This window comes from Vicugna pacos, chromosome 13 (assembly GCF_048564905.1).
Source record: "Vicugna pacos chromosome 13, VicPac4, whole genome shotgun sequence".
Taxonomy (NCBI): domain Eukaryota; kingdom Metazoa; phylum Chordata; class Mammalia; order Artiodactyla; family Camelidae; genus Vicugna; species Vicugna pacos.
Genome location: NC_132999.1, coordinates 45,798,132 through 45,918,749, shown reverse-complemented (window position 1 = coordinate 45,918,749; position 120,618 = coordinate 45,798,132). Strand labels below are relative to the sequence as shown.

General features: G+C 37.6%; 1 protein-coding gene and 4 non-coding genes across 21 annotated transcripts; all 5 read right to left on the bottom strand.

Moving 5' to 3' along the window:
- Positions 1–2,185: 2,185 nt before the first annotated feature.
- PUM1 (pumilio RNA binding family member 1) lies at positions 2,186–119,329 on the bottom strand. 17 transcript variants are annotated; one of them, XM_072974908.1, is made up of 22 exons: positions 119,203–119,329; positions 114,472–114,845; positions 88,709–88,777; positions 71,941–72,049; positions 70,790–70,968; positions 61,481–61,647; positions 59,233–59,503; positions 48,858–48,951; positions 47,253–47,357; positions 43,427–43,578; positions 39,618–39,756; positions 38,172–38,315; positions 36,952–37,248; positions 35,644–35,880; positions 23,203–23,470; positions 21,764–21,893; positions 19,705–19,839; positions 16,328–16,465; positions 13,741–13,866; positions 12,275–12,396; positions 6,860–7,052; positions 2,186–4,040 (listed from the first exon to the last, which is right to left on the bottom strand). In XM_072974908.1, the coding sequence occupies exons 2-22, from the start codon at positions 114,832–114,834 to the stop codon at positions 3,909–3,911; spliced, it is 3,570 nt and encodes a 1,189-aa protein (XP_072831009.1). In that variant the 5' UTR covers positions 114,835–114,845; positions 119,203–119,329; the 3' UTR covers positions 2,186–3,908. The 17 variants fall into 17 exon arrangements, with proteins under 17 accessions (XP_072831009.1, XP_072831012.1, XP_072831010.1 ...); XM_072974911.1 differs by having other exon boundaries at positions 19,711–19,839; XM_072974909.1 differs by having other exon boundaries at positions 47,253–47,354.
- Positions 5,921–6,005, bottom strand: LOC116283002 (small nucleolar RNA SNORD103/SNORD85). The gene has a single exon (XR_004192548.1). It is a non-coding gene; the product is annotated as a small nucleolar RNA SNORD103/SNORD85 (small nucleolar RNA).
- On the bottom strand, positions 18,717–18,801 carry LOC116283003 (small nucleolar RNA SNORD103/SNORD85). Its single transcript, XR_004192549.1, has one exon. It is a non-coding gene; the product is annotated as a small nucleolar RNA SNORD103/SNORD85 (small nucleolar RNA).
- On the bottom strand, positions 39,426–39,502 carry LOC116283004 (small nucleolar RNA SNORD103/SNORD85). Its single transcript, XR_004192550.1, has one exon. It is a non-coding gene; the product is annotated as a small nucleolar RNA SNORD103/SNORD85 (small nucleolar RNA).
- On the bottom strand, positions 45,570–45,653 carry LOC116283006 (small nucleolar RNA SNORD103/SNORD85). The gene has a single exon (XR_004192551.1). It is a non-coding gene; the product is annotated as a small nucleolar RNA SNORD103/SNORD85 (small nucleolar RNA).
- Positions 119,330–120,618: the final 1,289 nt, after the last annotated feature.

The following is a 120,618-nucleotide window of genomic DNA, read 5'->3' as shown; positions in this document are numbered from 1 at the left end:
CATGTTGGAAGGACTCTGGAAGAGAGACCGAGAATGCAGGTACCTGCGTCCTGGTAGCCCAGGACCTCACATCCTTGGGTAGACTTGTTAGCCGAGGGTCATGGTGGCCGGTCAAATGAGGTGGACACTGAGCAAGTTCAGCCTGTTTCCTGAAACTCAGTCCTGCAGAGGGAGGGGTCTGCCCCAGCCCCACCCCTCCCATGCGGCACCAAGGGCAACAGCCTCAGGCCCAGAATTGGTGTGATCCAAAGACTTGCATCACAACCCAGAACCTATTTCCAGATCTACCAGATGGGGACACCTAATTCCTCGCAGGACTGTTGTGAGGTCTGAAGTGTTAAAACGACCTCCTGGGTGCCTGACACAGTCGGTTCACCACAAAGGACTGTACATAAGCCTCTTTACATAATGGACAAGGGTTGTTTTGTTCACCAAAACCTGTGCATAGCCCTTGGCTGAGTGACATTAAAGGCAAAAGATGATAAATGCCATTCATTCAGTACACCAATGTGCCAAGCTACTCTAATTCCCTTTCATCCTAACCACCAACCTTGGACATTAAGTACCATTTTTCTCACATTTCACAGGGAATTTGATCTCAGAGAAAATCCAGGTAATAAAAGGTAATTGGGACTAAACCCTGTATTTGACCGCAAAGCCTTCCCAGGCCTCCAAGACACAGGATTGAAGTAAGGTGTAGGCGGTAGGGGGATCACATTTCTAACCTAGTACCTTGCTTTGTTATTACTAAAACACACTAAAAACAAAACTTTCACTAAATGCTGAGTGAAGGGAGAGAAAAAATAAAAAAATAAAAACCCAAAGCACAAAATGTAAATGTAAACAAGTCCAGGTGGAAAAGAAAACCAACGGGAGTGTCTTAAGCGCCAGGCACTTGACGTGTGTATGAACCATTCCATCTTACTTCAGGAAACTGCGGTTCAGACAGGCAAAACGACCATCTAAGATCACAAAGACAGGCACGTGGGAGAGAGAGAAATCAAAGCCCCCTGCTCTGCCTACTTTGTTCACGGCCTCTGCAAGGGTCCAGTAAAACCATAACCACCTGAGAGCAGTAAATTTCCAAATTGTTTCCATCAATCTCCAGCAAGGAATTCGGTTACTTAAAGATGGGATGAAGTAACGCCAGCACGCACAATGAGTAGTGGGAGCCATGTTTGAACCCTAAATTGATTCTGAGGCCTCGATATTCCAGCATGCATGCTATCTCTAGCAGGCCCACGGCTGCGGAAGATCCCCATTACAGCCACTAAAGCAAAATCAGGACCCGGGCTGAAACCTCCATCAGGTCACCATCTTTCCCTCCCTTTATTCCTGGGGCCACGGGGCCTGCTAGTGACGGTCCCTTCCTCACCCTTGGGAGGAGACCATGCCAGGTTCCTTCTGCACCCATCCTAAGGCTCCACTTCCAGCCCCTTAGCTGAGCCCATTCTGTAGTTGCCAACACTGTTCCAAGTTTAAGTGCCGATTTTTGCCAAAGCTGCTTTTGGAGCAAACATGGTGGAGGGAAATTGGGCATCCCTGGGCATGGGTGAGCAGGAGCCTCCTGAACTCAAAGAGGAAAGAGGTCCCTGATCTGAGGCTACAAGGAGCAAGCTCCACTACTGGGCTTGGGCCAGCCTGGGCTGGCCTAAGTGTGCGGGCCCCAGCGGGCAGGGTGCAGACAGGAGCAGCCCAGACAGGGGAAAGGGGGCCTCAGGGCGGGGAGGCCCGGACAGGTTCCTTACCTATTTAACTCAGCTAGGACACATCTGTAATGGGTTGGAGTCTAATCTAGACCGCGGGCTCACAAAAGATGCAGAGGGCAGAGGGCGCGGATGAAGAGCACCAGCAGAGAACAGGGCAAGGAGCGGGGCTTTCTGAGGACCCTTCCCATGATAGGTCTGCAGATTCTGGGCCCAGGAAGGCAAATATTCTGATTTTTCAATAGAAGTTGGACACCTAGATTAATGTGGAATGTCTTGATCTGAAAGTACTGGGCAGGCTAAACCCAACATCTTTGGGTCAAATTGAGCTCAAAAGCCATCAGCTCGATACCCCAGCCTTATTCCAATTCTCTCCCGCTTCCACCCCCCTCACAAACAAAAACAAAACAAGCAGAAAGGAGAGGGCTGTCTGTCCTGGGGCACTATATTGAAAAAAATAATCATCATAAAGCACAAACTCAGATTCCAAAGTTCTGTATTTTTTCAAAATAAAGATCACACATTGTTTAGAGACAATCTACACAAGAGTTACAAAAAATAGTTGCCCAGGCATAAGCATACACAGGTTTGTTAATTATACACATATGGTTACAAGTGTGCTTGCAAAAAAGTTCATTGGAAATATACACAAGGCTCTGGAAATGTACACCGTGTAGTGTTACAATTCTATATTCAAACAAGGAAAATTGACAGTATGTTACATTCACTTACAAGTAGACAAAATGCAAAATACAGTTCATCTTCTGTACAAAAAGGAAGGGCAATTCACACTTTACAAGGTGAGAGGGTCTCTGATTGTAAGGAAAGCTAGGGCGGGGCTGAACTTTGCACGTCCTTTTGACTGTCACAAAATAAGCAAAACATTACTTTTTTAGGATTAAAAAAACCACTAGTGTGAACTGAATCATCTTGAATAACATTTAGAAAGGATCTCGCTACTATATGACTAGGTGACAAATAAAACCAAGCTATATTTTCTTTTTAAAAGTTAACTAGGCTGTATAAAGAACATTTATTCCTTTAAAAGAAAAAAAATTTACTTCTGGTTGAAATTACAATTTACAATATACAACACTATATGCTACGACCATAAAAGGTGTGAATATACACTGAATGCACAGGGCTGGCTAATTTTCTTTTCTTACCAAAAAACGTGTTTATGTTGATTCAAACTTTTCCACATTTACATTACAGGTATACAAATGTACAATTGTACAATCAAAAGTATGTTCGACTACTAGGGTACATTATAGATACAGATTAGACATCAAAACAAGAAAATACTACAAATTTGTATATATGCAAAGTCTACACCAAGTATACACTATATATTTATAGAAGCAAGACCAAAAGCAGAGTTGGATTTTTTTTTCTCATGCTAAATAATCAGATTTTGCCTTCCAATGTTTACAGGAAAAAACTCCAGTAGGCAGTAAACAATTACACCCACTCGGCCTCGAAAGACGTTCTGGGTGCTCACATCTCCTCCTCACAAAACAGACTACACTACCTTCTTCAGCATAATAGTCTCCAAAAAAGGCAATTTTTAGAAGTTTCATAAACTTAATGTCATAAACTGAAGCTTTAGCAACTCTGAAATGATTTTCATTATATATATATGTATTTTATATATATATATATTTTTTATAAACATTGTTAAATGCCAGTTTGGGGTCATTTAACTAAAATTCAAATTTCCCAGGTTTTTTTTTTGTTTGTTTTTGTTTTTTACTAAAATGAGGAGTGGGGAAGAGCTACTTGCAAAACTTGCCGACAAGGCAAATGAGTTAAAAACCTTTTTTCTTTTTTTTTTAATTTTTTTTGTTAAACCAACCACCCTGAAAGTTTCCACATGTGGAATATAGATACAACATTGAACAAAATATGTGGCCTCCCATGTACATTGGTCACCTATGTACAAGTATCCTATACACCAGTAAAACAACAGGGCAATTAGTCAATTAAAAAAAATAATTAGTACATGTTATGCGTAATAAAATTAAACAAATTTACAAAGGCTTTTCCACTTGTGGATTTGATTCCTTTTTTGGAGGAGAGGGTAATCCTGGAGCAACCATTTACCCATTTCAGATTCTGCACTACAACATTTCTGGTTGCTGGTTGGATTCACCAGTGGGCCAGTGAGGTCAGTGGGAATGAGGGGACAGGGGTGACACTGCCTCAGATAATACCGTTAGGGGGGCCACAGATGGGCCCTAAGTCAACGCCATTCTTCATGTAGTATTTCTCCAACTTGGCCAGAATGTGCTTGCCGTACGTGTACTTGCGAAGAGTCGCGATGTGGGGCCGGATCTGAGGAGAAAGTGCACTCTGTGTTACTCTAGCTCCCGGGTAACCTCCCAGACACCGCATCGCACCTGCCAGCTCACAGGCCCCACACAACACCTTTCACTGGCTCAGCCAGAGCACCTGAATTCTAGAGCTGCAGTGACCCAGATGAGGAGAGCAGCTCCCACCCCGAGTGCTGATGCAGGAAATGAGGGCTCTGGAGGTCAGACAGACACTGACTACTTCCAGAACAGCATGTGGAGAAAGTGCAACCTGAGTGACAACCACAATGTCCACCACAGCCTGCACTGTGCCTCCCTGAGGGACACTTGGAGCCCCTCAGCTCACTTGAGCAGTGGGCGTTTCTTTCTGGGCACCATGAATCCTGAGCTCACCACATGACCCCACTCTCTAGTTCATAGAAAATCACAGAAAGCTACTAACAAAGACAAAACACTAACATGAACCAGGTACTGGCACTGAAGCTTCACAAGAGAAGTGTGATTATTCCCATTTCACTGATGAAAAAAAGAAGGCACAGTGGTTAAATCACTCTTCCAAATTCAAGTGGCTAACAAGGTGTCAACAGCACCGGTATTTGAGCCCCACTGTCTGGCTCCTCCAGAAACGACTTTTCTCCCCTCACGGCTCTCCCACTGCGCCGGTCTCACCCTTCACCCCCTCCAGCCAGGCTCGGCTCAGCCCAAGGAGCATCTCTTCGGTCCTCCCCACCCTGGGCAGACCCACACCTTCCTCGAACCTCCCACACTGCACTGACAACTGTCTGCATAACCTCCCTCAGGACATCAGTAGGGAGGATGTGCCGATGCCACACTTTCACCTGGGGTGTAGTCAGGACTACGTCATGGCTGATGTTTTTTGTCATTAGAACTCGAGACTCCAGATTCCCTTGCTTTTGGTGGCTCTCCTTTTAGAAACTAAGTGAAATTCAATTCATTCACTTCTCTATACCCAGGACCGGCAGACTGGTGAGTCCTGCCACTTAACCTTTACACTTGTCCTCTCCCGGACCAAAATCTAAAAACCCATCCATGTACGTGTGCGTACAGCACTGTTGAACTCTGTTTTCTACTTGATTTAAAGGGAGATGAAAAGTAATCAACCTGCTCCACTCTCAGTGTTTCCTCCTCCTCCTAACTTGGCTACTGCCTAGTGGTGAAAGAGCTGAAAACTCTTAGTTTTTTGGATTCTTGGGACTCTTTCTCCTCTCAACTCCCTCCATCAAGCCAGCTGCTAAGCCCCATTCTGTCCGCTTCTCTTCAATTCCAAAACCACCCCTGATCTCTTGGCTTAACTATTTTAACAGCCCCCCCGTCACCTCACTGCCTCATCTCCTGCTGCCTCCCCTCCTCCAAGTTACTCATCAGCCAGGACCATTATTTGAAACGTAAATGTGATTTTGGCACCACAGTCCTGACCTACTGGACTTGCTTTACTTCTTCAAATACAATGTCTTGTCTCCTCCTTCCAAATGCACACCAGGTTTTCTCCACCTGGAAAGGTTCAGGGCTTTATTTAAATGTCACTCTCCTGGGGAGCCTTCTCTGTGCTCCCACATTGGAAGAGGCATCCATCTACATTCTCACACGGCCCTCCCCAACATATCCCCAGCATCAGTGTTTGGTACAACTGCCGTGTTCACCAATACAGTGCCCTGCTGAAGGGACGGCTTGCTATAAAGCTGTGTAAGTATTCGTTGGATGAGTTAACTCCAAGCCAGCTGTGTGTCTCCAACATTCCTCCCGCCTTCACCAGCGTCTTAACACGTCCATCTGAGTCCCACACCATAAGGACTTTGGACTCCCCAGCCTTCAACTGCCATCGCTACACCAGTGAGGTGCTCTGTTGTGTTTTGTTTTGAACTGGAGGAGGTAGGTGCCTCGTCTGGCTCAGAACCTGAGTCCATAACAAAGATTCTCATTACCGAACTCTGTTCTCAGTGAGGGCAAGTAGCTCATCATTGCCAGACCATGGCCATCCCCTCCATGAGAAGGGCTGAGTGAGTTCAGAGCCCAAAGGCTGAGGGTTCAGATCAGAAGCACCCCGAGACTCACAGCACTGCCCAGCACAAACACACCTGCAGCAGACCTGCCTCTGGGCTTGTCTGCCTTCCCGGGCCCTGTGATCCAGGTGGAGCTGGCCGGACTGGCTCCGTGACTCTTCTGAGGCCTTGGGCCTCTTCTTTCTGTGTCAGCTCCCACTCACAGCACCCAACAGTTCAGATTTCTGTCCTTTTTTCCTGTCTAACTCCTAGCCTGGACTTCTCCTCCTGCAAAGCCTCCTCTCAAGGACTCGGGCACGTGCTCCCATGTGCTCACCACTGCTTCCCTCTTCCCCATGCCAAGCTCTGTGGGCGGCGCTGGTCTCGGTTATCTGTGCCGATGTCTGGCACAGAGTGGCACCAGGTCAACGTGCCAGGCCAGGTGCTGCCCTGGGCAGGCACTCATTCAGGAAATGGTGGGGGGATGAATGATAAGAGGGAGGAAGGAAAACAGGAAATAAGGCAAGCAGGTTGATTTGGTAGACTGAGAAACTGGTCTCCTAGGAGCTGAGGCATAGAAGTGTGGCCTGAAGCAGGGGCTCCCTCACAAAGACTGAGTTTAACACTTTCAGACCAGTGAGTCCCTGGTAGAGGAGGGGTGGCGATCAGAGGGATAATGGCCATTCCAGATAAAAGGGGAAAGGAGCACAGCACGAGGCACGGCCCAGCAACAAGCTCCGCAGAAAGCAGCACGCTGCTCACCCTCCTCTGCATCACAGAAATGAGAACCCACGGTCCTGCACGCTTTCTCTCTGGTTGAGACCTGCACAAAATGGCCTACCTTATGCATGACGATCTTCCGCTGGGCCGGCTCCGCCACGTCGATCATCTTCTGGACCACGTAGTTGGCGTACTGGTCCTTCATCATGGTGTATAAGGCACTGTGGGGACCGTCGTTCATGGTGCACACCTCATCGATGAGCACAGCGCGCTCCGTACGGGAGGCGTGAGTGACGCACTTCTCCACAACGTTGCTGTAGTGAGATGAATCCAGGGACAGCTCTTATGAAAGGAACCCTGTTAGGCTGTGCCCGTCTGGCTTATGCCCTGACCTCAGGATCAGCAGCAAAAGAAATCTTAATATTTTTCGATGATTAATTCATTAACTGTTTGACTCTGTGAGACCCCACCTTTGCCAGCTGTGATTTCCAATGTGAACCACGGCTGAGACCAGGTCTTAACACCAGACCCAACCTTCTGACAGGTCAAGGTAACAAGCCCTGCTAAGTGAAGGTTCACAAGACTGGTTAGTAGCTGGACTGGTTAAAGAGCATAATTTCAACACTGATAAAAATCTATTAATTTCTGCCGCACCTCTGTGAGCTTAAGGGGGATGGAAACAAGTATCCCTTAGATTCAGATCCCTAGTGTCAAGCACAGAGCTTGGCACTTAAGAGAGGCTCTACAGACTTACTGAGTGAAGAAACACACAAGTAAGAACCTAAGCCCTCATTCAACTGTATCATGCTAACTTTTAAAGAATTTAAGAGTAAGAAGAATCCTCAGGTATGTCCACATTTCTGAACATTTCACAAATATATCATCTTGGAAAAGGAAAGAAAGAAATATGGTTACATCAAGTCAGAGTTCTTCTACAATCCAGAGGGATTGTAGAAGCTGATTAAAATTATACAAGGCCATGCCAATGGCCAGTCACTATCCAGGAGTGATAGATTACTCATTAATGTTTGATTTTTTATTTTTAAGTCAGCACGACTGTGCACCTGTGGCTCTGTGGTTATGAGGAAGCTGTGTGATGTCAAAGAATATGAACAATACTTATTTACTTGTATTTGTTATTCCTGGAGCCAATACCTGGAAGAGAGAACATTTGGTGGGTGGGCAGTTGAAGGCTCTGCAAAGAGTCTGAGCTGCTCTGGATCACAGAACACTCAAGCAGAAAAGGAACTTCCATACCTAGCTAATGCAGAAAGCTCTTTTCTGACAATCCTGAAAGATGGCCATTTGGAAGTGACACTAGGGCAACCTACCATATGAGTGAATGGCTCTGTTAAACGTTCTTTATATACTGAAGCAAAACATGCTTGCCTGAAATTTCACCCATTTGTCTTAAGTTTGGCTTCAGAGGCTAAAAAAAGGCCATGTATGCCTACTCCAAGAGCACCGGAAAACAGGAACAGTGTCTTGCTCCTTCTTTCAAAGGCCAGCCCCTTGAATAGTTGAAGAGTCATTACAAATAACCATCAGCAGAACAATTTCCTACCCCACAGGTTTTTAAACTATAAGGAAGAAACTGGATCCATGGAACTCTGAAACAACCCCCTCCATGTTATATGGTTTAACATTCTGAGCACTTATTATGCCATGTTCATTAGAAAAGAAAATTCTCAAGCTAAAATGTTTAAGAAGAACTACCATCCTACCAGACATTTCTTTAATCTTTCTTAAGATATACAGTGTAAATGAAATCTGAGAGATAATCTACGAAGTCTAATTAAGACAATAGCCTCTCCACTCTGATATTCCTTGTATTCATTCCTCCCCCACCCTTCTTTCCACAGTAATATGCAATTCTAGCATGAGCTGAAGGTGTGGCACCATGGAAGTCAATCTCCTAGCAGCCACTACTGGCTTCTTTCTTAGCAGAAAAGGGAGTTAAGATATTACTGAGCTGGTTCAGAGAGCATAAAGCCAGCCATGATCTCCAAATGTTCAGCCAAAGAATTCGCTTCAGAACTGCTTGGCTGGGTTGAACCTTCATCCACCCCGGGCCTGCATCCCCTACAAAGTCCTCACGATTAGAGTAGGACTTTTTACCAAACTGGGTTGGGAACAGGACATTCATTCTTCCGGGTGGAGGCCTGAATCCTCAGCACTGATCTGTCTTCCAAGAAAGTAAGCAGACAGATCAGCTACCCTCTTGGAATCCCACTTGGCCAAAGGCTTCCTTCCACCTTAATGCACAGTCAATACTGTTCCAGTGTTTAAGTTCACTCTAGTGTTTCTGAAGCTGCAGTTCCCAACTCATTTGTAGGTAATGAAATCAACCCTGTGATTTGAGACTAGCTTTTTTTTTTTTAATGAAACAGAATAGTTAAGTATCAGAATTAACCATGGGCAGTACAGCTTCAGACACGTGTGTGCACGTGCCTGTGCATTCAAAGTTGATGAAAAACTTTGTATTCTGGGTCATCATCAAAAATGTCAGGAAAAAACTCAACTACTCTGTTTCATTGGTTTGTTTCTGTTGTATTTTCAAATTTATTGGCTCTTTCTTCTAGTTATCTCTAATCTGCTATTAAAGCCATACATTGAATAAAGTAATGCCATTTGCAGCAACATGATAGACCTACAGATCGTCATTCTAAGTGAAGTAAGCCAGAAAGAGAAAGAAAAATACCATGTATCACTCATATGTGGAATCTTAAAAAAAAAAAAAAAAAAGACACTAAGAACTCACCTACAAAACAGAAACAGACACTCAGACTTAGTAAACAATCTTATGGTTACTGGGGAAAGGGGGTGGGAGGGGATAAATTTGGGAGTTTGATATTTACACATGTTAGCTACTATATATAAAAAGATTTTTTTGAAGTTTCTTTTGTATAGCACAGGGAACTATGCTCAATATCTTGCAGTAAAACTTTAATGGAAAAAATATGAAAATGAATATATGTATGTATATACAAGACTGGGACACTGTGCTGTACACCAGAAACTGATGCACTGTAATTGATTATACCTCAATAAAAAGCTATACAATGAAATTTATTTCACATTGTATTTTTCTATTCTAGACTTTCCATGTTACTGTTTTTATAATAGTCTCTAATTTGCTAACATTTCTTTTCATTCAATGAGTGTAATTTCCTTTACATACTTGAATATAATTAAAATACTTTAAAATACAGTATTTTAAATACTTTAAATACTAATGCTTTAAAATATAATAACTTTGTGAAGTGCTTTATAATCAATCCTCTGCTAACTCTAAAACCTGGGTGGTCTGGAATTATTCACTGGGGTTATTGGTCTGTTTTTTCTTTTTTCTTGACTATAGGTCACATTTTCCTATAATCTAGACATGGCAAATGATAAACTATAGAAACTGAATCCTGTTATAATCCTCCGAAGAGTATTTCTCCCCTACTCCCTGTTTTGTTAGTGCAGTTAACTTGGCTGAACTAATTGCAAACTTCTCCCATGCAGCAAGCAGCAACTGAAATCTCAGCAAAATTATTTTTGCCTTAGTTGGTGAGTTTGTCCTATGCAAATGTAGTTCAGGAGTCAACCGGATATTTGGAAAGTATAAATTTGGGCCTCCTCCTCCCTAGTTCTCTTCCTTTCCAGGATTTTTCCCTTGTCATTTTGTCACTCCCATTTTCACGGATGCCCCAAAGTATGACTTCTGGGAACACTGGAGATTTTCTATTCCAATTTAAAAGCCTAGCGTGGAAGCAGACTGGAAAATGCCTACAGGTTAAAACTTTCATTCTTGATTACAGTCAACACTACTGCATTATAAATTTCAAAGTTGCCAAGAGACTATATCTTAATGGTTCTCATTATGATAATTAGGTGACACAATAACAGTGCCAACTAATGCTACTGCAGAATCATACTGTAACATATAAATGTATCAAATACACTGTACTCCTCAAACCTACATGCCAATTATATCTCAAAAAAAAAAAAAAAAAAAAAAAGGGAAATTTCCCCAGTGCAATTATTTTCTTCCAAGTACCAGTAACTTCCCTTACCCTCCTCTCTAGTATTTCCCTGCTCTTGGTCACTGTCTAGAGCCTTCAGGTAGTTTTTTGGCATTCTGTCCACAGTTTACAGGCGTTACCTGTGAGAGGGTTGAGCCCACAGTAGCTACTCAGTCATTACAACTACAAGTCGATTGTAATATTAATACTTATGCTATATCCAAAGGTGAGATATTAAATACACCGAACAAGAAAGTAAACAGGACAGTGACCGAAAAAAGAGACCTAAGAGATTCTGATCCCTACTTCCCTGGTCCTGGCAAATGTCCAAAAGAGCAATACAAAGTCTAAGAGATGACCCTGATATGGTTAGGCTTTTGAGACATTGGATCTATGGGTGTTTTTATTGTTCTCTATTTTCCATGCTGTAGTAAGATTTCACAAATTAAAAGTCAACAATTTAAAAACATCAAGGATGTATGAGTCACATCTGCCTTGCAATTTATTCTAAAACCAAAAAAGTATTCCAAAAATACAAAATACTACATTATGTCTACAAAAAGATATACTATACTCTATTCAGAAGACCACATCACTAACCTACTGGAGGGCCATCAATTTCTCCCTTCTCTGGTACTTATAAGCTACCTAGAACATCTTTCACAACCTGGGAATAATAGTACATTTTATTCTTTTTTTTCTCTTTCGCCTTCTAATTGTTTTTTTTTTTTTGGTATACATTTTTATTGAAGTATAGTCAGTTTACAATGTTGTGTCAATTTCTGGTGTACAGCATAATGCTTCAGTCATACATGAACATACATATACTTGTTTCCATATTCTTTTTCACCATAAGTACTACGAGATATTGAATATAGTTCCCTGTGCTATACAGTATGAACTTCTTGTTTATCGGATTTTGTGAGAACTCTCCTGTATTTTGAAGAGAGATACACTCTGCCAGAGTTCAGTAGATGTTCTGTGCGATTCAGTGGGTTTGTATATGTAATTTTCCATGTATTTGTGGGAGAGCAAGCTGTGAGCCTCTCTACTCCGCCATCTTGGCTCCTCCTGTACTGTATGTACTATTTTATTCTTGAGCTGGTGGTATGACATGAAGACTGGAAGAGAGAGTTAAAGAATACTAGAATCTATACACAGATATGGTACACCGCCTTTTAATTCAGGCACCAAAAAGGAAACTAAGTAAAGAGCATTTCACAATTCCAAACAAGTAAGTTAATGAAATACCCACAGTTTACCAAAGCATAAAACATACATGCTTTAGAAACATACTCTTCAGATTTCAAAGCGGCTGACTCTGGAGGAACCAGGAGCTCAATAAGGGACTTCTTATGTTTTATACTTTGTAGAACTCTTTGATTTTTTAAGCTATGTATACTTTGAGGAAAATAAACATTAAAAAAAAGAGAGAGAGTGAGTTGAAAATCCATTCTTTGTCTAGACCTGAAATACTATTTAATCCTCTCTTCTGGAAAACCGTTCCTAAAATTCAAAGCACATACCTTGCAAATTTGTGCTGACTCAATACAAGAACATTGCCTCGGATTTCTGCTACAATTTTACTCTTATCCTCAGGACGACCATGCTCCAATACATGTTGGATTACATAATTTCCATACTGATCCTGTTTGAGAAATAACAATAGAAATTTTAAAATTTATGTATAAACAAGTTCTATGTTACCTAAATCCTTACATCTAATGAACACCTATTTTCCTGTAGCACCATGATGGCTTACCCGATACTAATGAACAGTTAAGAATTTTAAAAATGGATACATAGTGACAACTTAACCCATCATTACAAAACAAGAACACATTATTACTAAACAGTGGTATGTTTCTATATTTATGGCCAAAGGTCCTACTTAGATCCTTCTAAAGTACTACACACAAAAACTAGGCCTCCTCTCATTTAAAAAAAAAAAAAAAGGAAGAAGAAAAGAAAGTAGATGGGAATAAAGAGCTAGTTTTCTAACAGAAATGTACAAATGAATTTCTGCACTTGTCTTTAACAAAGAAAAACCAGAAACACTACGTTCAACAAAGACAACACCTAATTAAATAACATCACAAGCATATGGTAGAGATTCATGTAAAGAAAAATGCTGGGGGAGTTGGGGTGTAGGGGGGATGGAGTGTTTATAGCTCAAGTGGTGTGGTAGAGCACATGCTTAGCACGCACAAGGTCCTGGGTTCAATGCCCAGGACCTCCATTAAAACAAACTTAATTACCTCTGCCCCCCAAAAAATACAAGCTAGTAAAGTGAGAAATGCTTTGAGAGAATAAATACATGTGAGTAAAGAATTCTGGAAGCAAAAATATTTATTCGTAACAGGTAAAAAATTGAGACTGTACAAATAATCCCTTTCTTTTTTCAAAGCGCCTATGCCAAATGTGTTTGCTTTTGGGTAGTAGGATAATTTCTTTCGTTTTCTTGTTACTTTCTGTACTTTCCATTTTTGCTACAATGAATATTTAATACATTTATAAACTCGTATCTCCCACCAAAACAAGCAATAAACACTAAAAAATTGTTCCAGGACAACATACTATATGTAGAAAGTATTCAAATAGTATGATATAGGAGAAAATTTTAGTAGAAGCAAAGTATGAAAACTAGAAAGAAGAAATCAAATAATTCACTTAGTTTATTTGCAATGATGAAACTGAAACACAGACCAAATGGCCTAAACGGCCACAGCCAGCTTAATTCATGGCAGAGCTCTGGCTTCTGACAGTTCCTGACAGATCTCTTGACAAATTAGAGGCAGACCTCTTGACTACAAGTTCAGGGTCTATTCATTACCCATATTCATAAAACATGAACCAGGCATAAATGAAAACTTGCCCAGAGCACTTTAATGGGCATTTTTAACACATTACCCTCTTTCGAAACAAGTACCTGTGCTGAGAAAACATACAAGCCCACAGCTGTTTGCAGTTACTTTACTGGCAACTCCACTACCTGTACAAGTTGCTCTGTGTGCTGGTGAAGCTCCTCTAATATAGGGAGTGTCTGGTCAGGGAGACAATGCTCCAGGATCCTCTGAATCACTCGGCAGCCATAAGGATGTGTGGATAAAGCAAACACCTAGAACAGACCAACACAACAAGAAAGCCAAAAATGATGGTTGCCACTTTCCATGCTTCAGTATTATTTATATACATAATCCCATTAGTCTTCACAATGACCTTGAGAGAGACTCGTGGCTATTCTCAGTACATAGATGAGAAAATTTACGCTCCTAGAAGTTTACATAATGTGTTTATGGTCATACAGACAGTAAAAGACAGAGTCAGGATTTTGTTTCCTAGTGTGACTCCAAAGCCCAAATTACAAATATGGCACTTGAGTCTCTCTACAAATAATAAGGTATGTAGGTATACGTGTGTGTATAAACCCATTTCTTAAACGCGTTCTAGGAATTCACAGATGTACATAAATTCAGACCCAAAAGAGACTTTCCCAAAAAGCTTACAAAGGAACCAGAGGATTAGTCAAGGTCATGAAAAACACACTTGCTAAGAGCCCACAGCGTCAAAGGACGAGTTTAAAACCAGAAAAAGGAGTGAGATCAAAACCTGAATGCTTTCACATAACCACACTGCAACATTCTAAACTGAGTTGGGGTGTTTTCCAGGAATAAACAAGAAAAGCATCCTCTTTTGTTGAGTCTGGAGCAAGACAGGCACACAGGCTTCAGCTCCAGACCCTCAGTCTCCATTCTGCCCTTCCCAGGTGATAACCTGGAGAAACCTGTACCTCAAATCTGTTATCAAGAATGATGACAATAATAAGAACAGTAACAGTAGCTGACACTTATTAGACGTTTACCAAGTGTCAGTCACGGCACCAAGTGCTTTATACACGTAGCTTCATGTGTACAACTGTATACTTAATATACTGCATGGTTCTGCTCAATTTTAGCTTTATAAAAATGCTGAACACTCACAGTGTGGAACAACTTAACTTATTTCACTCAACACTATGTTTCAAATATTTACTCAGAATGCCGTGGTCTTCTGTCATTTACTCTGGGTATCTGTATAGTGTTGAGAAATTTGTTTGGTTTTTGTTTGCTTTGGCGGGGGGGGGCGGGGGGGGGGGCAGGGTCTAATCGTCTCCTGATGGACATGTGGATTACTTAAGTCTTTTCTTTTTAGGAGAATAATGCTGCTTTAAACATGCCTAAGTACATCTCATGGTGTACATGAGCAAGCATTTCACCAGGTATGTTCCTTGGACAGGAGTGCTAGGTCACAAGAAATACAAATGTTGAACTTTGAAAGATACTAAATTATTTTCCAAAATCGGTGAATGAACATCCATTCCCACCAGGAGAATATCAGATCCACATCCCTACCAATACAGAGCAACCCATGGGCAGAAAATAGCCTATCATTTGTGGTCTTATTTTGTGTTTTCCTGATTACTAATGAATTATTTTTTCATATGTCTACTGGCAATTCGTTTTTCTCCTGTCTATTCATGACTCTGGTCCATTTTTGCATTGATCTCTATTGTTCCTTTTATTTTTATATTCTCTTATATTCTGGTTATCAATTCACTGGCAGTTTCTGTTTTGAAAACTCTCCCATTCAATGGCTTAATCCTTTTACTTTCTTTATTGTATATGTTGATAAATGTAATATCTTAATTTTAAAGAACACATATCTACTCTTTTTCATTAACTCAGAAAATCCCAATTACCCACAGGTTAATGTTTGTAATCCACTTAACTGCCATAATTGAGCAAACCCCAAGGCCTAAACAACTCTAAAATCCCATTTTGATCTAGTAAACACAATTACACCTCAAAATCTACTTGGTATTTCATATTTCCCCCCTTTTCTTTAAAAAAAAAATTTCACACACCCAAGAAGGAGATGTATTTTACTCTTTTGTCCCACCTACCGTAAGGAGACTAGGAGAAGGTTGTTTTTTGACAAAGGAAATTAATAATAGCCAATTTAGGGGACAATCTGGAAAAATTATGGTATGAGAAAATATCAACTGTGCCTGGAAGCCAGTGCTAAAAGCAGACCAGCTCTTATGATACATAATAGGAGAAATTAGACGCTCTCCTTGGTTGTGTGGCCACTTAGGAGTTCAAACGATCCTGATCACTGGATCAGGATCCCATCCCCTAAAATTAAGAAGCACCTTGTTATTTTCAAGAAATAATCACACATGGCCTGTAAGATTAGTACTGCAAATGACTTGAATTTTAAAACATGATTAAAAATTTTTAAATATCAAGATAAAGCAGTACTTAACCACAGGAAAAAACTCATTCTTCAAATATGAAATTTAATCCTAACTCTGATGGCACTGACTCATGCCAACAAGAGCAGATATCTATATTAGTTACAGTTAAGGGAAGACTTGGGTGCATAGAGCTAGGCACCTGACACCACTGAATAGGATTGCTATTTGCTGCAGTCTGAAATACACTAAGCACATGAGAACACTCCATAAATCCCATCCTGTTCTCTGCTCACAATGGAAACACACAGATTTGTTTCCTATATTTCTTTCCTGAGTTACTTACCTGACCCTTAAATGCATCAATGATAAACTGCAAAGACTGGGGCTGCACACACTCAATGCACTTCTGAACCACGTGATTGCCATTCTGATCTTTCACACACTTCAGGACGTGGCCATCTAGTTCCCGAACCATCTCATTCTATTGGAGACAAGGAAAGAAAGCACCACCAGAATCACAGAGAGCAAACACCTGGACAGTCAACGTTCTCCTTACCAAACACAAAAGCACTGAGCGGGGAATATTCATGACAATGAGAGTGGGAAAACTCAGCTGTGGCACTCTGATAACCCGGTAATAGATGAGGACTGGAGTTTTTCCATGTGTTAGCAAATTTCCTGTAACAGTAACCAGTCATTTAAAAAGTTCTTCAACTTGCAAAAGACCTCTGGAATCTACCCCCCAAAATACAGACATTTTCAAATAAAAAGGGGAGTCTGTATCGATCAAATACACGGCATTAGAGAATTTCGCATACAATTCATCATGTTTTTACCATGACAATCCTGTAAAGTATATATTATTAACAAAGACAGTAATTAATCTACAGCTTACTATAAGCTAGGCACACTTCTAGGTGCTTAACATGCTGTGACTCACTGAATCTGCCTAACAATCCCATGCAGGGGACACTACTACAGATGAGGACATCAAGGCACAGACAAATGAGCTGACTTAAGATCACAGGCCTAGACTGCCGTGATTCAAATCTAGGCAATCTGGCCCCTGTGTGTAGCAAAACAGACCATGCCAGCAAACTATCTGTCAACTATACATTGCCCTGCACAGCCCCTCTACATATATATAAGAAGAAACTGAGTCTGAGAGGGCTTAAATAATGTATTTAAAACTATAGACAGTGACTGAATCAGAATTCTAGCCCAGGGCTATGCACAACATAATCTTTCCATTGGGCTAGAGTGACTACAGCGTCAGCCAGAATAGTACTCTCAGTTAAATTAATGAAAAGTGTCCAACTGAGGGAAATACAGAAGGCTAGACACTCAGTCATTGAGTGAGTGAAATAGAGAAAGAGAGAAAGAGAGAGAGAGAGAGAGTGTGTGTGTGTGTGTGTATGATGGTTGGCGGTGACAAGGGTATAGAAAGAGAGAAGTTGGGATGCTGACTGGACCCCATGCCAAAAACCTGCTGCATCAGGTCCCTGGTAGCTTGAAGTTGAATACCTGCACCACAGCTGGGCCCTGGCACCTGCTGCCCAATTTCCTTGCTGTATCCAGTCTCTGTACATCAGCTCCACTGTGCTGACTCTATATTTATGGCAGAAGACTTCAAGCCAGTTTAAAATGGTAATATTTACAAATGTAAAGTCTGCAATCCCTGGGATGGTAAATATGTCAAAGCAACTATGAAATTTTTTTAATTAAAGAAATTCAAAGTTACAATGCCAGGGACTAAACAAGCAAAAGACAATAGACTCAGGAAAGTTTCCTGAAGCATTTATTCAAATGACAGAAAAGAATCATTTATTATGGAAATATAATTATGGGAATGATAAATAGAGAATGATGCGTATATAAAGGTAAACACAAGGAACACGTCTAATAATCAAAATAAAGGGGGGTGGCTTTCCTGAATATTTTCTTGAGCCCAAAGAGGTAAAAACTCCACAGGAGATGAGTTAATGTCACCTAAAATACACTTACATCTGGAAACAGTAAATTACTCATGCCAGGAAGAGCAGTTTAGACCTAGAACAAGATACCACAGAGAAACCAAACCAGGAAAAGATATACACAAATATAGGGTAGAAAGAACAATACCCAGGGAAAAGGGAAGGGAGATTTAAAATAAAAAAACCTACTACAATGTAGCTATACTATCAGAAAACAAAAAGAAAACAAAAAACAGTAAAATGTGAAAAGCTAGAGACAAAAATCAGTAATTCATCATAATAATGAGAGATGCCAAAGATGGGGGAAATACCTGGGAAACTGTAATGATCCTGCTTGTGTTCAGTCAGTGGGCATTATGGTCAAGAAAGGAAGAAAATTCCATGTTCAAAAGAAACAGAACTAAAGAGGAAAGATTCAGCCGTAAAATTTTCATCCCTGAACACCCCAGGGAAAATTTAAATGGGTAATGATCTGAACATCAGAAGAAAACAAAGTAGTAACCTCATCCTTGATTCTAATTACTTATATACAACATCCTCTTATGACTGCTGCATCTCCAGTACTGGGCAATGAATGAGTAAACTCCAAACCAGCTGTGCGTCTCCAACATTCCCCTCGACCCTTCACTAGCATCTTAACACGTCTATCTGAGTCCCACACCATAAGGACTTTGGACTCCCCAGCCTTCAACTGCCATCGCTACACCAGTGAGGTGCTCTGTTGTGTTTTGTTTTGAACTGGAGGAGGTAGGTGCCTCGTCTGGCTCAGAACCTGAGTCCATAACAAAGATTCTCATTACCGAACTCTGTTCTCAGTGAGGGCAAGTAGCTCATCATTGCCAGACCATGGCCATCCCTTCCATGGAGAAGGGCTGAGGGAGTTCAGAACCCAAAGGCTGAGGGTTCAGATCAGAAGCACCCCGAGACTCACAGCACTGCTCAGCACAAACACACCTGCCAACAGACCTGCCTCTGGGTTTGTCTGCCTTCCCAGGTCCTGTGGCTGGTGTGGAGCTGGCCGGATCGGCTCTGTGACTTTTTTGAGGCCCTGGGCCTCTTAGAGTGCTTTCTGTGTCAGCTCCCACTCACAGCACCCAACAGTTCAGATTTCTGTCCCTTTTTTCCTGTCTAACTCCTAGCCTGGACTTCTCCTCCTGCAAAGCCTCCTCTCAAGGACTCGGGCACGTGCTTCCATGTGCTCACCATTGCTTCCCTCTTCCCCACGCCGTGCTCTGGTCTCGGTCATCTGTGCTGATGTCTGGCACAGAGTGGCACCAGGTCAACATGCCAGGCCAGGTGCTACCCTTGGTAGGCACTCATTCAGGAAATGATGGGGGAATAAATGAATAAGAGGGGTGCAAATAAAGAAAAATGGAAGGTAGGTTGGGTATAAGTTTGGTTTATTGGAGTGGTCAATTCAGGTGGAAGAAAACGACAACTTACTAGTATTTTACCCGCTTCAACTCTTGCAAAACAAAAAATCCACCTCTAAAATTGCACCTACTAAAGACTAAGTTCTGGTCAGAGAGAAGTGTTTGAAACCACTGGTTTTAACACAAGACAGTTGATCTACTATAAACTTACAAAATTAATTGAATAGTTCATGCTTGCCATGCACAGAAAGGCAGCCACAAGCACCAACGAAAAACGTTAAAAGAAAACCAAGGACTGACAAATTTACAAGGTTCACCACGTGTACTATGGAGAAACATCAAACACCAAGAGAAAAGTTAAAGGGGAAACTTACAATTACCTGCTGGTCTGAGGGAATAAACTCAAGAGCTTTCTGGATAACACGACAGCCATACATCTGCAGTGCCAATGACAGGACATGGCCACGAATCCGTTCTGCCAAAGCCAGCTTCTGTTCAAGGCTGCCAAACTAGACATAATGTGTGGGTGAACACCATTACTTAGGTAGAAAGAAAGAAACCAGAGAAAGCAAAGCATTCATTATTCTGTATCAACCACTGGCATAGCTTTTTTAGCCCTGTCACCTATGATGAACTAAACCTTTTGCTGAAAAAGCCTTTGTTTCTTCAAGTCAGTAGTTCTCAGCCTCTGAGAAACCCTTTTTAATGTTTAAAAAAAAACTTCTCAGCTTTCCAACAGTAGTTTCACTATAAGTATCTGCTAAATAAATACGCAATTTCTCAAAGCTGCCCTTAATTCATCAATTCTATTTAATATATCTGTATGCCATTAATTACAAGAACCTTTATATTTACTCTAAAAACAGTAACACAATGTAGGAGACATTGTTTATTAAGTCTTTAGACAATGTCTGGGAAAGATTCAAGAACATCATGCAGCAAACCTACATCACTTCAGGTGTCGGTGGTCCATGAGTTGAAAAGTTGTCTTATCAACATGAAGTTTAAGCCAAAGCACACGTGCACACTCTGTTCTGAATATACTGCCCTACATTACTCTAAGAACTGATACTGTCTATTTATACAAGTCAAGAGAATCGGAGAAAAGTCAGTACAATCAAAAGTAAGGCTGCACAGTGTTAACTCTTCCTAGGATGTTTTTCCATCCCTGGCTTTTTATTTTTAATAGCAAAATTGAGGCTAGAAGAGACTTCATGAATAATCAGCTTGCTCAACCCACTCATTTTCCACACAAGGGACCTTAGTCCAGAAACGTTCTCTAAGTCAGAGAAGTTCTCTAGCTTGTCCCAAATCACACTGTTCTAATCCACTGTTCACTCAGCCACCTCTAGCTGCCTTAACCTCAATTTGGAGATCTCTGTATTTTCTATCTGTAACAAAATGGCAGTAAAAAAATTTTAAAATCAAAATTACAAGAGTCATATTTAGGTTGGTTTCTTAATCCATAGCTTGAGAATTCAAATCAAATAATTTGATTCTTTGTGAGAAAAGTTGGGAAGATACAGGCTGTGAGTGAGCCACTTTTTAAAAATCTTCACACAAACCAAACAAAATAAAATGTAAGACGTTTACAAATTTCTTTAGCTGAGGGCAGGTAGTGTGCAGGGTTCCAGCATTTTCCCCTTGAACCAAAATTTTCATCTCAATGTTTCATTCCTTTCTGGATTTATATTGGGGTTGTTAATACCAGTGCACTATGGCTTCAATGGAGCAAAAATCCCTGCCTTTCTGACATTTTAGTTTAGAAGAGGCAACAGATACTAATCCAATAATCTCATTAATCCTTTCCAAGGACAGTAATAACAAGAGTGGACATTAATGGAGGAACAATAAGGAACCAAGGCTGAAAGAGCACCCAAGAAGCAACATTAACAAACCTCCTGACTGTGGTTTATGATGAAAACCACTAGTTTGTGTTTAAAGATGATTCTCTAGGAATCCTTTTTTTTTTTAATGGAGGTATTGGGTATTGAACCTAGGACCTTGCGCACACCACGCACACACTCCACCACTAAGCTATACCTGCTGCCCCGTGAGGAATCCTTTTTTAAAACTTAATTTTCAGAAAACTTTACTGTCATTATGCTAGAATTATCTTACGAGGATTTTTTTTCTCCAAATTTGACATGTTTAGTGAAACTATTTTAGCAATCAGAAATAATGTGCTGGATCCTAAAAAGGGACAAGGTTCTCCAAACACATTTCTAAAATACACCAGTATCGTCTGCTTGGGTATTTAAATAACGCACTTCTGCTAATGAATTGGAGAAACATTTAAAAATAGGCTTGAAAAAGACCACACCCTTCATTTTGAGGACTGGAATGGGACTGCAATTCTAAAAACAGCTAATGAAAATCAAAATGCTGTGGAGATTCTCTAAAGTCAGAGAATAGAAAGAACAAAAGGCTTACTTCAAAGAACTTCTGAATGACGTAATTTCCAAATACATCCACCATCAGCTGGTAAGCGGCCTGGAGGATTTCATTGAAGACAAGCTGGCGCTCAGCTGGTGTGGCACGCTCGAGTTTCAGCTGAATGAATCTGAAGTACAAAGTAAAAAGGGCAATCACAGCATTTCTGGAAGATTTGGAAAGTCTATAAAGATTAGCTCAATTTATACAATGTATCAGTTCTGAAACTACATGTATGTGTATATATCTACACATACACACACAATAGTGTTTAAATCACTTAAGCTCACTTAAGAGTTACTGAAAAGGAAAAAAAGCTATACTGTGACGTATCCCCTAAGTAACTGACCTTTCAGAAGTGTATTTAAGTTTTAGTATATTTCATCACAGTAAGACATATATACAAAACTGTTTTATGTATGGAGTTAAAAGGGAGAGGAAACAGGGGTGCTGGAAAAGAGGGTAAAGGCAGGTACAACACAGAGAGAACTCTACCTGACTTCTTCCTTTTACAAATCAGTCCCATATCAACAAACTCAAAGCCTGTGGTCCTACAGGCTTTAACTCATATTCATATAAAGTAGGACATATTCATTAATGATGTGGAATAGCTGTTATATATGCGCAGTGTCTTCTTGAAGTAGTAGCTATTCAGTCTGCCTTTTTTAGCTCAGGTGATCAAATTAGAAAAAACATGTCTCTCAATATGGCCTTTAGGATCCAAATATGAGAAATCCTTGCCCTGCAGCAAGCTGGCAGAACTTTAAAAAAGAGGAAGCTTCCTTGGAAACTGTTTCCGTGGAATAGCCACGGCGGGGGGGGGGGGGGGGGGGATAAATAAGAGAAGGATGGATGATGTCACCATAATTCCGCTTGTTCCCCAGGACCAGAACCCTATTCTCCGAAGTCCAAACAGGGAAGGGTAACCCAAGCTAAATTCTGTGTTATAGCAGTGTCTTCTCTCTGACCTCCACGCAGACTCCCACTTCTACAGAGTGGAACAAAGGGGTGGCACCATCTGACTCCTGAGCACAGAGATCCAAACTTGCATTTGAATAGTGTCTCTTTGAGAGCAAGATTCTTAATAGTAATTAAAGTAGCAAAAGTGTACACATGTCTCTGTGTCAGTGTTTCTGTTTTTCTTAAATTGTGATATCCTGGTGAGGTTCTCATGAATTAGGAACACCAGTTTACTCTTCAGAAAAGTAAGAAGGTTTATGGGTATGATCCAGATTACTAAATGACTATTCTCAATCACTTGTATATCTGGTAACCCTCATATCCACATTCCTCTGAAATAAATAATAGGAAATATACTAAAAGGCAAACTTTGTTTCAATTATTTTACGGTAATTTACGTAATGTATACCTTTTTCTGAGGCATGGAATTTAAGACATTAAGATTTCAGTTACCTTAAGTGCCAAAGCCAAGTCCTCACCTGGACCCATGCTGGTCTTGGGAAAACTCCATTATATGTCCAGCTATCTCTCGCAGTTGTAAATTGGGATACCGGTTATTTCGAAAATCTTCCAAAAGCCTGCTCCTGCCAGAGGGCATGACATCAGACATTCCATATCGCAAACGAGAGGAAGAAAAAAGGGTGCTGCTGGGGCTGAAGAGGCTGGAGGCACTGCTCGCGCTGCGGTACTTGGCTTCAGCGCCTGGAGCAGCAGAGATGTATCTTCCACTGCCATTTGTGAGTCCTCCTGTTGGTTACAGAACAGGAGAACTCAAGACTCATTCTTCTTAAGGAACTTTGTTCAAGAGAGGAAAAAGCATCCCATACATGAAAGCTTTCATCTCTGATTTTTCAATTCTGTTGCTTTTGTGTTAAGATTTAATTCTACTGATGCCACGACTTTAATAAAGCCAACTCACCAACTTGGAAGAAAACTTTTGCACAAAAATTGAGAGGGGAATGCTATTAACCACTGATAGGAGGCTGCTAGCAATAACGGAGCAATAGTTAGTGTAGCCCTTAGTAAGTAAAATGATGGAGAAAGTTCCTGCCATGTGAACCAACACCTGAGCACCAGGAATCAGAAGACAATGCAGAGACGTCCATGGTTTTCCACTCTGAGCTCTGTGGAGATTTCTGCCATCAGTGAACAATTTCCACTCCCATTTGAAACCCTCTCTCAAAAAAAAAAAAAAAAAAATCAGGGTACCCAGATTAGTCTGTTTTATATAGTGAGCTCTCCAAAAAGCTTTGAAGGCATAGCTTTGCCACTAAATAGAAGTCTGAAAATCACTAAGGTACCCCAGGCCAAGAATTAGACATAAGGGGCAGAGGAAAAGGACATATGCTTTGAAATGGAAGGTTTTCAAGTTCTTCTTCAGGAATGGGTAGCACTCAACACCTTCTATTGAGACAGAGCCTGCAGTCCACCGTGGCAACAACTTTCAGGCCACTGATAATGCTGTTTTAACTGATGACAAGGGAATAGTAATTGTGAATCCCTAGACAGATAAAGTGGAAGACTGAGAGGTTTATCAAAAGGTAAAACAGAATAAAAAATTATAATGAGTATATATTTTCAATATTCTTTTTTAACAATACTAGGATTTTTTTAAGCTTTAGATTCCACTATAAAAATGATGTGAAGTCTTTTTTGTATGTTTTTCCCCATTGCTACACTGCAAAGAAGGTAAGAAATACCTCATAAACCATAAAGAGCATGGATAAGTAACAATTCAGGATCCAAGAGAAAAGTCACCCAACATGAACTGCTTACCCCATTAACTTCTACAGAGTTTTAATGAATGTCTGGTTTGGAGTTTAATGGTAGCTGCAAAAAGATACCCAGCTTTGATTTCTCCACAGAATTCTATGGGCTAGCTTCAAAGGTCTGGGTCTTAATGAAAGCAATGGAACCAAAAGGAAAACGACTCAACGTTAAATTTAAAAAAAAAAAAAAGCAACAAAAAAACCCCACTTTACTGAGCATCTGTCCTATGCCAGGCTCTATGGTAGAAGTATTTTATACACACGTTCCATCAACTTCTTACTGGCATTATGGAAATAGAGTTTTTAAATTCTCAGAACTTATGTAACAGAAAATTAAGGTCCAAAGAGGTGAAATGCTTGTCCAAAGATAGAAAACCCAAAATTATCATGGCCAGAATTTGTCACAGAATTCTTGACTCTAGTTACTGCCCTTGCAACTACAAGACTCATTTTCAGACTCAGTTATCTCCAGTTTTCTTGTTCTAAAGGACATTGTTATTCTGGTCAAAATTGCACAATATTTCTTAATCCAAATGGAAAACACTTCTGTAAGGAAAGGAAGAGAGAAGGTTTGTAAGAAAAGAGAACAGTAGCCATATGGCTGCTCTTTATTCCACTTCAGAAACCATTCTTCCTTCTTTCAAGACTGGGGAGAAACAGGTAAAGAGGTAGTACTCAGGTAGGTCAGTAGGTACTAGGAGAGTACCATAACAGCAAGGACTGCAGTGAGAAGAAGGAAGGGCACGAACACACGAAGCTGTGAAAACAATTTAAGTGGCCACTAACAAAGGCACTTAGGGAAAATAACAAGTCAACAAAACCAAACTTCTACAAGGCCTCACAAACATCCAAATTAACACGGAAGGTATAGCCAGGTCTTTAGTGACAAGTCTAAAAGATGGGAGCCAACCTGGGGCACTGCCTTACCTCTATACTTATAGTAATAGGAACCAATAAATGTACTTATTGTTTAAGCCATTATTAGTTGGATTTTCTGCTACTGTGGCCAAAAGCACACTGACTAATCCATAACACAAAAGTCTGGGGTGAATAATGAGTACAGCCTACAATAAAAGATTTATACATCTGCACTGAAGTTTTGATTTTTGGCTCTGGTCTCCTTGCATGCTAGACAGCATACACAGGCACACACACACACACACACACACACACACACACACACACACAGCTTTCATTATTGAGAAAGGAAGTATACAAATCTGAAAAAGGAATTTTCCCAGGTACCATATTATAAATGGCAAACTGACAGTTCACAGGAATATTTTGCTTAGGACAAATAATTTTTCTTCAAACAAAAGCAATGGTTAAAGTACATTTCTGCATTAAAATGTGGTTTTCTGGTTATTTTTGAAAAGGTACCTGGCAAACAGACCACTGGTATTCGTGGACTGAATCTCCTTTAAATGGAATATGCAGAATGTGTTTTCCAGTTCACTGTAGTTCACACACCTACAGGTACTCGTACCCAAAGTACCATACCCCTGGAGGTAGCCCCTGAAAATTTTTGAATTTGCAACATTTTAAAAGGAACATTTCATACAGGGCCTCAGAGACCCTCCCAGTGATTTCACAAAGTTTTCTACAATATTTTGACAGTGGTGGATTTCACAGAGCTGTGTCCTATGACAACATTTCCACAGAAATTAAAGGCATAAATGTTCTCTGTTTAAACAGTACGTGAGGGTTTCCCATTCTACATGTAAGTCGCCACTCCATCCTAAACAACAAGTAAAAAAGCTGAGCAGACTGAAAAATCAGTAATTCTTCTCAGATCCACAAAAGCAAACCACTGCCCCCCATACTGGAGAGACAGATGTGCAAATACAAGTCATCACAACTCACCAGAGCAGGGACTCAATCAGAAATCACCACCAGAACCAGTACCAGACTAGGAAAACCAGGACTGTAATTGACAAATTGTTAACAGGCTCGGTGTGGATGACTCTGACAGTCAAAAACTCCAGGGAATCCAGTCATAGGGCAATTCCCACAACAACACTGTGAGATGTGCAGGAACTCAACCAGGTCCCACAATAAATACCAGAAAAATTTCCTTAGGCTTCTAGAAGGGCAAAGAGAGACAGAACTGTGAAATATGCCAGAACACTCTATTCTTACCAAAGCCTGCCCTCTGGGGAAACTAGTTAACCAGCGCTTAACCTGCTGTGTTATTATCAGAAACTAACTTACTGAGAGAAGGGAAATACACAACTGTAGCCTACACAAACCATCCTGTCCCACCAAAGGGAGGAGAAAAAAAAACCTAAGAAACACTTGTGAAGTTGACAGTCCAGAAGCATAGGCTCACTAAAAGACTGAGGCCTAATTATATTTTTACAGCACATTTCCCTTCCCCCACACCTTACCACTGCATTACTAAAAACCTATTTACAGCAGTTCCTTTCACTCAGTATATCAGGCATGGCTATTAAAAATAAACTGCAAGGCATACCAACAGGCCAAAAAAAAAAAAAAAATCTTAAGAGAAAGAGCAAACAACCAGAAACATGTATGTTAAAATTGTCGGACTGGTAACTTATAACAATTATGATTAATATGCTACGAGTGCTAATAAATAAAGTAGACAGCATACAAGAACAGATGGGTAATGTAAACAGAGGGACAGAAATTTAAGAACGAACCAAAAAGAAATGCTAGTGATAAAAAACACTGCAAACAAAATGAAGAATGTCTCTGATGCGCTCATTAGTAGACTGGACACAGATGAGGAAAGAATCTCTAACCTAAAGGCTCTATCGATAGAATCCAGGAAAACCAAAAAAGAAAGAGAACCAAGACCCAAAAATTCAGAACAGAATATCCAAAGACTGTGGGACAACTACAAAAGGTGTAACATAGACACAGCAGGAATATCAGGAGAAGGAGAGAAAGGAACAGAGCAATCACGACTAATTCCTCAAATTAATATCAGACACCAAACCACAGATCCAGGAAGGGCAGGGAACATTAAGCAAGATAAAGCTAAAAAAGAAAAACCAACAGCTCTGACTATCATTTTCAAATTAAGAAAATCAAAAACAAAGAAAAAAAGTGAAAGAAATCATATGGGAAAAAACACGTTACCTACAGAGAAGCAAACAAATACATCCAATTTCCAAAAAAGCATTAAAGCAAGGAGAGAGAAGAGTATAATATTTAGAGTTTTGAGAGAAAAAAACCCCACCAACCTAGAAATCTGTATCCTGCAAAACTATCCTTTACAAGTGAAGGAGAAATAAAGACTACCTCAGGAAAACAAAAATTAATAGAATTTGTTGCCAGTTGATGTGCCCTGCAAGAAATGTCAAAAGAAGTTCTTTAAAGAGAAGTTTAAATAATACAAGCCAGAAACAGACTTACACAAAGAAAAGAGCAGCAAAAAAGAAGTGAAGGTAAAAGAAAAACTTTTATTTCTTTTATTCTTAATGGATCTGACAGGTAAGTCTGCTCAAATAATACCCACAATGTATTCAATTATGTATGCTACTGTTTATATCATATCTATGCATATGCTTATACATAGTGGAAATGAATAAAAGCAATGACACAAGGCATGGGAAGAAAAGGATTATTCTGTTGTTATAAAGTACTCACACTACATGTGAAGTGGTATAGTTTCACTCAGAAGTAGACCTGGATTAACTGTAAACGTGTATGACCCTAAGGCAACCACTAAAAAACTTTAAAAAAAAAAAAGCAGTAGTATAACTGATATGTTATGAAAGGAAAGAAAATGGAATCATACAAAATGTTCAATGAAAATCACAAAGGGCAGGGGGAGGGAAATAGCTCAGTGGCAGAACACATGCTTATCATGCATAAGGTCCTGGGTTCAATCCCCAGTACCTCTGTTTAAAAAACAATCAAACAACAACGAAACACACACACACACACACACACACACACACACACACACATACACACGGCAGAAAAAGAGTGAAAGACAAAAACAGGAACAAAGAAAAAATAGAAAACAATAAATATGACAAATATCCATCCAGCTTTATCAATAATCGTTTTGAATGTCAATGGTCTAAATGCAACAATTAAAGCGATGAACAGAGTGGGTAAAAAAAGTAACCCAATTATATGTTGTCTACAAGAAACTCACTTTAAAAATAATGGGGGGGAGGATACAGTTCAGTGGTAGAGTGCATGCCTAGCATACACAAGGTCCTGGGTTCAATCACCAGTACCTCCACCAAAACTAATAAATAAACAGATAAACCTAATTAGCTCCCCCAAACAAAAAAATTTTTTTTAATTTTTAAGTTTTTTAAAACAATAAAGACACATAACATTAAAAATAAATGGGTGGCAAAAATATACCATGATAAATTAAGATATGTTTCAGTTATTTTATACAAAGGATTTTCTAGTATCTCTAGCCCTCTAGTATTCTGTCTCCTTGCTATGTGGAATGCTTTCCTTCATCTAGTTTTGCCTTCTGTACTCATGGATCTAATCAATGCCTGCCTTCTTTGCCTTTTAAAGAAAAATTCCCAAGGCCCCCAACATCTGGCTCTGTATTTAATATAGGCAGAGGTAATGCTGCTCACTAGAACATTTAAAAAACATGTTTTCCCCAATCCACTCCACAGCCAGGTAGCCCTAAATTAAAATAACCTAAAAGTAATTGTCTCTAGTGCATAATACTGAATCCAAAGTTATTTAATTTTTACATGGTTAGTTTTGCAGATGACAAGTCACTTTCAGAGAATAAGGTGAACAATCTCAAAATACTGCATTTCCATTTAAAATGGAGAAGTGCCTAAAGGCACACACATGACTACTAAACAACCTGAAACTGGTGCAGATTGTTGAACAATAAATTACAAACATCTACTGCAGTTCAGCCAGGGACAGAGAAAACCATTTTGTGTTTGATCTTTGCTTTTCTTAAAGGACTAAAGGTACATACAACCTTGAATTTAAAGGACAAGAAGAATCAAATTTAAGAAGATAGGAATTCTACCATGATGATAAAACTAAATGTTTGCACTCCTTTGCCATTGACAGATTATGAACTTTTGAGTTCTTTTTTACTGTACTGCAACACTGTTGGATTCAACAAGCTCAATACTTCTCTTTCAGGGCACATGAAAAGGCCGGAGGTTGTCAATCATGTGCACAGTAAGTGTATAAGTATACCTGCTACTTCTTGATGCTTAGAGTTTAAAATGGCACAATCTGAGATCTAGGAAGAAAACTTTAAGAATGAAGAAGTAAGCATTTCAGGAAATGGGGAGGGGGTGGCTGTAGGATGGAGAGATCTATGGATAGGCAGGACACAAAATCATTAAGGTAAGAATCAGACTTTTGGGACACATATCCACATAGCTTATTCTTTTTCTTGTGATAGGAGGTAGAATTTATTACAGATGGATACTGTGGGTATATGTGAGTGCTCAGAGACTTCACCTAACCCACAAATGACCAATACAGATGCACATGTTAGTAATATTAGACAATATTAATAATTATTAGAATACTTTGAAATTGAGAAATATAACTAAACATGCACTTGCATGTGTATATATTTAAGTATGGAAGAGGTGGGAAAGAGAATTAAGAAAAAACAAGCAGACGACTTCATTTTTTAAAAAATTACCACCTTATGCCAACAAATTTGACAACTTAAGATAAAATGGACAGATTCCTAGAAAGTCACAAATTCTCAAAACTGACTCAGGAAGAAATGGAAAATCTGAGCCCATAAAGCAAAAAAATTGAAGAATTAAACATCTTCCCACAAGTAAACACCCAGGCCAGGATGACTTCACTGCTGAATTTTATCAAATGTTTAAAGAAATAATACCAATACTCCACAAACTCCTCCAGAAAATAGAGGGAAAAGGTACTTTTCCCAATCTATGTTGTAAGGTCAGTATCATCAAGATAACAAGTAAAACAAAGACATCACAAGAAAGGAAAATGACAGATATCATTCATGAATATATCATGAAAATGCAAGGATCCTCAACAAAAATATTAACCAACTAAACCTGATATGACCAAGTGGGATTTATCCCTGGAAAGCAAAGCTGGATTAAAATCCAAGAATTCATGTAATAAACCTCAGACACAGAATAAAGAATAAAAACCACAAGATCATCAATAAATGCAGAAACAGCATTTAACAAAATCCAAAACCCATTCATGACAAAACTCTTAAACTTGGAATAGAAGGGAACTTAACCTGATAAAAGGCATCTATGAAAAACCTACAATGATCATACTTAGAAGTAAAAGAGGAACAAAACTTTATCCCCAAGATCAGGGGTGAGGCAAGGATGTGTGTTCTCATCTATTCTATTTAACGTAGTACTAGAGGTTCTAGCCAGAGGCAAGAAAAAGAAATAAAAGGCACCCAGACTGCAAAAACTGTCTTTATTTGCAGGTGACATGACCCTATATATAGAAAATCCTAAGGAACCCACCCAGAACTATTAAAACTAAGAAATAAGTACATCAGATTTGCAGAATATTAGACCAATATACAGAATTGTATACTGTATGTCTATAAACAAGCAACAATCCAAAGACAAAACTGGAATTCCATTCACCATAACATAAGAAAAATAAAATATGTAGGAACTATTTTAACAAAAGACATGTAAGACCTATACACTAAAAATTTTTAGACTTCACTGGGGAAAACAGGCCATGCAAAAAGATGAACCATCACCTCATGCAATACACAAAATTAATTCAAAATGGATCAACAGACTTTAAGAATTAAAATAATAAAATTTTTAGAACAAAACATAGGTGAAAATCTTTAAGACCTCAAGTTGGGCAAAGATTTCTATACCAGAAAGCATGATAAACTGGACCTCATCAAAATTAAAAACTACCACACTTAAAAAAAAAAACCGTTTAAAAATAAAAAGACATGCCAAAGACCAGAAGATACGTATATGCAAAACACATACTTGATGAAGGACTTGTATCCAGAATACATAGGGAACTCTTACAACTCAATAATAAGAAGACAACACACATCCAAATATAGGCAAAAAATGAGCAGACATTTCACCAAAGATATATGAACAGTAATGAGCATATAAAAAGATGTTCTACATCATTAGTCATTAGGGAAATAGAAATTAAAACCACTATGACAATCATTTCATGCCCACTGAAAAAGCTGTATTATGTAACACAAGTAAGAACAATGTTGGTGAGTATGTAGAGAAATTAGAATCCTCACACATTGCCAGCGGGAATATAAATGATGCACCCAATTGCAAAACAGTCTGACGGTTTCTCAAAATATGAAACTTTCAATTCAGCAATTCAACTTCTAGAGAAATGAAAACATGTATTCACAGAAAGACTTGCATGTAAATGTTCACAGCAGCATTATATCTAACTGCCAAAAACTAAAACCAACAAATATCCTTCAACTGTGAATGATTAGACAAAATATGGTATATCCATAATGGAAGACAATTCAGCAATAAAATGGAACAAACGACTGGCACATACTACATCGTGAATGAAATCTCAAAAACATTTGAAGGAAAAGAAGCCAAACAAAAGAGGTCACATACTGTATGGTTCCATTTATATGAAATGTCCAGAAAATGAGAATTTAAAAACAGAAAGTAGATCAGTGGTTGAAGGGAGCTAAGAGTGTAAATGGAGATTAGCTGTAAATGGTCAAGGATTCTTACAGAGGGGACTGAAAATATTCCCAAACTGATTTATGATAATGGTTATACATTAGAGAAAGTTACTAAAAACCACTGAATTGTATACTTGACATGGGTGGATTTTGATATGTAAGATACAACTCAATAAAGTTGTTTTTTAAACATAGAAGTCTGATCTTTAAACAACAGGTAATGGAAAAAGCACTGAAGAGTTTGTGGTAGGCACTCAACAAGTGATTACTGAATAAATAATGAGAAAAATAACTATGCAGGTCACTGATCTTTAAAATTTTAGAGCATCCCAACATGTCTGTCCAGTAGAAGGAAGCGTGAAAATGGTATCACGGAGAAAAGATCTACACTGAGATAACAGAGATATAGGCTAGAGTGTGCATTCAAACACTTACTAGCTACGGGGTATTATGAAAGGCATTAACCCATGCTGAGTTTTAGTTTCCCTGTGTAGAACAGTGCAATTTGAGTATTTAACACAATGAATGAGCACAACGAATAAATGCTTAGTTTGGTTGTTAGTGATATGAGAACTGATGGTTGGTGGCAGCAGTGTAGTATTAACAGTAGAAGCTATAACAGGAGTGGCCCAATATAGATTTGGTAAAGAAATGTTATGTTTTCTTGGTGACAGACGATAACTAGACTTATGTGGTTATCATTTCATAATGTAGAAAAATACTGAATCACTGTTGTACACCTGAAACTAACATGATATTGTTAAGTCAATTATTCTTCAATTGGGGAGGGGAGGAGAGGGGAGGGAGGTAGACAGATTACGTTTCTATGTCATTAAGGCTTTTGTATAGACACTGTTAGAACCAAGTACCACACCTCTATTTTGTCTAGGTTAAGACTAAAGCATAAAAGAATCCTTTTCTCCAGGAAACAGGCTGAGCTGAGGCAAAGCTCTACCAACCAAGACACAAAGTTCCAAGGGAATGGCATGTATGATTAGTGTGGTACATGCAGCAATGGAAGCCCAATGCAAATACATACATCTAAATCTCTTAAGCAAAGTAAAATTTTTAAAAAGGGAAGGTATGTTAAAAATAAAACTAGGCAGACAGTATCATTAAAATAGGAAATAATTCACACGAATAGTTAGTTCCTACTTCACAGTGGAAACATAAATTACTAAATATTTTATTAAATTGCTGATATATTGGAAAGAGGAAAGGCACCATGCATACAAGCAATGTTTCCAGCTCCATTTTCAAACACCAAGAGCCACAGCTTTAGTTCAGGGGTTGGCAAGCTACAGCCCACAGGACAAATCTGGCCTGCCACCTATTTTTGTAAATGAAGTTTCATTGGAACATAGTTACACGCTCATTTTCATTTTGTTTGTGGTTGCTTTCACACTTCTACAGCAGAGCTGAATATTCACTTACAGAGACCATCTGACCTGCAAACCTAAATTATCTACTATCTGGCTCTTCCTCAAAAAAAACTTTTTGCAGATTCAGTTTGTTTACTATTCAGTATATGCTGACACAGTTAAAATGTTTAAAACAAGGAATTGAATGGTAAGATTTCTGGATGCGATAATGCACTGGTTTAAAAGATACCCTTGGCACATTATGTGAGAGGTGTTATATATACACTGATATTGCATGCTTTGGAGTCATAAAGGTGTGACTCTATATCTGGTCAGATATGACAAGACCTAATAAGCAAGACATTTAAGTCAGCTCCCTCACTTCTGTATCATGGGCATAAACCATACCTTCCAGAGTGGTATGTACAGAACCCAAAGCCACCCAAAATAGAAGATAATAACTATTCAATAAGTGTTAAGTTTCTTCCATCTACACACTAAACTGGGACTTTCATTTCCTTTTTGTAATTTTGCATTAACCTTCAGTCTAAAATCAGGCATTCTGTCACAAGGAAACACTGTTGTATAATAGACCCTATTCCCTTAACTATCCAACATGGACTTAACAATTTGGAATTTCCCTACACTTTGAAGTAACGTCCACATATAACCTGAGACAATGAGTTTTACAACTATAGTTCTTACCATGTGAAATTTAGGACCCACATGCATACACACTCAAATGTCTATATACACATATAGATGTGTAGTTCTGCCTTAAAACTTGTCTCTCAAACTCAGGGATAGCACCCTTCATTCTAAAGTAGTAACTATATTACCCTATCACCTTCCAGACATTTTTTGATTTTTATAAGTCATTTCCCAGGCTTTGTCTTTCCAAATGAAACTATACTATTTGTTTTAATCAGTCCTCACTTTCATAGAGCAACTTTTAATCTTGCTGGTTAAAAAACAAAAAAGAAGTCCATGTAAACTATGGACTTTAGATGATAATGGCGTGTCACTGCAGCTTCATCAATTCTAACAAAGGCACCACTCTGGTGGGAGATGCTGATAATGGGGGGGGGGTGTTTATGCATGTGTGGGTCAGAGTGTATAGGGGAAATCTCTGTACTCTCCCTTCAATTTTGCTATGAACCTAAAACTGCTCTAAAAAACAAAACTTTGATTTAAAAAATAATAATAAATAAAAGGTTTAAAAGCCAGAATCTTCTAGGCCCAGCAGCCATGCATGAAATTTCCCAGGATGGTCCTGATGTAGGCCTATCTTCACAGAGTAACTATTAACAGCACCCTCATTAGCTCTCAAAAGTGTCACTCTACTTCTGTGCCTCAACTTTCCCCATCTATGAAATTATTCAGTACTTCAAAATCCAACCTTGATAAATAACTGGAGGAATGTGTACCACCTTCCATCTTTTGAAAGATTTAAAAATTTGCCACCCAAAGTGTTAATACAAGTTTCTTTTCATTCTTATAGCCTGCTGCTTAGAATCCTCTTTTCCCTCCTTGTTTTTCCAGGATCTAAATGTTAACATTTTAAAAATCCCATACATATAACAAGCTAAGCACAGAACTGGGAAATACACATCTATACTCATTAGCATAATATGTAGTTTAAGAGTGCATATACAAATATTTTTTAAACAATGTGATAAAATTTTTAAAATAAAATGCTTTATGTGGAAAAGATATTAAACATACACATGGGGGTAGGCAGTCTGAAAAATAAGGCTAAATATTAACTGTGGTATTCCAGTGGTGATAACAGGTGAATACATCCTTTTTCTCTACGTCTCTGTGTTTTCCAGCTTTACTTAAAATGCACCTGTACTGTGTTTATAATGAAAGACTCTCACATGTAGCCAAATAAGATGTTCACACTAAAGCTGAAGTGAATATACAGGGATGTGCCCAAACTTTAATATATCCCAAGCTGCTGTGCTATCTAGTACCTAGGTACAGCCTAAGTAACATGAGGCACTTCAGGAAGGCACAGAACACCCAGGACACGTCTAGGATAAAGGGATCGTCCTTTGCTTATGCAAAGTACTTCTAATGTCATCAGTGGCAAGAGATTTCTAGAGTTCAAGGTGGTGTTAGAGTAATGGTTCTTACCCAGGTTTAAGCTTGAAGAGGATCCATGTGAAGAGAGGGAAGGAGGTGGTGTCTGTGAATGTCCTGGTCCCTGACTAGGGAGAGGCATGCCCACGGGTCCAGGAGAGGAGGAAAAGCTAAGGCCGTTATAAAAACTGTGTCCAATGGGGGTCAAGCTGCTCGATGTCCTCTTATAAAGGTCACTGCTGCCAGTCAGGGAGTCACGGCGGGAGCCACTGCCAGTGTTGGAGTTTGCAACTAAAATGGAATTAAAACAATGCAGATAAGAACAGGCCTGTTCTTCGAAGAACAAGCCCAGTGTCCTGTTCCTAACACTTTGATCCAGACTCCTTACCACCGCAAATTTGTCAGCAGAGACAACCTAACTGTTCATGTGGCGTTCTAGGGGCAGGGAGAGTAATAAAGAGGACATGGCTCAGGAACATGAAACTCTTGTTCAAACCATCACACGTATGCTAAACTTTCCTTCCTTCTGTGTCACATATTATGGGGTAGGGGTGGGTTAAAAACCTCTGACGGCCACATAATTTATGGAAAAGGTGAAAGAAAATGGGCTAGAAAAGAATGCCTTTCATCAACCCACAGGTTCTAATAGAAAAATGGAGTAGAAAAAAGATCTGTGAATGGGGTATTGCCCCACTGCACAAGACTTATGTATGAAAGCCTAGTTTCTCAATGGGTTCAATCAAGAGTTACTACTAGCCCCCAGTTCCAATTTAAAATACTTTCTCTCAAATAAACCCTTGTTTTGAGATCACATTGTTTTATAAAACACTGCAATTATCCCACTGTTTACCTTACTACTTTCCTGCTTTTCTTCTCCCATCAAAACATTAAACAATATCTTAGTCTAATTTCCTTCCTCCCACTTTTCCATAATATCCACCTTAATTCTTCTCAAAAGACTGGAGAAAACTCATGACTCTTTAAGGCCTGCAGATTGTGGAGAACACTACGCTGTGATCTTCGGTAAATCCTCCTTTCTCGGTTTCTAACATCCACATTTGTATGGTTCCCTCCACATACTTTCCAATGTCTGCACAAATTTCCTCTGATATTCTAATCCCTGAAACAAACTGACTTTGAGAGTATAATTAAGTAGCAACATGAGTGTAAAACCTGAAACAGGCCCCAAATGTATGAGTTGATTTGAACAGTCCATCATCTCAAAGACATGTGGGTTCCCATGGGGCTCGGTCCAGATCTGCCTGTGGTATCTGTCCAGGGTTCCATGCATTGTCAGTGTTCCATAAAGATTGGAAAAATAATTAAAATTCAGGTTCAATAGCACATCAGTCTGATTTCTACCTGCTGTTCCAAACCCTCCAAGGGCTGATCCCAGGGTGGCGCCGAGAGAACTGCTACTTCCAAATCCCAAGGATGTGTTGGCGGGCTGGGCAGAGCCCTGGGAGAAGAGGGAGCTGCTCTGTGAATTGCTGCTCAGAGAGTTGTTGCCATAGAAAGAGCTGGATGCCAGGTTGTTACTGGGCTGCTGCTGGGGCTGAGGCTGAGGCTGCTGGGTGCCTAAAGGGCGAAATGGTCCATTTGTTGTTCCAGCAAGACCACCAGCTGCTCCATTTGCTGAAGCTGCAGCCGCTGCAACAGCTATAAAGAAAGCAAACCATTTGGCTATGAAAGAGACTGGCCACATTTCTACTGTTAGCTTTTTGAAAACCTTTTAATGCTGCCATATCTTCTCAATGCAGACATAAACCTTGTAAAGAACTATACAAATCTGTCTTTGATCCCTTCATCTGAAGCTTTTGTTTTCTATTTTTACTTTCAATTCGAAGTCAAAATACCACTGGAGCCCAGTTCAGTACATTGGCAGTTTCAAAGAGTCTAGTTTAAAATAGATATGGATATCAAAAGTACCCATTTCAAATACAACTACTCCCTAAAATCTCAAATTCTACATGTATCTACATTAAGGACATTTCTTCCAGAATCACTGTCAACCATACACTGAGGTCCCTCAAATTCCTAGGACACTCGAGCATGTTGTTCTCTCTCAGATGTCCCCACTGTTGTTCCCATTTATATATATATCACACATACATATATATATACATACATACATATATAAAAATATATATATATATATATATAACTTAGAATAAAAACCTACTGCCCTCTGCAAGCAAAATTCATTGCTCTGCCACTTCCCACTACTCTCTCCCACTTCCTCCATCTTGCCTCCCCCACACACAAAAAAACACATCATCTTAAAATAACGATATGGATTTCTGTGAAGTCCAGCCTTGGATTTCTGTCAACAGTGCCATTTTTTGTGTCAGTGATCCAACTTCCTATGTTCACAGTAGAGCAGGGCCTTGCTGCTAGCCAGCTGGTCCATGATGTTAACAGAATCAGAATCTGTTAAGGTTACTTGCTGCTTCTGATTCTCTCTGTGAAAAATTTACAGGGTAGAACTGCTATACTGAGAACTGTCCAAAAAAAAAGTGCATTTCAACATATATCCGTCACCTCTATTAGATCTGAGTGAGTCCACTAAGATGTAAGCTCACCTGCTTGTGCGGCTGAGGAACTAATGATGACTGGGGCGGGAGCTACTAGTCGAACAGGAGCTCCAAGACCATTTCTCGCTCCTGCATTCACCACAAGGGCACCAGTTTGGTCATAGTAAGCAGCAGGAGCCAAGACTGGATAACCTAAGAATATCAAGCCAACATATAAATATATATAAATACAAATGTCTCCTGGGCACTAGCATATTGTAAATAGTCACAAACACAGCTTTGGGGACAGGAAGACTGAATTTATATCCTGGTTTCACCACTTAAGGTAACTGTACAACCCTGAATCTCTGGGTATCCATTTCCTCATCTGTAAAACGAGGATAATAATATCTGCCTCACAAAGTTCTTGTGAAGATTAAAAGATGAACATGAAAGATGCAGCATGCTATGTGGCACAATAAGGGGTAGTGTTATTTATTAATTAACAAGTGTTAGGGAATTTGGTGGGATAAGGGATATGTGTGCTCTTCAAAGTGCTAACCAAGCTTATTACCAGCATAATTATCATACACTGATAATTTAAAAAAAAATTTTTTGTCTACACAAGTTAACAGTGGGTACAAATGATTCCAACAACCATAGCACTTTCATACCACATAATAGTCTAAGCACACATCTTGCAAGTTAGCAGGGAAAACCTAGACAGGCTTTAATTAACAAGATCTTTCAATACTATATGAGGTAGAATCTCCAAATCCTATTGAACCCTAAGAGAAATTGCACGTAACTTACTAATAAAATATAAATGCTTAGTAACTAACAAAACACATGATGCAAGTTCAAGTTATTCAGTGAACTCATAAAAAGATCAGTTGATTTGGCCACAGTCAGTAAGAATCCATAAACTCATACTGAGGTCTCATAAGGACCTGTTTCAAAGGAAGAACTTCAAACTACATGAAATCCATGCAAAGAATGAGACGAAGTGATAGTGAGTTAAGAATAAAATATTTTCAGGAAATGTATCAATCATAGGTAGACAGCTACAAAGCACCTCTACTGTTGGTTTGGGAGAAACTCTAGAAATGCAAAGATGATCCTATCAAGGAATACCAGGAATGTCTCCTTAATAATACTGTTCAAAGATATCAGCATAAAGACTAGCCTTGGAGTGATTCTAAAGTAGCCTGGCCACTCCTTCCATGCCTAACACTGAGGGAGAAAATAGATCATCACCAAAGGAAAACAGCACAGGCCAAGACATGTGTGGAAGTTCACATATCTCCAACATGTAAGATTAAGACTGGCTCAGAACACCAAGTGCTCTCATCAATGAACTATGGTCTAAGTGAGGGCAAGTGTATGTCATCCTTGCCAGTCCCCAAACCATACCAAGCCTAGCAAGCCGAAAGTACCGCCCATTTTCCTCTGAATCTCCCCCTAAAAACAGACTTTTTCTTTCTCAGTGTATTAGGAACAACAATGCAGCCTCACCTGGCATGCCTGCAGCCAGTCCTTGTCCAAAAGCAAGGGCAGAATTCACTGCTGCAGCTGCCACTAGTGGATCTGTTTGCTGTCCCTGCTGGTTCTGATTTGGGGTCAAAGGACGCTGGCTGGCTCCTCCACGGAGAACCTAGGAGATAGAAATATATCAACTACTTTCTTTTCACTGGAAATAGTTAAGACCCACCATGTGCTTAAGTTGGATCAACTTTAAAAACTGATGGTTGTAAACCATTTTTCCGATAATGGTTTTATATGGCATGGCTGTTAAGATTTTAAAAAAAAGACAGTAACATTACATACAGTGAAATTTCATTCTACTATCCTTAGTTCAAACATACATGTTTACAAGCAGCCAAAAGCATATAAAGTGAAGATTCATTCAATAATCAAATATTTAATGCCTAACATCTGGCTGGCACTGAGGATAAAGCAATGAGCAAGACAAAGCTCCTGCCGCTTGGAGCTTATATGTCAATGAAATGAGACAGACAGTAACTCTGTAATAATGTCAGTGCTCTGACATAAAGGGGGTAAAAGAAAAAAAAGGGTACAATGGAGTAGGGAGGTGTTTAGAAAGGATAAGGAGGATTAATTTACCCACATAATTAAGTTATAACATCTGTGTCAAAACACATACACAGCGATATTTTCTTTATGAAATATGAAAATATTTTCTCTACTCCATAGCACTATTTCCATTCATCAGGGCCCAAATGGCCCCAAATGAGATCAACAGATTTGATCCAACTGTTTCTATTTCTTTTGTCATAAATTTCACAAACACACAGCAATCCAAATGGAGATGAGTATGAGTCAAGAATACAAACATTTCAGTACAGAGTATCAGTTCTGCAACTGTAATAAAGGATCTACTTTTTATTAATGAAACACAGGTATTAAGATGCTGGTAATCGTTCTTATTCTGAATGCTCTGAAAAATCTATTCCACAAGATCTGTATACTCTAGCAAGTAAAAAATGCAAAACCCACAGACCAAGGCTAAAATTACGAAAGCTTATGCATTTTGCAATGTTTTCAAAGACAAAGTTCTTATCAGATCATTTTCACTATCACTCTGCTACTTAAAAAAGTTTCACTTGTAATCAAGAACCTGTCTATTGATTATTTCTGGTACCATTCGGTAAAAAATGTAACAGAGAAACACCACTAACAATCAAATACTTATTAAAGGAGTGTTTAAGGTGAACAACACTGTATGTATTGGCAAGAAGAGATATGCAGACAATTTACCCAGAGTTACTTGTTTCTTTATCTGTAAAAGTAGTGAAAGTAACAGCTGACCTTGCAGATTTGTTGAAGTATTAGAATCAATGTCTGCAAAGCACAATATCTAGTACCCAGGAGATACTCAATAACCAGTAACTAATTACTATCAAAATACCAGGCAATTTATTTCTACTTGTGACCTAGAAGAATTTATGAGACTTTATAAGAGAAGCAGCATATCCTCTATACAGATAAAAGAAGGGAAGCTGTACAGGTGAGAGTTTGAGCCAAGACTTAGAAGATGACTAACCGATAATCCAAGAGCTCTCACTCTAGGAAAAGTAAACAGTATGTACAAAGATACGGCCAATACTTATGGTTCAAAAACTAATAAAACATCAGTGAAAATATTCTTCTTGTATGGCATAATGAATTAGGCTTATGTTTGGTTAGGAGTTGTGTGAAAGGTCAAAGGACAGGAAAATGGACAAAATGCCTTTAGAAAGGGGTAGTCTAGACTACTGAGCCCTGTTTTATAATGAGGAGAGTAATGTGTTTTCTTTTTTATCTCCTCTCTAGAAATCTATGTGACACCCTTGATGATAAGTCAAAATTCTTAAGTCAGTAGTAAATACACACATTTTAATTTCATAAATAAATGTCAAGCCTGAATTTTACAAAATACAAGAAATTTCACAAGTAATATTTTACATCTAATAAAATCAACAAAAATGACTGAATATCTACTTGTAAAACACTATCCTAGGACTTACTACCTATCTTCACGATGTAAAAGGTGTTAAACTGAAATTTCTTTTCAAAGGTACTGATTTAAACACAGCATGTGAAATCTACCAATACTTAATAAGCAAGTAGATACTTAATGGAAATATTTTAATAGCCATCCATCCTTTTATAGTTCACCATGCTTGGTAGAATGATCATCTACAGAGTCTCCCCCAACCTAGAAAGTTCAGAAGCCATTCTAAACTCCTCTCTCTCAAAATGCAACATCCAACACCAAATCACTACCAAGTTGAACACCTATGCTTGGCCACGGTCAGTAAGAATCCACTCATTAATTATAGACAACATATAATGTATTACATTAATGTATTATATTATATAATTATATATTATATTATAGACAACATATAATTTATTCATCACAATTAAAATAAGTAAATGAAATTATATATAGAACACTTAGTTTTAAACAAAAAGCCTTCAATAAAAAGTACTTATTACTATTTTTCTCATTCAGTCTATTATAGCTAAGTTTAAAGCATGGCAATCACTTCAGTCTTCCAACCCATGATTTAGCAGCCATTTAAACACAAAGATCATCATTTGATAAAACACCAACTATCCACAAAGAGTAGCTATTAAGAAATTAATAGGGATCACCCATTCTGCCAACAAGTTATCTGCTAATTCCCTTATGTACCTGGCACTAGAACAGTATCTGCTGCAAAGAAAATCATCTATTAGCTTCGAAAAATTATCTCACTGTAGACATACTGACCCAGGATAAACTAGCTACAATTTCAAGACCTGTGTTTTACCTATGATTTTGTGTAATCTAAAAGTAAACCTACACTCTCTTAGTGAGACTAATAAAAAGCAAAGGAATTCTTGTTTGGACCGTATCATAAGTACATATATAAGCACAGTGTTTTTCCTCAAAAGACAGCTTTAATTTGACATGCATAGAAAAAGCTCAAATGCTCATTTTATTTGCTTGAAAAAAATTCTGTTTCTAGGAATTTATTCCATGGAAATAATCACAGACTTATGCAAAGGATATTTATCAGTATTATTTATAACACCAAAATACTGCTAAGTTATAAATACAGATATAACTCAGCAACAGTTATATAAATATACTTTAGACTGCTCAAAATAAAGTATGAGATACTCCTTGACAGACTTAAAGTCAGCTAAAAAATATTATTTAAAAACACTAAATAACATGGAAAAGTGTAACAACAGGATGCAAAGCCATGTGGACAACATACTCCCAATTTTATAAGAAATTAATTAAATAGTATGTCTAGAACTTTTTTCTCCAAGTAATTCAATTCACCAGTTTTCAGGACTAAATAGGTGTTATTCTAGTAAGCAAGAGAAAAAATGGCTTCTTTAATATAAAAAAACATACTTAGTTTTGCAATTAACTGTCCTTTCTCAACTCAAAAAGCTCTTATAAGTTAAAAAAGAGATAATAGGTTTAAGATTTACATTCAACAAACATTGTAAAGACGCAATCTGAAGAACTAGTACTTCCCCTTTGGTGGCAAGCTACTTAGCCAGCCAGATGTGACCCAAGAATGGTGCTTAGAAGGTAACTAGAGTATCACAGAAAGAAAACTACCATGATCTCATCTAGGTACACTGACCAAGGACCTGATACATAAAAGGCATTCAGTAAAGCATAGTTAGGTCTGAGTCTAACTCAGGTAACACACAGGAGGGAACTCACCCGTTCACCACTGACAGTTTTCTGTACGGCAGAGAACATCACCTTTTAATTATAGACAGTAACTAACATTCACACTTGGGTGGGTTACCTGCTGCTGCCCTTGCTGAGCCTGTGGGGTGGTCTGCTGATTAGCAGAATTTGTCGCTGCAGCAGCAGCGGCAGCTTGCTGCTGGAAAAGGCTGGCAGGGTAGACTCCCCAGGGAGTAACTCCATAATACTGGTGAGGGACCACAGCCGGGCCTAAAAATAGCAAGGGAAAGGGAAGGAAAGTTTAGACTAGGAAGAATCATCTCAGTTTCCAAAGACAACATCTGGCTCAGCGGACACTACTGTAAAATATTAACTTAAGAATATACTGATACATTCTAGCTAATCATGAATTGTTTTAAAAAACAAAAACTGTTATACGTGGTCCTTACACCAAAGTCTTCTAACGTCAGTAATAAACCCCAGGCCTAGAGGAAGAAGCCAGTGAGGGACAAAGCACTGGAGACAGTGAGAGGGAGCATACTGAGAGAAGCTGGAAGGGAGCACTGCAAAAACAGATGGGGAACTGGACTTGGTCAAGAAGAAGGCAAAGGCATGTTTTTCCCCTAAGAAAGAATATAGGACAGATATAGGCAAAGTTTGTTGTTAGAAGGGAAATGAGTGGGAAGTTTGTGTGCATAACGTGATGGAACAGAACAAAAGATTAAGTTGTGCCCTGCTTTCAGGGGTAAGGATGGTATCTGAGGTGACTGATAGGGACACGAATCTCAGTGCTTCATTAGTTCCAGAAGCATGAAAATCCGTCAGTTGTATGACAAAAAAGCCCAGATACGCCACTGAACTTGCACTGCTCTAATTCTAAGAGGCTTGGTTTCCCTGTTTCTATTTTTAATGTCACAAAAAAGCATTCAACACAACTACATTCAGACACCGATACATTTTTTATTTCTATTTGTTTTCAACTTTGACTTAAATTTAAAATTTCATGTAACACCCTGACTTCTTCCATACCTGAATATCCTAGACAAAACTAAGTATTCCGTATAAATCTAAATGATCTATTCACCTTCTCCAGCAATAAGCTACAGCTGCAGTCTTCACCAAACAGAAGAGGCAACAGAGAGGTAACAGAGCTATGCAGACAGCAACCTGGGTGTGGCAGAATTCTAAACCAAAGAATTCTCTGAAGCTGATGACAAGAAACACCAAAGCTGCATATCTGGCATCCAAGACAAGAGCTCAGAGCCATTTCCTCACATCTGCTGAAACACATCTCCAATAACTTTCTTAGTTAAAGCACGGAGTTTCAAATATTTGGAGCTTGTTTAAACAATAACCACACTTTTCAGTGAAGTTCCATAGAGCTGTTTCAAATATATCCATTCTGACATAGCAGCCAATCCTGTAGAAATATATATTTCATTTTATCAAAATAAATTGGTACATGCTTTTTATTTCCCCATTTAAGTTTCCAAAACACAAATAAGCCAAACTGAATCACTGTCTGATACTGTTCTGACACTTCAAACTTACTATTTTCTGTACCTGTGGGCTCAGCTAAGTTCAAGAAGCTCTGTTTATAAAGCTGCCCTCTATGAAACACAGTGCAAAATGGTGCAAAAGGAAGGTGCTGCTTAGAAAAGCTATGTTACAATATGAGCTATTTTTAAATAATAAGCAAATGGGTTAAAAAATTTTAAACCTGTCAGCAACCAAATACTCTAAAAACCGTACCTCCAAGTTGAAGAGAGTGGTGTGCCCCTGAACTCAGCTGACTAGTGTTTATATAAAGTGAGTGGTCTTCGGCAGATAAAGAAAAAAATCAAAAAGAACACAACCCAGTGAAGATTCTACCTGTGCCTTACGTTTCCTCACATGCAAAACAGGGATGTTAAGAGTATTGCCACATCTACTGTGAAAGGCTGGGTTGCAACCCACAATGATAGTCTCAAGGCTTCCCCCAAGAACCAACAAAGCAAACCCCTACTATGCACAGACAGCTGTCACCATAAACATTTGTACTATCCTTTAAATTTTCTCAACTGGCATTTCTTCTACTTTCCTAAGTCATGTGACTCATGACTGAGTTAAGGAAAACAGCCCAGGTTGCATCAGTAATTGGGCTTGGCTCCTCAGGATGCCAGCTTCAATTCCTGTGTGATTAACACTCCATAAAAATATGCAGTTTCACCGTTTGGTTAGTTATTTCTGGTTCTGTGTGAAAGCACTTAAGTCATTTTCAGTCTGGCTCAACTGATGAGTACAAAAAGCAAGATTCTCATCACCAAACTATGATCTCAGCAAGGACAAGTGTGTCATCCCTAAGACTAGTTCCTTGTTTCAAATAACACATAGTAAGTGAGTAGAGGAAAGAAAGTAGAGAGAAGACAATTCAAGATAACAAAGACACTGTGTACTACAGTGAAGTGCATGCATGGGCTCTGAGTTAGATCTGGCTCAAACCCCAATGCTACATTTAAATTGTGTGACCTCAAACAAGACAGCTTTCTGAGCTCCAAATTCCTAATCTGAAAAGTCATCTTTCAACAACCCATACGAAAAATAAAGCACTCACAGGCAAATAGTTAATGAAGAGTTCAATAAATATTAGTGGTGGTTAGCAAAGATTCCATTTTCCCTAAAGGCAACAGGGGGAAAGAAATTATACTACATATGCCATACCCATCACAACCCATGACAAAATGTGAACAATTCTAAAGAACAACAGGAAATTCTATACAGCATTTGAGTTCATAATTGCAAACCACATGCTATACAGAAAGAAACTAAAACTTACATTAATACTTAGTCATAATTAACTTGACTGGGAGAGATGTCTCCAAAGAATATTTACCCTGGAGACAGTAAGACTGTCCTAACACTGAATTCAGTCTGCCATATACATATGACCCCACTACATCGACAGCAACTGTGCCACAGAGTCAAATGACAAAAGTGCTGCCTCTGAAAGAGTCTAGTCTCAAGGGGAAAAAAAAACCACTCCTGTATACAACCACAAGCAAAGAAATACAAAGTGATCATAAATAATAGAGAATAGGGAAGGGTTAGCAAAGGAAGGCTTTCTAGAGATGACAATACCAGATAAGGAGCTTCCCAAGCAAAGAATGGAAAAAGAGTTTACCCCAGAGGATTAAGGAGATCATAATGTCCAAAGACACAGAAGTTTAGTACTGCTAGCACAAATGGTATGAGCCAGTGGTAGCCAATTTGAAGGGGGAGAAAGTGGTGCCCAAGTAGACATCCATATAGACACGGAGAGATCCTTATACACAGGTCATCTCAGTCCTCACTAATCCTCAGAATGCCATGGCAGCTCCTAAGAAATACTGATTCCAAAGAACAACCCACCACCACCAACCCCTCTAACAAGTAGTCTGGAATGACCAGCCATATCTGACAATAACTGCAGTGTGCTTTATCAGGGTAGAGAAGACAGAAATCAATGAAGGGCTTAAATAGAAGGATGAAAGGGTAAGATCTGTATTTGAGAGTTTTCTTAAACAATTTAGGTGGGTGGAGGAGGGGGAGAAGAAAGGAAATTCAGAGTATAAGAGAACAGCTGCAAGAGTCTTGGTAAATAATGTAAGGATCTGGACTACAGCAGACTAGAGGTAGCAGCAAGACCTGAGCAAGAGGAGAAAGTCCCAAAATATGTTTGAGCAACTGGGGGGCTCAGTGGATCAAAAATATCCACACAGGGGTAAGCTGATTAATTTGCCTTTAACTATGCTCAAGTCTGAGGTGATAACTAAGCAGAGATATCTAGCTGGCAGGTAGATGGCCCTGGAAATCAGGAGAGAAATCTCCACTGGAGACATGGGATTCTGAAAGAGTACAAAGAATGCATGCCATCAAAATGACTTTTTAGAAGGTGAGAAAATCCGTCATGCAGCAGAATGTCTCACCTAGTGTTGCTGCTGCAGCCAATCCAGCTGTGTAGGGGTCCGTCCCTGGGGGTGCAGCACTGATGATGTATGGATTGGGGACAAACGCAGCGGGAGCTAAACCTGCTGAAAACATACCTGTCAGTAAAAACAAACGACTAAAACTGCAACCCTACCAAACATCTACACAGTTTGGCTATTCATTGCTATAGGTGAGGAAAAAAAGAAAATGAAAGGATGAGTTGAGAGTAAAACGGAATTTTTAAAAGATAAAATAATCCCTATACTAAAGTTTACGGCGACATTTATCTATCATCCTTTTTAACCTTTGCTAAAAAGTTACAATTAGAACTGCTATGCAGTTTTAAATTCAGCACAATTTCTAAAAGACTATCAAAATTATAACAGGCTAAAATAAGGCAATTTAAAAGACTATCATGGGATGGAAGGATGGGTTTATTTTCATTTAAACAATTTTCCAGTTTTCCTCAAAGAAAATGTATGAGTATTTATGGACTACTATCTACATCTATAAATTAAATCAGACCCTTTATGCCTAAACTTAATAGAGAAAATCCTTTGACAACACAGGGGTTAGGGGCACTGACCCACACACAACCGAAAATTTCGTGTATAACTTTATGGTGGGACCTCTATAGTCACAGTTCCACATCAACAATTTAACCAAGGACCGTGTAGTATTGTAGTACATATTAACAGAAGGAAAAAAAATCCATGTACAAGTGGACCTGTGCAGTTCAAATGTATGATGTTCAAGGGTCAACCATATATCTAGGCTGGAAATAAGTCTTTCTTCCAGAGCATACCATACTCCATGACTGGTGATCTACTATCTGTTCAATCATGTCATTTTGACAGAAAATTTTTTTTCTATTTGTACTTGTTTACACTTACAGCCATTTGTTTCAAAGAGACTTGAAAAGAGTCTGGAGGGAAAGGTATAGGTAATAAGACAAAAACACGTATATTAAAAAATTATTAAGAATGATAGGAAAAAGGCAAAGCTACTTTAAAAGCCAGTAATTATCTGAGAATACTTTTTAAAATTTTCAGTATGTGCTACTTGGAAAATAGGTTTACAGGTACTACTTGCTACTTAATAAGACGTGAAGTTGATTTATCTATAGTCTATACAATCCCAACAAGGACAAAACTACTGTTTTTTAACTGAGTTCACCCACCCTGCCAACAGAGCTGATGCTAGTCACTGCTGTAGTAAATATCTGAAATCCTGAAACTAAGAGATCTTCTTGATTTGCACCTCTTGGGGAGTGATGGAAGTGTTAGGTATCTTCATTGTGGTGGTGGTTTCATAGCTATATACATCTATCAAAATTCATCAAATTGTACATCTGAAATATGTGTAGTTAAGTGTACAGAAATTATACCACAACAGTTGTTTTTTTAAAAAAAAGAAAAGAAAAGAAAAGAAATCTTCCAGGTTGAAGTCTAGAAGACAAGTCAAAAATGAAAAACACAGAGAAAGACAACTGGACGAGAGTGTCTGGACTTCGATAATCAGTATGTACTACTGGGTTTCATGGGAGCCATCTCTCCTAAAATGGGGGCCATACTCAGAAGGAAGCTACAGGCTTAAGGACTTACCGATGTGGGGCTGATGAGCGGCTGCCAGTGCATACTGCTGCTGCTGAGCGGCTGTCAACTGCTGGACAGCAAGGGCGTTAGGTCTTTGGAACAGCTGAGGGAAGAAAAAGATAGGATTAACTAAAGTTAGAGAAACTGGTCTCAGGAAATCATTTTAAAACCACTTTGAATAAAAATTTCTATAAACTCTTGTTTAGATATGACACTTCAAATAAAAATGCTCTCATGCTCCACCCCATTCTCATGGCATCTATGATGCTTCTTAGTTCCATTTTCCCTCTCTCTTTCTTTACCTCAATTCTGTGCACCCAGTTCCCATGTGCTGACTACTTCACAGATTAAGTGACCCCTGAACCACAAACACACATACAAATGCTCTAAAGGTTGTCTGAAGGTCTGAAGGTCCTGCCTGATCCAGGGCACACTTAAAAACTAAACAAATGTACTACAAACCACTTAACACGGTGCACCTTGTGCTGTTATCTCCCATCAGTTCTTCTGAGACCCCCTCCCACTAACACTCTGAATTAATCCTCGCCTACTCACGTTCTGGACAGGAAAATGAAGAGTATTCATTTCAACCTCTTCCTGGGGAAACGATATTGGATACCCTCCTCAACTAGTGGCTTATCATAATGGGCAAACTGGACAACTGTGCCGTTTTAGGGGGCTCCCGAGTTTCTAAGAATACCAAATCTTTTATATATAAGAAATAAACCAACATAAGTATAGCTGCTACTAACTAAACTTGGATTATGAGCTCAGACGTAGCACACTGCTTAGTTTCCAAGAAAAGGAAAAGAGTTCAAAGACCTTGACAATAAAAATATTCCAAGATTCTCTCCTCTTACAAAGCCATTCACTCATTCACCTACAAATATTTATTAAACAAAACCTGCTAGGCACTGTGCAAGAACTAGGGAACAACACTGAACAACATGTAAATTGATACATTTTAGTATGAATAGTATTGGTACTAAGAAGGGGGGATACCTCATCTGGGGTTGCCCTGATGTGCCTCCTTTAAAGGAGTCATACTGAAGACTACTTTATTCGTTGAAATCAGCTTGAGAGAATTAACTAATGGAATCTCCCCAAGAAAAGACCTTCAACCTACACACTTTCTATAGGACTTTTCGACAACTTGACAAATATCACTGGATGATATATAACAGACACCATGAATCTTGAATTACAGATGTCCTCATAAAGAGACCTGATAAGGAGATAATGTCATTCTGACGACCCAGCTTAATTATTGCCACAACTGAACTTTTAATGTTTCCCTAGGTGGTGGACATTATTACATGATTTGGCTACTTCTGTGCCTCAAATATGAGTACAGTGATTTTAAATAAAAAAAAAAGGTGACTATCTTGAACATAATGGCCAACTTCATCTGTTACCTCTCTATATATTCATCTTTTTAAAAACCAAAGTAAAATAAGTCTTTGCTTTCACAATATGAATGTCAAAAGTAAACATATAGTACATATTTCAAAAATACTTTTTAAAATTTTTATTTTCAAATGCTAAAGAAAAGCTCCACTATGATGCTGGTAAAAAGACAGTGCTACTTTATAAGCATTGATTAAATATCAAGTATTCAAAAGAAATACAGGAATCTATTGACAAAAATACCAAACAACTGATCACTCCAGGAAGGGAGTTAACCAGTATTATTCAGTAAACTATGAACTTGTGATTTTTGGCAAACTAGTTTCACATTTCTGTTTCACCTAAAGGACAGTGTCTTGTGGTGTTCCTACCAACAGGAGGCAACCACCCAAGAGGGGCAACCAGGAGGCAGGAAACAAGTAAAATAATGGAAATTTGTTTTAAAAATTTTTCTAAGGCTGTAAAAATATCTCATATTTCATTAAATATCTACTGTCTCTTCAATGCATCTCTGGAATTTTCCTAGCCTAAAACCTTTTGAAATCTCAGACACTGCTCACACTAGTCTCTTCCCTCTACCCTTTGCCCCTGCTGCAAACAAAATAACTCATTTCATTCACAAACATATTCTGGGCACCTGTTATTATCTAGGTGCTGTGACATGAAGCTAGGGAAATAAAGATAGCGGAATAAAGACAGTGTGATAACTCTTAAGGTTATTTCGATTTATTAACCAAAAACAGTACTCCAATAGCATTCCATATGACTTATCCTCACTTCATATGTTTTTAACATTACAGTAACATTACATAGGTATGTACTGTATCTGTAAATATATATATAAATACAGTGTGTGTGAATGAAAGAAATAATTCTGCAAAACATTAGTTTGCTGTTCTTACACTTTTAGAGCAGGGACTACTACTTTTAACCAAAAACATATAAGCCAAACAACAGTTTCCATATATCCTGTGTTTGACAGTTCATTAATAGTTCAATGATTATGACGAACAGAGAAGGAATTATTTTCAGTGCATTTTGCAGTAAACATGAACATTAAGTAAATTATGCATCTACAGCAGGCAGATTTGATTACAGCATACATTACAGCAATTTTGACACATTCTCTTTAAATAAATGGCCCAATATTAACTGGAAACACAGGGTATTCAGAACAAAACTGGGTAACTGGCAAGTGACGGATTCCAAAGAAGCCTGAAAACTCATACAAATGTCATCTACTGGGCAAAGCAATGAGCTCTGTTAACATTTTCATGATTTTCACAGAGCAAGCCAATAGTAACTGAGAAACACAATACTGTGAGATTTGAGGGAAATGTTTATTTTAAGGTCAATATGATGATAAATATGCCACAATTTACTACAATTTGTTTGGGTGGAATTCGTAAGTTGTTTAAGAAACTGAATGCAAGAGAAAATATATCAACTATTTCAAGCTTATCAAGGTTCCTAAAAAGAAATACTGAAGGCATAATTTGAGAACCATACAAGCAAGCTGGTTCAACTCCCTTCTCTGTCACTATATGACCTTACAAAAGATATTATGGAGGGTTTACATTCCAGAAATGAATCTGGGCAGTCAAAAACACCCAACATGATGACTGGCATACAACTGGCACCTTATAAAAGACAGCTATTACATAATAATAATGCTATCAATAATAATTATTGGCATAATACCACTGTTGTTGAATTTTCAGAATCTGGACGAGACTAACCTTTCCCCAAAATATACTGCTAGCCCTGGCTTCTTACCAGTTTAAGTCAATAAATATAGTGGAGGGGGGATAAGAGCTCAGACTCTGGGGCTAGAAGACCTGGATTCACATCTCATTTCCACCAATGACTTTGTGCATGACACTGCACAGGAGACTCTGTGCCTCAGCCCCCTCCTCTCTCTAACAGGGACAATAAGGATATGCCTAATGCATAAGGTTGTTTTAAGTATTAAAATCACTACACATAAAAGTACTTTAAAAAGTCCTTTATGTGTGATGTTCTTTCTAATGAATGAGGAGAGCACGCGCCCTCCCCCAAGACACAGCCTTTCTATGGGTCGCCTCGTACAGCTCCTTCCCCAGGAAGGCAGTCCAGGATGGAACACAGAAAGCAGAGGGCAAGACTTTTCTGAGTCAGTGTTGAAGTCAAAATCCCACTGAGTTCATGAGCACCAAGAGCCTGCTGAGGTTACAAAGATAAGAGGGAGGGAAGAAAGACCTTTTTTGTTTTTGCTGTTGATGAGTACTTTTTAAAATATACACCATGTAGAGAAAACTTGAATTTGAATGTGAGACAACTCCACACATCAAACGGCTTTGTGTGTCTAGTACTAAGTCCAGAGGAAACAGCCAGGAGCTAGAAACCAAAAAAAAGAGATGTTTGCATAGCTTCTAGTATATGATCTTTAGTATGCCTCTTAGCTTCATGGTATCTTAATTTTCTTATCGATAAAAATGTAATAGCTGCCCTACCTCATGGGGCTATTGTCAGAATTCACAGAGCCTTCAACACTAGCCTTTCAAACACTAAGTTTATTACATCAATAGTGGGACTATAAATTTTTAAGAAGAAATTACATCATGAAACTAGTCCTCAGTACATGAAATCTATAAAACTCTGTTACTATCTGAAGCTTCTAGATCAAAGCCCATATTTTGACCAGTTTATCTGAACAACTGCAATGATCAACTAATAATTATAATTTAACACACTGCCAAATTTTTTAATTCTTCATATTTCTTTAGCAGATGAAGACTGATTCCAAAATAAACGATTTCTAAATAAGTTGAGGAAAAACAAAATACACTCTTCTACCAAGTAAACTAATATCTTTTCAGAAAATATCATATTGTAAAATTTCAGCAAAGTTAAATAACATGATAAGTTTCAACTGACCGAACTGCTAGGTAGAGTCAGCATTTTAACAGTGATTACACACATGGCACTGACAGAAAAATCCTCCTCTCATTTGTAAACTGAAAAGAAAACCAAGCATACTAAACACCTATATTAGGTGGGTGGGAAGGGATAGACTGGGAGTTCAAAATTTGTAGACACGCACAGGCATATGTAGAATAAACAAGATTATATTGTATAGCACAGGAAAATATATACAAGATCTTGTGGTAGCTCACAGCGAAAAAAAATGTGACAATGAATATATGTATGTTTACGTATAACTGAAAAATTGTGCTCTACACTGGAATTTGACACAACATTGTAAAATGATTATAACACAATTTAAAAAGTTTAAAAAAAAAATAAACTCACATATTCAGATTTATGAATATGAAAAAGACTAACAAGACCCAATGTTGCCAAGGGTGAGGGGAAACGGACAACTGTCCTTACAGAGGACAGTTTGATACAGGAAACCAATTTTTAGGATATTAAGGAAATGATCACATAGGTGTAATAGTCTCAAGAATATTCATCAGAGCATTAAACAACAGAAGGGGGTGGAAACAAAGTCAATATTCATCAATGGGGCACCAGTCAAGTAAAATATGGTCACTTAGGTCTCAGTTTGGTTTTTCCATATTTGTGTTATTTAAAACGGTAGCCACTAGTCACATGTAACTAATGAACACTTGAAATGTGGCTAGCTACACACCCGATTTCAAAGATACAATTATTTTAAAAAGATGTTAAATATTACAATTAATAATTTTTATTTTGATTTTCTGTTGAAATGATTTTTTATATATTAGGTTAAATAAAACATGATTAAAAAAATTTTTTTAGAAGTATATTAAAACTCTGCACACATTTGGCCTCAAGAATGACATTTAAATCACTACCACACTTTCAAATGCAATGCATGCCAACTTCCTCTCCCAACTGACTGGGGCTTTCAGAGTCTGTTTCTTTGTTAAAAATTCATGCTTAACAGGTTTGTTTCAGTATATCAGTACCAAATTCTGTAAAACGTGCCACATCATTAGGTTATTTTTTTAGACGAACTGAATCTTAAATAAAGAACATCAACAATTAACCAGATTAATCTACCTGATTACCAATGTAATCATGGCTTTGGTTTGTTTCATTGATTGTAACATAATGAAACCTATAATAATTTTCTAAAATATACTTAGATATAGATAACTGCATAGCTATTTATTAAAATAAAGACTGCTCAAACATCATTGCACAAAATAGTCTGAACACATTATATGTGATCTGTTCACTGTGTTTTCCAGGATTAAAGAGAAGACAATGAGGGGAAAGTGATAAAAAAGGGAGATCATCCCAAAGATATCAATAAGCATTTCAAAGTACCTTAAATTAGAGGTTCTTAACCCCAGGTCTTTGTACCTAGGACAGGTAAAATTATCTTTTTCATGAAATTTAGCATGTCCCTCAATAATTATTATCATACACAACAAACCACAGTAAAATTAGTGATACATTTGTGATTTAATCACCAGTAGAAATCATATGTATTTTCATGTTACTTTACGATTGCTAGACATCTCAAAACCTTGCTTATGCTCATTATGACAGCTAGTACAACTACTTCTATTTCATGCACAAGATAAAGAAGCAAATACATATCAATAAATGTTAAATATTATTATAGCTATTGTTATATAACTGGCTTCCTCTGTACTCCTATTCACACTGTACATTTTGAAACATTATTGTGAGAATCTAACTGCTAAGGGGTTCGCGGCACAAAAAAAAAGAATCCCTGCTCTAAATACATCTTAGGTTAAGTTTATGATTAACAGTGACTAGAGAAGTAACCTAACTATCCAAGACCCAAAGTATTTGTAAGTACAATTAGTTTGTAATGAACTAAATAAAAATTATCTTTTCTGTTTTCAGGCTGCTATATATTATGTGTCTAAATATAAGCCGATATTAAGAGTTACGAAATCAACTTATCACATGAAATGAAATGGGACACAAGAAGGAATTATTTATTTCATTAATTTCCAAATCAGATTCCCTCATAAAATCACAAAGCTACCCTACCATAAATTACAGCAAATAATTCAAAACAAAAATCCTCTGATGCCCATTTAAGAAAGCCGTGATAGAAGAGCAGAACGTACAAAAAAATATGTACCACACTAGAACTTTGGTTCAATCCTTACAATCATTAATACTGTCTGTACTCAGGCCTGGCTCTCAAGGCCTCTGTGACCTGGATTCAATAACCAAATGCACCTATCTCCTTTTCCCTCTCTCTGTGTATCTTCTACTCTTGTCAACCTATGACCGTACCATGGGCATTTCCATCTCCATACCTCTGCTCTCTTTAATTCAGCAATATATATATATTCCACTCATCATTCAAGTTAGGTCTACGCAAACTTGGTCCTCATTGAACCATCCCTCGGTCTGACAGCATCCCTGACCAACCAACTTAGTACTTTTTTTAGTTCCTCAACAGTTCCATAACTGTTTCATGTATGACAGTCTTACGAACTGTAGCTCTGTTCACTATGGACAAAACTTCAATTTCTTGGAAGGACACAAGAGTCAACAGTTAACTGATTGATATGGGTAAAAAGAATGTCTATAATTGCCACGAAACTCACACTCAGCGCACACACACATAAAAAACTAAACCATGATTACTTTAAAAGTCATTACTTTTTAAATACTTTCACATTAAAAGTCATTACTTTTAAGAATGTTTTGTCACTGCCTATAAGGCAACACAGCAAAGTCAGTGAGACAACACTATCAGTGCAACCTCATAAGTCTTTTTTCAACCTCAACTACCACCTAGGGTAACTATTTATACATTATGTATTGAATACATGTTAATTTTAATTTTAAGCCTTGTTTACTATTTCCTTCAGCTCAAGATTCACCTCTTCCATAAGTCCTTCCTTTCCCAGATAACAGAGTACACTCTCCCTTGTCTGAGGTTCCTAGGACATGGACATAAATGGTCTCATGACTTGTCTTCGAGTATGTCCTTGTACTATTTAAACGACCAACTGAGTCATAATAACTACACTGAGAGCCATGCGGTGGGGAGACACCATTTCATTCCTGAAAGATACATTTGGCTACAGGTGACAACAAAAAATGCGAACAGAAGGTTATATTCTGCATCTACAGATCTCTGATCTCCCTGAAGTTACCCACAAAATTAGGGTCAAAAGAATTGTATACGTTTTTCTAATGAGAGGACTATGGCTTTTGATCAGATGACAAGAGAGGGCTGTGACCCTAAAAAGGTTTAAACGTTGATTCAGGAGGTAAATTTCCTGGATATTATACAGGTCCAGTTATTTGTCTAAGAGGCACAATCTAGTGGGCTAGATCTAAAGGATTCACATATTAGAATACAGACAAGGCTTCAGAGTGGCCTCCACACCTCTTAGAAGGCTAGTTTCAAGTTTAAGCTTTGTGAAGTATATTAAATACAGACGATGTTCTAAGATGATAAAATGGGGATATGAAAAAGCTTCCCTGAAAACTTGATCCACTAAAGTAAAGCAGAGGACACAGAGGGATCAAGACCCCGGCCTTACCCTCAGGAAGCTTATAATCTAGCAAGGACTATCAGACACATAATCATAGCACAAAGTGTTATGAACATGTAAAGAACACCATATTAAGAATGTGGTGATTCCTTTTCTTAAGGGAAGCACAAAGCACTACAGAGTTCAAAGGAGACAGACATGACAACTTTTTGATTTGAAGATCAAGAAAGGTAACAGCACTGGAACTGTCTAAATTAGTAGAAATGGAAAGGAGAATAAAATGAAATAAAAAGCAAAAGGGTAAAAAATATTAGAAGGCTAAAAAATAAGAACAAACACCAATTTCCAGTATAGAAAGGATCCTTCCTTCTTAATAACTACTGGTTTCTATGCAGGAGCCTTTGGGAAATTTAGAGTCTTGAAGATACCTAGGAGTCTGGGGCCAGTGGTCCCCAGGAATGCTATTACAGTACCCTGTACAAGAATGTGTATGACAATCTACTCAGAAGAGCAAGAATTATGAGCCCATGGGACAAAACAACATGATCACATCCTATGATGGTGGTGTATCAGTCTAACAACGCTCCTATATCGCAGCAACCAAGACATGCATGGAAAGCCAGAACCCAACAATAGTTTACCTTTCAAAATAATAATGTTAACTTCCCAAAACTGCTGAAATGGGATACATGGTGAAAGCACTCCAGGTTTTATAAATGTCACTGGGCGTTGCCTCTGATGTAACCATGTTTACTATTTGTAGATATGCAAAAGTACATTTTTGTTTAAGTTCTAATAATTACTCTCCTCTAAAATTGATAAAACTATTGTGAAACCAAACATCAATAAAGCAAAAGAGAATCCCGACTCTGATTATGAAGTAAAGAACAATTAGACGAAAGAAAATTCGATTTCTGTTCATAAGAGGTTGGAGATGAATACTTCTTCAACAGCAAGCAGTTAGACTGGGTTAGATAGGGAATGCAAACTAACAACCAAAAATGGCTGTAGTTTAAGGTTGCTAGGGAAGTTTGGACCTAAGAGACGGAGTAAAACAAAGAATTCAGATAAAACTTCTTGATGTAACTAGGTTAGAGGATCCTAAATAGGAACAGCCTACACTTCATATACCTCAATTTAGATAATTATCACATTTACATTCTAAGCTGGACAAGTTGAAGTCTACATACACAGTAACAGAGTGCCCCTATGTTTGCTGATGTGACACAAAATATTTTAAGTCTAGTATCTCATCAGCACTTGAAGTAATGTCTGGCTTCACTCAAAACTGCTGTTTTGAGGATTCATTGTGAAATGAATGAACAGTGAAAGGAGACTACTTCCTATAAAGAACACAAAAAAGCTCAGGAAGTCAATTCTTATGGAGAGGTGGGTGTATCTACTGGGAACTACAGGGACAACAGTGGACACTTTTAGATTACTCTCTCCGGGAAAAAGAGTTTGTTAATGAAACCTAATATATCCACCTGATATGATCACAGAGTATGCATATCACATTAATCTCTTTAAAGGGATTTGTTTCTGTAAATTTCATGTGGTTAACTTTATTATCCAGTTATCTATCAACTGAAATTCATTTAACATCAGCCGTTTATGACAACAACTAGAGATAGTATGGTATAACTGATCTACAAAGACCTAAGTCAACTACCCCCATAGACATTAATTCTAAACTTCAAAATGAGATTTTAACCTTTCAAACCTAGTTTATATTTATGTTCCAGTTCAAAATTAAGGATTAGAAATTCATGGCCCATCAAATTACTTACAGCCACAAAGGAGAACTTGGGATACTTAACATGGTCAGAAACCCCTTCTATAATTCAAACAACTAATTTTCCTTTTTAAAAAAATTGAACAGAAGAATCAGTAAACCCCAGAGTTAGTCATACCATGCCTTCAAAACCAGAAGGCACACATACAATTATTTTCCAAGGACTTATGAATAAAACAAAACCTAAGTAATTTCACTGCAGACTTTATATTGAGTGATGTATGTTTTTCCTCTAATCACATTCTAATTCTTTCAAAAGGTACCAGGTACGTTTGTTATCTGTAGTAAATCACTTAATTAAAAGATAGGACTAATAGGACATCTGGCACTGGACACCTGACAGTGGTAGGTAAGAGAGTTTATTATTTAAAAAGAAACAAACCAGTAGCATCACAATCACATGTTATTCACCGTGACTAAATTAGCATTCAAGAGGTTATACCACCTCACCCCCTCCACAGGTCCTGTGACAAAAGAGGGGCCAAAGGAAGTACGCAGAGCTGGGTGGTCTCTTGCCAATAAACCTCAGCACAGGAATCACCTTCTTGATGGAAAGATGCAGAGGCTTTGTAAACCACACCACTGTTAGGTTAATAAGGAATTGCTATCAAAGACCTAAAATAATGCCACCCTCCTCCCATGCCCCCATTCTCAGTTACTTGAATAATGTGCTGGCTGGAGGGAGAGTAGAGAGTGACAGAGACACACACAGTACCTGTTGTTGAGAATTGTAGTCAAAAAGTCCCACAGTTGCTGCTGCTGAGTCCACAGGTACCTGCGTGCCTGAATAATCAAACTGAAGAGGCTCCATGCCCACATGTTCCATGGGGTCCAAGGGGACACTCTGGGACTCCATGTTGGAGAAATCCTCCACAGGCTTGGCACCATTGGTGCTGGTCAGCTGGGCTAAACCCTCAGAACCATTCTGGTTTGGACCCAGAAGATCCACTTCATTAGCAGAGTTCTGGCAATTACCAGGGGTACGGCTAAACAGAGAAAGTAAAGGGCATTAAACCTTATTTTGAGCGGGGAGGGACACTACAGCAACCTAAGTTTAAGGACATCCTTGACACAGCTTATTACTGACAGTACTTAATACCAGTTCTACAAAATGACCAGAAAATGGTGCTTACATGTTATATAACATGACTCTTCTATTGACTGCCTTCCCACCAGAACCCACCTCTTAAGTTTACAATAACTGCTATTAATTTACAATCCCTTTAACCAAGGGGCCCAGATTTGAGGAACACTGGATGAACTGGAAAAAGTCACTGCCTGTGGCATCCATGAAAAGAGAGATCCCAAAATGCAGGTAGTAAAACATGCCCACCAAAAGCAGCACCTACTCTTTAAACAGTCAATGGACAAAGTAGTTTCTAAGGGGAAATTTCACATCTGAGAATGACTCTATTTCAAAGAAAAAAAATTTTTTATACAGATGAAAAACAAATTATATTTGGGTACCACTGGCCAATGCTAAAACTGTCTCCCCTTTTTCCCTTCTAAGAAACCAGAGCAGATTATTACAAAATAAATTCATCATCTAGGATAAGCCTCTGCTAAGGAAACAACTCTAAGAATTAAAAGTAATGTGAGGGTATAATTTACCATACAAACCAGGACATTCCTAAGAACAAAAGGGGGCACTATTAATAAATACCCAGGACACAGGTATAAACAAGTACTGTCCTGGGTAATCCAGCACACACGCTTTACAGGACTATATAATTCCAATTCAGACTAACAAAGACTAACATATTGTAGTCAGGGGAGTGGAGCAGTTACCTGCTAAGCCTAAAAGAAATCCTACACCTGGTACAAATTAAAGCTCTTACACACACACACACACCCCCACCCCCACACCACACACCCACACCCACACACCCTACCACTACCAACTGAACCGAAGTCAAATACCACAAACAATGCCACAAGCTGCTTGAGATTCAGGATGGAGAGACTACCCCAACTCATCTGAAAGAGCTTATTTAAGTGTTTATTATATACCCTGTGTCTCAAATTTCTTCCAAAGACTGTAATTCTTTATACTCACAAGACACAAAACTTAAATTAGGAAGACTGAACAACTGGACATTGTTCTACAAACAATGGCCCAAAATACATTAATTTTGGCTTTGTAGATTATTAGGATAAGATATGTGTGTTTAGACACACACATAACAGCTTTAGACTAACATTAAATTATTCAAAATTAAATTCTCTAACTATACACACCAAGGATTTTTAAATTTTTAGAATTATATATCATCACTAAAGGTTACTTACATAAATGAAGAATACCTGCCAAATGTGGAAGACAAATAGACACAGTATCATTTTAATACTGTGCACATTAAGTTATAGGGTAAAACCTGTAAATCAATCATGACCAGAGATGGAATGAGAGGCTTTTATGGAAAGGATACGATTAAGAACAAGTCACTTGAGCTACATCTCTGGTTCTTGAAAATGAAGGAAATGATACTTGACCCATCTACCTCAAAGGGAGTTTGAGTCTCAAGTGAAATAATGCATAAGTTCTCAGCTCTTTTTCCCTCTAACATGCCAGAGCCATATGACACACTTCCATCAGTAATCATGATTTCTCCCACGATAGAGATTTGGGAGAAACTTGGGAGAAGTTCCGAGGCATCCATCCCAGATGATTTTGAAATTTGACAATCATCGAAATGATCTTTATGTAATCATTCTGCAAACTGTAGGGCTCTACATAAATGCAAAGTCTACCATTTTGGAAAACACCAGGCACTGACAGATCTTAGAAAATTCTACCTTACCAGTTAGTTAATTTAAATCTTTATGGTATGGCCTACACTAGACCCAATTCTTAAAAACCACACATAGGGAGAGAAAAAGAAAGCTAAAAATCAAAATAAAACTAAATCAAAACAAAAACCCACAGCCCGCATTCAAAAATCAGAAGTGTAAAACATACAAACCTAAAATCTTTGACGTCTGCGTCAATCCCATTCTGCACTGGTAAACCATTGGTCTTGTCCATCACATCACCCTCCTCCTTCAAATCTCCTAGCTTATCTCCATCAAACGTACCCTTGTTCTTCTTTTCACCTTTGTCGTTTTCATCACTGTCTGCATCCCTTGGGCCCTGTTTAAAAAATAGCTTCAGCTTCACTAATCATCATCAACTAATAATAGTGGGTAACCACTGTGGACGCGAGACTACACTAAATGCTAATTAGAAAAGGATAGTGCCCATGCCCTTTCAAAACATTACAATCTAATTAACAGACAACACAGAGGCAGGAACACTGCAGAAAGTTTTGCCAAATGGGGGAGACAGACATACATTTACGTTACAGAGTTTAGGACAGTCTTATTATACCCCGTGTTCCTCCACCTCATTTTTTTCCTTCCTACACAAAGCCCAACCACGACTTTTAACCTCTGGGTTCCACTTCTCTACCCTCAAATCTAACTCTATATAACAGCATGACGCCTAGTAAGCCCCAGGTATGGCAGCTAGCAGTACAGTTGGAAAGTGTTAAGCCTACAAAATAAATTTCCTACTTCACCATTACCTATGTAAACTCCTCCCTTACTTCTGAATATTGAGATAAGTGTGGTCTAACATCATTCCAATTAAATTCATTACTCTAACTTTATTTTGGAATATATGTCCTGCCAATGTGCACCACCACCACCCCAGTACTACCCAATGTCTCACAGCTTACTGCATCAGTAATTCCCTGATCATCCTTAACTTGAATTGTTTTAAACCTTCAAAACATGTTAAATTTAACTGTGAACTTCTTTCACAAAGTGCACTCTAAGAAGTGTTTACCAGTTGTCTTTCACTGCCTGTCAGACATACCAGGGGGACTACATGGGAGCATGTTAAGTCAAATCACTGATGCAACAGAATTTATCTCTGAAGTGCTTCAAACTACAAAGATTGAAAGACAGGATCTAAAAGAATTGATGTAGTGCCAAGTACACTGATGTTTTCTAAGAAAGTTAAGTCTGTCTCCTCTTACCAACAGTCAAAGTTAAGATCTGAACACTTAAAGCAAACGTATCTTCATTTCCAAAAGAAAAGAAGGCTTGGTACAGTGACTTGACATGGTACAGAGGGCTTTGCAAAACTTTACCAAAGGGTTAAGTAAAACCAGAGAGAGGTAAACTTTCATGTCCCCCAGTGACTTCTGGTTTAAGGAAGAAAACAAATACACCTGGACCAAAAGAAAGTTCCTGGGGAAAGGAATAATCCAATCAGAAGATGGTGAGAGCTGCTACACAGCACTTCTAGTCACCACAACCAAATTTCATTAAAGGGAAATCACTAATGGAAACTAGAACAGACACTCAGTTCTGAATGGGTAGGACTGTAAATGCAAAATAAACAAGATGCTCTCAAAGTAGTTCTTAGCCATCTCTAGTCCAGAAAGACTAGACTCAGGGACCCTGACTCTCAGATCTTTCAACTACCAGTTCAGAGCCCATTTTACTTTCAACATCATTCTCTGTTCAAATGAGACATAGAAAAAGAAAGATTTCACAACTAACATGAATAAAGGAATACACATAAGAAGGAACTTAGGATATACAATTTAGTTTCATGTGGCAGAAAGTTGGTAAACTACAGTTCTGGCAGTAAATGAGATAAAATTTTACATCTTCAAAATATAAGATTCTAATTGGCTCAAAAAGAGTGAATGACAGCCATTCAAGCATGACACTGAGATCCCAAACCAGATATGGGACTATGACAGGATTCTAAAGACAGAAAGAGCTTTCAAAATGTCCAGAGATAATAGCTCCCTTCTCTTGCAAACGTAAAACTGACAGAAGCTATTATTCATTTTCATATCTCCAGCAGCAAATTCAGTGCTGGAGAGAAGTTAAAAAAATATGACAAAGAAAGTTGAAATGACAAAAAACCCTGCAAAACTAAACTGCTAAAATAAGAAGGATCCTCCCATTATCTTTGTCATCAGGTAAGAATCCAGGAGGTGGTGATAAACAACTCTATCTGAATTAGACACCACTAATGTCATTGAGTATCAGAAGGAGCATCCTAACACACTAAAGTAATCTTCCACAAATCTACAAATCAAGTCACTGGCTCAGGAGGAATGGTTCACCACTAATTTCTCACAAGGAATTCAAAACGTCTACAAGTTAAAATGGAAAGGAATTATAATAATAAAGGCAGTTGGGAAGTTTCATCAACAAGGAAGAAATCAGAGTACAGAAGAGACTCACTCATCAAATCAACACTCTTCACTGTGTTTCCTCAGTGACACTTTAAGAAGGTCTGCTGAAAAGTTGTTAGTCCTTCTGTAAAGCCAACTGTTCTGGCCTGAAAACTAAGTCACTAATACTTATATTCTCAATTATACTGTCAAGGGCTAGATGTTCAAAGATATCCCTGAGAAAGACTATTTTTTACCAATATTGCACAGCCCATTTATGTAAAATACAGCTACCTGGTTTTCTACTCTGAATAGGCTAATCATGCTTCAGCAGAATAGCAGGTTCCTTCTACATGAAGATGAGAGACCCAAGGAAGGCTTCCATACTTGATCTGAATGGGTTACATGGGGTGTTTTCATTTCGCAGAAATTCATGAAGATGAACATTTCTGACTTGTACACTTTTCTGTACACGGGTATATTAAAAGTTTTAACAAGTTCAGTAAATCAACAACAGCCCTAAATTAAAATAGTTTAAGTCTGATTTGTAAATAACACCAAGAGCACAAGTGGGAAGCTATTCTATTACAGGCTGTTATTAAAAGAACATAGAATATAAGGTTCAGGATCATAAAAATGGTCTCTTAGAAATCTGAAGACCCTAGAGAGAGAATGGGGGTAATGTGAAGACCCTAGAGAGAGAATAGGGCTGGTATGTTTTATGGGATTTTAAAAGTTGTTTTAATATTTAAGACAAGGCATTCGTAGCTATGTGGTCTTTAGGAAAATACTAGCCCCAACTGCACAGAAGCTACAGTCTATCTCAAATGCTAACACTTACTGGTATTTGGACAGGTTATTAAACCTCTTTAGTTTTCTTGTCTATAAAACAGAGATCCTTTGTTTAAAGCAAAATAGTTATAAACATCAATGAAATGATGCAAATGCAAAAGTTTTGTAAAGTATAGATCGTTTTATATAAATGTAGTATGATACTTGTAAAACTACACCCTGGGATGGCATTTCTTATGTAACATTATCTATGATACTAAGATTTAAAATCTCCAATGTTTCCACTAAGTGGTTTAACTCAAATAAAAGTGTATAGCCAATCTGACCCTCCATAGATCCTGCTATTTTCACAAGGCAGTGACTCTAAGGTTTATGTTGAGCATCACAACCTTTTTTTTTTTTTAATTTACAAGTGTCTGTAGAGGTTCCCACAAATATTTTTAAAAGCTTCTCCTACAACTAGCACTCACAACTGAGAACCACTATAATTAAGTCCAAATAAGCATCATAAAGGTAGGGGTTATGTTTTGCTTTTTTGTCACTATTACCTTGGACATAATAATATTTTTAAAAGTCTACTGGCTAAATGGAAGGAAAAACTAGGAAAGATTAATAGCATCCTTTTGTTGAGGACTTCCTTTAAATGCATATCAACCCGAATCTGTAAGCCAAATACAGGCCCCAGTGAGTGCTCAAAATACAAGTGGTCAAACGCAATGAAAACTCACAAGTGGAGCCAAGAAGAGTTCTTGAAAAATCAGGTTCCAGATCTACACAGAGGCAGAGGAGTGCATTCTGTTGCGAGATATCAACGAACAGAAGGAAGAGCAGACAGAAAGAATAACCATGTACTATGGAGATCAGTCCATCCATTCATAGCTCAGCTTTCTTAAAAGCCTCGCATAACAAGAGGAATCTTTCAGGGAAGATCTATTAATTCTGAATGAAGTCGGAGAAATGAGAATTTAATTTCTACTGCTATTGTAAAGATCCTACCACATAGCTCCGTATGACAGAAGTCACATTCAATGAGATTAGCAATTTTCCTCTCTTTTTTCTAAAAAGGAATATTTTGTGTATTTGCTTGACATAGAGTCCAGAAACCATAACGACTAAAATATTGGTCTCTCCTGGGTACACTTCTCAGTTTTTTATAAAATGTCAAAAAAAACAAAACAAAAAAAACCTCAGAATGTCAATTTTCTTTAAAGTTCATCAGTATATAGTTCCAATAGTAATATAAAATTTCAAATATTAAAAAAATGAGTAAAAGTTTCAAATTACTAGTCATGTGAATTACTTTTAAATTTACGTATTAAATGATTCTGTCGTGAGAAACTAATAAATAAGCCAGTATATCATATGCTATAGTAGAAAGCAATATAGCTAAGAACTGAAATTAGAACAAAGTTTGAATCCAGGCCCCACCACTTTCCTTTTAAGCTCATTTTTCTCATCCATAAATTCGTAAGGACAATATTTATTTCGGAAGGTTGTTTCAGGTATTAAATAAGGCGATTCATGAACATGCACTTCCTTTAAAAAAAAAAAACTCTTAAGAGTATTTCATCCAATTTTCACATTTTTCCCACTGCCTTTCTCAGACACACCCATCCTCACCCTCAATCCCCTAAAGCTTAAAAATTGCTAAACATCTTACATTTTTCCTCCTGAAAAGACTACAGCTCTAATCATTAAACCCTTTGTCCCACTGATTTTTCTGAAATATGTGTACAGAATCAAGTCACTAATTACTATGTTTCATCAAATCTTGAGACACCATTAATTTATGACATACCATCATTTTATGTGCTGCTAAAAAGGAAACACTGACAATTGAATTATAACATTGCATCCCAATTTCAAAATGAACCAAAGTGAGGAGGTGTGCACTTCAGAAACAGTGGGACGTGGATTATACCAGGCACTGTGTATATGATCACCCAATTTCTGGTGTACAGAAAGGAAAGGTAAAAAGCATGTTCCCCTCACTGGGGTAACCACCAGATCCAGGAGGAAGAAAAGAGCTAAAACCAAAAAAGATTTTCTAAAAGTTATGTTTTTTAAATTTTTTATTTAGTCAGTGTCTAATAGCTTGACACTGCAAAGAGCACAGACTTCTCATCCAAGGGAAGCTCAAATCTGAAGGGACTCCACCCTGAGATAAAAGTTTCTGAGTTTGATCCATAGCATCCTGGTAACTTAATCTTTCAAGAAATTTATATAACAGTATTTATCAAACTTTAACGTGTATACAAATTAACTAAGGGTTTTTTCAAAATGCAGATTCTGCTTCAGTAAGTCTAGTGTAGAACCTGAGATTCTGCATTTCTATTAAGCCCCCAGGTGCTGATAATGATATGGACCTATGGACTTTGTGGAGCAAGATTTTATAAGATTTACAAAAGCATTTTCATATATATATATTACACGGCCATGTGAATTAGACTTTATGAGTTTTTAATTAACCCCCCTTTGCAAATGAGGGCATTAAAGTCCAGCTGAGACTCAAACCCGTGTTACATTGCACAAAGGTTTTAAACAAAATCAATTCAAGTGGCACTGGCTACCTAAAATAAACAGAATGGAAACTAGAAAAGTAAGTCATCAAGTTTTGTGACCCAAGTAAACTGCTGGGAGTGTGCATGCATCCTCCAGGTCAGAAAGTAGCCAGTCTGTAACATAAACAGAAAGGCCTTCCTCAGATATTTTTTCTAAAAATCTTTCGTCTGCAAATTTAGAGTGGTCTTCACCCTAACTGAAAATGGTCTTCTCATTTCCCCAGGCACCATAAACCAGAAAAGTAGACATTACGATTCACTTTTATGACTGGCTTCAACCTACGTGAAGATCAGCAGTATTCCAAAAGACCAACAGCAAGGTCTTTAGGTGGGTAATTTCACCCAGTGCCCTCAAAATACAGCAGTTACATGTGATTTGGTAACTACTCTGAACTATGCTTTGTTTTGTTTTAAGGGTTTTATTTTTCAGGGGTGTGGGGGTTATGTGGGGATGGGGACCTGTCTTATTTCAGGAATAAATAAAATAAAGGATACAAAAAGAAAATAAATTAAATTGAAAGATGTGACTCTGATTTAACTGGTATTCTGAGTTTTTCTATTATTCTGAAAACTGCTACTTGTGAAGTTTCTGATTCATACATGGAATACTACCAAATATTTACAGTGAGTGCTGAGAAGAAAACACTGCTGATAGATTCTTATCATCAGCCTGCAAGTACTCATCGCAGAAGTCAAAACGACTGTGTCCATTTGTACAATCAAAATGAACCCAAGAGAGGCTTGGGGAAGCTAGACAAAGAGTTAAACACCTTCATTCAAGCTGTAACCATGAAACAATCATACTGAAAATGAAAAAACCACAGTAGAGTAGATTACTTTAGTTCTAAACCAACTTTAACTGAAAAGTTAATCAGAGTCTGTGTGATCTGTTGCCAGTTATCTGAAAACGGTCCATTGGTACTTAGAAATCTACATTTATTATGTCATCAGATGATGTTTTCAGCTCTCAGGGTATTAAAATGAGGTTTCTCCCTGGCTTACTGGAAGTAAAATTGGTACAGCCACCCAAAAAATAAATACATCTGAGTGCTCTGATCCATAAACCACCAATTACCATGCTTTAGAATAATTATCTCAAAGCAGCAGATATTCTTGGCCTTCTTAGCCTCTGACCTCAGATCTCTAAAAGACAAACTAGATTTTAAAGGGGGGAGGGGAGAGCAGCTCAGCTCTTCCAGGAAGATGTATGCATACCGTAACAATCAAAAAGTGATTCACGTTTCCACGACAAGAGCTTTGGCCAAATGTCATCCTGACCAACAGAGCAAAGCCTGGTGAAGTACAGGATCATCAGGCTATAACCAAAATGCTGATAAAGTAGTTCACTGGTTCTCAGTTCTCCACCCACCAAAAGACTGGATATGCCAATGTGGTGGTTTGATATCACTGATCAGTCCTCCTGTATCACCATTTAGGTGCAACTCAAAGTCAAAGTATGAGAGAATATTTCATTATCCACAACCTTCCTTCTGAAAAGAAGTTGGAACACAGATCTGGGAAATTTTCATTTATCCTTATGCAAACCTCAGAAGCTCAGTAATTCAATTGCTTTTTAGAAAGTTCAAATTTCTGACCTCTATTCTGAGATCTTAACTTCCTCTGGTGACAATAAAGGAGCTAAAAATCACCCCAAGACAAGAAAGGAAGCCACATTTTACAAATCTAAATACAAGATACTGAATACAAAGACACAGCTTTAGATTAACTAATGAAATACTTGTTTCAAAAGGTAAAAACAGGAGAAAATAATACATCAGCCCCAGCATTTTATCTCTCTCCTAATTCCAATTATGTTTCTGCCTCCTACAAACTTCACAGTAACTCTGGCACATGTCTCATGGCTAACGCCCAAGACTTCGAAACTTGTCACACACAACAGAGAATTTATGGCAAGAGTCATATAGGTTCCAGTTCAACATAATAACAACTTACCTATGCACAACACTAACTTATCCCCTATAGGCAGAGAAAGTTAGAAGGCAGCACTTCCTCTGAGAAATCTGCACTCATGAGATGGAAAAAGAGTGAGGTAAGAAAAAGGTGAGCTGGGGATAAGCTGAAAGAAGTAACACCATTCTTCCCAAGGGACAACCAGCAAAAGATCATTTTGTGTGATCCCATTCCTCACCTCCAAAAGGTAGATCTTATTCTTCCCAAGTACTCTCTTGGGAAGGTTCAAATACAAGAAGTCTTTTCCAATCTGATCCGCAAGCCACTAAACCTGACCTATGTCTCTGCAGGGTCAAAAGACCCAGAAGTAATCAGGCCAGCTTTGGAACAGCTAGAATGCAAGACTCAAGACAAAAGCCCAATTTAGTCCCTTGATCTTTCTAAGGGTTATCATAAAAATGAAAGATCCGCTTCTGGCTAAATTCCTCATACCAAACTTCTAAGTGTGGAGCTGGGAGAAGTCCAAACCAGTCTCTTAAATAAGTTCATTTCACTTTTTTTTTTTTTGGTGAAATTAAAAGCTCCGGCCACATGTCAAGTGTCAATGTTTGTTGAAGCATCATCTTTGCATGCTGAGAATAAAGCTAACTCCATGAGGATTCTGGTTACCCTAGATGCCACCTGTTCTCTTCCTGCCAAGTCAACAATCATTCATTTAACATCCACTAACATATTAAAGAATTGAACACTTAAGGAAGCTGCACCAAAAATGTACTACAGTTACTCTAAAGAAGTTTCAAGTAGAATTGGGAAAATAGGACCAAGCCCCTAGCAAGATATCTGTCAATAAAAATACTGACAACAAATGTTGTAAGATAGTTATGGAGATAAAATTATCAATATGATTTGGGGGACAGAAGGCCTGTTTAATGATTGCCAAAGGGTAGTATTAACCCAAAAAGACTTCAGGGATAAAGGGCTTTGAAAAGGTACAAAACAAGCTGAGTCGGGAGGAAAGGAAGGAAGGTAGATTCAGGGTGACTTTCATGGCCTTTCTAGTTGTGGCCTGAAATATAAAACCAGTCACAGAATACAAAATGAGGAAGACTCAAACAGAAATGCATCTTAAGACTTTTAAATCTATAAAGTCAATGGTATAAGAAAGAACTAGTTTTGAGAAAGACTGCTTAAGACTTAAAAAAGCAAGAGGCTGCAGTCAGAGAAGCCACTCTGACTACAATTTAGCATCAGAGAAGTCAACGGTGACAAATCTCAAAAAAACTGCAGATAGAGAATTGACAGAACTTCTAATTTCCTGACAGGCTGAGTGTGAGAAGCAAAGCTATTCAAAGAGGGCCACAGATCATTTCATAATTACAGCCCACCTAGCAAAAACAAGAATGACCCCACGTATCTGATCCATTTTAAGGATCGTCAGATATTGGCAAATCATTACTCACAGATCTATTCTCTACTGACACCTCACCTTCAGTTCTGTGTTAATTCCCTCTCTTTTAATTGTTGTTTGTTTGTTTTAAACTAAAAGTCGTTTTCTGGTAGACCAATGAACTGATATCTAGATTTCAGTTCTTACCTCACGTTACTATCAATGAGTCCCCAAAAAACATTATTTCTCTATTTTTAAAAAAGTTTAGCTTACATCTCCTGCTATGCTTTGCCTGAGATCTAACTGCAATAAAAGTGTTTTTTAAAACCCTGCAATTAGTGTTGTGAATATCTAAGGAAACTAAACAGGCACGTTTTGTTTTGGGGGGGAGGAGGGTAGGGAAAGAGAGAGAGAGATAGGAACAAGTTCCTCAAGCCAACTTACAAATCCTCCTTTTCTTAGACAGGAATCGCCCGGGGATGAGCTCAATACATACTCCACCATGCTAACGCCTAGTCCCCCACTCTCCGACCGTGGGGACAGTACAGAATTGACCTCACTGTTCACATGGAAACTCTGACCAGGTCTTCTCTGCACCATGATTGGCTGGGAAACTGAATGATCTACAAAAAAGATACACAAGCATGATACAGTGCAGCCAGAGGCTCAAACAAATTACGAGTGATGTCTCATGGATAAACCAATGACTGGGAATAAAGAAACCTGCCGTAGTCAGTTGAGCCAAAACCTCCTGTTGTGTGTTTTCCCTAAATATAATATTCTGCATAAGCTAAGGAAACGGAACACATCCCTCATATATGCAGGACAGCAGAGCAATACAGCAGTTCACATAATTGGCTTATCTAGCTAAGTGCATAAATTAATGTTTACCCTTTTCAAGTAGCAGAATTTTTTAACACATTTTATGGGTAATATTACTAAAACAAAATGTGATTTTTTTTTACTGCCCTTTTTAAAAACAACAACATAATTTGATCTATTCATATGACTCACTGTCATCTGGGGTTCCATTCTTATATTGTGCTGTAACACAGCATATCAGCTTTTGGGGTTTCTATCTCCTCCCTTCCTATCATCTGTCATTTCTTTCTGCTGTGAGAGTGTCTGCCTCTACAAGTTCTCCCATCCCTCTTCAGGGGTAGTCAGTCAGTAGAGCATCCACACCCAGTGACGATTTGGCCCCAACCACATTTATAGATAGATCACCCCATACACAGTACACAGGGGCAAGGGGAGAAGAAAGAAACATGAACTTCAAATGGCAGGCAGGGATTTTCTAATTCCAAGTATGCTGACAGCAGTACAGAACAAGAAGTTATAGCTGAAATTATGGTCATTTCAAATAAGACCAATCCCTGTGGCTAGCACTTCAATAAAATATTGAAGATTTGATTTTGTATTAATTATGTTTTAATAAATTACATCATATAAGCTCCTTCATGAATTATACTACAGGATAGTTCATTGCTTGACATGCTTATGTCGCTGATGTAAAATTCATGACTTGCCAATTGCTGAGGAAAGGAGCTCTAAGACAGGCATAAATCACAGTACAGATGCTAGATCTAGATTACCTGATGTTCCCCAGGCACTGTCTCGCCATTGATCACCCAGGAATATTCCTTTTGGTCCATCTTTGCTGGATTCATCTGTTTCCCAAAACTTTTTACCTGGCAAGAGCTGCTGCAAATTAAAAATAATAGATGCTTTTAAAGAATTCACAAAGGATGAAAGTACAGCAGTCAACACTTTCTTTTAGACAAGGGTACTGAAGATGCTCAACGTGCCCTGAAGGTCTTTAATCAGTGTTCTGACTACAGAGATTGTGGTCAGAGTACTACTATATATTTGGTAAAAGTCACTAAGAGGCCTATGGCAAGGGGGGGGTTTGCCACAGATCAATCCATCACAATAGAGGCTCAGCTTAAATATCTAGAATTATTCACTTAATCTATGCCAAGATTTTTAAAGGGAGCTAGGGGGACTCATATTAGACCTGTTAGCTAACTGCTCACTAAGAAGATTCTTACTGAAAAAGAAAGTACCTACAACTACTAAAACACTTTTTCTGCCTATCTGTATATTAACTGACCATGCAAAGTTACTCAGGCTGGGATATGAACTCAGCTCCCAGCTATGGAATGCTAGAGGCAAAATTCACCTCCATCATACACAGAGATTCTGTTTAACCAAAACACTTTCATCACCACAAAGAAAAAGCAAAAACAAACCAATAAAAAACAACAACAAAAAAAAACCACACACCACAACTTCCCAACCACAACATTAACCTAGTCCAAAATTTTGGAAAGACAGAACACGTATTCCCTCATTAATGGAAGGGAAATAAAAATCTCCTAAGCACAATTAATTTTAAGAATACTTAATAACACCACTACAGAGACTTCGCAAAACATTCCATACTTCATAGAAATGTAGGCATCACTGGTCCTAGACCAGTACAAGAACTTTAAATGAGCTTCAACCAAATAAATGCAAAGTACCCTTCAAGCAAACAGAACAGTTTTGCCCAAGATCAAAGTATTAGTGACCAGGGTTGCAAAGTAAAATTCCACTAGCATCCCATTATTCTTCATTCTGGTCATCATCACCCAGCTTTACTCACTAAAATGTCCCTCATTTCTTCTAATTATGTTTTCATTTCAGTTGCTACTAGTCAGACAAGAAAAGTCAGAAATTTGAGACAGTACTTAACTACTGTTTTTGAGCATAAAAGAACACACCTGGATCGCTGAACTTCTCAGAGGAACAGAATGAAAAACCAGAAAGTACAAACATTTTGCTCTCCACCGTGACAATCAAGGTTTACCTTTCCTATCTATATAACCCAGAACCCAACGACAATAGAGAAGTATCTCAACTTTGTCCTCACTAAAATGAAATCAGCTTTCCAAACCTAAATCCTGGGTTTCTCGGAATCAATGTACTCCAGCTCTATAAAACTATCTGGCAGATATGGGTTATCACCTGGACGAATGCAGTTTCCCACACACTTTTCTCTTCAGGCCCTAATTTGTCATTTTCTAGTCCAAGAAGATCATGACAAAAGGCACATTTTGGTCTGACATTTAATTGCAGATGCATTGGTTTACTTGAAGATGAGCAGTTGTCAACAGTCAATTCCTGGTAGGCCTCTAGGGCTCACTCTCGGAGAGAAACAATGACACAGCTGTCTGTTAACTTGAGGGTATGAGTGGAATGGAAGGGAGGAAGAGCCCAGACCACAGCTAAGCAGTGGAGTCAGGAGGCCCTGGACTAGACAACTGTGATGTGTCCTAGGACAAAATGCAGGACTGCCCTCAGCCTCATTCTCTTTGTACTGATGAAGGAAATATTTTTCAGGTTGCTGTGAAGATCAGAGATATTGTTTATGAGTGCCGAACACAATGCCCACCACATAGGAGGTTCTCAATAAATGTTTTCAGTGGCATCATGCCAAGGCAAAATTAGCGGTATACCACAGAAGGAATACTGAAAATTAATGTGAACTACTCAAGCACAACTCAAGAATTCTTGTTTTTTAAACTTCTTTTTCTCCTCTTAATCTCAAAAACGCTCTCTCATATAAGACTACAAATAAAGTTTCTTTCCCTAAGAAAGGGTATCCTTTACAATTAACATTCTGATTTTTCTCCTGTATTTTGCAGGGAGTGTGAGCAAACAGGAGTGCACATCAACTTCTCCCTTGGGTACCAGAAGAAAGAATGTCAACACAAGGGACATCTTTCTTGTTGGTTAACTTTAGTCTCCATATTTTGAAAAGAGCAAAAGTGATCAAATACCTTCATTACGGTGCTCGTCCCTCTCCACAGAAATTTGGAAATCTTTATTCAAAACTCATACTTCTATAAGTTATCAGCCTCCATGTGCAAATATAGTCTGTCCATAATTTGTCAAGCTGCTTCCTAAAAGCAGCAGCCCTTGAACATAAGGCTTCAAAAATGACTTCTGAGATCCTGTCATCTTTCACTGTAGGTTGCCAGGTTGTCATAACATGCAAAGACAGCAAAAGCACGTAAACATATAAGCAAGGCTGTTTCCAGGCCAAATTCTCTCAAAAGGAAACAATGTAACAAACATGTAGAAAAGCACTAAAAAATGGAGACTGTACTTCAAAATAGTAATAGATACAACAAGTCTCAAAGGAATACAGTCATCCTTCAGTATCCATGGAGGATTGGTTCCAGGAGCCTCCCTGATACAAAATCCTTGGATGCTCAAGTTCCTTATATAAAATGACACAGTACAGTGAACACAGTACACACTAAAAAATTCAAGACCTTAGTCAGATACCAAGAGGCAACTGTTTCCCACTGTTAACAATATGTATAAATATAAATCCTAAAGAGATGCTAGGGGCAGCCCCCAAAATACTAAAACTCCATATGCTTTGGCAAAGTAGCAGCAAGAAGATCAATTAACTATTATCAATGAAAACAGCAGGAATTGAAAAGGCAAGTATGTAGAGATAAAGAAAAAGGAGGTGGGAAAAGACAGTGGCAGCACGCCAATTCTGAAAAGGGAAAAAAAAAAAGGTGGAATCTATGGGGTTTTTGCAGAGTGCTCTGCAAATGGGAAGGAAAATAAACTACTGAATCAAGATACCTGGACAAGGACAGAGCAAACTTAGCAAAGCAAACTTAGCAAAGCTCTTCTAAGTCTCTGGACTTTAGAGAGAACCTAGCATTTCTCTTTCCTCCAAAACATACCCATCTCCACTCCTCAGTGTATAGCATGTGAAATGAGTCTCTATGATCTCTGCCTTCTGGTACTCAGTCCCTTATGTAATTCCCCCTCTTCCCTCGACCATGGGCTGGACATAGTGACTTGCCCCTAAGGAATAACACAAGGCAAGTGGTGGGGTGTCACTTGCAAGGTTACATTTAAAAAACTGACTTCCATCCTGCTTCTACTCCTGTCTCATGCCCTCTTGCACCCTCACTTTAATCAAGCTAGTTGCTGCATTGTGAGCTGCTCAATAGAGAGGCCCACATGGCAAGGAACCAAGAGAGGTCACTGGACATTGACTGATTCATTAGGAACTGAGGCCCTCAGTCTAACCACCTGTGAGAAACAATCCAGACATCAAACATGTTGAGTTATCTTAGAAGCAGCCCCTTTCCCAGTTGAACTTCGTTATGACTACAGCCCCAGCTAAAATTCTGATTGCAGCTTGGCAGAGACCCTGAAACAGAGAAACCTGCAAAGCTATGACTTGGTTTCTGACCTATAGAAACTGTGAGGCTTCAACAATTCGGTTGTTTTAAGCCACTAAATTTTGGGATAATTTGATATGCAGCAATAGGTAACAAGTATAGCTGTGAATACATGGGAGAGTTTTCTTATATTTAAAACACATTTTTAAGAGTCTGCTTTCAAGAAGCACTTCTTGTTCCACTTCTAATATCCAAAATCCAAGTGGTTTTGAATTTGGAAAAATTACACCTATTCCATTTTATGTTCTCCCCTATTTTGTCTTATAGCCCTTCTGTATTAAAAAATGACTGGCTTTTTAATTTCTGCAGAATTAAATGGACTTAGTTATGTTAAGCTTACTGAGAATTAGTTAGCAATCACATATTCAAGAGTCATCTGAAATAAAGACACTGTTGGAATCCGATCACATTAAAAAGAGCTATACTGTTTGAATCTGATCATATTAAAAGGGGCTATAATCTACTGAATATAAAACAAAATGGTGATGAATAGCCAATTGTCATTTCAAATTCAGATTCAACCCCTCTAGAGGGAACATCATCCACAGCATTGGCTAAAACACTGCTTCACTAACCCATGTTAGGAGTTGCCAAACCTTCACTTAAGCCACACCTAAATTCAATCACAAAACATTTAACTTCAACCAGTGTATGAAAAGGCAGTTACTGCTTACCCCATCAAGAACCTGAAATAAAGATTACTCTGACAGGACAACAAACAGATCATAGCAGCAGTTTGCAAAACTTACTTTCAAGAAAGATTAGCGATAAGAGGATTAAACGATTTGACAATTATGAAGGAAGACAGGAATTGGCCCAACAAAAGCAAAGGAGACCCAGGGAGTCAGATGTAGACAGTATTAACCAGTATGCATGTCTATGGAGAGGGCACATGGTACACAAACAAGTCTGTCCTTATAAAAGCAACTCATGCATCAGGCTAGGTAACAGTATGGTTACACTAGCCACTAAAAACAGGGAGAGTAACTTTCCTGGCTCAGACTCTGCTTACAAAGCAAACTTTTTAGGAGAACTTTGCTTGCTTCTGTTTCCAAACACGCTGATCACTGAACACAATTATCCTGTCCACTTGAGAGTTACTATTTCTCCTTATAAATCAGTAAACTGCATTTTGGTTTTTACACATTAATAGTTTATGGTTCTAGTTCATGTAGGTCAGCTCTATAATCCAATTATCTCTGAATTAGTGACCGATGTCCCTTTCAAGACCTACATACCGAGAACTAGGGCTTGGCAGGTCTTACCATCCTCCACAGAGATACAACAGACCTTATACTCTTCCCTGTGTTGTCCCATTAAATGGGATTCCTAATTGCCCCTCCAAAGTATCTGTTCTCAAGTCTTTGCAAGAAATACACACATAACTTATCCCAGCTTGAACCACAGGTTTGTAAAAGAAGACTTAAGGGAAGTAAAGAAATCAGTAAGCTTATTCATGAGGCTTCTGAAGAACAAAGCAGAAATCAAGCACTGGTTTACAATGTTAGCCACTTGGGAAACCTCTAAATGCTATTTGGAAACACCTTTTTTCATTCATCATCTAACAAAAAACACAATACACAAAGCTACACTTGCACAATCAATAATCACATTAACTCCTACTAAGAGCCCTTTTAAACAGAGGTGGAGACAATAAAATAGAGGGCTGAGAACATCAAGAATCTCTAGGCTCCTTATTTTAAGAAGTAATATAGTGGTAAAGCACATACAACTACTCTGAAATCATTTAAACAAAACAAAAATCTGGTTTCAAACCCCAGCTATGTGAATTCAATCCATCTGGACTGTTTTCTCACCTATAAAATGAACTGTTATTAATATTAAATGATAACAGTGTGTGAAAGAGTAGTACAATGCTGAACTCTGAGTTACCAAAGAATTAGCTGCTACTATTATTTAAAAACAAGAGTAACCAAAAGACTTCACACTACAAATGGCTAGCCAGTGAAATGCTCCTGTGTACTCAGCAGATGTGAGGACAACGTCACCCAGCCGACTTCAGTGTAAATTCCATAAAATTCAGAGCCCTAAGAAAACGCTGCAAGAAGAACCATAGTTACAGTTTTGCAGAAACTAAGAGACAAGCTGATTATTAAGGACAGGACACAATATTTGCATACGGAAGTATCAATGTGACTTTATGATGGACACTCCAACAAAGTACTCTACTCAAGAGGAATAAAATAGGTAATAAGAGATTACACACTCAACATAGGCTACAGAGAGCTGTCTCTAGAGCAGAAATTTGGCTTCTTAAGGAGTACTATTCACAGGGATGTTTCAGCCTGGAAAGTGTGATCAGGCTTGACCATATTCCAACTTCCAACACAAGCTTAGTTTCTACTGGAATTTAACCAATGCAGGAGTCAAATACCTGATTATCTTAACTAGCTGGTAAGATATAGCTCCTCACCCCAATTTTTAATCCCTTGGTAAATATCCTCATTGCACTAAAAGAACCTGACATCAACTCAGAGAAATGGCCACTCAACACTGACTGAAAGAAAAGATGTATTATTGGTAACCACTGACTGTCACATGTTCCAGTAGAAACTGACTGAAAACTAATTTTCAGAAATCCCTTCTCAGAAGTCTCAATGCCCTAGGGGATTTGTCTAACCTTCCTTGCCATAGAGGGTTGTTGTGAAATCAAATGAGATAGTTCATAATAAATATTGTGAACTGCGCAAGTGACTAAAGCTTAACAAGAAACAGTTCAGATATAAAAGTATACACCAATATTCTTTATAAGGCTTTTTTTTTAAGTACATACATCTATTCACTATTAGGACAATTCTTTTGGAAAGGGTATTTGAAAGATACACTTGAAGAGTCATGTTCATTCCTGAGAATTCATCTCAACAACAACAACAACAACAAATCAAAAGAAAAAAAACTCTACATCCAAAGTATAAGAGCAAAAAGGTTGGGCGCAAACCAAATGTTCAATAAGGTAGCTGTATACAATAATGTGAGCTCATTCAAAATAATTATAATGACTATATGTAGCATTTATAAAATAACATTAAATTTGAAAGCAAAATCCAAAACTGTACATGTAAAGACTGCTTCTCACGTCTGGATCAAGTTTGGAAAGAAAAATAAAAACTGAAATAGGTGCTTGTTGGTGCAATGGGATTATGGATAATTTGTTACAAAATATACATTTATTATGATTTTGAATAGATTTTAAAAAAATAAAAATTGACATCATGGTTGTACAGAATTCACCACAAATAAATAAGGCATTTTCTCTTCAGCAGACACATTTCACTTCAACATAATTTCAAAATGAAAAAAGTTAGTGGGAACTGAGAGCTCACATCCCATGTTTCAAATATTTTTACACAAGCAGGTAAGTTCCAACCCACTTTGAAAACTGTAGCTTAAAAAAAAAACTAGCTTAAATAAGGAAAGTTGAAAATGTTCAATGGTTTAATACAAGCCAATTATTTTTTAAATTAAAACTAAGTATATAAAAAAAAAAATAAGGAAGACATTTTCGTTTTTGCTTTCTCTTCCAGAAGGTTTAAGGAACATGATCCTCTAAATTCTCACTTCCCATTTATGTATCTACTAATTAAGGAAGTGTCCTGAATTCTTTTTTTAATCAGTTACTCAATACTTAATACTGTAAAGATTATTTTTAAATGTTAAAACATTTTTGTTCTATTTCATTTTATTCAAATCACAAAAAACTTGTCTAAGAATCAACATCTGCTATAATTTTTTCACATTTCATTACTAGGCAGCATTACAATATAGCATCCAGTAATTACTGCTTAAAATTTTTAGCCTAAGAGGGGAGAGAATAGCTCATAAGGGTAGAGCGCATGCTTAGCATGCACAAGGTCCTGGGTTCAATCCCCAGTACCTCCTCCATAAACCAATAAATAAACACAATTACTCCCTGCCAGAAAAAATATTTTAGCCTATATGGCAAGATGATTAGTAGTAAAACCAAATTTCCAAATTAACAGCCTCTCAACTAAATATCTCTTTTGGTTGAAATGTAACACATTTCTTTTAAGAAAGAAAAGTTTAATTTTTGCATAATTATGTAGTATATAAAATTAACAGATTTTTTAAAAATATATTTTCTGGGGTTATTAAGCACTTTTCATAATAACCACTGTTAATAGCTGCATCTGATGTCCTTTAATAACACTTCCACCACTAAGGGTGAAATTACACAAACCACTTAGGCTTGGCCAATATGAGGTGATTTGATCTTCTCTCCCACATCTGGAAAACCTATACTGCTTCTCTGACTATTGAAAAAAAAAAAACATTTTTTAGCATCTGAAGTACTCACTGATGTCAAAAAGTAAAGTATTACTTGAGCATACCCTAAAACGCACAGCCTTCATTAGTCACTACTGGGAGTAACAGAAGTAAAGACATTCTTTGCCCTGAAAGAAAAGATTAAAAAGAAAAACCAACCAGAAATCAAACCAATACAGTTACAAGGCATTTTAAAATAAGCACACTAACAGACTGTTAAACTTCACAACCTACTACAGATGAAGAAAGGAACAATAACCTGAGATAGGAGGGTCAAGGAATGCCTCCAAGGAGGAGGGGAGTTCAGAGTGAGAAGACAGTGGAAAGGACTTTCCACAAGGAGCAAAGGTAAAAAATCTAAAAGCTTCTAAAAATCAAAAAAAAAAAAAAAAAAAAGCGAGAGAGGGAGGGAGAAAAGGTAGAAATGAAAGCAAGTTTGGGAGGTGCCCACCAATTAAAAAGGGAGCCCAGTCATCAATGAGGGGAGCAGTAAAGAGAGGGTGAAAAAAGCACTAATCCAGCTGCCAGTGAAGCTTTATGGAGCACTGAGAGGCTGGGGTCTAATCCAACAGGGAGTAACGTCATAAAAACTTATTTTAAAGTATTAATTCAACATTCCTCCGTAAAATCGGGTGACAGAAAGCAAATGGATGCTGGGAGGCTAAGCAAAGAGTTCAATGCAGTAATCTAGGCAAAAAATGGTAAGAGAAGGGACTTGTGGAACTGAGAGCCAGGAAGGTAAAAACTGCTGCTTCCTTGCCTCTCAGCTTTCAAAGCATTAAGTTATTTAATTTAAAAATGAAGATTCATAGTCCATTACGGTGATGAAGAATGAAGTCACTAAATATTAGCTAGTCATTTCTGGTCTACCACTGAAGTTGACGTTTTAATAAGAAATCTATTCTTTAACGTCAGCTGAGTGCAGAGGCTAGATTAAAAACAGGATCCAAGTATGGAAGAATATGGTGTTCCAAGTTTAAGTTTATCAGTCTCATGAGTAAACTTTTAAGGCTGTCCTAAAGATCCACTGTGAGTTGGTGGGGAATAGTAAGGGCAAAAAGAGCAATGAAGTAGAAATAAGAACTTGATAGTTCTTAAATTTAGGGACAACTACAAATTAGACTGAATTATAAAACCGATACTACTATTAAACTTAAAAATGCACTCTGTCTTCAAAGGAGCACAGTGGTTTCCTGGAGTTCTTTACCACACATAAAAAAAACAATCACTGTTAGCAACTTCATCCTTGAAACTAATCACATAAAAGACCCAGGCTGTCATAAAGCATGCCCTTCAAAAAAAATTCAGAGATACTGTTAGCACCTCAATCTCCACATTGTTTTGTGATAAATTAACTTGGGGAACACTCCACACACTAATCCTTTCTCCAGTGCACATCCCTTCTGAAATCCACTGAAAGTAAAGTTTTCTTTATACCTTCCCACTACAAGTTAGTGGAACTCAGCCAAACGAAACTTTTCTCTTAGGTATCTTCATAAAACTGGACGGACAGTAAACTATGCTCAGAAAATGAAGAAATGTCCAAGGTGAACCTCGCTTTTCTCTAATGATATAGGAAAAGCACACAAGGAAATAGAAAACTGTGTTACTCCAGCTACCATTAAGCTACCATAAATAATGTCATTTCTTTTTATCTAAGTATCAACTACATGGTTTGATCCATAATATAACCATATTAAAGTTATACTAGGTCTAGACTTTATGATTAATAGACTATTTTATTACATAATGAGTCCTTGCAATAGTACCTGGGAGCCCAGTGTACAAAAGATAAGCCTCCAGATTACTTAGGAAACTTGTAAAGTTCATGAATAAAACCATGAAAACATCGGGAATGCTTCATAACCTATTGGCCCCCCCAACCCCCAGACATATCCCCAAAGAAGGAAGCAAATAGCTCAATTAAGATATGTAGAATAGATAAACAAGACTATACTGTATAGCACAGGGAAATATATACAAGATCTTGAGGTAGCTCACAGTGAAAAAGAATGCAACAATGAATATACGTATGTTCATGTATAACTGGAAAATTGTGCTCTACACTGGAAACTGACACAACATTGTAAACTGACTATAACTCAATTTAAAAAAAGGGAGAGAGAGAGGATAAAGAGCCCTTTATCTCAAGACGAGACCAGATATTCAAACCCATCCACACACCCAGTCAACCTCAGAGCATTTTTAATTATTAAATTGACAAGAGAAATGTCTCAGTATGCCAGATATGGACAAGTTCCCTTTTTCATGTTTTCCAGGAGTGAAAAATTTCACAGATGTATATGCATACAGGGGAAACCAATACAGAAAATAAACTTTTTCCTCTACACACTTTGCTATAATGGGGACCAGAGAATGCATTACTTAAGAGACAATGAATTAACTTTGGTGTTCTGGTTCCTCATCAGCAAAAAACAGTAAACAAGAAAGAATTACACACAACAGAGTTTAATACAAGCTTGAACAAGAACTGTAACAAAACCAATTCAAATTTTCTAAATACCATCATGTCTGTTGTGTATATAATGAGGATACTTCCATGCCCTAGCAGATAGCCCAGAGAAAGTGTCCTATTGATCCGGTTTCAGCTACATTAAACAAACATCCTTCATAACAAACGTCTTTATATCAGATTCAACTTGGATGATAATAACATTGCTGATTTGCTATTCATCTTATATACTCTTTGTAAAATAATTACTGAGTAGTTCGAAAACATAAAAATTTGCAGAGAAGGCTGAATAAATGCTTTTCAGTTCTGCCTATTCTTCATTCCCTATCCCTCCTCAAACCCCTACATCCCTGAGACTGGAAAAGTAATCTGAATAGAGAATATGGGCAATATTTACTGAATTGAACTTGAGGGGAACTTCTGAAGTAAGAGAGAAAATAAAGAGGAATCCATACATAGAAAAAAAGACTTACTGATAAAAGATTCATTCAACACAATATATTAGGCAGTCACTGTTTACAAAGTACATTATTAGCTGAAGCCCCTGTCCTCAACAAATTTATGTGCAAGGAAACAGAAAACATTTACACAAATCACTAATACAAAACAAATTAGGGCCATAAGAATGATACAAATAACCTGCCACTTGAACTCCTCTCTGTAGCTTCTGGTTGGTGACAGCAAAAAAGCTGATTAACTGAAGCTGGATTTTTTAGTAATGAGTAGACTCTGGAAATGCACAAATGTACAGCAGAAAAATTCAGGATCTGGAGTGACAGAGATCTGGATTTAAACAGTTAGCTCATGATCATGTTAACCTCTCTAATCCCTGTTTGCCTGGCATATAAAAGGACATCCTAATATTCCAGGACCACTGGGAAGACTGTAATGTATATGAAGTGATTAGCACAGCACCTGGAAAATCATACATGCTCAGTGTATTGCAGCTATTATTACTGCTGAGCCTAATGAAACACAACTTGAAGTCAATCCATGTCTTCACACTTACAATCTTAGCTGGAGTCATTTGACTTTTAACTCATTTTTCTCATATAAAAATGGTACTAATACCCCTCAAAAAACTGTTGGGAGATTCACATACATAATGAAATCAATGCCAAAGTGTCTTGAAATGTGTTAATGTATTATTGTAGTTATTTAGTTGGCTTACCTTCAAATAAAGTGTACTGATGTGGATGAAAAGAATGAAAACATTTTAGACAAAGGAGGATACAAGGGGAGAAATTTAATGAAGACAGATTAAGCAGTCACGTGAATCAGCTAAATCCTGCTGCAAAGGAGCATGTTTCACTACATTCAAACATTCCAAGACAGCTCAACATACACAGTTGTAGGTCTTCCTAGCCTTCCCAGTGCAGGACAAAAGGCAGATATTGGAATAAGTGGGGTTCCATACAGGTCTCAAAGTGACAGGACAGAACTGGGCACCAAATGTCAAACACACTCACATTCTCAGGGTTACAAGACACTTTCTTCTTATCTTCTTTCTCAAAATGCCCAATCCTAACCCCAAAACTAATATGAGATCCCAGGATCTTCCGAAACAAGGCCCATAAAGAGGTCACTTCACCTCCGACACGGTCATTAAGCTAACACAGGAAAGTTATTATTAACTTCCTCCAGGTCACCTGGCCTGGCTAGCTATATTTTCTCTAAAGTAACCATTTCATTTTAATAACAAAATGTCAAAAATGCCCAACAACCAAATGGTATTAGTACAAAGTTAATGGAACTAGGCAGCTTTAACCATTCCTATGTGTATTCAAAAGCTGCATTTTGGGGGAAAAGGATATGTTACACCCCTGAGTCACGTATTTTTATACTAATACACCACAGGCTTTATTTATTAATTTTTCCTCCCTTCTGCAAGATCTTGCAGGCAGACAACATATCTCCTTTCCAAAATTCAATCCATTTTGGAGTAACCTGAGTTACTCTTATAGGACTCTAGCTGTAAGGAATTTACAGTGTGAGGTAGCCCCTCTAGGGCTGTGGACTGTAAAAGTAGCTACCCAAAGTCTCCAATTCTATGAGCCATCATGTCATGATGGAAAGATGTGGGAAAGAATTTGACAGACTTGGTATCCACATTAGGCTCTTACTTGCCCCAATTTCAGAATTACCACCCTATGAGCCCTAATGGACAGACAGGTCAATGCTTTATGCAGCTGCAGACAGTGAATGAAAATCCCTTAGAGCACCAAATGAAACCTCTACATCACAGGGGAGAAGTCACCCTAAAAAGCCATCTATCTTTTAGATGTCCTCTGGCATATACTAGAGAAAGCAGAACTATTCTGATTTTCTACCTCTTTAAAGATAGAAATAAGGGTGAACTCCAAGAACCTTAGACTTGAAAGGGTCCTGGAAAACTATTTAGTCCAACATCTGTGTCTTATGGGTGAAAAAAGCAAAGTTCAAAGAAAATGAATGTCTGAGGCAAGGCTACAAGCAATGGTTTCAGGGTTCTGGTCCAGTGAGATCTCCATCCCACCAAGTTACATTTTTCTTTGGGTTAAGAGCTCCCCAAATCACTATCAAATTCCTTCCTCTACAAGCCATTCTGCTATCTCACACTTACGGGCAGAACTCCTATGAAATGTCTAATGAGTCTGTGCAGCTATGTTTTAAATATATCTCACTTTATTCTACTCCCAGGGGATGGGATGTGGTGGATTCGTTATTACTCCACATACAGCAGCACTTTCCAGATTTCCCTCCTCAGGTTTACAAACTTGTCTACTACCAGCGGTAAGTTTTTTTATACTTCCCGCTCTCTAAAACAAAGAATGAAGGGGCCACTTATCTAAATACATTCCATTTATTCTAGAAATGATTACTACTATTTTAACATACCTGAACACTATTATGCTTACTACATGTAAACATTAAGGAATTTTAAAAAGAAAAAAGTCCCTGGTTTTTAAAAGTGAGAAAACCAATTATTTAGAATAAGGTATCTTTTGTGTCAAAGGCTCTCAAAGTTCTTTCAAATGAGAACTGCTCTTCACTTTGCAAATTTATCCTTTTCAGGACATGAACAGTAATAATGCTGCCCCCCTACAGGTGGAGAAAATAAATCATAAAAGACCATCAACCAACCAAGGCAGAAACAGAGTCCAGAAACCTCAGGTCAATGAGTCCTCCTCAGTATGACAAAGATAAAGATTCACTCTTGAATATTCAACTAACAGACTAATCTTTTCATATGGAAATAATCTGTGCCCTTCAACTTTTTAGGAGTGAACTTAAAGTTGAATGAAAGAGGTTGCTAGCAAGCAGAATGAATGAAATACTTGAAAATAATTTGTAGCCCTAATCCTAAAATATTTTTCTATCTTCCTTTTTATGCTGACCCTTTAGAACAGGAGGCAAGTACTTGTACTGTGTCCTTCAGCTGAGAACAGCTGTACTTCAGACAACCAATAAGGTTTGAAGGTAAAGTTTTAAGGAGACACTTCTGAGCAAGATTTCTACTAAGAAATGCTCTACATCTTGCAAAGTAACTGAGTCTAGTAGTGGCTTTAATGAAAAAAATGTTAAGAACCAAGCAGCACTAACTTTACTAGCAATCAATTCTCTTTGAATTCTAAATATTCATACCTTCTTAAACACATTGTTTGCCATAATGAGGACTTTCATGCAAGCACACAAACACACACAAATACACGTAAAAGAACTGCAGCAAAAAAATACCATGCCTGGCTTTAAAAGACCACGCAATTTACTTCAAATTTTAGCATTTATATGGGTAAAGACTACATTTACATACATCCCCTCCCAGAGATGCTTTATTGTTTAAAGGGAAGGAAATTTAATAAAGTTAACCTAATTAAAACTTGTGCTTTTTAAATTTTATTATAAAAGCTTATTTCCTTCATTTCTCTTTTGTGCCAATCTCCCTCGTATCACTGCAAAAAATATTCTCCCAATCCACACCTGCACGAATCCTAACTAAACTAGAGGATGTTTCCAAAGTTCTACACCTCCTCCATTCAAGTAATCACAAACTATCTCTGCCAATACTGATCACTACCTACTCTACACTCGAACCACATACAGAAAACCTGTGCACTCTTTTCTGTTGTCATCTGTAGTCACTGCTTCCTCAACTAGCTATAGAAAGAGTGTATAAAAACCTCACTTCATACTTAGTTTGTCCCCTTTGTGTCTAGATATTGGGTTATGCTTCCAAAAAATAACTTCAGTTAAGTATCTGTATTTTGGGAGAGTGTCTTAAGTATTTTTGAAATCCTCCCTCAAAGAGTAATTTTTATAAAGCTTACTAAAATGCAATTTTCACCACCAATTATTTTATAACTATTGGCTTCATTTACTCTAAGGGCACATGCTTTGGAGAGGAATCCCAGCTCCATCACTTAACTAGATGTGGGACCCTAGGCAAATTAATTCATCTCTCTCTGCCTTTTCCCTTATCTGAATAATAGAACAGTCCTGAGAGAGCTGTTTATGAGATAACGCATGCAAACCCCTTAGCATCTGCCTAATAGGTGGTCAACTGATGGTAGTTATCATTACTTTGTTAATAAATAATGAGGAAAGAAGAAAGAGGTGTGACACTGCATTACTGTTGGAATGTACTTTGTTTAGTTATTTATATATGCCTACATCCAGGTCTGAGGAATTACACACAAATATCAAAAAACGACATTTCTAACAAAGTTAAGGAGGGTATGGTCTGGAGACCTTGGGGGATGTGGCATTTTGGGAAAATGATTTTTCAAATATTTTTGTTAAGTTGTGGATTTAAATAAAATTCACTTTCTATTCATTTCTGTTCACTATTCTTCAATTAGAGTTAAGCCTTTAGCAATTATGAAGTGTTGCTTACAAAACAGTTAACAGAGCATTATTTTTATTTTGTGTAACTAATTTTAAAAGATTGGGATTAGATTTTTGGTAGAGTGAACCAGGTTAGAATCACAGGAGTGAGGAAGCAGATAAAAGTGGCTTCCCATCTATACTAATATCAGACACATTTGTTAATTTTCTGTTCAAACTTTGCTCCAGAAATTTAGGGAAAATCTTTTACCCAATAACCATATAGGGTTAGTGATGTGCATGTTTTAATAAAATTAGACAGACACAGGAAACATAAGGACACTTATCAATCTTCACTTAAAGCTCTAGGGAAAAAACAAGAACAAGCCAAAAATCCGTGAACCCAAGACGATAGGGCACTGAACTCTAACCACAAGATGATTCAGAAAAGTTGGAAGCAAGAATCTTAGGACCGAAACACCAAAAGACTATTAACAAGTGCCTAACCACAATGGTAGTCAATGAATATTTGTTATTTACCTTATTTTTGAATCCTCAGAACTTGGCACAGTGCCAAAAAAATATTGGCTAAGTCAAAAAAAAGTATTTATTGAATGGTATAAAAGAGAATCCAGAATATAGCTATTCTCCCTCCTTTAAAACATTAAAATAGATGTGGGAGCTTTTAAATATTAGATATACAAAAAATAGAAGAAAAAACCTAAGGCTACTCTCCAGAACAAGAGAACCACAAGCCAATGTCCCCAGTTTGTGAACCTGTGACAGCTTTAGCAATTAATTCAAATTGTATGTTCTACCTATCACCAATACATTCTTACTGCCAAAAACTAGAAGCACCAGAAGTCAGCTATACTTTATCTATACTACCCTTTCTTTTAGAATTATGGCAATCTTCCTTATCAATATAACAGATAATAAATTTTGTTCTTGCAAATTTTGAATATTATAAACCAAAATTCGTGTTTCTAAATGTAAGGAAAGACTGGCTCAAGCCTCTATCTTCTGGAATTATTTCACCAGAGATCTAAAAACTTCCTCTCCACAATGAAACTCTATAAACAACTTCCCAAAAAATGGCACTACTCTAAAAATAGGTTATCAACATATCCTGACTAGCAGCCAATTTAAAACTCCCTTCCACTACAAAAGAACCTAAAAACTGAAAGATGAGGCTAAGGTAAGGATATTTGATACACATAAATTGATTTTGTAAAAATGTAATAATGCCTTGATTTACAACTGACTGGTTAAGATAAAAGTACTTAATTTGTGTTCATATTTCGGTTGCTTTGTTTTGTTTTTAAGACATTAGGCTAAGTTTAACATTCTTCTTATGAGATTGTTTTGCCAAAATTCTGCAATATCCCACTCCTATCATGAGGATGGCAACAAGGAAAAGCAAGCACATACTTCTGGAGACTAGATTCGGACACATTTGATGAAAGACAGCTCCACCTTCCCTTAAAAAGCAGGCCCATTTTCCTGACACACCAGTTCACTTACCTCTCCCATTGTTCTTCCCTCTAGAGCAAGTGCTTGAAAATCATGATTCAGTTCATCCATAGAACGTACCTATTGTTCAGAATAGAGGGAAAAGCTCCAAGTTAGCATCTGAATTTTACATATATATTAAGCACAACTGAAAAATTTTCCTATGTTTACTTTCAGATATCGACAAAGACAACAATAATAATCAAGTGACTGAGATTAAATATTCACTTACCTTTAACCATCAGGGTTCAGCAATGACCCCTGGTTTCTCCCCTCCCATTCCCCTTTTTTTCTAAACATGAAAGACACGTAATCCAGAAAAAGAAAATGCAATTCCATCACTTGAGAATTACAGTAGTGATTTTTCATATATTTTATCTTAGTAAGTAAAGATCAACATGCTGAAGGGCAATGACATCTAAAGATGATTATGTGACCCAAATCTTGCTATTGACTCAAAGACCATAGTGCTTGTCCCCAACTGTGAAAACTTAAGTACAAATGAGGGGACTCATTTGATCCAAGCCCGTATTTCTTTGATAAATCTCAGGGAAAAGCGCTACAAACTATGTATCAGAGTGCACCAACATTTCTCCATGTTGGAAGATCTCTGAAGACTCCTACAATCTCAAAACCAGAAGAGAAAAAAAAAAAAAAAACCAAAAGAATCAGTTCAAACTTGACCCATCATTAAATGTACTACCCACATCATAACAATCTTTCTAGGTTTCAATTAACTCATCTCCAAGGTTATTACTATAAGGTAATATTACTACAAAGATGAAATGTGGAAGAGATTACTCCAAACGGTCATAATTCAAAAACTCATTGTCCAAGTCTACTGGTCCTCTCAGTGATAAGCAACAAGCCACCTCTGCTGCCTGAGGCTACAGTCCCTCATTTATTAAAGAGGAAGGTTATTCTGCCTACCTGAGAAAGACTGCTGACTGCCTGAAGCAGGACTTTCTCAAACCCCCTCATCCAATCATCACTACCTCCAAATGTACGTGTACAATTTCTAGCAGAGTAAACGTAAAGAAAGTCATACAACGGCCAGGCAGGGAGAGTGTGGAGTATGGAGCATGAAACAGAGTACAGTTGGGGAAACCAATTTATGCTTGCCAAAAATAAAATTCAAAATGAAGCTAAAATTAAGCCATGTGAGAAAAAAAGAGATGTAGAGGCAAGGCTTGTTATTGTGGTAAAACAGTTTCAAAGGGCCTCTAGAATCCCAAAACAAAATGTTTGTTTAGCTAAGCACACTGAATAAGCTCCTAACTACAAGTTGTAAAAATAAGGCGGGGGGGGGGGTTGATGAGGACAGGATCTCAGCTGGAAACTCTACAAGTGTTAGATAAAATCATTTTGAACCTTCAAACCAGAGTTAACATTTACAAAGCATGTAAATTCAATGCATAAAGCTCTGTATAAATGCATAAAGCTCTCCCTGTGGAATCTAATCTTACATTTAACTAGATGGTAGGCATTTCTTGGAAATCTAAAATCCTACAAGTAATTTTAACCAAGAATGTTGGAAATTCTATTTAAATTTCCCATTAAAAAAGCAGGAGTGGTAAGGGAAGGGAGAGAACGTGCACTATGCGTATTTGTATAATTACCACAACAAGCTCACATTGTTCCCATTTTAGAGATCAGAAAACTGAGTCTCAGAGAAATGACTTCCACAATCACTGTTAAGTAGGAAGAGCACTTAAATGGCAGTTCCAGAATCTAAATCCAGGTCTTCCAATGTAAAATACAATGTCTTTTCTATGTAACCAAGCTGCCTCCATGAACCACAGGAAGTTTCCACCCCCAGATAAAAGTGCCTTCAGTTTCTGTCTGCAGTGGGCTTTGATGAATGTTCACTCTTGGTCTTCTTGCCTTTGCTTTCCACTGTCTCCTCCCTTTACCTTCAAAATTTGCCCATACTGCTTTCATACTAATTCCATCCCTTTCTATACTGTCTTCCCACTCATCATTCTCTCTCCTACCACGTCTTATTTCCTGGCTCGATCTCTCAGGTCTCCTCTCTCCCTCTCTTTAGCTCTCTGTTCCCCTCCTCCAGCTCTCCCTTTTCCCTCTTCAGGGTGTCTCCCTCTGCCTCACCTACAAGAGGAACCACTCCTCCTCCTACCTCTGTATACTATCCTCCTAACTGCTGAGAATGAAGCCTTGGTTTCTTAAGTCTTCGTTGCTAATCCAGAAACTCCATTTTAAACCACTGCCCACAGTTGAGTAGACAAGATAAACCAAGTCACTCTCACAAAAGTGTTTTTAACTAGTCAGGAACTTATTGTTTACAATTGGAAGCTGTAACTGTTATGGTCATTGACAACAAGCAGACTCTCCAAACAAAATTCTCCCTAGGAAACAAAAGTAATGATCAGAAGAAGATGTTCCAGAATCAAGAAAAATCAAAGAATGAAGACAGAGACGACTACAAGAAATATCTTGGGCAGGTAACAAAGAAGCCTTTTCTATCATAAAGGAGAAAAGCTGGCTGTAAATTATAACGAGAGAAAATGCTCTCATTAGGACAGAACATCTCTTCAAGTTCTTGTACGCTACCTTCCCTTTCTCTAAAATTCAATTTGAGTAGTGGGTTAATGTTAATTTCTAGTACAACTTACTAATTCTTACTTCTTCACTTTCGCTAAATGTTTATAAGACTTTCTTCCACTAACTAATCATATCAATCACCACTGGTTTCACAAAACTATTTCCTATTTGTCTCTCTGGGCTACTTGCCAGTTGCCCATCTCACAACCATCCAGGACTTTTCTCTACTGCTGCCCCTCCCCATAAAGGCATCTCCCCATTCCCTTTACTAAAGAGGCAAAATGAGATAACCACTTTATGCCTGACCTACCCGGCATTCCTCACTTCATCCCACCCAAGGATATCATCTGTATAAATGGCCTATGCTTCGTAGTTTCCATTCAATTTACCGGATCACAGAACTTTCTTTTGTAAGCCTCAACACTTTCCTTCTCCTAAGGCAGATCTTGTCCTAACTATAACCAGAGTTTTGCAAATTAAGTTGGTGTTTTACCATATAGGAAGTTATAAAATCAAAACAGATAAACTCAGCACTATACATTGCATTTGGAAAATAAAAAATTAAACAAAAGCATCATTGTACAAAATTTTAAGAATCATATTCCAAAGTGAACTTCTTGAGAAGCCCCACTTACCATCCCAAATTCCATACACTTATCAGAAACATCAATGAATGATATACACCTCACTGTTTCCTGATCTGTAAAGCTGAGATAACACTGGCTACTTTACACATTTGTTATAAAGATTAAAGGAGACAACATGTCCAACACTTAGTAGGTACTTATACAACTCTATCTACCTCATAAGTCATTCTTTTTAAGTTACTGAAATGTCTCCTTCACACATCTATCTCTTCTTTGTCTATCCTTAGTTAGCAGACGGCAGGTTTTGGTCATGGGGGGAGTCCCCCACTTTCTGCAGCTCAGTAATCAATATTAGAAGTACCTAAATTACACAAACATCTAACTTACTTTCTAAAACTTATTATTAAAAAATACATCCATTTTTCCCTCTCTTCTCAATTTCCAGCTAAATCATCAATTCAGAAAAACTTCCAGTCTCCATTCTCATCCATCAGAAACTTTCAAAATCTAAAAATAAAAATCATCACTGGTTTACACTCATGTTCTTTCTGTTCTCATTTTTTAAAAAAGAAAATCTCAGTAGAGTCACCTTCTAAAATTCCTTTATTCCTTGCCTTCCACACCACTATGATCTGGTTCCCCTTCTACCTCTCTATTGAGATGTTTGTCTCTTTTGGCCAGCCAACATGGCAATCAAAGGAAAAAAACCTGAAACTCAGACTTAGGTACAAAGGAATCAATGTTAAGAAGTTAATGATCCAAACATGTAATGAATTAAAATTTATCAGATTTTCAAGCAGATGTATATTATCGAACATTAAGCCTCAAAGAAAAAAAAACAGGTACCATGGTAGCCCAAGCATTCCAGTATAAAAGACTTAAAAAAGAAGCAAGTTTCGACAGCATTCTGGTTCAGTTCTTGGCCTTACTTTACTAGCATTCCTGTCCTTGGATTACTGTCCCTTAACAGCTCAAGGTGTCTTTACAAAGAATGTCCCTCTACTTGAGCCAGTTTGGCCAGTTCTCTGTTGCTTGTATACAAGAACCAAACTCAAACGCAACAGGTATCACTGAGTTGGTATTTAAGAAATCACACTGGATGTCTATACTTTAAAACTGTAACTCAGAGCTATAAGCTGCACTTGGAAAAACAAAATTCAACAGATCAACACTTTTTTGAACATTTTCTGTAATAGACATGTTTCAAGACACCTGCCTAGAAATGGCAACTTAGTAATTCCCACCACCTCTAGCCACAAACAACTATACCAAAGTTATGCTCCTAAATGGCCAAACCCCTAGTATCTGAAAAGAAATGATAAACTGACCTAATCAGATTCCCCTCTTAGCATTCAGGCCAGATAGCTATGGAGAGATAAAGTGAAATTTTAGTCTTGGCAGTTGATGGCTGTCATTTTGGGTCAAGCAAAACCTGGTGAATAAGCAGAAGATGAAGGTCAACATAGAAAAGAGAAAAAGAATGTGCTGAAAAAAGCAGAGACAAGAGATTATGCAATCCATATGGGCACAGAAAGCCGATCAGTGCTCAGGAGGCCCATGTACATATTTCCTGCTCTGGGGTTCAAACAGAATTCCTGGTGTTCTTTCATTTAACGCCCTGAATTTTTGCTAATTAGAACAGATTTCCATACCTTGAGACTAACACTGCTTTTAACTAGAATATTTATTTCGTCAACCACTGAATCTTAGTTACCAGGTGTTTTTCTCCTCCCCACCTACCTTTGTTCCTCTGGAGGATTTTCTGCAAAAGTAAGCCTAGATCACAATAGCTCCATTTCACTAATGTAGATCCAGAACAATATTAAGAAGAGCTGGCACCAAGAACCATTGTGGGAAGGAGACACCAGTAAGAAAAAACAGCAGGCAAATAAATGCAGGAGAAACTTGAGCAATGAGAAGAGGAAATGGAATATGAGAATTAATCTAATTTGAAGTTAATCATTAAAAGAAAAACATTAAGTAAGACTGTTCTACAGCATCTTCTGCTCTATTATACCTGTATTATAAACAATAACAACAATGAATATTTATTGAGACTTACTTTGTGCCAGGCCTGCCCTATAAATCCTTTATATGCTGAATAATCTCTTTAATAGTCATAACAATCTGAAAGTGCAGGTACTTTTATCTTCATTTTGTAAGAAATGCAAAAAGTTATTTCATTCTTTGAATAAAATATAAATAAATCAGCACTAGTCTTGATTACTGGGAAAAAACAAAAAACTCTTTTGGCTTAGGAGGACATAAACCATACTACATGATCTCGCTTATTCACTGTCAATAACAACATTAAATACGAGCTTTTACTGAGTTTCAAAGCACTGTACTGTAAAATTGAAATTATTCCATTTTATAGATGAGGAGACCAAGGTTCAGAGAAGCACTCTGTCCAAAGTCATATAGTAGATAAAGATAAGAAGTGAAATTCAAATTCAGATGTCTACCTCCTTTACTAGCACTTCTCTCTGTTCTCATCAAAGGCAAGCACAAAAGCTCCAGCACGCCTGGGTTAAACTGTTGTTGTTCTGGCAACTGACTACTATGCTATTTTTACAGTCTATTCCATGATACATTGGGGCAGGGTGGGGGTGATGTCACCACAGCAGCCAGGATTAGGCTGACCTTCCATGTTTTATATTATTTATCATTAAAAATTCCTACTACCTTTAGCAATTAAAGTAAATACAATTAAACTTACAGATTATCTGTGTTGATAGCCTTCAGCTAGGATGGTTAACAGACCCAAGTGATAAACTATAATTATCAAAACTGTTTTTGATATACACACCCCATATAAATGTCAGCACTTCCTAAACACAAAAAACAATTTAGAAAGTAAAAGGAATAAATATTTTCAAAATCAGTTAATCAGACTATAATACCAATGACCTTTAAACACAAAAAGCTCACAACTGATGGTTCTGACAGTCTTTTTCTTCTTAATTTCACCAAACATGATCAAGCTGAAATCAGTAATGAGATAAAGCCATTTTAATTGGAGAGAGAACTGTTTAATTAATATGGAAGAACCTAATAAAAATATAAAACTTAAGATAACGATAAACCTTATCTCTGCTTGTCTGGAAACTACTACCTATAGCCATCTATATGAATGGCATATTCCTGGCTTCCAAAACAACACATTTCAAAAACACGAGACTTCTATACAACTATGATTATGGAAAATTATATTTACATCAAAAAATGATCATTTGCAAATTGAGAACACATCAAAGGGTCTTCATTAGCAGTAAAAAGTTTCATTCTGAAACACCAATCTCAAAAAAGGACATGGAAAAAGCAAAAAAGAGCTAAATCAAGAACATTCATCAAAAGTTTTTAAATCAAGTTGTGGCAAATCTGTTCAGTATCAGGCTCTTTTCAAAAAATGAAGTTAAATTTAACATATTTACCATCATTAAAATCCTACTAGCAGAGTATAAGAATCTATGTAAATAACGTGAAAGTAACAAATATTGGTCCACCAAAAAAAAAAAAAAAAGAGGGGCACAGAATTGGCTTTCCTAAGTTTTCCTAATATTAAATCTTTGAGATTCACTTTGTCATCCCTTGTGCTCACTACTGGACATGTAATACTAAGCATAAAAGGTTTATAAGAACTTCTACCATAAGAATAGTTTGTGAAAGAAGACAAATTATGGGCCCCCACAGCCATTAATATAAATTTTCTATAAATTGTAAGACAGCATGTATTTTTAAATAGATGTACAACTTAGGCCACCAGTGAAAACAACTGTAAAAAAATTAGTTTAGAGGAGAAACTATCAACTACAAGGCATGTCTACAGTGACAGTCTCTGCAGACTGGGAGGAGGGGAATTTAGTTATATAAAGACTGCATCTCTTGCCGATTTTTTTTCTCCCTTTCTGACAGACTAGGAGTTGGAGAAATGTAGACTACGGTTCAAAGCATTGTGCAGACAGGTCTTACTACTGGTTTCTCCTCAACTCCTGAAATAACATCTACTAAGTAGCAGAAATGCACTTTATCAATAGTGCCATGGTAGTCTGTCTTATCTCCCTAAAAGTAAACCCCACAGTATTAAAAACATGACAAGCATTACATACAAATATTCATAATGTGAGAAATTACCCTTAGTCTTAGGAGTAATAAAATAGCAGAAATGGGACTTCTTGAAAATGGTTCTTATCTTCCTTAAAAGAACACGTTGTCATGCTTTTCTGAGCTTTTCAAGAAAGCAATGTGACAATATGCATCAAACTTTATAAAACATTTATGCCCTCTCATCCAGTAGTTCCACTTTTGGGAATTTAGCCTAAGCAAATAACCAGAAATATAAGCAAAGATTTGTTAACAAAGATCTTCAACCTGACACTGTGATATGAAAAGTAGTTTATAAAAATTCAATATAGCAGGAATTATTAAATACAGCATCTATTTGTTTATGAAACTTTATGCAGCTACTCAAAATATTTTTAAGTTCTTAAAGGAAAGTAACATTTGTAAGGATTCTAAAGTAGGCTACAAGTCTGTGTATATAAAAAGATAGGTATATACTTCCATACCGAGATATACACAAGACTAAAAGGTAATACACTCAAATCTTAACTTAAAATTTCAGCAGTTTCTACATTTTCTATAATACCAATGAAAAAATCAAAAAGAAACTTCTGAAAATAAATTTGAAAAGTTATGAAGTCTTCAACCTATTAATACCTTTCAAATCAATAATCCTCTTCTAGAGACATTCTAATAACTAAAATAAAGAATAAGCTTTATAAGCAAAGGTGTTCATTGTGCACTTATTTTTAACAATAAGAAATGAGAGGGGTAGGATATCCACAGTAAATAAAAAGGTTAGTAACCATATATCCAGAAGCCATTTCCACGGGGATAGTACTGCGAAAAAGAACAGAAAGAGGATGTGTCCCCTAGGCCATACATAATAACTATCATCACAGCCCAGTACTTACTGACCGTGTCCTAGGTAGCCATGTGCACTAATTAATTCTCAAACTGAAGTAATTCCTAATTATCCTCCATTCCCCACTTTTTTAACAGAGGAAGAAACTGAGGCAGAGGAAGGTTAATTGTCAAAGTTACACAGATAGGCTGACTCTAGAGTCTGACTCTGAACCAGTGTCCTCTATTAGGGATCAAAATGTGTCTGGGGTACTTCAACTGTTTAGGCAACAAAGCTGCACTAGATAAAAGCCTGCTAGAAACCCAAAAGTGGAGATGTGCAGGTTACCCCACCACTCAGCTCTGTATCTGAAAATATAACAACCCACACAGCCATCTGTGGCCAAAACTCTAGGATTCTTCTCTGTTAATCCAAGGATGATCCAAATGAGGTAAGTCATCATTAAGACTACAGGGAGAAAACTACTTAACCAAGGAAAGGAAATCTCATCTTGAAGATGTAAAAGAAAAGACTTCTGAAAATGATTTACCTATTGAAGGAGAGAATAAATAAAGGTGTAGAAACAAAAATTTAAATCAAAATTAAAATCCACAAGGCTGTATAAACCAAACAGTGCAAACAAAACTGAGAACTCAATCTGGAGGAAAAGGACACATTAAAATAGAATATAATTGAAAAAAACAGAAACTCAAACATCCATCAACTGGTGTATATATAAACAAATTACAGTATAATATACAAAAGAATATTTGGCCATAAAAAGGAATGAAGCCCTGACACATGTTACAACATGCATGAGTCTTAAAAGCATTATGCTAAGTGAAAGACGTCAGACACAAAAGGCCACATATTATATGATTTCACTTACATGAAACACCCATAATAAACATATCTAGAGAGACAGGAATAGATTTGTTTGCCAGGGACTTAGGAAAGGGGGAAATAGGCAATGACTACTAATGAGTACAGGGCTTCTTTGGGGATTACTAAAATGTTCTAGTGTTACAAAGCACGATGGCTGCATAGCACTGTAAATGTACTAAAAACCACCAAACTGTAAACTTAAGGGTGAATTTTATGGTATATGAATTACTATCTTAATAGAGCTGTTATTTAAAAACAGATGGTAAAGTTTCTTTAACAAGCCAAATAATAAATAATACAGACTTCGTGGGCTACAGAAGGTCTTTGTCACATATTCTTTGGTTTTATTTTCAACTACATATTTAAAAATATAAAAACCATTTGTAGCTCAAGAGCCATACATACACAGGCAGCAAGTCAGATTTGGCACAGAGGCCATAGTTTCCCAAATCTGGTTTAAAAATAAGCCATTCCTAAAATGGTTACAAAGTGAATATGTGCTAAATTAATACTGACCCATAAACTAAGCAAAAGCTCTCAATCAAATTTATAAATGGAGCTTCCAAAACTGTTACTGGATAAAAGGAACACAGGGAAACCTATCAAACAGAATTTAGTGCTATTATTAATAATTAAGAACATACAAAACTAAGACAAGGATAAAACCACATTAAAAAACAAAGATATCTGTTCACATGCAGAGACAGTGAACACCATCAGCCATCATGGAAATACAGATTAAAACTACAATGAAATGTCATTATGTATCTATCAGAACAGCTAAAATAAAAAACATTATCACCATCAAATAATAGTAAGGGTACAGAAAAACTGGATCACTTAAATATTACTGGTCTAGAAAACAACTTAGCAGTTTTTTAAAAAACTAATCATGCAACTACCAGCAACTACCCAGCAACTGGGTATCCCATGAAGTTCACACAAAAACTTGTACATGAATGTTCACAGCAGCTTCAATTATTGTAAGTAAAAATCAGAATCAGTCCCAATGTTCTTCAATAGGTTAAACAAACTGGTGCATCCACACCATGCCCACTACACAGCAATAAAAAGGAATGGCCTACCACAGGCAACAACTTGGATAAGAGTCCAGGAAAGTATGAAGAGCAAAAAAAGGCCAGTCTCCAAAGGCTACATATATAGTATGACTACATTTATACGACATTTTTGAAATGATGTAATTATAAAAATGGAGGATAAGATAGACTAGTGGTTGGGGGGAGGCCTTCTCACCTCTGCAAAGGGAAGGTAGGTATGTAAAAAGGGCTATTCAAGGGTCTCTTGTCATTTTGGAACTACTTGGTATTTTGACTGTAGTGGTAAATATATGAACCTACACAGGTGGTAAAATTATACTGAACTTCATATATACACACACACAGAGCCACACAAATTAGTACAAATGAAACTGGAGAAATATGAATAGGACTGGGTGAATTTTATCAACATTAATATCCTAGCTGAGATGTTACACTACACAATGCTACCTGCAAATGTTATACTGTAAAATATTACCAGTGGGGGCAATAGAGCAAAGTATTCAAAGGATCTTTCTGTATCATTTCTTACAACTGCCCATGAAGCAATAAATCACTAAATCAAAATTTTAATTTTAAAAAAGACAACTGCTATAAAGAAATAATGAAGATACAACTTTAAATGATGGTTTCCAAGCAAGAAAAACTAAAATAATCCAATAATATAACCAAAGGAAATTTTCTCAAGCTACAAAACTATACAGATCAAAAGGTCTCACCCACATAGTACACAGAAGTCCTACCCTGACCAAACTGTCCATAAATTGGAGAATTTTGTAAGTATCTGAACGAGGGTGGGGTGAGGGATAATACCCTCAGTTCTCTAAAACGCTCCCTGCCAAAGACAATAAAATAAGATCCACTGCCTATAATCCAAAAATTTTATGTCCTGATACAGCTGTCTTTTGTGTATAAAGGCTGTAGGAACATAATGTATAAAATAATCAAATATGCCACCCACATGCCATCTTTCAAGCAATGACTGTACCAAGCACTCCTGCCAACCAAGAGAATTAAAATTATAGCACACAAAAATGGATAAACTGTCATAAGACTATTTAATGGAATACTATTTGAAAATTAAAAGGACCAATCTATCGTTATATACAACACAGATTCTCAAAAGCATTTTTACGCTAAGTGAAAGAAACAAGATTCAAAAGCTACATACATTTACAGTATACACAAACACAAACACACACACAAACATACACACACAACATTTTCGAAAAGGCAAAACTAGAGGGACAGAAAATAGAGTGGTTACCAGTGACTTGAAATGGAAGAGCATGGAAGTAAGAGCTGACTATGAAGGGGCCCCAGGGAATTTGGGGAAATGCCAAAACTTTCGTATCTCGACTGCAGTAGTTACAAGAATATATGAATTTATCAAAATCTACAGAAGTGTATACTAAAATAATGGTGATTTTTACAGTATGCAAAATTATATTTTAAAAAGGGGGAAGAATCACTACCCAAGAGGTAGAATAGCATTGTAAAGAACTAAGTATTATTCCCATTCTAAGAACGTAGGCCAAGAAAATAATTCAAACTGCAAGTGTACTGATAAACAGAAATATTCACTGCAATACTACTTACATTAGTAAAAAATTTAGAAATCTAAAGGATCAATATTAGGAAATGCAGAAAAGAATGAGGCCACTAAAAAGAATGGAGTATTATATAAGCTTAAAATTATCTATGGAAATATTCTATCATAAGAAAATATTTTGATAATGCTAGACCAAATAAAAGACAGAAAACTATAATCAGAAATGTTTTTATCTCAATTGTTTCACAAAAGATCTAGAGTGACTTGTAAAATCAAGCAACTTCACCTAGTGAGAAGATTAAGGCAAGGGGAAAATGAGAAGAGCCTATTTTATAAAACATATGCAGTTAAGTCCTATATACTTATTAGAAATGAGCCATATACTTAGTTCTAACCTGTCAAATGGTTAACCGTAACAGAGATTAGTAAAAATTCATACGGCCAATCAAATTAAATTCAAAACAAACAAACTAACAAAGCTCAAGATACAATTATCCTTGTTATTAGGACCAGAGAAGATTACATCTTTTAATTTTTCTTTTACATTTTTTAAGGTCTGAATAAAAACTCTAGATAGATATATTAGATACATAGATATATCACAAAAGGTAAACTAACAGATTCTGAAGACTGAATTACAGTTGGTGGTTGGTTGGTTTTGGTTTGTTTCTTGGGTGTTTTTATTTTAATAATTAATGTAATTGTCTATACTTTCCAAGATGTTTACAATGAGCATTTACTGATTTTAGAATTCAAAAATACCTACAACTCATTATTTTTAATGGGAAGGAAAAAATATTTTAATTCATTTTTAAATCACTGCTTATGAAGATACACAGAATGGAATCAGGCCAAAGAAAGAGTCCTTAGTTCCCTTATAATATTGAGAAACAAAATTACATTCATCACCAATAAAAATGACCCTTGTTTTGTTTTAATATATCTGCAAAGCTGGCTGATGTATTTATAGATGTAAGGGGAATAAACTCTGGTGCAATAATAAAGGCAATCTATGTCACTAATCTGACATTTCTCAGAGACAATTTCTCAAATCGGAACAGTTCATTACTACTGTTACAATACAATCAATTGGCACAGGAAATAGGAGCTCCCTTATCTAACAGGGCTTCAGCCAGGGGGCCTAGAAAATGTCTTCCTTCATTCAGCAGCCTTGACACTCACTCCTCCTTAGCTCGACATTCTATTGTTTGTAGTATGTACAGGAATAGGAATTCTTAATGAGTTAAGTCTACCCAGATAAATCACAGCAACATAATTAAAGAGGGCAGCTACCAAGCACATCAAATAGCCCATTCTGGACTTTATGATCCTAAAAGAGAACACAGTACATAAATCCAAAACTAGATCTGTGGGATAAAATATTTAAATATAATTCTATCTCCTCTGAATTAAAACAAACAAACAAAAAAAGAGGTACTAATCAAAATATCAGTGATTCTTAGCCAAGAGACAGAATATAAGGGAAGAGGCAGAGCTTAATAATCTTTAAATATATACACTGGTATGTATTTTGTGTGGTTTAATTCTTTACAGAATTTCACCTAGTGTTATGCAAACAGTAAACCTTCATTTGCTCCTTGTTGATAACAGCTACTATATTTAGTTTCTTACCCCACAGTCTGTATTACTGTGAGGTCATTAAGCATGGAAATTTTCCCTCTTAGGGTGGAGGGACTTTAGGTATAACCAATTTATAGCTTTGAAACTTGGAGATTATGGGTATCATACAATAATGTTTGAAACTGGAATTTTTTTTTCAAATCAAACGACAAGGTTTTTTTCCTCCATTAAAAATAATGGCTTTTAGGAAATTCTGAACTATAAAAATAATAAATCCTCACTGTAAACATCTTAGAAAGCACGGACAGCAAATTACAAAATGGTGATAAAAGCTATTGAGAAAATAAAGCAGGGAAGGAAGACAGAGTTGTAAATTAAATAATATTCATGCAAGGCCTCACTGAGAAGTTAATATTGAAGCAAAGGACTAGAAGGAGTTCGGAGGAAGCAACTTTTTACAGAATCTGAGAGAGGCTCACTCAAGCATTCGGAACTGCAAGTCAAAACCTTAAGGATGGGGTATGCCTGTGATTCTGGAAGTAACAAAAAATTGTTTTAATGTCATTCCATATGCCACTAAAACATAACAAAAGTCTAGACCCAGGCAGAAAGCAGATCAGTGGATGCTGCTGGGAGGAATTAAAAACAGCTAACGAAACTTTTGCAGAAGATGGGAACTGTCATTATCTTGATTGTGGTGATGATTTCATGGGTGAATACTTTGGTATTTCAAAACCTAACAAATTATACATTTAAAATGTGTGCATTTTATTATGTTGATCATACATCAATAAAGATTATTTTTGTAAAAAATGAAAAATTCTAGCCCTAGTATTTTGATAATGATAAGGATAAACATATTAATAAAACGAGTCAAAACGGATCATGTATAAGGGGGCAATTTCTTATAAAGGAGTTTTTTTAAATCAATAAATGGTGCTAGGATTACTAGTTATCAATTTGAGAAAAGTAAAATTACAGCACAACTTCCTGTCTATACAATATACAGAAACAAACTCCAGATGAATTAAGGATGAAAATATAAAAACAGAATTGTAAAAATATACAAGAAACACAGGAGACTCAGTGAGTGATGACCTAGAGCCTAAAGTTAAAGAAATCAAAAGCTAAAGACTAACACTTTTGATTACATACGTTTTAAAACTCTGAATTGCAAAAGGCATAAAACAAAGTTAAAAGACATATAAAAGCAGTTTTATAAATCTAGGAAAATAATACAGAAAAAAGTGGACAAAGAACATTCAGAGGGTTGATGGAAGTTTAAATTGGTACTATCCATCTGGAGAACAATGTGGAAATATGTATCAAAATTTTAAATGAGTTCCTTTGATTTATCAATTTCATTTCTTTGACTACATTTTAAGGTGACTTCAGAATAGGAAAATGTAACTGTAATAGTTTACTACAGCATTGTTTAGAATGTCAAAAGCTGAAAACATCCTCAAAGTCAATCAATCTGGGATAAATCAGTCAAATTATTGTACTTCCATGCACGAGGCCCTTAAAAAGGATACAGAGGTATTTACTGACCTGAAAGGATGACTGCAGTGTATTAAGGGAGAAAAGACTACCATGCAGAGTGTGTGTGCCCGAATGCACGTACGCAATACCTTTTTTATTTTACTTTTTTTAATGGAGCTACTGGGGATTGAACTTCCCCTGCAATACACTGAGAGAGAGAGAGAATGAGAGAGAATGATCCTATTTGGTTTAAAATTACAGTGCATTCATATATGTGTTTGTTTACATATGCTCAGAAAAAGTCTGGAAGGAAATGAACCAAACTACTATAAGTAGTTAACTCTGAAAAAGATTATTGAAAATTTTTAGATCATGCACTACCAAGAAATGTTTCCATTTTAGATAGAAAGCAAATTAGCGGTTGCCTAGGGCTAGGGTGAGGGGGATGAAGAAAACGGATAGTGACTGGTAATAGATACAGGGTTTCTTTTTGAGGTGATGAAAACGTTCACGTTGATTATGGTGATGGTTGCACAACTCTATGAATATATTAAAAACCACTGATTAGTACATTTTAAATAGATGAATTGTATGGTATGTGAGTTATATCTCAATCAAGCTGTTTTTAAAATGCCCCTTTAGAACAAAATCCATACCCATAACATGGAACAAAAAAATTGCAATTTAAGATTCACACTGTACTTTACATTATGTCCCAACAGAAACCTTAAACCCAAACAGCATCTCTTTAAAAGCTTCAAACAGGAAAAATGAGTCACTAGTCTTAAGAGCAGTTAACCATTGACAATACAGGGGTAAATTACAACCTTCATTCTATCTTCTTAAGGATACTATCCTGCTTGAACTATCCTAGTAGATAATATTCTCTACTGAAAACAAGAACGAACTTTGAAAATGTATTAGGTTGAAACAATACGGCACTATTTCCCAATATGTGATGTGACTAGGAACAAAAACATAGTTTCAGTGTTTTACAAATTAAGGAAAGTAAGCCTTGTTCTTACAGACCCTTTTGTTTGCCTATACGAAATGGTTTCAAGAAACACTCCTCCAACCCCTAAAAAAACCACAGAGCCAGAGCTGAGAAGAATTACTTTAAAAGTCCTTCAATGAAACCCTCCAACAAATGCTTCCTGGCTCCTTATCTTCAGGTCCCGAAGTTTCTCATGTATTCAAGACCCCATATTCTGTTACACCGTATACCTTATCAATTCAAAATGACATCTCAATTTTCTCCAAAATAAAACACTCTATTCAATAAATCTCATCAATATGTCATGATGATATAATGTGTTTATTCACTATTTATAAGATACATATATTTGCCAGGGGCTGGAGATGTAAGGCTGTAAGACTCTTCAAGAACCATCCAGTGGTTCTTAACCAAAGTGCACAGGAGGATTACAAAGGAGTGCTTTTTAAAAAATACATGGAAAGAAGGTAGAGCTCAGTGGTAGAGCGTGTGCTTAGCAAGCATGAAGTCCTAGGTTCAATCCCCAGTACCTCCATTAAAAAAATTAATAAAACCTAATCACATCCCCCCACAATAAAGTATACAGTGCTGTATGTCAATTGTATCTCAATAAAACCAGAAGTAGAAAAAATGATTTTAAAAAAAAATACATGAACTCCGTCTCATCACTGGAAATTCTGATTTAGTAGGTCTGGACTTAAGCCCAAGATCTGTTTTGAAACAGTTCACCAGCAAATATTCAACTGCAATATAGGGAGCTGAATGCTTCAATAAGATGGGTACCAAATGATGGTGGCACCAAAAGAGGACACCCAACCTACAAGAGGTAAGTAAAGGGGAAGGTTTACCAGAGATAAGGATAATTTGGTTGAAAGTGAGGAAAATGGCTAGGTGGATGAGGAAGGAAGTGGATTCCAAGCAGAGAGAACTATATAAACAAAAAGAGCACAACTATGTTGAGGAACTGCACAAACTATAAAATTAACATGTGTTTAGAAAGTTACAAATATTTCAATATAGCTGAAGTGGAGAGGCAGTTAAAGACAGGAGAGGTAAAAACTAGACCAAAACACAAACAGTGTACACTATGCTATGCTGATGATTTTGGAAGTTATCCTAAAAGCAGCTGAACAGCAAAAAACGAAATTTAGGCAAGGATGAGACAGAGGCAGATTTGTCTTCAGAAGTAACAATCTGGCAGTATAGAAAATAGCTGGAAGGAAGAAATGAGGGAGAGGGGTACTGAAAACCAGTTCTAAGACTACTGTAGTGTCCAGATAAGAAACACGAGCCTATCAAATAAAGGCAATATGGATAGAACCTTCGAATTGTTTGAGGTAAGAGGCAGGAATCTAAGATTCCCGTATTGCCTGTAATGTCATACAAAGAAATAGAGGACATATGGAATGAAACCAATGAGCTCAGTTCTGAAGGGCATCTGTTTGAGGACCTATTATGCATCAAATACTGAGTTCCTGTAATTATACATGCAAACTCAACTTTAACTAGTGTTCCTAAATTATAAATATACAAGCAACAAGTAGGGCTTAAAACATGTGAAAATGTGTAAAAGAGGCCTGTGTGTCTATTTTGGGGAAAGCTGACTACACCATGAGGAAGAATAGTAGGGTCTCCAAACAGGTTGGTCTGGTGGAAACAGCATGAGCTGGCCACCTTAATTCATGCATCCTTAAAACACAGTATCTCAATGTTCTGACCCTGCATTTCCTCCTCCGTAAAATGGAAGGGATAAAAACCAACAGAGATACTGGGGGTTCAAATCATACGTAAAAAGACTACAACGGTTCTGGTACACAGCTTATGAAGTACATGTCGATAAAACGTCTAGATACAGAAAAACACTCATAAAAGTACCTCTAGATCTTTCTGGATACACCCTCAACCTAACCTAACAACCTTGGTTCAACACACTAACATTTTTTTAAACTTAAAAAGAGACAATGTAAAGGAAACCACTGCATTGGGGGAAAAAAAGTTAAATGATTTCTAAGATCTTTTCCAACACCAAAATTCCACTGGAAATTTATCAGCCAATTCACTTTCATTGAATATGGTAATCCAAATTCTTAAAAGAAGGTATAAAGTTTGTCACTTTTTTCTTTAACATATAAAAATTTCAAGATTTGAAATCTGTAAACACAAAAAGTATACAAGAAACCAAATTTTTACCTATAAGCTCCCCACTCACACAAATAAAATTCCGTATTTCCTCCCAGTCTTTTTCCCATGTACATCACTCTTAATGGCTACACAGAGTTTAAACCCCATTTTCTAGATAATAAATTGATAAGCGAAGGAACTACATTATAAAATTATTCTTACCTGATTTGTTTTTGTCACTCAAACACAACATAGCACCAACTCAGCACTCAGTTCAATATAAACTACTCATTGAAATTCTCATTTTGAAACAACTTTCTTTATAATTCCTTCCTCCCTTCATGAAACTGTAAAAGTTTCTCTGGAGAAAGAACAATATCTTAATTTTATTGTTTTGTATTGTACTATACTATGTAAGAAGTATCTCCCTAATTTGGCCAACAGGGGAAAAAAAACTTGAATCAATAAACCCTTAGCAAATTAAAAAACATTTTTTAATTAACAGCAAGTATGGTGCTTTTAAATACATACAATAACCAGAATTAGGTTAATGAACCATTCCCTTGTTAAAGTCCTTGGGGAACTTTAATAGAGAAAAATTATTTGTCATTAGCAAATCAATTAACTGTATATTCATAACATCTAAAGAGCAGAGCTCCCTGAAATACCTGCTCTTTATAATTTAAGCATTCTTCTTCCCAGGGTTGTAAACGAATTTAGCTGTTAACCTGAAAACATTTCCTTCATAGAGAAGAAAGTTGCCATTAGCCCCAGGAAAACTTGTCACTTGGAAAAATTCCAAATGCATGGTGTAAAGTTGTAGATAGACTATACGCCAAACTCTATTTCTAAAAAGCACTGGCATCAGTGAAGAAATTTCCATTACTTTTGTGTCTGTATATTAGACTTATACACCTTTAAAAACCTTTAAGCACCCAAAGGAATGAAAGCGTATGTCCAAACACTTGTATGCGAACATTCACAGCAGTACCGTTCATAACAGCCAAAAGTAGAAACAACCTATAGGTCCATCAACTGATAAATGAATAAATAAAATGTAATATATATGTGCATAATGGACTACTACTCAGCAATAAAAAGAAACAAGGTACTGATTCATGCTACAGGATGGATAAAATTTTAAAACATTATGCTAAGTGAAAGAAGCCAGTTACAAAGGACCACATATTGTATAATTCCATTTATATGAATGTCCAGAAGAGAGAAATCGATAGACACAGAAAGTAGACTGATGGTTGCCTGAGGCTGGAGAGTGACTGGTACAGATTTTAAGGGATAATGAAAATGCTATAAATTTGATTGTGGTGATGGCTGAATAATTCTGTGAATATACTAAAAACCACTGAATTGTATATTTTAAATGAATGAACTATGTATCAATAAAGCAGTTATAAAAAAAATCTTCAGAGCCCCCAATTTCCACAAACCTAAAAGTTTTCCTAATGAGATTCATAAAAACACTAAGAAAGGTACTTTAACCATAAAAGAGCACTTACTAAAGGCAACAGACAAATCCACGTCTGTTAAACCTTCTGAAACCATTAATAAAACACTTTAAAATGAAGTTCTCAAAAAAATATTACATGAAAAAAACATGAAGTACATGCCTCTTAGAAGGTTCAATAACTCTTCAACTGCAGGTTTTAATCATCAATGCCATATACACCTTCAGCCCAAGTTCTTCAAATTCCCAAATATTAAACTCACCTGACCTACTGCCAATCACTGACCCCTACTTCTCACAATAGCCACAGCAGGGAGCAAAATGCCAAACATTCTACTGAGCTAAAGCCACACTCCCACTGTGGCTCCTAACTGTAGCATCTAGAAGATACAGAAACTAAATGTAAAAATTAGGGAAGGGGTCAAAAATCCCTCAACAACAATAAAAACTATCCTCAGCACTTACTACTCTCCTGACATCCTGTTAATCGTCAGTCCTATGTTCCTTTATGAGCATTAAGCCACTTCCCAAAAGTGAACAGACATACTCTAAGCAAAGGCTAGAACTTTTTTTTTTTCAGTATTCTTTCCACAATACCCAGAAGCATAACTCCGTACTCAGGCTCAGCCTGCAGAAAGTATTAAGTAAACGCTGTTGCATGAAAGAAAATGGACACACGCACAAAGATGCGACTCATCTGCAAGTACAGAGGTGCGATGAAAAACAGTATCTTATCATCTCACTTTACAGTTTACAAAGCACTTCAACCACATTCACAACTGAAATCTGAAACACAGCTCTTCCTAAGTATTGTTTTTCTCTAAGACTCTCAGGATTCAACCCATTTCTCTCTTTTCTTTGGCCACAGGAACACCCAGAGCAAATTCTGTAACTGATAAGTATTTCTAAATTCTAAATTTACCCTCTTCATCTTCCTGACATTCCCCCATTTTCCAATTGCTACATCTCATTACCACCCATCCTGTATTTTTCCTTACTCCACAACAAAAACCTTTTGAAACAAAATAAAGATGTATCATAAAAAAATCACTGCAAGCTGCCATCTAGGAGGCACATACAATCAAGAACCATACAATCAATCAAGTACCACACAGCTCAAGATAGAAAGGGATCTGATTAAATATTTTTTTTACGTTGAAACCTAATTCTTAAAATTGGAAAATAGTTCTTAAAATTACAGTCAAAGAAAGCCTGCTGATGATCCTTTTGAGCAAGTACATAATGCTTTAATTCTCTGTGAACTCCAAATATACTGGAAAAAGTCTCTAAGAGTACAGGTGTAAGAGAAAACACAATATGAAAGCATTGATTATTCAGCTTTAATACATGATGTTAACTAAATACCACTGGCCCAAATGCTAAAGCATCTAAGCAATCTACCCAGAAAAGACAAGAGACACATGGTCTAACAGAATCAGAGCAGGAACAACAGAAAAGAATCCCCTGGGAATAAGGATATTCCCAGTATGGGGAATCCTTGGGCTCCCGCCTAGTTTAACATAGTATTTACTAAGCATAAGGATGAATTCACAGCTACTGGACATTAACAAGGATAGACATGTCAGGGGTGGGTGTCAATATACCACTAGAAGATGGCAACACTAAGTGAAAAAGAAAAGGGGGTACAAATAGAGTCAAAGAGAAGATTTATCCACTTAACTGTGCCTAGCTATCTAGAATTCTCTCTCACAAGATTCATCCACTGAATTCTGCTTGGTTATCTAGAATTATCTCCTACCAGCTGTCAATCTATGGTGGATACTGATATATCCTAGTGCCAAAAGATGACTAGCACAAGTGAGAAAACTCTGGAGTTGTCCTCTAAATTTCCTTTCCCCCAAAGCAGAGCTTCTACTTATCTCTGCCCCTTAAAATTCATTACAGAGGTCACAGTTCAACTGATCGACCTTAAAATTTTTTCCCTATTTCATCACCCAGTTTATCTCAGAGCAGTATACAGAAACAGATTTCACAATGAGAATAAAACAATCACAAGGCAAAGACTTGATCCTGGGCTTTGCATGATAAAACTTTTAATACTATTTAGGGAAAAAAAGATCTCAAGTTATAAAAATTACTGTTAAAATAAATACACAAATTTTTGTATACAACACTTTTAAATAGTATTATTCCCTTAGATAAGGAGATGTGTTTTCTAGTGTTTTATAATATCTTGATCCATATCCATTATCTTGTTTACTATGAGTAAATTTTAAAGGCCAAAAAAGACAAAAAAAAAAAAAAATCACGGTACTTCTTTCCCTCACTCCTCTCCAAAGACCTCAATTTGGCCCAAAAATGAGAGCTTTAAGGTTTCTAACTACATCAAACACAATAACTTTATGTATTTAAAAAAAGTGATACTTAATATGTTTATTATGGTAGGTAAAAGGACAAATACAGAAGGAACATCAAGACTTTGCATGTTACAACTTTCTTAAATGAACACACAAACAAATCTGAACACCCTTCCTCACCTCAAAATACTATTTTACAGTTTCTAAACTTCACCTAATTTTAAATATTTCAGTTTGAAAGATCTTTAAAGTACTGCACATTAACTCAGCACATGTTCTCAAGCTGATTAAAGTTTTAAACTTTTATTTTAAGGGCTTCATGCTAATTATCAATCAAGTTTCATATATACAAAATAAAGCTTCAATGTTAAAAAAAAAGTCACATATTTATTTAGACACAGCTTAAAGATAAAAAGCTCACTATTAAAAGAGAGTAGGGGGAGGGTATAGAGCACATGCTTAGCATGCATGACACCCTGGGTTCAATTCCCAGCACCTTCTCTAAAAGTAAATAAATAAACCTAATTACCTACCCCCCTAAATAAATAAGAGGAAAAAACTCAGACACTAAGAGAATTTCTACATCAGGCAGGACAATCCTAAATTAAAAGGTAAAAAAAAAATTTTTAATTGTAAAAAAGTGATTGCTCATAAATGGGAGTAATAATCAGAGAAATGGATGTAAAGCATTTGGCACAATGAATAGTTCCCTTCAACACTACTGGCTGGCATCACAGCCTATGATATTTTTTTACTTCATCAGCTCACTGGTGAAAGCATTCTGCCAATTTGACCTTAAATTCTGTTCCATTATGCCAAAAGGTCTTTAAAAAACAAGAAGCGCTGCCTAAAGAAATAGGCCCACCAAACAGGAGTAACAGCACAGTGGCATGGCAGAATGCGCTGGTAGTAGAATGACTTTATATTGAGTCATTCTGTCCCAACAGAGGTAAGTTTCCCACAATCACTATTTAGAATACACATGTAATAAAAAAACAAAACTTAAAAAAAAATGGACTTTAGCATGACTGCTCTTGTGGGGAAAAAAAACTCTTGCATAAATTATAGGAGAAAAGCCAATATTATCTGTATTAACCTCCTTGTTATCAAATTTATCATCCTGAAAATTCAAGCAAAATTATGTCAAAGTATTTCTCTGATCTTGGAATGTGTTACTTTGACTTGGTTTGCTTTAGCTCTTAAGGCTAGAACTATTCACAAAGACCTGATTTTAGGGGGGAGGGTATGCTCACTGGTAGAGTGCATGCCTAGCATGCATGAGGTCCTAGGGTTCAGTCCCCAGGACCTCCATTAAAATAAAAAAACCTAACTACCACCTCCAAAAAACAAAACAAACAACAACAAAAAGACCGGATTTCAAAACCAGATTCTACCTAGTAACGAAGCTTCAGTTTCTCATTTCTCAAAAAATGATATCATCTCCCTCATGAGACTGTTCTGAGGATCAAACACAGGAAATACATAGCCCAGAGTCTAGAACATAAATGTTCAGTAAACGTTTCTACTGTCATCAGTTATTCTCAACTTCTTCTGCACTCCCACCTGACAAATGGGACAACCTCTTGCTCCTCCAATCATTAACAGTGGCTAATGAGCACAGTGATTCTCTACATAGAGATATGCCCCTCCATCCTTCAATTATATTACACTCACACTGCTGCTTGTCCAAGTGGCTACTATCTGCTGTCAGGACAGCTGAGCACAAATATTCACTGCTTTATCTAAGTGCAAATCTGCAGAACTTGTGGTCTTCCCTCATTCAATCAACACAAAAATTTCATCCACCTCCTGGGAAACGGGCATGAAAAACACAACAGTGTCTGCCTGAGCATAGTTCAGTCAAGGAGGTTAACAAAGTTCAACACCAAAACCAGTAAGTTACAATAAATTAATTAATGCAGGAGAGGTAATCTGTGGGTAGCCCACATCTGCAACATAGCAACTACCCTGAATTCCCTAATGCTGTTCGTTCTATCACGTAACCAACGGAACTGTGTGTAATGAGTGCCGATTCCAAGTTGGGTCATTGTTTTAGGTCCCCTGGGTATGAAACAGATTTTGCCATTGCCATTTAACATCATCCCTGGTTTGCTAACTGATATGGATTAAACTGGAAGAAAGAAAGAAAAGAGAGAAAGAGGGAAAGAGGGAAAGAGAGAAAGAGAGAGAGAAAGAGAGAGAGAGAGAGAGAAAGAGAGAAAGAAAGAAAGTAAGTCAGATGTGATTCCTTATGATTGGGCTCAGCATTAGAGCCCAGAGTAAGCCTTCTCAGAACAATACAACCACATTTTAGATCTTAGAGCTCTGCCAAGAGATGACCCAGAGTTTAATTTGCCCACCTAGCAAAGGACAGGCCAAGCACTTTAACTCTCCTTTCAGCTTTTACCCATCAGCCTATCATTAGGAAAATGCAAGATTTTATAGATCTGCAATATAGATTATAGTATGTATCTTAAAAACCAATATTCATGATTTTTAAACAATGTTTAGCCAAATAAGACAAAAATTACAGGCTTTCCACCTTTGCCTCCTACACAGACACCATCCAAACCAAACACCTCCTTTCACTCTACATATATAGGTGCCCACACCTCAGACTCAACATGTATATTATTAAATTTGTCCCCAGCCAGATTCCCCTCTATTCCTTTTCCTCTTACTTCATTTTCCCAGGGACCTAAGATTTCTAATTTTATCACCAAATTCTGCGTATTTCTCAGTCCCATCCCTTCTTTTCCATTGCTCACAGCAGAGCTGTTAGAGTAGTCATCCAACTAGTCTCAGCCCCTACCCACTCCAATCTCCTACTGCCAACTTAATCTTCCCAAAGCACCACTGGATAAAAGCCACTCCATACATGTTGACTAAAAAACCCTGCTGCCTACTGGATTAAATCTTAGCCTAGCATTCAAGATCCTTATTTTTGTGACAATGTCCTTCCCCAACTTTGTTTTAAGGTCAACAGGATTGAGGGACTCAAGCATTTAATAACTTCCTTCAGAAGCTCTATTATACGCCAATACTAAGGACTGGGATATTGATCTCTACCTCCAAGACTCCAAGTAAATAGGAAACACATACAATGCCTTAATTTATAGCTACTAATAAACATTACACGTACCCTAAGTGTACAAGAAGCCCTCTATACCTCATACTTCTTGTATCCCTCACCTGCACATAGTGGGTACTTATGAAGCAGCACTGACACTGATGAGCGTTCCAATAAACCTACAATCAATGTGCTCAACAAATTTCAGTGGACTAAGAAGATAAACTCCACCTCTTCACTTCTACTAGGGTAAAGAGCTATGTATGGTACACCGGCTGCCTGTTCTGGAAGAGACAAGGAGAACCACAATTAAGAATTCAGATTTGCAAGTGTGCTTGTGCCTGATCTGTTTCGGAAGCAGAACGAAAGCACAAGAGGCTTCATAAAACATATCAGTTTTTTGCTAGCTATTACTCAGATACTGGCAATGTAAAATAAACCTCTGCAAACTCAACCTATACCCAATTCCAAAAAATAGCCTGATTAAAACATTCTAATCCTTTCTTCACTATTAGGAAGTTGGAAAACAGATCAGGCTAAACTCTCTTGTCAGTAAAATATGCTGTGATTCCAGCTATGATTTTGATTTAGTAAAAGCAAGCATATTAAAATTAGCTGGACGAAATAAGTGCTTAGAACAAGAGGATGAAGATGGTTAAAACCTAAAAGCCACAACCACTCTTCTCTGACACAAAACATTAGATATATCAGTTTCATTTCAAATAAATTTCACTTGAGCAGCTGGTTTTTTTTAATCAACTTCCTACTACTTTCAACTATAATATTTTAAAAACAAAAGTCACCCATACCCAACAGGAAAGGCTCTAAAATACGTATTTGGCCTATAAGCAGCACAAGTTGAGTCTTAAAAGAATACATGTCAGGGGGGAAAAAGTATTCTTTGTTAAAAAAAAAAAAAAAAAGGAATACCCAGAAATGCAATGTGCACATTAAAACAATCTTAAGAATATTTTTAAATGAATTGGTCATTTGCTCTTTAGCAACAGAATGAGAAATGAATGACTCAGCGACAACATTACAACAATAATCTTTTAAAACAAGTGACTGTTTAGCTTATACCAAATGAAATCATTAACAATTTAAGCTTTTAAAGACATTCACTGAAAGCAGATATCCTAAGTGCACAGTGATTACGAAAGAGTTTCAAAGCTGAAATAGTGAACTTTTTTTTACCTGATGTTCTGCATGAATGTTATCCCCAGTAGGCCATCGATGTTTGCTATTATTATAGCCGCCTCCACCACTTCCTCCTCCCCCAAGCTGCTCACCATGCTGTCTCTGAAAGAAGTAGTCCACCATAGCGTCGTCCTGGGAACGGCCTGCAACTCCTATGGATCCTGGGACAGGGCTGGAGTGTGTCCCAGCTGCAAGAGCCTGATTTGCAGCTGGTTGTGGCTGCGCTTGCGACCCTGTTCCAGATGTCAAAACAACAGGCATGTTGGGATTAGCTGGTTCTTGAGGGTGATGTTTCAGGTGGGGGCTGAAAGAGTCCTGCCACAGCACTGCTTTTCTCTTCAAGACACATGCAACGCTCATTCCACCAACACCTAAGGACAAACAGGTTACAAGTGTTTAAGATTTGCATTTTTTAAAACATAACTTGATATACACCAAGATAAAAATGTGAGCCCCATACCTTTTCCAATATATCACCTACAACCTGTTTCTACCAAACAGCTGAATGTTTTATAATATATAAACAATTTTCTAACCTGAAATCTCTATTTTTAAGTTGCTGGGTGTGTATGTGTATATAAATGGAGTTGGTGGCAGGCACTCTGACAAGATACTGAGATCTAGACTCAATATGGCAACTTCAGGAAAATTTATGCTGTTACCAAAGGTAATATGGGATTCAACTTCAATCAATGACTCCTCTAAGCAACTTACTTATACCTTAACCCAACTGTTGCAGTTACTTTGGCGGGGGGAGGGTTAGGTTTATTTACTATTTTTTTTAATGGAGGTACTGAGGATTGAAACCAGGACCTATTGCATGCTAAGTATGTGCTCTACCACTGAGCTATACCCTCCTCATTCAGGTACTTTTTAAATGAACAAGAGCTTTATAAAATATCACTTCACAGCTGGAGCAGACATATGCCAATAAACTAAACAAAAACCCAAACCCCATATATAATTAGCAATGACTCAGATTATCTAAAGCTTGAAAGAACCCTTTAAAATGTCCGACATATTCAAAGGATGTTCCTTTGAAAAATCAGTAAGGCCCCCTGACCAAGAATAGTAACAGAATATTCGTAGTATGAAACTTCTTCTCAGTGGCTGTACAAGAGAAAAATAAACCCAAAATTTTTACCCATAATTTACAAATATGCTTGTAATCACAGTATTATTCCATTAGTACTCTGACTCCTATGAGCACCAAAGCAAACCAAATTCAACCATTTTTCTTGTGTAAAAGTCTCACTGTAAAAAAAGAAATACTTCAACACAATAATAATTGTGTGGTAAATATATTGCAGACATTTTCTAATCATTCCTGTTTTATAGATAAAACACTTAGGTATGACAGAAAAGTTATGTGATGTGCCCAAGGCCACTCAGCTAGTGAGTTGCAAAGAAGGGAATCAAACCTCAATTTGTTTGCAGCCAAGCCTAATTCGTTCTATCATCAAGCCCCTGCTACCACACCCCAGTAAACCAAAATAGGTACTATTTCTCTCACTTCCATCTACTTCTCTTCTCTGGAAGGATCAAAAATCTCCAAAATGCTACTATGAAACACTACAATTAAGTTTCTTAAAATCAAATACTATATGTAACACAGAACTGGTATCAGCCCATGGGTGCTTTAAAAAAAATGCTACAAACTATTATCAGCTACCAACTAGAACACACCCCTGTCCGTAGCCATTAGTCTAATTTCAAGGCCATCAAGAGCAAGAGTCCACTGCTACAAATGTCTTCTCTCTGTAGTCCTACTGTGACAAATCAAAAACAAACTTACAAGATTGATAAGAAATCTATTACATTATTTCTTTATTATATATATAAAGAATTTATAGAATAAAATAAAAGATTTATCCTATAAATATCCTGAAAAGGATATTTGCTTCTAACAACTAATTCATGTTTTGAAGCCAGGAGTAAGACGACACAATGGAATCTGTAATTTGTTCAAAGCCTAATTTGGAAATGCCTAGTTTCAGTTAACAATTCCAATCCATCAAAAATACTTACTAGGGTACTGTAGCCCAGCTTTCTAGACTTCAGTTTCTGCTCTCATGAACAATATTGTGTTCATGCTTAAGTACCAAAACCAGAAAGTCATAGCTGTGTTTACCATAGGTCCTAACAAAATACCAAACAGCCTAATGCCTTTCTGTTCAATTTTCAAAAGAAGTGACTGCCCTCTTATCACTAATAGTAGCCAATCTCAGTTGCTTTTACAAGGGAGGATCAATCTAACAGTCTTTGTTGTATAGGTAACCAGGAATCCCAAAACACATTTTACCACTAAACTACAATCTCGCTGAGCCTGTTTCCTCATCTAGAAAATGGAAGAAATCCTTCCTCTATGACTCACAAGGTTTTTTTTAATCAAAATAAAATGACAGATATAAAAGTTTTTGGTAAATTTAAAGTCACCATGATGAGACCCCAAGATGTCAGTTACCACCAGTTAAGGCAATGAACCTCCAGTCCCTAAAAGGAATCCTGAAATAGCAAATGCAATCTTTCCTGAAATAAAAGATTTGCCATAATACTCATCTAAAAGAGTTTCCATATGAAAAAGATGTTCACTACTGAAACACACAGAACACAATTTCATTTTATCAAGGCATGGGGTGGGAAAGGGAGATTCCTATAAAAATGTTCAAACAAAACAATTGGCTTTTGTAAAGCTATCTGTATGCCCTAAGACTTCCTGCTTTACCTAATGAGGCAAGGCAGTTCCTCAAAGAAGAGAAAACCTGGCATAAGGGACATTTTGAAACTGAGCAAATACCTAAGCAATTAACATGTGTCTTGGATAGTTTTGTAATATCTTGGCAACTACAGCATAAAAATTAAGAAATCAGTCACTTAAATATTAGAAAACATTTAAATTGCCGATGCCTTTTAAAGAACTCTCAAACCCACTAAAGACATGTGTAGCACTTGAAATGTGCCTTTTTCTAACAAATGGCACCTTATAAAAATAAGTATTTTCACAACGTAAAACTGATCCCCCCAAAAAAAATTTTTAATAGAATAAAAGGTTATACCGGGGGGGGGGGAAGTATTTTAAGCAACTAGAAATAAGTGCTGATTCTAGTTACTCTTCCACAATTTTCAAACTGTTTACATCAAAGTTGAGGGTTTGTGTTTTGTTTTTTTTGTTTGTTTTTTTGAATTATCACTAATAGGTTTTATCTCAAACAAAGGAACACGATTTAATCTATCTCCACAGCTCACCTTCTATTTACCGAAATGCTTTGTGGTTTAAAAGGTGTTTACTTTCACCACACTGAAAGAAAAAAAATTTTTTCTGTGGGCATTAATTTATTTTTAAAGCAGTTTCTCTCAGACCCAAACTAAACTTCAAGCGCAACTTCAAAAAGCCACGGCCTTGGACAAAATTAATTCAAATGTGGCCAAGGTAAAATGCTACTTCAAAAAGTTCGTAATTCAGTGAGTATTTTCCAAAGATTCCCCCCAAGAGTGTTTTATAAAGTTAAAATTAGCAACGGGTCAAAATGTTTACTTTGCTTACTAAAACTGCATTGGCAGCCACCTCTCTTGGAGGAGGGTTGTCTTGGTGAGTTTTGATGTGTTTTCATAAAACAAACAAATAACTAAAACTACAAACCTATGGCTTCAGAAGTAGCCGACTTTAAAATAGAACCCAAAAAAGCCTCATAAACTGCTATTCTTAATCCCAGACAGAATAGTAAGTGAAGGAACTGAAATCCACAACTAAGAACAGTGTTTTCTTAATTGAACAATGAAGAGTAACAATCCTTCAAGTTACGGGGAGGATAAAACCTTCCCTGATAATGTTGTGTCTGGATTTTTTTGGAAGGCGGGTGGCGGGGGTGGGGGACGATTGGGACTATAGTTGGGGGGAAAAAGTTACCGGAGTGTATTCCTTACTTGACGTGGGAGCGGTACTGACAAATATAACAAGTGATCTATGTTTACCGAGAACGTCTGTGAGGACTAAAACTATCTAGTATTGTGTATCTGTTTACCTACTACCGAGAGGTGAACCCCTCTCTGAGTTAAGACAGACACGCACCAACACAGGGAGGCTCAAAGAGGAAGAACCCACCAAAAACACAAGCTCTCACGGAAACAAAAGGCCACAAGCACCCAGGAGCCTAAAAAGCGATCTGAAACTTCCTGATCGCCTACTTCTTTACATTTAAGGCTCGCAAAGTTCCCCCATGGTGGGTCTCGCCTGCAGACATGGGCCTTGGCTGCTTCTAAAGCGATTTATTGTTCCTCCTGCTTCGGCGCTGCCACGGAAGCTCAAGAAGTCGAAGAAATCCAGGGTGGCACAGAATTACTCTCCATGGCCACACAGAAGACTCGGGGCTTCGCAAACCCATCAAAAAAGCAACCAGAATGGCAACATCAATCTTCGGGGGCTCCAACGGGGCCCAGCAGAAATGCGGAGGCACGTTTGTGCCCGGGGTCCGGGCCTAAACCTCCAGCATTTTCCTCGCTTCGACCCCGCTCCCCACCCCCTCCCTCCTTTGATAACAATAGGGGCCTTGCTGCTGACTCCAAAACATGTACGAGGAACAGCGAGTGAGAAGCCTCAGCCAGGGCCCGGGCGGCTTTTCCAAAGCCCTTCTCAACCCCCCAACTGCTCTCAAACACCAATACAAAGGGATAGTCTGCTCGCAGGGGGTCCGGAGCAGCGTTTGGGACCGGCGGGGTGCGGATACTCACGGGCGGAGCGGTAGGATGAAGATGGATTTCAGCCCCCCGATCTTCTCTCTCCGGCGCTCTCGCTCCCCCTTACCTTTCACTCCGACAACATGGCGGCCCACTGGGGACTGAGCTGGCGCGGTGCATCATGGGATAGGCTCGGGCCGCGGCTCGGGCGATGGCAGCGGCATGTGCGGAGAAGGCAGGCGGCTCTGGAACAGGTTGCCTGGTTGCCATGCCAACCCGGGGCCTGTGTGAACTTGGGAAACTCGCAGGCAACACAACTGCTGCGCGCGCGAGTGCCCGCCCGCTAGGCGAGCGCGCGCCGCCGAAGGCAGAAGGCGGAGTCTCGAGGGCCTGCACGGGAGCGCCCGCGGCGCGCCGCCCCCAGTCCCGCACCGCACGCAGCTGTGCACGCGGGGTCCAAGCAGTGACCTTAGCGACAGCACTTCCCGCCCTTGCGCCCTCCCAATTTCCCACCCCCGATTGTAACAGCCTGCAGGGTTAATGGACGCTTACTCCGAGGCTCTGGCGTGACATGCTGTGTTCCAGCCCCTTTGCTGCAGCTTTCTGGCTCTGTAGCCTTATTTAATCTTCCTACCTCCATTACCCCGTTTGTAGAATGAAGAGGAAAATGAGCTTTGCTACTTAACAGCGTGGCCCTGAGGATTAAGTGGAATAATATGGTTGGTTATTACATTTAATAATGTGAAGTGCTTGGTACAGTGTCTGGGACTTGTAAACAGGCCCACTACAGAATTTGCGGGATCTAGCGCAGAATGAAAGTGCAGGGGCACCTTGTTCAAAATTGTTAACGAATTTCAAGACAGCGATGGCAGAACATTAAACCAAAACCAAAGACACAAAGCTGATCTTGTCTGTAAGCACTCACTCAGTGTTGCCTGTTACTCTGTACAGCTCCAAAAATGAATAGAAATTTGGCCGTTTGATTAAAGTGACTTTTCAAATGAGTAGTATGTGATATGATATAGTTATTGTATCTCAAACTAAGCCCAAGATTAGAAACATAGATAAACCACAACAGTATAAAAGACTGGGGAGAGGGGAGCTTTGTAATTAGAGGAGGGAAAATGTTCATAATGTAGCAAAATTAATAAATCATTTTAAAATTTGAAAGAAATCTAAACATCATCAATGAACATATGAGAAAATAGCTTTAAAATATTGCAATACCCGTGGTAGACAAATGGTTACTCTTCATGAAAAATATAGAACTTCTCCAATCAATTAGAAAAAGAGCAATCCAAAACACATAAAATCACTAATGGCCAGTAAACACATAAAAGATAACTAACCTGGGGTTGAGGGCTGGAGGGGAGTGGTTGGGGGAGACCACTAGTAGGTATGGGTTTCTTCTAGGGGTGTCAAAAAAGTTTTTAAATTAGACTGTAATGATGACTGCACAACTCCGAGAAT

Bases quoted from the DNA above. Each gene is read 5' to 3' on its own strand.
- PUM1 (XM_072974908.1), bottom strand. From the start codon at position 114,834: ATGAGCGTTGCATGTGTCTTGAAGAGAAAAGCAGTGCTGTGGCAGGAC. The intron at 47,358-48,857 runs GTAAGTCCTTAA...GTATGTTTTCAG, and splicing joins CGCTCATCAGCCCCACATCG to CAGGTTTAGCTCCCGCTGCG. The intron at 21,894-23,202 runs GTGAGGACTTGG...TTTGTACTTCAG, and splicing joins CAAGACCAGCATGGGTCCAG to ATTCATTCAGCTGAAACTCG.